The following is a 105,563-nucleotide window of genomic DNA, read 5'->3' on the forward strand; positions in this document are numbered from 1 at the left end:
TTTTTCTTTTTTTTTTTTTTTTTAACATGGTGCTGAGGATCGAACCCAGGGTCTCTCACATGTGAGGTGAGCGCTCCACTGCTGAGCCACAATCCCAGCCCCCAGATTTCTTGTTATAATATATTCCAATTAGGATACTATTATTGTGGTTGTACATGATGTGAAGTTTCACTGGTAATGTATACATATACGAGCATAGGAAAGTTTTGTCAGATTAATTCTACTATCTTTCCTATTCCCCTTCACCCTCCCTTCCCTTCATTCCCCTTTGTCTAAAACAATAGACTTCTATTCTTCCACACCCACCCTCCCTTGTTGTAGGTTAGTATCAACATATCAGAGAAAACATTCTGCCTTTGGTTTTTTGGGACTGGCTTGTTTCACTTAGCATAATATTCTCCAGTTCCATCCATTTACTGGCAAAAGAGATATAATTTCATTTTTGTTTAAGGCTGAGTAATATTCCATTCTGTGTATATACATCACATTTTCTTTATCCATTCATCTATTGAAGGACACCTAGGTTGATTCCATAAACCATTCAATCCAGTTATCCCACTCCTTGGTCTATACCCAAAGGACTAAAAATCAGCATACTACAGTGACTCGGACACATCAGTGTTTATGGCAGCTCAATTCACAATAGTCAAGCTATGGAATGAAAAGTATCTTAATTTATGAACTTCAAAATAAGTTCTTTCTCAGTCAAGCACTGGGACACAAACCTGTAATCCCAGAAACTTGGGGAGGGGGTGCCCAGACAGGAGGATCACAAGTTCAAGGTTAGCCTCAGGAACTTAGGGAGGTCCTGAACAACTTAGCAAGACTATGTCTCAAAATAAAAACTATAAAGGGCTAGGGATATTGTTCCACAGTAAAACATCACTGGGTTCAATCTTCAATACCAGAAATAAATAAACAAATTTTTTCTCAAAAGGAATCTGAAATTCTCATATGTTCCAATCCATTATTGACTGTGCCTGATAATTTCACACATGGAAAAATATCTGAATCTTAAGTAAAGAGATTGTAAGCAGTCAAGCTAAGACCCTTATAAATATCTTAGGCCTATATTCAAAAGAGACCAGATAAAGCAAGAATGAGTTCACTACCTGAAACCCCTTTAAATGCTAAAGGAAAGCATGGCTTCAAAGAAAAGAATCCAAATGTTTTAAGTCAAATAATTTTCCAGGTTAGCTGTTGACAACAAGAATAAAAATAAATGAGGCCAAGCATTCAGAAGACAGAAGGAAATGACTTCTAAAAATAGTGTCATTTGCCTTGAACTTTTAATAACATTAACCAAAACAAATTCTAGAATAAAACCCTCAGAAATCAGAAGTGAATATAAAATTTTCCCAGACATCAACTTAAGGAAGGATTCAAGTAAAATCAGTGGAGTCATATTATTTATGTGGAACTACAAGCATCCTAGTCACTGAACAAATAATTGATGGACCCTGTTAACAAATATTCCATAGTGAAGGTAATTACAAAGAAAAGTCATAAAAGTACTTTGAAACCTTGAGCAAAAGCTATTATGTCCCAAAGAACAAAAAGAAAATTCTGAAGAGTACCTTCAGAAAATCAGAAACAAATTAAAGAAGGTATGTTTTGGCAAAAAAAAATAATATTCTACCTTATCCTGACCCTCTTTCACTTAAGAAGAACCATTGTCTTGAAAAATGATGTTTTCACTTGTTTATACTCGGTGTCTTTTTACCAACTTAAATACCTAACATATTCTGCCTCTCACTAAATGTGTGCTGAATGAATATATAAAATCCATTGTATTCACTTAAAATAACAAATTTATTCTTCCACATTTTGGGACACCAGAAATTCAAAATGAATTCAGCTTGACCCAAATCAAGGTGTCAGCAGGGCCATACCCACTGTGGGAGTTGTAGAGGACATTCTGTTCCTTGCTTCTTCCAGCTGCTGGTGACTGTCAGCACTTCTTGGCTTGTGGTCACATGGCTCCCACCTTTAAGACCTACATCTTCAATTCTCTCTTTCCTCTGTCTTCACACTGCCTCTGTGTTTGCAATCTCTCTCTCTCCTTTCAGAAGGGAGTGTAAAATTGTGTTTAGGATTTGCCCCAATAATCTAGGATAATTCCCATCTCAGGATCCTTAATTAAATTACATCTACAAAGAACCACCCCTTCTCTTCATTGTTTTTTAAACCATATAAGACAACATTCACAAGTGCCTGAGATTAGGACCTTGACCCCTGGGGGGAGTTGGAGGGCATTTTCTGGTTTAAGACAAAAATGTTCTTAAAGAACAATAAAAAAGCAGTTAAAGCCTTTACTTCCAAGGGAAGCAGAAACTGAACACAACTTTATTAGTTAAAATCAGTGTGGAGCTGGATATGGTGGCCCACACCTATAATCCCAGTGACTTGGTAGGCTGAAGAAGGAGGATCATGAGTTCAAGTCCAGCCTCAACAACTTAGTGAGGGCCAAGTAACTTAGGCAAAGTCTTATCTAAAAAATAAAAAGGACTGGGGTGTGGTTCAGTGGTTAAGCACTCCTGGGTTCAATCCCTAATACTAAAAAAAAAAAAAAAAGTTAGTGTGGTAATGAAGAAAATTCAAACTAAACAGCTAGCACTAATAAATAATAATTGGAAAAGTACTGGCCTTTCTTCTGAAAGAAATAATTAATATCACCTAAGGGGAAGAATAGGTCCATTAGAATGTTTATGGAGAACTTGATCCAAAGCCTTCTTTGCTAGTGTAATTCACTTGGACTCTGTATGAAATAAAAGAACATTCAGTGATATAGTTTCCCTACACCAACATTAATTTTGCTGACTTCTGCAGATGCAAGAGAAGAGAGAAAACGTTGCCAAGAATTTGGACACTACAAAGGCTGAAAGGAAATGCTGAGTAAATTAAGCACTTCAGGAAGTTTAAAAGTTCTCTTGAAATATGAAACTATTATTTAGTGCACTGTGAAAAAAATATAAAGATAATTTTGAAATTCCTGGAACAACAGAAATCTAGACTATATTATCACTATTATTTTTCTCCTGCTGTTTCTTTATCTACCTGCTTTCTCCCAATATAATGCACATTAAGGAACTCACTATAAAAGCAGTTCAAAATTATAGGAGTAATAAACTCTTTCCTTTTGTTTTATTTGCTTTTCTGAATATTTTCAAAACATCTACGTGCTGAGAACAAAGCAGAGGTTTACATACATGCCTTTAAGAGTATTTACTAATATTTCTTTTAATGTTCACATTTTAAAATTTGTTCTAAAATTTCTTGCCTAATATATGTTCTTTGAAAAGTGAATATTTATTGAGTCAATAAATATTTGTGGAGTGAACAAATGAATGAATGAATGGTGGCCTAGAGACACTTACCAGGAGAGTGGCAAACTAATTTTCTTCAGAGGAATCCAAATGAGTGACCGGAACAAGATTCACACTTATGAACTGAGAAGCCCTGGCATCCACGGAAGATGGATGTGGGAAAGATTTAGACCATCAGTCTGTAGATCCCAGAAAATCCTGCAGGACAATCAGTCTTGGAAACAAAGAAAAGAGAAAACTTATTGTTTCATTGATTTTTACTTTTTATTGAATAATTTTCCCCTTCATCTTTGAAAATCTTCCTTCTTCCTTTCTCTTGTCTTTATCATCTATCCTTCCTTCACATTCTCCTCCTTTTCATTTTCCCTAGTGTGTATTTGCCCATATTGTGTCAGTCATTGGACCAATTCATCATTTACCAACCCACAAAAAATAAGTTGTAGTATGCCGAGCATTTTCCATCTGAAAACTACCCACAAAAATAAGTTGCAGTGTGCCGAGCATTTTCCATCTGAAAACTACTCCTAACAGCTGCAATCACTTTCAGCTCTTAAAGTTTATTTAGTCCACTTAGTTTAAATGGGAACTGAATCTTTTCAAACAGTTGCTGAATCCTAATAAAAGATGATGAATAAAATACAGGCATTGAAAACATCAAATGATTAGACAGGATCACAAAGAACATCGCCAATATGGATTCAGAATTCATAGTTAGCAGAGTCATAGAAAATGTCTCCCTGCTTCCATTCTAAGCCTTTAAGTTTTAAAATGTCTGGATTAACCAGGGAATTATGTAGGATTTACATGCGTGACAAAAGTGGCCCTATAGCAAGATGGAGAGGAACTGGTTGTTAACTTCCCTAAAAAATACAACTAAATAGTGGCAGATTCTGCTTCTTCCAATGTTGTGAATCCAGCTTGCCACTTTTGTTTGTTGGTTAACCATGGGGTTCACCTCAGATCAACTGAGAGAAATAAAGAACCAGCCAAGTAATCACACTGTAGTGTCAGTTGTTGACAACACTTCTGGAGATGGTTCTGGTGCTCAGGTGAGCCTAAGGCACATCATGTATACAGATGGCCAGGTAGCCTCGGTGCAAATGTGTACTCTCTGGACTTCACAGCTTTAAACTGAAGCTTCAGGTGAAAAAATAAAAAGAGAGAGAAAGAGGCGCACCCTAGGTGTTTCAGTGTTATGGTGATTCCAACATTAGTCTACCTGTTGTGGGAAGGAATTGGTTAAGAAGTACCTCTGCTACTCAATACCCAATATGATCTCCTTGCCTCCAAGGTATGTCTTTCCAGGTGTTGCTGGAATTTTAAGTTATTTTATTTTATTTATTTATTTTTATTTGTTGCAATTGATTCTATTTTAACTCAACATTTCTGGTATACTATGTCCATGAATGCTTTCTATTCTGGATTCTTGGTGTCCTTTCCCCTTCTTTTCCTTTCTTTATTTTTTAATTTTTTTTATGTGGTGTTGAAGATTGAACCCAATGCCTCACATGTGCTAGGTGAGCACTCTGCCACTGAGCTACAACTCCAGCCCTCCTTTCTCCTTCTTGTTCATTTATCCATTCATTTGTTTATTCATAAGCCATCAATAAACATTTATTGCGTCAAATGGAGAACGAATATCGGACTTGTATTTTAAATAGAAGATGATGATGTACATTGTCAAAAGCTTTGAGAGCTGTGATCTAGAATCTGCAGTGAACAGCCATCACTGGCCTGGACCTAATTAGTGAAAACTGATCAGGAGTAGCCTTTCCAAATTACTTTTATCAGGCTAGAGTATGGAACTCTGTCGTAGAACACTTGCCTAATACAGGCAAGGTCCTGGGTTAAATTCCTCCTCAGCACCAAAAAAAAAAAAAAAAAGGAAATATTTCAAATTACTTTTATCTGATATAAATTCATTCAACATAACTTTATCCAACATAAACTATTTCATCTAGAAGGGCTTGTGTGATGGTTCATTGGTCTCCTTGTAGGAATAGCTTCTCTCTCTTTCCTCAGTAGCTGCCTTGATGGTCACTGTGGATTGAACATGGAATGAGGGTTTTCAAGGTCAAGAGGATTGCTGCCACAGACTCTGCCTTCCAGTGTCAGTGACATGAAGGACAGTAGGTACTGCTGCAATGAGAACAAGTATTGAATTATAAAAAAAAGCTAGGTGAGTTTATATTTAGTAGATCCTAACATGTTGACCACAGATAGGTTTAGGATACTCCTGGCTCTGCCACCCTCCTGCCCCACCTATCTGGCTGTGTGTCTTATCTCTATCACATTTAGCAACCTTAGTATGCTGATCCAGTTAGGTTGCGGTGCCCCTCACTGAATGCAGTCAGCTTTCACAGACAGGTACTAAGATATTGTGGCTGGAACTAGGTGTTAGACTCTAAATTTACACACACACACACATTACTTACATGTATTTAATGTATTTTATTTCTTCTAGCAAAAACTGCATTTAAATACTGACTCTTTTATGATGGAATTCCAGGAAGAGTAGGAGGGATGTTTTATAGCAAGTAGCCATTCTCAGTCATCATTAAGTGTATTCTACCCCAAAGGTCTATTTTCTTCTCTGCCCAGTCTATGCATAGTCTCATATTACTGTTTTTCTAGATGAGGTGGAGTTTGTATATGTTTGCTTATCTGATCATTCTAAAAAATGCTTCTAGTTTAATATAACTTTATATGTACCTTCTTCCAAACAGTTTTTCTCTTCATTTTTTCTTACATTATGTTGAGATAAATTTGATTTTGCCTTTTATTTTTGAGACACACATATGATTTCCAGCCGCTTGCCAGGGAGCTGATGGGTCCAAAAATATCTGACCCATCAAACATTTAGTGAAATGTCAATCTTATCAACAAAAAGGGGGTTTGAGCTGTCCCTCTCCTTGGTCTATACCCAAAGGACTTAAAAACAGTACTACAGGACACAGCCACATTAATGTTTATAGCAGCACAATTCACAGTGGCTAAACTGTGGAACCAACCTAGATGCCCTTCAATAAATTAATGGATTAAAAAAAATGTGGCATATATACACAATGAAATATTACTCAGCAATAAGTGAGAATAAAATCATAGCATCTGCAGGTAAATTGATGGAGTTAGAGAAGATAATGCTGAGTAAAGTTAGCCAATTCCAAAAAACCAAATGCTGAATGTGTTCTTTCATATAAGGAGGCTGATTCATAGTGGAATAGGGATTGGGAGCATGGGAGGAATAGACAAACTCTAGGTAGGGCAGAGGGGTTGGAGGGGAAGGGAGGGGGCATGGGGTAATTAATGATGGTGGAATGTGATGAACATTATTATCCAAACTACATGTATGAAGACACGAATTGGTGTGAATATACTATGTATACAACCAGAGAAATGAAAAATTGTGCTCTATATGTGTAATAAGAATTATAATGCATTTTGCTGTCATATATAAATTTTAAAAAGTAAAAAAAGGGGGGGCACTTGAAGGGCTAACATTCATGAAGTTGATTTGCTGAGTTTAAACATACTGTGATCTCAAAAAGTTTAGAATTGCTTCAGAATGTGAAATTGATGAATACAAGATAGATCTATAATTTAGAAAACCATATCTCCTCCTTCTATTAATTCTTTTCCTCTTAGTAGTATTTCATGAGAAAATGCAAATATCAGAATACAGTAGACTATTTTGCCTTAAAGAGGTCCCCCGCACCCCGATTCATTCGTTTGTTTAGTTTGTAACAGAATAGTTTAAAGCAACATTTCTCAGAGTGTATTCCTTGGTGTTCCCTCACCAAAAAACAAAAATACAAACAAACAAAAAAAGCTCTTGTGTTAACTAAATGTGGAAATTACCCTCATAGTGTTTCCTCTCAGAGTCTCACAATGTGTGTCACAATCTGGAGACTCTGAAAGAATGGAGGACAGCAAAGAAGATTTTAACTTACTCTCTTGGTCAGCAATCCCTGTCCTGCCAGCGTATCTATTAATACTCATAGATTGTACTTTGGGAAATAATTGAGTTTCTCCCAGGTACTTAACCTTTGAATATTTCTCCTCTTTACAGAACAGAAGCAGTGTAATGTGGTAATTAAGTGTACAGACTTTAGATACACACCACCTGGGTTCCAACCCCAATTTGCTGTTTACCAATTGTGCTACCTTCAGCAATGACCACCTCTTAAGATGTCAGTTTTACCATCTCTAAAAATGGTCATCCAAATAGCACCAATCTCATAGAGTTATTGGAAAAATTTCAACAACTTCTATAAATTACTTTGCATAGTGCCTGACATATAAAAAGTTGTCAAGATTAGTATTATTATTTTTGTATTGTTACTATTCCAAAGGCCTTGGGTGCCTACATGTACAGCTACCCCTAAATATGGAAGTCATTGTGACTTGCCCGAACCCTCTGTCATCCAGATGCAATAGGTTTGCCTTGCAGCTTGGAGAAGTGGTCCTTGGATTTATGAATTAACTCCAAGCACCCAACTCTAAGGATTGTCCAGAGGGCAGAATTTGAATGTTTATATAATAGGAAGAAAAAGAATGGAAACAGTTTCTTTGGCAAGCAACCTGATAAAATAGTGAAATTCAAGAAGCCCTTCAATTAAGAGAGAGAATGTGAACACAACAGGAAGAAGACCTAGTGGCAAAGGTTGAGTTTTTCTCTCTAAGCACACCTCTTACCCAGAGGCTTTCTCTCTTGAAAGCTGCTGACAGAGCTTTGGGGGAAAAAATATTTCATTCTCCTTTGGCTGATAAGCCAGGTCCTGTTTTATGTTTAACTTGCTCCAGTGTGGGAGGGGTAGGGGTGGGGATGCGGTATTTATAAGGGGAGCTGGGGCCATGTTCGTGTCATTCCCCGTCTGGGATTCAGCTCCTCTTCTCGAGTCCCCATCCCACACCCCTCGTTTCCGCCCTCACCCTTGAGCTGAGCGGCTGGTGGGAACTTGAAGGGAGTGGAAAAGACGCAAGAAAGCAAGAAAGCCGGAGGAAGAGGTGTGGTGAAAGTGAAAACAGGCTGCCAAACCAGGGGACTCTCTCCAATTTAAGAAGGAAGTCAGCTGACGTTAGTTAAATTTAACATCCCTCTTATGTGTAACGTTTGACTTCGGAAACAAAAAAAATGAACTTTGCAGAGGAAGAGGGCTCTAAGAGATACTGCATTCAAACCAAACATGTGGCTATTATCTGTGCGGTGGTGGTGGGTGTGGGGTTAATAGTAGGACTTTCCGTGGGCTTGACCCGATCGTGTGACTCCACCGACGGCACAGCTCCGGCGCCATCCCACCTTCCTCCCGGGACTAGCCCTTCAGCCCTTCCTTCCACGGCCAGACCTTCAGACGTCCCTCCCCAGGACCCCAGCGCCTGTCCTGCCAGTGAAGATGACAGTGGAGATTGGAAACATTTCAGACTGCCGGACACCGTCAACCCCGTACACTATGACCTGGAGGTGAAGCCCATGATGGAGCAGGACACGTACACCGGCAGAGTGACCATCTCCATCAACGTGAGCGCACCCACGCATTACCTGTGGCTGCACCTGCGGGACACCTGGATCACCCGGCTCCCCGAGCTCAAGAAGCCCTCGGGGGAGCAGGTGAAGCTCAGGAGGTGCTTCGAGTATAAAAAGCAAGAGTATGTGGTGGTGGAGGCCGAAGAAGAGCTGGCCCCCGTCGGTGACAAAGGTCCCTACCTCCTGACCATGGAGTTCGCTGGCTGGCTGAACGGCTCCCTGGTGGGGTTTTACAGAACCACCTACGTGGAGAACGGGCAAGTCAAGTAAATATTAAGTTTCGCTTTACTTCCCCTGAGCCCACAGATCTCCTTTCTAGTTCTTCTCTTTTTTCGCATTCTACGTTTTAATTATTTTATTGGTCTGATCTTTATCTGCCGTCGCCGGTTTTAATTTTCCAGTTCTCCCTGTTAACTCTGAGAAGCAAAAATTCTTGGCCTGCCGTATTTTAAAAACCTATCATAAAATTTAATTGTAGTGAATGAAATGCCTGGAGGGGGAGAAAAGCAGTAACAGTGAGTCCTTCATTCAACCAGGAGGAATCATGATATACTGCATCCCATCCTTTATATTTACACAAACTACTTTCAGATTTTAAAGTTTAGGAGTTCAGTGAATTTCACTAGTGATATTCTTGGGCCATTGGGCAGTGATTTTATACTAAGCTTTTAAAGTGATGTTACACTACAACCTGATGCTATTCCCCATCCTTCATGTATCTAAGTGAGCAATCAGTAAATGTCAATGATTATTCTGTCCATTATATCAAAGAGAGACATTGAAAAACTGCATGAGATCCACAGAATTGTTTTTTATATCTTCATCTAGAAAGGAAGGAAAGAAGGATCATGTCTTTCTTGTGTCCTATGGCCAGAATTGTACTTTTATATTTATTTATTTATTTATTTATGGTACCAGGGATTGAACCCAGAGGTACTTAACCACTGAGCCATTTCCCCAGCCCTTTTTATTTATTTATTTATTTTTTATTTTGAGACAAGGTCTTGCTAAGTTGCTGAGGCTGGCTTTGAACTTGAGATCCTCTTGCCTTAGCCTCCCCAGAGGCTGGGATGTACACTACGTCTGTACGTGCACTATCGGCCGGGCTTCTCATTCTTAAATATTTACAGGAATTAGATTTTAAAGATTGTGTAATATCCTGTTGTATGAAGGAACAGAAACTTTCCCCTAATTCCCTGATGTTGGGTATTTGAGTTGCTTCTAGTACTTTATTATTTCAAAAAAGTTAGAAAAGGGCGTAGGTATACATATATTTTTATGTATATATCTGTTTATTTCCTTAGGTTAGGATATTATCCTAAAAATAAAAGTAGTAGTAGGCCAAAGGGTACAAATATGTCAAGAAACTTGTAATACTTAGTTTATTCATTAAATAAATAATACAAATTCATTACAGAGAACTTGTAAAACAGAGAAAATTATAAGAAAAAAATAAACATTCCCCGTAAATCACCCAAGTATACCTAAGTAAATCACCCAAGTATAGCCATTGTTAGCCTTTAGCCAGATACTCTGAGTCTTTTTTCTGCACACAGATAAACATGATGTTATTGTATTGCATGGTGGTATTGTGTAACATGATTTTTCACTATATCATCAATACTTTAATATGTCATTTGTATTCATCCACAAATGGAATATTTGATAGGCCATTGGATAATACTAATGTAATTTTTCAACTTTTCTACTAAATGTGTGTAAGCTGCTCCTATTTAACACAATGAACAGTTAGTAAATTATATATAAACATTTTCTAATATTTCTATTAAAAATTCCTAGGAAATCGACCAAAATTATGTCCCAAATTATATTCTCATCAGTGATATGTGAACAGGTCTTTTTCTATGAACCTCACCAACAATATGATGGTTTTTTAATTGTTTGCCAATTTCATAGAGGAAAAGGCTTAATATTCTGAAGAATATCCACTTTATAGAGATTGTAAAACTTCATTAGTGTAAAGTAAAAAGAAGCCAAAACTTTTAAATCATTATCACTAAACTTTTTAAACTGCTTTTTAGTTTAAAAAGTTGTGAAGATAATAGAAATTTTATCTGAGGGAAACCATCAAAATATTTATAGAATAAATAAGATAGAATTTCATATAAGAAAGGTTCAAAATATGGAACAAGTTTCCATTTAATAAATTTCTGTCACATAATTTATGTTTAAAAAAGCATTTTATACTCAAATGTGATTTTCACTCTGGCTCTTTGTGTTATTTTTCTGTACCAGTTAATTTTACCAAAGTAGATATACTCGAGAGCTGCTCACTCTGAAACTCAGCTGACTTAGTTTTTGGTTGGCAAATCCTAGATGAGGAAGGACAGGGCTTGGCTAGATTCTCGAGGAGGCTTGGTCTCTTGAGTTTGCCTGTTTTCATTAGTAGCAGTTGCAGTTGAAACTCTCACATTACACAGATGCTGCCAGTTCCGTATTGCACACACAGCTCTGCAGGCATTCTGGCATCTACTCAATAATCTCATTTAGGCTAAATGGAATACTTTTTTGTTTTTCTTATGATGAAATATTTCAGGCACTTGAGAAAAGTTCATTTATGTTTTGTTTTGTTTTTTTCAAGCCTGTGAGTAACATCTTGACAATGTAGTTAGTCCCTAGTGGTTCTCATCCCCTGAGTCCATATAAGGGTTGCTAAGGTAAGGTCACAGGGAAGCACCATTCTGTCATACTCTTCAGTGAGCTTTGTCTTATGTGATGTTCATACAATTTTAAATATTACCATACTGTTTCATTTTAAGTATGCAGTCAAAGTATATTTTATTTATTTATTCAATACATAAAAATTGGACATGTTTATGGTGTGTTTTTGATACATATATTCATTGTGTAATGTTCCCATAAGGGTGAGCAATCTGTCTCTTCAACCATTTATCATTTTATAGTGGTGAAAACATTCAAAATCCTTTCATCCAGCTTTTATGAACTGTATTATACATAATCTATAGTTACCATATTGGGCAATAGTGTCCTGGAACGTCTTGCTCCTGTATAACTGTAGCTTAGTACCATGACCAGCTTTTTTGCATCCCAGCTCTCTCAACTACCATCACAGCCTCTGGTAACTACCATTCTACCCTCAACGTCTAGGAGAAGTTTTTTAGATTCCACATATGAGTGAGATCCTCCTGAATTTGACTTTCTGTGCCTGTCACTTCACATAATGTCCTCGGTTTCAATCACGTTGCCGCAAATGACAGGATTTCATCCTTTTGCGGGTGAATAGTATTCTGTTATGTATGTATATCATGTTTTCTTTGACATTCATCAGTTGATGGATACTCAGGTTGATTCCATGTTTTGGCTATTGTGACTAATGCTTCAATTAATGTAGAAGTACAGATATCCCTTTGACATATCAATTTCATTTTCAAATTCTATTTCCTGACCTTTCTACCTTAACATAAAATTTAATTCTGGGGTTGAGTATCAGTTTGGGATATCAATCTGTGACAGTCTCAATGCATTCTAAGCATGATTGCACTCAGTAGTAACCAAAATTACATGATTTCTGCAAACACAACCAGGACCTGAATTTCACAAAGAGGAGATGAGACAACAATCCATGATTCTTTTTCTCAAGATTGAGAGGTGGAAAAAAATAAGTGGAGCCACTGTAGAATTCCTTAGTAATAATAATAATATCCACATTATCTTAATAGTAACAGAGAGGCTGAGAAACGTTGCATCATTTTTCCTTTCTTACCCACCTCTTCCTACTCTCTAGACTGTTACTTAAGAGTCTAAGAAATACCACTTAACTGTAACCTTTGGAATGTTTTCCTCCCTACATTCTTCCCCTCCACTTGTACTCACTGTGTTATATAGGGTTTCCTGTTGTCTTCTTCCCAAAAAGTTTCCCTCTACTTAAATCTCCAAAGTATGTATTTTCTTCCCCCAAACGCTCAGCATTTCCTTCTCAGTATTTGAATTACCCTTGCACAGAATTTCCCAAGGTTTATTCTATAGCATTCTGGTTGTAAGGAATCTTAGTAGATATTGCCAGAAAAGAATCAAGGGAGGGATTCTGTGGCCAAATCAACCAAAGAAATAATATTGCATACATAATTTGGTTTGTTTTTTAATCGTGGGACTTTTTGGAAACTTTTATTTGATAATATCCGTTATGAATCTTTGACAGACTGCCATAGTACACAGTTCCCACACTGTGTGGAATCTCCAGTGGAGTTCCTGAGAAGAGACAGTGGTTCTCCTGTTTCCCACCTAGTACACAGCGAACGCTCAAATGTTATTGAATGACTACATGGGAACGTTTTCATTCAGGTCCCCATGTGACTGGTGTTCCCCTACATATGCCAAGACTTTGAAATTGAAATTGACAAAGCTGCAGCCCATTTCCCATTAATGAGTTCCACTTTCACTGGTGAAATTTTCTCACTTAGGGTGGAAAATTAGCCTTGGCTCCTTTTCTCCCCTGCTATGGAATGGAAGAGCAGTTTGTCAAATCTTTGTTTGACTTTGGAATGCAATCTTTATACTTTTGTGACCGAGAATCATTAGAATTGACAGTAAGTACAAGAAGAATTTAAAAGAGGAGCAGGTCATTTCTAATTTGGGTTTTTCAAGGTGTCCTTCATAACATTGGGAGGATTTCAACTGAGTTTTGATAAATGGGATTTTAATAGGCAGAAGGAGATGAGAAGATAAAAGCAGGTGGATGCCAAGTCAGAAACTCATAACGGTGGTAAGAACATTAGTTTGTGGTCTCTCATTGGAAGAAGCTAGCTAGAGATAACTCTGGGAAACACGCAGGGAAGAAAAAGAAGGCTAGCTATGACAGAAACTGTGAAGGAGGAATTAACTGGTGACTCTTTGGATGTAGATGGAGAAGGAAAGAGATAAATCAACATCTAAGTATTTGGGAAGTACTGAAAAGAGATGAGCATCAATCAGATATTGGTTTTAGGATAGAGAGAAGAGGACACAATGGAGAAAGTAGAGGGAAGGTAGTCAAGATTCCCAGATCAACTGACTGTGGAGAAGGGCTAATGTTATGGCTCTCAGATGCCCGAGGTATGTGATCTGAGTGATGGCTCTTGTCTTTAGTTGATATTGTAAATGGAAGAAAAAAGAACTGGTTTAGGAAGGAAGGCCAACTTCAGTGTTAGGCCTGCTGGAGACCTGTCAGACATCTGAGAAGATACAACTAGTGAGCACTTGAATAAATATATCTGAAGTTTGTAATGAGATTTAGGCTCCGAGTGGAAGCATCAGTGAGATGCTCACAGTCAAGTGTGTGGGGCAGGTGGTATATTCTCATGCACAGAGGTGTATACTCAAGCATGTGTAGTTTCGATCTTAAAATTTTCACTGTACTCAGCTTATTCTTATATTCTTAGACTGATGTCATGCTATCAGTCTGCCCATTATCAGTAAAGAATTAGACTTGGGGAGAGGTTTTGTTTACTTGTTTAAAGAGGTTTCATAATTTCCTTTTGGAAGTGAGGAAATAACAGAAAAAGATTTTTACTTGACCTTGAATATCCAAGGTCAAGCAATAAAAAAAAAAAAGCAATTGGAAATTAAATTATTAACTGGTTTATTCAGATCACCATAAAGCTACACTAAAGTCTGAAATCTATATGAGCCGTCCTGCACTGACTGATGAGGTTTCCTACACAATTCTGGAACCCTTTACTTAGTCTGCATAGACATTTGGCATCAGAAGCCCTTTGCTTAAGGATTTCATCTGGATTTGGTAGTTATTTTGCTGGTTCAAGTTATTAAATTGCTGAACATAGCCTGAGAGTGTTCACTGGAAAAAGTGGGTTTTTTTCCTCATAAAAAGTGATTTATGAGATGATCAGGTAGTTTTTTTGTTTTGTTTTGTTTTTTAAAGTTGATTCAGAGTGAATTAGGCTGTGACTTGGATCTATTCCTCAGCTTTCTCCAGAGTTACCTTGATCTAATGTGCTTTGAAAAGTCAGAAGGATGTTCTTCCTGTGGATGAATTAATAAGTTACAAGGAATTTCTTTTTAACATGCTAGGTCTAGCAATTGACTTAATGTGACACAGAGAGGCCCCTATGGAGAAGGGTTTCACAGCAGCACATTGGACTGGCATGATAGCTATTCAGGACATACCCAAGAGTCACTTCCAAATGTGTTGTGCTATTAGTCAGACTTTTCCATTAATTTGTAAAATAGTTCATTAGATTTTTAAAAGAAGAAATTTGAATCACTGAATCAAACCTCCCCAGAGAAGTTGTGATCTACAGTTGCTTTACATTGCTATCTCATATACCTTGCCTTCAAGTTTGCATAATATTTTTAAAAATTTAGTCATGTTTATTGAATTTGACTATATTAATAGAGGCTTTTAGGTTATTCAGTCATCCATGAGAAAAATAAGTGATTGCCATTTTAAAAAATGGTTTATCACCTATAGTATTTACACATAAAGTTATTTTGTTCTAATATATATTCTAGTCAAATGAATAAATTATAAATACTTTAGATTATGTAAAGTGCTATATCAGAAAGCATAGTTAGCTTTCTAGATTTATAGGAAATACAATGAGGCATGTCCTAAACCTATCATGTAAATTTCAAGGGAGTTTCAAATATATTACTACCTATGATCTTCCCCCTCCTATGTCCCCCTAACCTTGTGAAGAGGCTAGACATGCTCTGGTGACTAGGTTTTACAGTTTGAGGACACTAAGAGTTGGAAGGTTTTGTGACTTGCTTAAGAATCACACTTAAGGGATCAAAGTAAGATTAGAATTTAAGAATTTTTAGTTTTAGAAGAGAGCTTTACCCTAAAATCACATGATCCTGCACTTTAACAAAGAAAAAAAAATACCCATTTTGTGGCCCTGCTGGTTGATGAATGTCACTTTGCCTGCTCTGATGTAAATCCAGGTCACTGTGAAGGAGTTGGACTTGCTGTGATTTGCTGGGAAGACCACCAAGATAAACCAAGCCAGATCTGCCCCAGGTCCATGTGCAAGCTCAGGAGTACTCTGATTTCAGAAGGCAGGTTTTGCCTATTATCAAGCAGAACCTCCTTTAAAGAGAGAACACTAAAGGACTGAGAAGCCTTCTCTCTCTTAGGTCCTTAGGAGTTTATCTAGCATCTACCCAAGGGCAAAATAGAGTATTTGGAAACCTGCACAATGGCTATTATTTGGAAAATGATCCACTCCCTCCTCACTTTCCCTGCCACATGAAGTCCCCCACCCTTTCCCAAATTAGTTAGCTCACTTATTGATTAAGCTGAAGCATTTTTACAGGGAGTGACTTTTCCTTTTCCTCTGCTTCTGGAAAAAAAAAAAATCAGATTCCAGAATTCAGAAGAAAAAAGCAACTGACTTATCATAGGGTTGGAGCTTGGTGGATCACTGTATACAACTTAACACTCTGGGAAAGTGTGCAAGTTTTTATTCTGATGCATTTGCACTCAATATGATCTATAAGATGTTAGGAACTTCAGTTTACCAAACTGTTAACACCACACAACTCATCAATAATTATTCTACTGCAGAATAAATAATTTAACTCAGATTCAGCAATCATTTACATCTTGTCCCTTTTCTTTTCTCTCTCTCTCCTTTCATCTCCCTCTTTTTCCTTCCCCACTTTCCCTCCTCTGTTCCCTCCCTCCCTTTCTCTCTGTCTGTCCACCTGCTTGCCCTTTGGAGAATACAGTGAGAGCTCTCTCCCTTTCTCTTTTAATATCTGTATATTTCTTAAGTACAGTGGCATCCTCTAACATTATCACAGTACAGTTATCAAAATCAGGAAATTTAACATTGATACAATACAATTATCTAATCCATGGTCCATAATCAAATTTCCACCCAGTTATGTTCCAATTGATTTTTTTTTCTGGTCCAGAATGCAGCCTTGACTCATGCATTGCATTTAGCATCATGCCTGTTTGTACTCCTGGAAATCAGGACAGTCCCTTAGTCCTTCTTTATCTTTCTCAGTGTCAATATTTTTGAAGAGCATAGGCGTTGTTTGGAGAATATCACTTAATTTTAGATCGTCTGACTCTTAGGATTTAAAAATTCGAGTTAAACACATCAGGAATATCACTGTATTCTCAGGAAATCGCATCAGGAGACTGTTGATTGTACTATTATTTGTGATGCTACCTTTAATCACTTGCTCAAGATGGAATCCAACAGTGATGACTGCCATTCTGACTGGAGTCTGTTGTAAAGTGACAGTTCCTCCTTGATAAGAATTTTTCTGAAGATTCTTTGAAACTATGCAAATATCCCTCATCAAACTTTTACCCACTTGTTTGAACATCCACTGATGATTTTATTTTCTTCTCTTTCCATGTTTTCTTTTTTTTTTTTTTTTACTGGTGCATTATAGTTGTATATAATGGTGGAATTTGTTGTTACATATATGTACGTGCACACAACATGACAATATAATTTGGCCAATATCATTCCCCAGTATTCCCTGCATCCCCTCCCTCCCTGGGGTCACTTTCCTTTACTGATCTCCCTTTGATTTTCAAAACACCTTCCACAACATCACTTCTTTTTTTCCTTTTTCCTCTCCAGTTTCCACATATAAGAGAAACCATATAATCTTTGACCTTATGAGTTTGGCTTCTTTTACTTAACATAATGGTCTCAAGTTCCATCCATTTTCTTACAAATTACATAATCACATAATTTCATTTTTCTTTATGGCTGAATAAAACTCCATTGTGTACATTTACTTTATTCATTCATCCATTGATGAACACCTAGAATGGTTCTGTAGTTTGGGTCTTATGAATTGTGCTGTTGTAAACATGGACATGCACATGTCACTATAGTATGATGACTTTACTTCTTCAGGGTAAATACCAAGGAATACTATAGCTGTGTCATACCGTGGTTCCATGCCTAGTCTTTTGAAGAACTCCCATGCTGATTTCCATATGGTTGTACTATTTTTATGACCCCAAAATAGTATAAAAGTGTTCCTTTTTCTCTGCCTCCTTACCAGCATTTTATTATTATTTGTATTCTTGATGACTGTCATTCTGACTGGAGTGAGATGAAATTTACCACTGACGATTTTGTAAGACCCTTATTCCTGCTAAAATTATGAGTTTGCAAACTAAGAAAGAGCTTTCCTTCCTCCCTAATTATTTATTTGTTTTGAAAATCAGAATAAGGATTCATGGATTCATGAATTCCCTTATTTATTTTGATGTTCCAATTCTCCCAAGTTTGTCCAGTGGTGCTCACGTCAAGCAGGCTCTTGTGTCCTTTCAACTTGTTCCCATGATTCTTTGAATATTTCCTGGCTTTTTGGCACAGTTAGATATTCCAAGATCATCTTGGAATTTTCCTGACCCAGCACCAGAATAAGCCATTTCTCCAAGGAGCCCTGGTTTCTTTCAGTAGAGAATGATATTTTAAAGTCATCTGGGAACTAATTGTGCTCATTACTTCAAGCCTGTCATTGTTTCCAGTCTTGCTCAGTAGATAAAGCAAGGACATATATGTGTCTGTATTTCTGTATCATCTGCCTTTTTTACTTGTATTTAAAATCATTGAAATCACAATGAAACATGTAATTACAATTCAGCCCCACAGAGTGCAGTTTAGTGTTCCCTTTACAAATATATAACTCCCTTACCCAACAGTGAGGAATCTACTAAGCTAAGGAAGCTAAGGAAGCCCTATCATAAAGATTATCTTAATTTTTTTTTTCATTTGCCATGCTTAGGAAATGGAGAAGGATGTTTTCCAAATTGCTAACACATACCATTGCAAAAATACAAATGTACTTCATCGTGTTCAACATTTATTTACACTTATTTTAGATAAAATACATTGAAATGTACAAATCTAATGATTACGATTCAAGGAACTTTGACAAATATGCCCATCTTTGCTATCTATATCTCTATGATGAAAACAAAGTTGTCCAATCATCTGAAAAAGTCCCTTTTTTCAGTCAACACTCTTCCGAAAGATAGCCAGTCTTCTGGTTTTATTTATTTTTAGTATAGATTAGTTTTCTTGGCCAAGTTTTTAACAAGAAATTTTTTTTAGATCCAGATAGCTTTTGGAAAAAATTCAAAAATATTATAATTTTACCTAGATGGATGTTGACCTATGGCATATTACTTTTTAGGTAAATTAGTGTATATAATAAATCCTTGAACCAAAATAAAAATGCAGAGGGTTCCCATGGCCTGTTCTCCTCATCTGACTGTGCTGAACTCTTCTTTTGCCCCAATTACCTGGTTCACTGGGTTTCAGCTGACCACCTCTCAGTTCCTCAACTGCACCAGGTTCTTTTTTTACTAGAAGGACTTGGCACTCACTGTTCACTGAGCTAGAACACATTTTCCTTATTCTTCACCTATCTGGTTTTTTTGTGATTATCCAGACCTCAGCACATCATCATTCATCCCAAGAGCTCCCCTTTGATTATTCTACCAGAAATTGCTCATCACTTTTCCTGGGTCACTGTCGGCCATCTCCCCTGGTTTATTTCTGTTTAACTCTCATTGCTCTTCTAAATTACTGAGTTGTTTGGGTATCTATCTTTTCATAAGATATCAGGGACCTTATCTATAAAGTCTTTGTTGTTTCCTCAGCACCTAGAATAATGTGTATGTGTATGTGTTTGTGTGTGTGTGTGTGTGTGTGTGTGTGTGTGTAGGGACAACACCTATTTGTGGGACAAATGAATGATTGATAACTTAAATTGGTACTCTTTATGATAGGCCTTCCTTAGCTTCTGAAAATCCTGAAGAACAAAATATTTTCCTTTTACAAATTATTAATGAATATAAATCAACATTGCTTTACTTTTCCTTTCTTTTATACTTTTTACTTTGTTTAGTTTTCCAATGAGCAAATACACAACACTGTTGCCTTATTTTAATATGTTTACAGGTATAAAATGTATATTTAATTGATTTTGAGCAGATTTTTCAGCAAAAAAAATATTTTCATTTTGAAATTCTAGAAATATTAAACATTAACATTTTAGTGAACACAGGCAAATGCCTAGAGTCACAAGAGAATGTTGCTGTATCTTTTCAAAAGTGGGTTTTTAAAAATTAAAAAAAAAAAATTGCTGGGGATTGAACTCATGGCCTTGCTCATGCTAAGCACCTGTCTACCACTGAGCTACATCCCTGGCCCTCATAGGTGGATTTGTTTTAAATCAGGCCAAAGTTTACTTTACCTGGGGAATTGCTCAGCACTGCCTCTGCATGAAAATGAAACTGGATTTCTGTCTGTGGTATAACATAAATAAGACAGAATGTGCCATTCGGATAGGACCTGGAGATGCTGGAAGATACTCCTCTGCTCTGTGACAGAATACAGCTGCTCACTACCTCTAGGACAGTTAGAAACAGGCCTTTGAGTTTAGCTTTGTATTTATCTCTTTGTTGCTCAATGAGTTTGGGATAGAGAGAGTCATGATTCATAATTATATTTTATTTTGGCCCACTGAACAGATTTGTAAAATGTGTAAATATTCAAATAAAATACAGGAAATTGTTTGTCTCTGGATTTTCATGGATTTGCCAATCTAAAAATTCCAGGACAGACTTTGACAGTTATTTGATCATTTTCCTAGATGGAACCTTGTGTTAAGAAATTTAATAGTTATAATCATTTTTTTTGTATAGGAATAAGAACATAGGGTCTGTCAAAAGAGGCAGCATGTATTCTGTCTATGTGTTTATTTCTAAGGAGCATAGCGGCCACTGACCATGAACCAACAGATGCCAGGAAATCCTTCCCATGTTTTGATGAGCCCAACAAAAAGGCGACTTACACCATATCCATCATCCACCCCAAAGACTATCAGGCACTTTCAAATATGCCCATGGAGGTGAGTATTTCTTAATGTTCTGTTTATGCAGATAGTCTGTGTGTATAATATCAGCTAAAATACCTGATTTGCCATGGAAGAGAAACCATTAAATTCTAGAACTAAATGTGCACTCATTGTAGGTTTAGAAGATTCAGAATACATTTTAACACTCGCTTTTGCTTTGAGTTCTAGTAATCACAGTCCAGAAAAGAAGTCACCTCCATGTTTCTGTGCAGGAGAGAAAACAGTAGACATCCATTGGCTGGGACTTTGCTCGACTCACAAAATCCCCTAATAATGATGAATTCATGACAAACTAATGGAATTACAGGCTTAGAAATATTTCTGGGCCTAAAATAAAACTCAGTAGTTTTATTTTCAGCTGAATATAAACCCAGTTTTTAAACACCGAAAAACTACTGTGAAAAATCTTTACTTAAATACTGGGTTGTAGAAGCCATCTCCAGCAAAGACCATGCCTGTAGATTTTTTTTGAGAACAGGAAATGTTTGTCAACTGTTGGATAAATAACAGGCTACACTAATTTCTGCCTGTGTAATCATTAATTAACATAAGACTCTTTCCTCTATAATTGGTAATGTAGTTAACTAGAATATCATTACCTCAAAGTTGAAGTTCAACATACTTTATACCTTTGACATGTCAAAGAGCAGGTCTCATCTTTAGGTATAATTATCATTTATTTAGTACCAGAAGGACACTGAGGCTGAAATTATACCTCTGATCTTTCTGATTCACTGCCTGAAATGTCATCACTGAAATTCTTCTCTTTTGATAATAAAATATCCCTTGAAAAGACAAACACAAAACAAAAACATTAGAGAGTTAAAATGTAAACTGTCGTCAGCCATCCATGCCTCCATGTGAACTAGCTTCTAAACTTGATTTCTTTTGGTATCAGGCACATGAGAAATTAAGTTTTGGTTGGAGAAGAGAGAGGAAAGAATAAAGTTAAAGTGTGACACATTGACCCAGAAGATGGGTTCAGGGTACAGCATCATCAGAATGTCTTGGCATGAATGAGGGAAGAGTATGGGAGGGGGAAAGCAAACTTACCAGTCTCTGCTCACAGTCTCCCCACATTACCTTTCATTTCACAGAGTTATATTTCTTGACCTTCTTCTAGATCCAGACAATAGAGCTGGAAAAGGGAAAATTTTCAGGTCATTAGGAGATCAACACTAATACTATTAGTCTTTCATCGTGGAGTAACTACCTTACTGGAACCCCAGCACTTTTATATAAGCACATACACGTAATGTCAATCATATATCAATTCTAGTTCAGCCTCCCTCATTTAATCTCTTTGTAAAGCTTCCCACTTAGATAGAAGCTATAAGAGGAAGTGGAAGCATTTAAACAATGGTACCAAGAATTGAGAAAGCATTCATTGTTGAAGTATTAGGATTCATGATTGACAGGGAGGACTGCAGAGCTGGTGTGGAAAAAAAAACCCAGACAGAGAAGGAGTATGTCAAGCACTGGAATCCTTCTCTCTGTCCATGGTAACCAAGGCACTGACTTTAGAGGCCATACCTTGGGTCTTCTATGTAGACAACTAGAAGTGGAGAAGAGAAGCCACCATTCATTTATTCTTGATAGAGTGATTCCCCTCCTGCATGTACTCAAGTCAGCAAACATTTACTAAGTTCTTTCTCCCTGACAATATTAAACACTAGCCTATCCTTTATTAACAGATCAAAATACCCCCTAAAATATTATGGTGAGGATTGTTGTTTAGTGTAGAAAGATAAACTCTCATCCAATTGACATCATAGTCCAAATTCTGTTTTTCCTAGAGAAACCCAATATGGCATATAATTCAGTTACTCTTTCACAATACTTAAAATAATGTAAATTTTCCTTTAGTCTTTTCAACATCACCACAAAAATTTTTACTTCTGAGCTTTGGCAAGCTCCTGAGTAGAGAGAAGAGCTGGGGGTGGTCACCATTTGTTTGTCTTGGACATGATTGATCTCTTGATAAATGAAAAATTATCTTTTGTATTCTATAGATAACAGAGTCAGTGGATGACCAATGGATGCGAACAACTTTTCAGAAGTCTGTTCCCATGAGCACTTACCTGGTGTGCTTTGCTGTACATCAATTTGCCTCCATAACAAAAATGTCAGAAAGTGGAAAACCTGTGAGTTCCATTATATTTTAAATATTTACCACCTGTGAATTTGTAGTTAGTTTTCTACATTTTTGAATAGATATTGGTTTGTTTTCTGCATAATAGGCCAGAAAACTCCATCAGACATCAGGGTCTGTGAACTTGAAAATATATCAAGCAATATAGAAAAATATAAGCTGAAAAGCCACAGACAGAAAGTAAACAAATAGGAGAGACACAGATATGTATGGCCTTGAATTATGTTAAGGGGAAAATTCACAATGAATCAAAATCTGGATCCCAAGTACACCAGCATAAATGTATTTAAATATCTGTGCATATTCAATTTAATAAAATGGCTCAGTGCCCCCTGGGTGAGGTCCCAGGAAGAGAGACTCCAGGGAGAGAGGAAGAGAAAAGAGAGAGCCAACTGTCCTTCCAGTAACCAAGCACTGAGAAGCTGGGGCCATTTCTACATGTGTGACTTAAAATAGGACAGCACCAAAGTGTCAAACGTACTTTTTAAAAGTGTGAGAAAACATAAGCAATCTTTTTTTTTTAATGAGGATATCTACTTCAATAATTTCCTTTTGAAAAATCAAATAATTTTACCCATTTTTTTCTCATTTTGGAGGCCCCCATTTGGCTTATGCTCTGAACACTTACTTCCTCTATAAAGCACGTTAACCCAATTTTGTGCCATCGGTTTTATACGTGTGCGTATGAACTTATGAAATATTTGCAGTATTATTTAAAAAGGGAGGACCACCACCCCATTATACGGATGGGAAACTAAAGCTTAATGAGTGCAAGTAATTTGTTCATGATTCAACTGATAAGTGTCAGAGACTCAAATTCCATTTTTTACCCCAAATACTGTATCCTGATGAGCCTTCTGAGATGTAATGTTCTAAAAATATCTTACCTTTTCACCAGTCATTGGAAGGGAAGAGATAGGTCCTTTATTTCCTGTGAAATTAGCTCCTGGGGAAATTTAACTTTATCTTGGTATAGAAGGATGGACATTGACATATGCCAAACCTGGGTTTCCAGATGGCTACCTATACTCTATCCATATTTCAGTGAGTACGGAATGTCCAAAGACCTTTCAGAGGGGCTACACATCATGACTCATTCATCTTTGTGTTTTCCTTGCCATATATGTTGCTTCGATGTGACCTTCAGTCATGGTGAAGGGGACTACCAGTGGCAAACAGATAATATTAGATATGGAAAAAAATGGCATCAGAAAGAGGAAGTTGTTTTTTCTAGGTTGAAATGAGTACAGTCAATGCATTCCTCTTGTTAAAGGCAGAGTTGAGTACATCCATCAAGCTCCGCCCCCCCTTTCAATCTCATAGCAAACATGGAATTTTGTCTGAATGTGCTTTCCTCATACCCCACAATTCAATTGCATCATTGTTTTTTATGCGGTGCAGGTGTTTCTCACACCAATTTTTTTAAAATTACAATTACTTCTAGGCAAGTTTTTCTATTTTGGGTAGAAACACCAAGCCAAAGTAGAAAAGATTCCAGTAGGTTCTACTAATCATATAATTTCATAAATGAGAACAATGTAGCTGGGCACCATGGCACACACCTGTAATCCCAGCGACTCAGGAGGATCACCAGTTCAAAGCTCGCCTGGGTAAGAGCGAGGCACTAAGCAACTCAGTGAGACCCTATCTCTAAATAAACACAAAAAAAGGGCTAGGGAATGGCTCGACGGTGGTTAAGCACCCCTGATTTCAATCTCCAGTACCAAATAATAATAATAATAATAATAATAATAATAATAATAATAATAATGCAACAGCCAATCAGCAGATGATATTATTCTTGAAGTTCCTTTCTTTTCTTTTTTATTTATTTATTTTATTTTTTATTCTTATTTGTTATATATGACAATGGAAAATGTATTACAATTCATATTACATATATAGAGCACAACTTTTCATATCTCTGATTATGTACAAGTATATTCACACCATTTGTGTCTTCATATATGTACTTTGGATAATGATGACCATCACATTCCGCCATCAGTTCTAACCCCCTGCCCCCTCCCTTCCCATGCCACCCTTTTGCCCTATCTAGAGTTTTTCTATTCCTCCCATGCTCTCCCTCTCTACCCCACTATGAAACATCTTGATGCTGGTTGTTTTAATGAATCATAATAACAACCATTATTATCAGGTGGTTAGTATGTGCCCAATACTGTTAAAATACTTCATGAACTAGATTTCTTTTTAAAGTCATGTTTGTTGAGATATAATTTATATATGGTAAATTTATCCTGTTTAGTTTTATAGTTATATGAATTTTGATAACACAAATATAAAAAATGACAACATATATATGGATATATAGTACTACTGTCAAGATACAGAATATGTTAGCTTGCGCTCCTTTATTTCTTTTTTTAAGCAAATAGAGAAATTAATTTTAATACATTTTCATAAGTGAAGTTAGCCAATCCAAAAAAAAAAACAAATGCCGAATATTTTCTCTGATATAAATTTGAATCTTTAGTCCTTCTAGAGTTATTTTAGGTTTTGTTGTGAAAAAAAAAAAAACAACTTATTTTCACTTTCTCAAAATAAATAAATAATATATGTAAAAAAAAAATAAAAAATAAACCAATGGATTACCAACATAATTTGCAAAGAAAATAATTGTTAGTAAGATAAGTAAAGTATTTCATGTTCATTTTCTTTGTTCCAGTAAGTCTTTGGAATCTAATGTGTATTTAACACATAGCACACCTCAATTCAGACTAGACACATTTCAAATCTCAGTAGCCTCATGTAACCAATGACTGCCATATTGGCTCCTTTCTTCATCATTCACCTTTTGGTGAGACATATGCTGTAGGCTGCATGATAAGTCCTCTTGTTATGTGGTTTCTTGTTGAGTTCCATCAGAAAGGGACACCAAAGAGATGTACTTAAAATATACAAGAGTAGAGCAAGGAGTTTTATTCCTCCCTATAAGACTCTATTAGACTGTAAATTGTTTTCTACATGCTTTGGTGGGAATAACTTCAGTTAAGTCACCTTCAAATTTTTCATAATGGCTCTCTCTTATTTCACCTCTCACCTTTCCAATTTTACAAAAGGAAAGGTGCTTCACAAAATTTGTTAGTTTCTCTCAACCTCTCCCTTACCTTTATAAATACCTTATTAAACAATTTTTACTCTGATTAAGCTTTTTCATGCTTGAATCTTGAATAATGATTTTTAATTATAAGAGAGTAAAATATACCTCATCTCATATCACAGGGAATGTATATTCACATACCAAATTAATTATATGTTAAAATATAATGTATAAAATGCTAAAACTTTTAAAGAACATATTTGTGTAACTTTGTGAAGAGAAATGGAAAACAAAATAATATGAAATAAACAAAAGCTTAAAAATTAGATGATATTATAGTTATTAAGAGACATGAATCATATTACAGCTCATTTTTTAAATTTTTTATATTTAGCTTGACTTGGTTTCTCCTTTGGTTGGCTTTTCCCCTTATTGTAGTTCTTCCCTTTGCAGATTTTCATTGTTGTTTTTTATTTCCTCCTCATGGAATATTTTGCCAAGAATGTTCTGTAGTGCAGACTTTCTTGCTGTAAATTCTTTTAGCTTTTGTTTATCATGGAAGATTTTTATTTCATCATTAAATTTGAAGTTTAATTTTGCTGGATATAAGATTGTTGGTTGGCATCCATTTTCTTTCATAGCTTGGTATATGTTGTTCCAGGCTCTCCTGGCTTTGAGAGTCTGGGTTGAAAAATCTGCTGAGATACAAATTGGTCTTCCCTTATAGGTAATCTGATTTTTCTCTCTTGCAGGCTTTAAAATTCTATCCTTATTCTGTAGGCTAGGCATTTTCATTATAATGTGTCTTGCCACAGTCCGGCTGCAGCAAAATAACCGGGGGGTGACGAACAACTTGTGTACATTGATACAGCAGGAGTGGGAGCCGTTTATTGTAGGACAGGAGGGGTATATATACATTCCACACAGCTTATCTTAATTAACAAAACTAGATACAGCAGTCAACCAATAAGGAATCTCCACACTTAATGGCTTGCTGGCGTTATTTCACAAACCACTCCCTCTGGCAAAATGCCAGGCACTATCCTGACTTGTTTACAGACTCTAACAGTGTCTTGGTGTAGAACTGTTGTAATTTTGTACATTTGGTGTCCTGTAGGCCTCTTGTATTTGATTTTCCAGTTCATTCTTCATGCTTGGGAAATTTTCTGCTATTATTTCATTGAAGAGATTGTGCATTCCTTTGGTTTGAATCTTGGAACCTTCCTCTATCCCAATCAATCTTAAATTTGGTCTTTTAATGGTATCTCATAATTCTTGGATATTTTGTTCATGTTTTCTTACTATCTTCACTGTGAGGTCAACTTTATTTTCAAAATTGTATGTTTTGTCTTCATTGTCTAAGTTCCTGACTTCCAAGTGATCTAGTCTGTTGGTGATGCTATAAATTATGGAGTTTTTTAAATTGGCTTATTGTTTCTTTCATTTTGAGGATTTCTGTTTTTTTTTTTTTCAGTATCTCTATCTCTTTCTTTAAGTAATCTCCTGCAACTTGAATTTGTTCTCTTATCTCTTTGTTGGAGTGATCAACTTTTGCCTGCATCTACTCACTTAGGTCGTTCTTCAATTCCCAAATCATTTTAGTTATGTATATTCTGAACTCTTTCTCTGACATTTCACCTACTGTACTATCTATGGATTCTATTGTTGTAGTGTCTTGGTTTGTTTGGGGCACTTTCCTCCCTTGTTTTTTCATGATGTCTATGAGTCTTCCTCACTTGAGTATAGATTTGAGGTATTACAGCTTCTGCCCTATTGTCTTATAGTATGCCTATAGGTTACCAATACCTCACTTTTAAGGGAGAGATCAATATTACAGCACTCAATGTACCCAACGAGCAGCCATATATTGGTTAGCTTCTATTTTTACATTACAGTTTTGTCACTATAATTAGAAATGATGAGTTTGGTTATCTTCTACCTTATAGTCAATAGGTTTGCATAATGGTTTACAGTTTCTAATGATAGAAGGGGGCCTGGGTGGTTGGCTGAGATGTTTATGAGGTAGAATGTTAGAATATGGAGATATTAAATTGTATGACTAGTGAGAGGGTAATCATAAAAAGGTGGCTGTTAGTAGGAGGAACAAGAGAGAGGCAACCCCATGCAAGACTCCCTGTTACCTCAGCAACAGGATAATTATTAGCACCCCTAGTAGAGATACCTTTGGTGCAGCCAGGCCCACAGGGATCTTGGTGATATCTTACCAGGTCCTTATTGTTGTCCCTTGATACAAGCGGTGATGTCCCTCCCAGTGGTGGTGGCAGCCGCAAGCCTATATGTACCCTGATGTTGGGCTGTGGAGCCACGCTTTGCTGAATAATGAACCCCAGTGCAGGGCGGCTCACCACATATCTCTGTGTCTCTGGGTGCGGGACAGGACTTTCCTCCCGATCTCTGGGCCGCGGTGTCTTGAAGTTATTTTCTAATAATGTCGTTGAGCTTGAATTTCCAATATCACTCTGACCAAGGATGTTTCCTTGTAAGGTAGCTCTACTAGTTGAGTGAGTCATTGAACCTGTACCATTCAGCTAGCTGGGTTCTAAGGATGGATTTTACACAAAAGATTTAGAGTGCATAATTGGAAAATAGAATTTGGTGAAAGATCCCCGAAAGTCCTGTAAGTAGTAAATCTTTCTTAAATGGTTCTATGATAAGTGAGAGCATAGCATTCTGTCGTAAATCAGTGAAGCTTTTCATCGTTTGGAAGAGGAACAATGCTAATATTGTCATGATATATTACTTTCTCATCATTAATTTAACAAGAGAGTAATAGAAGCCAAACTTCCTTTTGAAACTTCCCAGATGCTCTGAGTCAGAATTCCAAGAAAATTAAAATGTAAAACTGAAGCCGCTAGGTACCTCTTTCTCTTTCTTCCACCACACCTACCCACCTCTTTTCTCAGGGCTGGGGGTCAAACCCAGGGCCTCATGCACGCTAGGCAGATGCTCTCACTGAAAGCACATTTCCAGCCCTCTACCCCTTCCAATCAAAGACAAGCAACCAGAATGTTCTCTCCTGCAAAAATCTGTGGGACTGTGCCCTTCAACAGTTGAACAAAAGTTCAAGGGAGAACTTTGAAGCCTCCAGTGTGAATGTTAGTGCTTCAGAGTAAATTCCTCTTCCTTGGCATCTGGAGGTTCTCCCCTGGCTCCCTACCCACTCACTCTAAACTAAAATCTAATAGTTGACATCACAGAACAAAATGCTCTCAGTATGATTTCCTACTTCAGAGAGAATTACAGGAAAATCAACCTACTTAAATCTACTGAAATGTAACATCAGAGGAAACCCACACCAGGTGCATGGTCCTACATTTTTAGAGCTGAACAGACAGCCTAAGACACACAGTATATGAAAACAAGCAACAGGAAAGAGAAAGTCTGAGACAAATAGAAACATAGTGGGAGTGAATTGCAATAATTGGAGAAATAAGAGAGAATTTTTTAAAAGCCATAACAATTAAGTATTCATACACCTGTAACCTTTAATTAGTAAGTTCAAAGATTCAAGAAGATGTGCTCATTTTAAAATAAATACAAAAAGTGATGCAGAAACAATCAGAAATAGTAATTAGAGTTTAAAAACATGATTTCCAAAACATGACCTTTGTCCCACCCCCACCCCTACCAGGTGATCAATTCATTCCAACATCAGAGCCTAATAAGCCCATAATTTCATTCTGCCCACTTTTTTGTATTTCTATTGACTCCATACAGGTATTCATATTGTTGCAAGTCCTGATAGGTCTGGTGGGGTTCCGATTTTTATAACTTACCAATCATTTCTGAGTGCTAGGAGCAGAGGGGATCCATCAAAGCATTAATTTTTACTGCATCATCTTGACCTGAGGTCATTACTTTTTCTGTTAAAAAAAATAAGTTTAAAAAGTTAAGTTGTAGCTAGATAGTTGTTGCACACACCATTTTTATTTTATTTGGTACCAGGGATTGAACCCAGGGGTGCTTAACCATTGAGCCACATCCCCACTCTTATCAGAAGATGATCAATAGACAAGAACAATAAAGACAGGGCACAACTGACCTGCAGTGCTCCCAGCTAGAACCCTGCAGGCCTAGCTTCTGTCCCCGGTTATGGCAGCAGTAGAGGCTTGCAAAATGGATTCTTTCATGTGGTCTTTCCAAGTTTAAGGACCTCATCTCAGACCTCAACACAACCTTCCAGAGTCTTGCTCCACCAGCCTTTCTTCCTCTCCCTGACCCAGGTAAATTTCATCTAGTCTTTTAAGACAGTAGAATCTCAATGTCTCTCCATTCTCTCCAATCTATGATTACAGCAAAAACTCTGGTTTATTTTTTTTTCTGGCTTTCAGTTTTTATTGCTAAAAACTTTTCCAAACAAGGTTCTTGCAAATCAAAAGGTTTCGCTTCAAAATTTATAGTGTGAGCACCAAGAACCTACTTTGGATGTCCAAAAAGTAAGTTTTGCCTTTCCGCCCTCCATTCTGTGGCAGTGCCATTGGCAATGTGGGTACCCTGTGAGATCACTCACATATAAGGAAGTGCAGACAAGAAAATCACAAAGGCCAATAATTCAGTGTGTTATCTTTAGTGATATTAACACTGTTTATGGACATATTTTTAGAATCATTATGTGTCAATTGCTGTGTTTGCATTATCTTATTTAATCCTTGCAATATTTCTATGACACTATTATCATTATTATCTCTATTTTGTAGCCAGGAGAGTTAGATTTCAATCTGATGAGTAGTGAGAAAGTATGATGTAGAAAAATGAACCTTGTTCTGAATTCTAATGTCAGTGTGCTTTGGACTTCATTTTCTCCATGCATACAATGAGGAAGTTTACTTTTATTTATTATCTGTTCATTTATTTGGTACCAAGGATTGAACCCAGGGGTGCTTAAACACTGAGCCACATCTCCAGGCCTTTATTTTTTATTTTGAAACAGGATTTCACTAAGTTGCTTAGGACCTTGCTAAGTTGCTGAGGCTAGCTTTAAACTTGCAATCCTCCTGCCTCAGCCTCCCAAGCCAGAGGGATTACAGGCGTGCACCACCAAACCTGTTAGGAAGTGTATTTTTTAAGAGAGGGAAAGAGAGAGAGAGAGAGAGAGAGAGAGAGAGAGAGAGAGAGAGAGAGAGAATTTTTTAATATTCATTTTTCAGTTTTCGGTGGACACAACATCTTTATTTTATGTGGTGCTGAGGATCGAACCCAGCGCCCCGCGCATGCCAGGCGAGCGCATTACCGCTTGGGCCACATCCCCAGCCCAGGAAGTGTATTTTTAAATCTCCTTCAAACCCTGAAAATTTAAATAGAGGCTTACAATCCTTATCTAAACCCTTACAACCAGTTGTGTGTTGGAATTCCTAAGTTTTTGGATTTGTGTAAAATGATATGTTCAAATACTGTCACTGCAGTGGCATCTGGGGTAGCATCTTATAAGCACACAGTGATGTTTCTGCCTGTATTTTAATAGCAGGAAAAAAAATAAAGATCGTTAAAAAAAAAAAAAAAAACTCCTAGGAAAAGACAATAGAATGAATTGGACAACACTTTTCTATGTTCATATATGAATACACACCACGGTACCTCCACATCCTGTTCAGCCATGGAAATGAGAAATTATACTCCATGTATGTATGATGTCAAAATACATTCTATTGTCATGTAGAACTAAAAGGAACAAATAAAATTTTTTTTAAAACTCCATATTAATTTGTTTAAAGACAACAAAAGCTTTTGATTTTCAGAGCTCTGTGTTTTAAGGTCATGGCTAAGGAATTATGAACCTGAGAAAGGACTGAGGGAAGTGAGCATGGATGATATAAAACATTATGTTCCATTATCATTAACAGGACCAGATTCATAGAATTGATGAAAGAAACATTGCATGGGAAATGCTTTTCACAGTACCTAAAACAATTTAGGTGCTAAATAAGACTAGCAAGAAATCATAATAGTTCCATTGTTAAGCTTTGTACTTGATTTTGGTGGCAGAGACATAAATAATCATCACTGACTGTAAAGATGGCACGTGGTCTTATTACATTGTTCTAAGAAAAGTTGACCTCAAGGGACACATAAGGGGAGTGACAATGATCAACCAGGAATCAATCAGGACTCACGTCCCATCTCTGAAACTACTGGTCACATTTGAATGAAACGGATAATATTAAAAACTCTAAAAGCCTACTTTATAATAAGTTCCAATAGGTTAAAGGAAAAGCACAACAATAATTGTAAAGCCAGTGCATGGTGCCTCCCCAAAAAAGAATCAACTGAATCTAGACTTTAGAAAGCCCAGACTTTCACCACTGACATTTGTGCAATGGATTCAGTGTTTTGAGATATGACTAATAGTTTCTGGTGGAGGTATATCCAGGTAGTACAATTTGCTTAGAAAGCTTACTCTTTTTTAAAAATTAAATACGCGCATAAAAGTTAGGTCCTTAAAGCCTTATAAATCTTACATTTATGTATGAAGTTTACAAACCTTATGTTCATATTTATATATAAAGGTTGCAAACTTTATATTTAACCTTTAATAAAGACCTTGAATAATAAAGGCATGGCTAGTCATACACTTTTTTCAAAATATATATATTTTTTAAGTTGTAGATAGATACTCTACCTTTATTTTATTTATTTATATTTTTGTGGTGCTGAGGATGGAGCCCAGGGCCTCACACTTACTAGACAAGCACTCTAACACTGAGCTACAACCCCAGCCCTAGTCATTCACTTTTGAAAATGTCATCTCGGTAAAGCAAATATGTGGATTAGAAAGAGGGAAATTATTATTGAAAAGTGATGACGATTCAGAGGTTATTTACTGCACTTTGTCCTGCACAGAATGCTGAGACTTAGCAGATGATAGAGAGTTAACACCTTTACCAAGGGCCAGAGAAAGGAGAGAGGGATGTGAATGGAGTTTATGTTGAAGACAAGGTCAGAGAGCAGGAAAAGCACACAGAGGGGGAGCAAAGGTGTTGGCAGAGGAGGGTAGATGCTTTCTAACGCCCCAAATCCAGAAATCACAGAGATTCTGCAGTTCAACGCTCCTCCCCCAACACACGCTATTTGGGAGCTTCAAGTGACAATGTTGGCTCATTACAAAATTAATGGGCCATATCTATATAACCTGTGATTGCGCAGTTCAGTTGCTCTAACAGTGGTCATAAAGTATGATCTACAGCCTCGCTTTGAAAGGTCATAGATCACAGATAATCTGCAGACTGGTTTGGCTGCAAAGAGGGAGCATTCTTCTGTGGGGCAGGGTTTCTCAGAAACAGAAGAGAAAGGACCTGCTTTGATTTGGATTGACTCTACATCGATACCAATCTTATCTAAAGAAACCTCATTTCTTCTCCTGTCACCATCAATACTGGAAAAAATATAGAGGAAGAAAAAGTGAATTTTATTGTTTCAGAAGCGTGCTACTTCAAAGGAGCCCATGAACCAGCATGGGAAATGAGAAAACATGACCTCTAAGAACACATGGAGTCTCTCTTCCCGTTGCCTAGGGCAGGAGGCCTCATGGTTGTCCATTCCTCCTCTTTGTCAACCCTCTTTAACTCCCCATCATTGTGCACACCACAGAAGCACATAGTGTGTGTGATGGAGTGAATCAAGAGGACCTGCTACCTTCTTATGTGTTTAATGGTAGAGAATAGACACGGCAGAAAATCTGAGAAAGTTTGATCACACTAGTTGGTTCACAGAGAGAAGACTGTGAGACTCTAGATGGACAACGTGGCAATCCTGTGTGATCCCGCTGGCTTTAGTTTCATATGGTCGGTTGCCCTATTACCTTTGTTTCATTCAGTGATCACCATTGGATCCTCAGTTTCACATAACTGCTTGGAAAATTCATGTCACTATTCACTGAAAGGACAGAAGGGCAGGGAGAAAATGGGTTACTTATCATTTTTGAAAAGTTAAAAAAACATCAAAGAATGTTGAGATGAGTTGTGTTGTTCTTGAGAATATATTTATTTTTCCAAATCAGGCAAGAATGTCACCTGGTGCATATGAGAATCATGAGCCAGTGCTGATGATTTAAGAATTTGTCCTTTATCTCATTGGATCTTTCTACTGTTCTTCACTGCTGAGAAAAGATGATTAAAGATGTGTGCTGTCATGAACATCAAAACCAGCAATTTTCTATAAATAGTAAAAGAAGAGAATAGGCATCTTTTTTTTTTTCTTTTATTCTTTTGTTAAACCTTGAGTCATCTGTTCTGGTTAGGTCAGTGGCCTTGAATTTACTAGGTATATCTTTTGCTTTCCCTGAGGGTTTTTGATCAGGCCTTGGGGTGAGTATGCATATTTCACTTGAACTTCTCACAAACCTTCAGCCGATTCTAGCTGACTTTAGCTAGAGACTTCAGACTCTGTCTGAAGCACCTTTTTCTTTTTTGCATACAGAGAAACTCTGAACACCTGTGATATTCTTGCACATAAACCTGATATCTAGGAACCACATCTACTTGCATAACATTATGATTAAGAAGATTCTTGATTTTTTTAAAAAATCATACAAACTTAGAATTGGGGGAACTTGTGCTTGGTTTGATTGATAAATCTTGTCATAGCGGCAAGAAATAATACCCTAGCAAATTAGAGAGTTGATGTAGCTTTTGAAGATGACTCCCTTTCAGGAAAATTTTGGATCATTATATTTTAGGCTCTGGGAACAGAATAGTTGAAATAAAGAAAAGATGATGTGGAAAAGCTGGATAGAATAGCACAAGGAGAAACATGTGTTTAGGGGCTTTTTAGATGAGAATAAAAATCACAGGAATTCATTTCGTGAAAGACAATCTACACATATGCAGACAAAAGCAGAGACAGAAGACAGATTAGTGGGTGGTTTGAGGTTGAATAGATGCATAGAATTTAAGAAGAAAATATATTTATAGATAGAAAAAGTAATAACATCTTTTAATGTTTTGAACCATTGCATCTTACACTTTTTTGTTTTGAGTACCAGGGATTGAACTTAGGGGCACTTAACCACTGAGCCACATTCCTAGCCCTTTTTTGTATTTTATTTAGAGACAGGGTCTCACTTAGTTGCTTAGGGCCTCCGTAAGTTGCTGAGACCAGCTTTGAACTCTCGATCTTCCTGCCTCAGCCTCCAGAGCCACTGGGATTATAGGCATGTGCCACCATGCATGTGGTGTCTTACACTATTTCCAGTCACTAAAGTTGCTCAATGAGTGATACAATTTATGTGGACCTTTCACACACTGGTGAAGTGATTTGTCCACAATCACACAGCTAGTATGAAACAGAACTGGGATTCAAATTAGATTTATCTGACTCCAAAGCCCCTTTGACTATATTACATACTATAGTTTATTTGTGTTTTATCAAATGTATAATTATCACTGATTTTTTTTTGTATTTTGTTAGCTCACTATTTATGTCCAGCCAGAGCAAAAGCACACAGCTGAGTATGCTGCAAACATAACTAAAATTATATTTGATTATTTTGAAGACTACTTTGCTATCAATTATTCTCTTCCTAAATTAGGTAAGAATTATTTTTTCCTATTTTTAATATTGCCTTTGTTTTTACCTGAGTTGATTCATTGCATCTAATTAACTATCATCCCTAAGTCCTTTTCTTATATGCGTTCTATATGTGTGTGTGAGATTAATTAGATGTTGAGACATCCATTCTGGATTCTTCCAAAAATAATGTGTGTACTCTGTTTGGATCTATGTACAGTGTTTATTTACAAATAAAAATGATCAAAAATAAAAGTATGTGCACTGAACTGCAGAGCTTATTAATGATGGAACAGAAACAGCAAACCAGATTAGCTTAAACAACCAGCATCCATCCCAATAGTGTACATGCCTTCCCAACATCTGTGGGCTGGAAAAGAAAAGGGGTAATTGATGTCGAAAGAGTTCCATGTGCTTCCAATCTTCCCATTGTTGTGCAAGACTAATTCTAGATTCTCCAGCAGTTAAAATGAAATGCTGGTGCTCCTTCCAGAAACATCTTTTTTTTTTTTCCTGATATGGAGGGAGGCATGTTTTCCTTTTAAAACAAAAGTCAGACTGTAAACAGAATAGTGTAGGTATGACATTTCTATAAATAGCAGAAATACCTTATTAATAAACTTGAGTGGTGTTGGCAGAACTTTAAATTTAAGATCCATAGAGTTGCTTGTAGTGATGAAATGAAAGGCGGTAAAAAAAGAAACCAGCCAACAATCGGCTTCCTTGCTCTTCTGTCTGCCCTTCCTTAATAAATTATCAATGCAAAACAACTCGAATGACAAATTTCCTACATGAGAATAGCTATGGCTGGGAGCAAGTTTGTATTTTTTTTTCCAGTGGAAACAGTTCCCATTTTTTTTTTAATTGCTTAACAGTGATTACAGAAGAAGACAAAAAGAGAAGCAAATTTTCATCCAAGTCAGAAGAATAATTAATAAAATATGAAGCACCTGAATTCAAAGGATTCCCCCCCCACACACACACACCCTTTATCTCACTTGTACTGCCCAGATGTAACCTGGGAAGTGGAACTCTGGTGAATTTCTCTGGCTCTTCTCCTTTCTTCCTCCTTCTCTTGTTCCTTCTTTATACTCTTTTATGAACATTTTTAACCCTTTCAGAATTAACAGCATCATAGAAGTAACTTCTACACTCATTACACTCCAAAAGTTAAACATACTTGTGCTATTTAATTATAATTATAGTGTTATTTAATTATAATTCCAATACTCAACCAGACATGATATTACCAAAAAATTTTATTCAGTGATAACATGCAAATTACACTTCACAATATTTTGAAAAATATCAACACTTGGTAGAGATACTGCTCCATCCTTTCAGGGATATTCTTTTTTTTTTTTAATTTTTATTGTTGGTTGTTCAAAACATTACATAGTTCTTGACATATCATACTTCACACTTTGATTCAAGTGGGTTATGAACTCCCATTTTTACCCCGTATACAGATTGCAGAATCACAACGGTTACACATCCACTTTTTTACATATTGCCATACTAGTGTCTGTTGTATTCTGCTGCCTTTCCTATCCTCTACTATCCCCCCTCCCCTCCCATCTTCTCTCTCTACCCCATCTACTGTAATTCATTTCTCCCCCTTGTTTTTTTTTCCCTTTCCCCTCACTTCCTCTTGTATGTAATTTTGTATAACCATGAGGGTCTCCTTCCATTTCCATGCAATTTCCCTTCTCTCTCCCTTTCCCTCCCACCTCTCGTCCCTGTTTAATGTTAATCTTCTTCTCATGCTCTTCCTCCCTCAGGGATAATCTTATGACAAAACAATAAAACCTAAAAAGTAAAGAAAACTATTACTGTATCTTGACCTCCACTTAAGATATATCCCTTTTTGAAAAGCTTTATGCTTCAGAAATCTTTATTTTAACCAGAAATAAAGGGCTTTTCTTTGTCTTGTTTGTTTTTCAGGATCTTTTTATTGGTGCACCATAATCATACATAACAGTGAGATTCGCCATCATATCTGCACCTTTATACAATATAACAAGAAAGGGCTTTTCTTACATATTAGATGAAAACTTCAGTTTATTTCCACTTTTGTCCCTCATTTAAATTCTATGTAATGAAAAAATTACATGCTGATTACGGTTCATTGACCAGGGAATCTGTATTTTCCACTAATCAACTGAGCATTTTCTATTTGGGGATTTAGCTGCTTGAGGCTTCCTCCTTTTTCCAGGTATTAGGTCTATTATCAGCCTCAGCAAACATAAAGAATAGGAACTCCTCACAAAATCCGACACTTTAGACCTGGAAGAGAAGGAAGAGAGAATATAACCAATTCCATGATTCTCCAACTTATTTAATACACCTAAGTAGATAGTAAGCTATTAGATTGATGGAGAATCAGGTGGACCTCAAACTGTATAGAGTTAAAGGGGAAAGGAAGTTTCGTATTCTCTATTATTCTCTATTCTTGGTTAGAGATTTATTTCTGTGCCCTTAGCCACTCTTTATTTCTCAGTCCTGATTTGAAGACTCTCTATTCTCTTTCTCTTCACAGCTTATCCTCAAAACAGATGCTTTTCATAAAATAAGTGAAAATCATGGAGGGGGGAGAAACCTAATATAAAGAAAGTACATATAGAGAGTGACAAAAGACATAAAATTATAAAGCCTTGAAAAAAGAAGTCATGAGTATTCTTATTTTTAGGAAAAAAAAAAAAAAAAAGACACGTTGCTATCTTAGAGCCAAAAGGAAAAACTCCCTGGAAGTTTTAAGACCAAAATGTTTGAATAAACCATTACTGTTTCTCACTCTAAGAAATTATTTTTAGATTTTTACAAAACATTCATCCAAAGAACTGAATTTGGTAAGAAATGCTATGAACAAATGGAAAGAATGCATTTCTCACTGGAGTCTTTTTTTTTCCATAGATAAAATCGCTATTCCAGACTTCGGCACTGGTGCCATGGAGAACTGGGGACTTGTCACTTACAGAGAAACAAACCTGCTTTATGATCCTCAGGAATCAGCCTCATCCAACCAACAGAGGGTGGCCACTGTGATTTCCCACGAACTTGTGCATCAGGTGTGCATGGGATATTGGCATCAAGTCAACTTTCTTTTTTTTTTTTTTTTTTCCGGTTACTAGGGATTGAAGTCAGGGGCACTCAACCACTGAGCCACATTCCCAGCCCAGCCCTGTTTTGTATTTTATTTAGAGACAGGGTCTTACTGAGTTGCTTAGCGCCTCGCCATTGCTGAGGCTTGCTTTGAACCCACAATCCTCCTGTCTCGGCTTCCCAAGCCGCTGGGATTATAGGCATGCGCCACCACATGTGGCTCAACTTGCTTTTGAAACAGACTTAAAACCATAGGACTAATTCAAATTATCTATGACTTAGCAAATAAAAAATAGCTGATTCAGAAAATCCTGCATGAAGACCATTCTTAGTGCTAATATGTATTTAACCATAAAGAAACTTTAAAAAAAATATTTTGCCATTGGTAAATGCACAGGCCTTCCTATAACTTTATAGATTCTCAGTAATATCTAAATAAAGGTAATAAGGCAAGGAGAATTTAATATCATTTAAAGATCCGGATAAGTAAAGCAGGAAATAAATACAGTGCTTGCCACTTCTCTGTCACGGTGTCAAAATTTAGATGGATAACTAACTGTTTTGAATTTTTCTAGTCTCTTCTACCATAAGAAGAATTGAACTCTATTGCTTATCATTTCAGTGGTTTGGAAATATTGTAACCATGGACTGGTGGGAAGACTTGTGGCTGAATGAAGGATTTGCTTCTTTCTTTGAATTCCTGGGAGTAGACCATGCAGAAAAAGAGTGGCAAATGGTGAGCCCAGAGCACATGCATTCCAGATCTCTTCTTCTCATTATGCAAAGCATGATAATGGGCCACTGTTGGGATCCAAGGGTAATGTGCTTGGGAAGTTCATTGTGAGAATAGGGTGGAGCCAGCTGGCTTCCAGAGAACTATGCTTAAAGCCAATGCCTGGTCCCTACAAGGCAACTGACCACCACATCAGATATCCCTGAGAGATATCCTTGAGTATATCTTTGAGAGAATCACTTAAAAATACATGTTGAGGCAGGAAAAAATGAATAAAAAGACAGCCAGCATAGAAAATGGCCACCCTATGTTCAAGAAGTATCTACGTGCTAGCCCTTTGAAAAATGTCTGTCTTATTTTGCAAACTATTTACCTTAGACAGGGTGCTCTAATAGTGTGGTGAAGAGATAAAAGAGTAAACTTAGTAGTTAGATACAAGTTCAAATCTCAGACACATCATTTCTTAGATTCATGACAGAAATGTGACCTTGAGCAAGTTACATAAGCTCTCCTTAGTTCTCTCTTCAGTGTTCAATAAGCACATTGTTTTCTATCTTAGAAGCTTTAAAAGCTTCCAGAATATACATATATTGACTATTAACCTAAAGTGTACCCCTGAGGGACCTGGAAAAAAAATACCCATGTAAACTCTATAGATTTTTTGTTTGTTTGTTTTAGAAAACTTAGCTGTACTTTGTATTTATATTTAGATGGTGTTAGTATTCTTATCTGATTGTACCTATGAATGTGTGTGTCCACAGAGATGTAAATGTGGGAGTAGAATTAGGAGATTGTGTTTGATGTAGAATACTGCCCTCTACTGGGAAGAACTAAAAATATAAATGCCTGAAACCCTTGCCATTTCCCTAATCTGCTTTAAAAAAGTAAAAAATCTAATTGGCAATTATTGCTTTTTAAAAATTTTAATCTATATCATGATTTTTTATCCATGGAACTGTTGACATCAGGGACAAGATAATTCTTGTACCCATCTTGCCCCAGTTGTGACAACCAAAAAATGTCCTCATATACTTCCAAATGGCACCTGAGGACAAAAAATTTCCTGGAGTAGATGAGAACCACTCATCTACACTGAAAATGTATGATTTTATAATTTATTGAAAATAAACTACATAAATAGAAAATCATTTCAGCCTTCTTTCAAAGGAATCCAATGCCCTTCTTATATCAAACTGTTGTAAAAAATTATGTTTGAATAGTGTCTGATATTTTAGTTTCAATAACACTGATAAAATTCCAGAAAGATTTGGTATGCAGATCTTGAAATTTCAAAAAAAATTTAATCATACTGTATAATATATTCACAGTTTATCTGTTCCTTCATCCATTCATTCATTCTTCATTTAGGAAAACTAGAGAGGACCCAAAAATAAACAAAATGTATTCTAAGCCCTTAATGAGTTCCTAATTCAAAGTCTTATTGGTGAAGGGGTCAGATAAAGAGAAATGTTTTGTGAGAGAACTTTATAGTATCACAATAGTGAAGCCTTATTTCTTTGTTTTTTTTTTTTAATCTAAGCTTTCTTTTTCTTTGTTTTCCATATTTTTATTGGTGCATTATAGTTGTACATAATCGTGGGATTCATTGTTATATATTCGTACATGTACACAATGTAACAGTGTAATTTGGCCAATATTGTTCCCCAATATTTCCCCTTTCCCTCCCTCCTTCCTCTACCAATCCCTTTCCTCTACTCTACTGATTTCCCTTCAAATTTCTTGAACCGCAACCCTTCCACATTTCCTTTCCTTTTTCCCCTCTAATTTACACATATGAGAGAAGACATGTGACCCTTGACCTTCTGAATTTGGCTTTTTTCATTTAACACAATGTTCTCAGGTTTCCTTCATATTTGTGTAGATGGCATACTTTCATTCTGTATAGCTGAATAAACTTCCTTGTGTATATATACCACATTTTCTTTAACCAGTCATCTGTTGATGGATACTGAGGCTGATTTCATGATATTTGGCTATTGTAAATTGTGCTGTTGTAAACATGAGTTTGCATGTATCACTATAGTACGATGACTTCAGTTCTTTGGAATGAATACTGTGGAGTGCTGTATCTGGGTCTATGGTGGTTCCATGCCTAGTCTTTTGAGAAACCTCCATACTGATTTCCATAGTGGTTATACTTTTTACAATCCCACCAACAGCATAAAAGTGTTCCGTTTTCTCTGTATCCTCTCCAGAATTTACTGTTGTTCGTATTTTTGTTTTTGTTTGTATTCTTGACTGCCATTCTGACTGGAGTGAGATGAAAGCTCAGTGTAGTCTTGAGTTGCATTGTAGAACCTCCTTTCATCAGTGAAAAAACTCTGAGGGCTAGGAAGTTCACATGAGCTTTCACATAGACAATAGATATTGAAGCTAAGACTGCAGTCCAATTTCCAGATACTGAGAACAGGATTCTTTCTATGCAAACTGCCTATATGTACAAAAATCAAAATCCAAGTCAAAATTAAACTTAACTAGCAGTCATCATTTGACAACAGTACCTTGCCTATTATAAATAGACACCATAAAATTGGAAAATGTCAACAAATATGCCATGCTCCCCTTTGGGAAATATTTTAAATTAAGTAGGCTCAATAAAGTTTCTGATTTTTAAATTACTAATGACTTAACATAGTTAAATTTCAAATTCTTATTCTTTAAGAAATAAAATCATAATAGCAGCTAAGGTGTTAGTTCTCCTTTCATGCCAGGATCTATGTCAAGTGCTTACCATGAATTATATCTTCAATCCTGTGCACAAGTCCACAAAGGAGATGCCATTATTACCCCTGTCTAGTGAGGGAGGGAACTTGCTTAAAGATAGCTTAGAACCAGTGAAGTTGGGCTATACTTTTAGGCCTCTCGACCACTCTGTTTTGCTGAGAAACACAAAATGAGAAGTAATTATAAGAACTGAAGAATAAGCTAGTTCTTTTTTTATTAATTATAAGTTATCCAAATTCCAAGGACAAATTCACAGGAAATAAAAACTGAACCTCAGCTTCAGCAGATTGACATGCTACTTTACTTAATTCTCAGAACAAACTCATGAAATGATGTCACTGCTCCCATTGCACAGATGTGGCTATGGGGCTTAAAAAGTTTGGAATAGTCCAAAAGTCACACAGAAGTGGTAAAACAGAATTCATACCCATTTTTGTCTTTTTGGCCTGTTTATAGGAGAATAAAGTCAAAGCAGTTATAAATAGAAGAAGGAAATTAAATCAGTACAGATCAATCAGTGCAAAATATGACTAATTTGAAGGCCTACTGTTTGTTTCAAATAATTTGAGTAATTTATATTAATTTTCTCTCAACTTTTATTATATATGGTATTACAAAATGTGCACCAGTCTAAAGGAAGTGCTCTATTTCTTTGGCTCGTTCTGTCATTTCAGCGTGACCAGATATTACTTGAAGATGTATTACCTGTACAAGAGGAAGATTCTTTAATGTCTTCACACCCAATAGTCGTCACCGTGACAACCCCTGATGAAATAACATCTGTTTTTGATGGAATATCCTATAGCAAGGTGGGGAACTGTGGCATTGCTTTGAAATCTTCCTGTTTACTGACTTTTCTTTCAAGTAGAGGCTAAAAATGGTAAGAATGGTAGTATACCAAGTGGGCTCTGATTTTTATAATTTGTAGTAATTTAACAGTTACATTTTATAATCTGGTTGCTTAAAGATCAAGATAATGATAACTGGGCATTGCCTCAGGATTTTTGAATTCAGTGTTTGAATTTTTCTCTTTTCATTTGTGCTTGTACCTGCTTCCTGCTTTCATTCTGATAATTGAACATTTAGTCTATTTTTTTTTTTTTTGTATCAGGAATTGAATCTAGGGACACTTAACCACTGAGAGACATCCTCAGCCTTTTTAAAAAAATATATTTATTTTTTAGTAATAGGTGAACACAATGTCTATTTTACCTTATGTGGTGCTGAGGATCAAACCCAGTGCCTCACATATACTAGGCGAGCTCTCTACCTCTGAGCCACAACCCCAGCCCACCTCAGCCCTTTTTTATATTTGATTTTTAGATAGGGTTTTGCTAAGTTGCTGAGGCTGGCTTTGAACTCACGATTCTTCTGCCTCAGCCTCCTGAGCCTCTGGGATTACAGGCATGTGCCACCATGCCCAGCAAACATTTAGTCTTTTTTTTTTAATATTTATTTTTTAGTTTTAGGTGGACACAATATCTCTATTTTACATTTATGTGGTGCTGAGGATCAAACCCAGTGCCCCATGCATCGTAGGCGAGTGCTCTAGCACTGAGCCACAATCCCAGTCCCAAATATTTAGTCTTTAAACATCAAATTTAAAATTGTTTTAAAGACAGTATATCTTACTTTTCTGCTATGTGGTCTGTCAGTGAGGAATCCCATATATGTGGGCACTTTTTCTAGTAGAATCCTTTAATGCTCCCAGTAAAGTTAAATCTAAATCAGTTAGAAGGAAATATTCTTATCCATTTTTAGATAAAATTTAAAGATGACGTGTAGCATTTTATAAATGAGGAATTCTTATCCAATAAAACTTGTATGAAACACTGCTGAAAATCTATAAGCCAAAGTTTTGTGCTACCTGTTCTCTCCCACAACAGCTCCTGCAGTTTCTCCTTCAGACATATCCCATTCCTATATGTCACATCATTTAAAACTTTATTTTTGTAATTTTCCACTCTGGTTTCTATGGTTTACCCACTACATTAAGTTACTCAAAAACTACTGCAAAGTAATACAGTTTGGTTTGGGGTTTTTTTTGGGGGGGGGGCATTGATTTTTTGTACCAAGGACTGAACCCAGGGGTGCTGAACCACTGAGTCACATCCAAGACCTTTAAAAAAATACACACACACACACACACACACACACATATGTATTTTTATGTATTTTTCGTTGTAGTTGGGCACAATAACTTTATTTTATTTATTTTTATGTGGTGCTAAGGATCAAACCTAGCGCTTGCACATGCTAGGAGAGAGCTCTACCACTGAGCCAAAACCCCAGCCCCCCAAGACCTTTTTATGTTTTATTTTGAGATTGGGTCTCACTAAGTTGCGTAGGACCTTGATAAATTGCTGAGTCTGGCTTTGAACTCATGATCCTCCTGCCTCAGCCTCCTGAGCCACTGGGATTGTAAGCATGCATCATCATGACCAGCATTTGTTATTTTAAGTGATGCCTAAAATATAGTTTTATTTATTTATATCATAATTATTGAAATAAATACTTATTAAACTTGACTTAAGTGAAAAAAAACTATGTTTTAGTATTTGAAATTTATAGCATCATATGTTTTGGCTTTCCTTCTCATATTATTCCTATGGTGTCTTTTTTAGTCTTCTTTAATTCTTTTTCCTTCATATTATCAATGATTCTTTTTATCTTTCTGTTAAAATGAAAATTTCTTATTTACTTAACAGTTTATTTCATTAACTCCCATGGGAGACGTTAGAACAAGTTTCAAACACCCAGAGTCATAAGTATACCCAGGACTTAAGATATTAGGGCAAAAATAAATAAATATGTTACTATGACATAATAGCTTTCTCACTATGTCTGAAAACAATTTAAAATGCTTGCTAAAGTATGGCAAAAATTACTAAGTAGGGGAGGCAATGTTTTTCTGGTCAATTACTCAAAAATTTATTTAAAAATCTTATAAATAGTGTATCTTAATATAAATCTTATAACATGTGAAAGGAAAGTAGAAAACAGGTATTCATCAGATTGTTCAGACAAAAGAAAACCACATAGATAAACTACTTTTACAGAGGAAGATTTTTTAAATCTAAATTATATACTATTCATATTAAATTGATCAGATAAATCTTCAACTCTCTATGTCCCTCTGATAAATACAATATATTTTTTCCTGCATGGAGATACATTTTATAATTTGTGAGAATTTTACACTGAACTCTTTCTTCATTCATCAAAGACCCTGATCTTTAGACAGTTTCTTTCATTTACAAAGCTCCATCTGCTGGTTAATTTGGAGAAGTGCAATAATCATTGGAACGGTAAGTCACTGAAGTGAGGGCCATTTTAGCAATTTCTTTACCTTTTGGTTATTTTAGAAACATAGATACTAGGGTGTACAAAATGGAATTTTATCCTAAAATCTATAACCATATAATTTAATAGAATCATCTTCAAGAAATAATCTCACAAATATGATGTTGAAATACCAGCCACAGTAGTGATAACTGATATTTCTCTATATAATCTTTATTAGTTTTATTTGTCACTTCTTTTCCCATCATAGGGAGCTTCTATTCTTAGAATGCTTGAAGACTGGATAACACCAGATAAATTTCAAAGAGGATGTCAGGTATGATTTATTACTTTAAGTGGTATTGAAAGTAAGCTACACTGATCTGTGACTGATGAATGTTAAGAAATGTTGCTCATTAATGATAATTCCTTTTTCATTTTCCTTACTCAGGGATAGACAGTATGGCAAAAGATAAAAGGTTATTTTACATCCAGTTAAATGCCTATATTGTATCTAAATTATCAAGTTCCAGAAGTTTCATGGAGAAGTTTAAACAGCTTAGTTATCTTTGATACACTTTACATTTGCTCTAGCCAGCTCTGGCTTCCGTAGCAAATTAGTCTTGATGGCTCAAACAAAAGAAATTTATTTTCTCTCAGTATTGGAGAATGAAAGTTGATCAAGATGCTGGCCAATTTAACTCTGGTGAGGGTCCTCTTCCTGTCTTGCAGATGGCCACCTTCTTGCAGTGGCCTTACATGACAAAGAAGAAGCACTGTGGTGTCTTTTGTAAGAACAATAATATCATCAATAGGGTCTCACCCTCAGTACCTCATCTAAATAGGAATACCTTACAAAGGCCCTGCTTCTAAATACCATCACATTGAGAACTGGGTTCAGCATACGAATTTCAGGGGAACACAGTCATTCAATAGTAATATGATATGAAAATTTAAATCTATCTGTAAGGGTCTTCCCTTTACAGTGAGTATAAGACTTTTTCCTTATGATTGGATTGGAAAGTAATTAATTAAAATATCTTTTTTTTAAAGAAAGAGAGAGAGAGAATTTTTTAAATATTTATTTATTTTTTAGTTTTCAGTGGACACAACATCTTTATTTTTATGTGGTGCTGAGGATCTAACCCAGCGCCCTGTGCATGCCAGGCAAGCACGTTACTGATTGAGCTACATCCCCAGCCCAAAATATCATTTTTTATGATGGAATCAATAAATAAAGAAGACCAGCTTCCTTTCAGAAAGGGAAATTTTAAAAATCTTTCTAAATTTAAATTTTTCACACATCCCACTTAAGCATATTTTCCAGTGGATGATCTGGTTTCAGTTTTGTTTTTCTTGCAGACCTTTATCCAATTGTCTCAGGGTTGGTGTTTTATAATATGTATTATTAAAGTCATTATAATGTGTCCCCATAATTGCCCTATCTACAGATTGGTCCCCTCCCAGCCTAGAAAAGGAAAACTGTTCCTACCTCTTCCTTCTCCAAACTCCCTACTGTGATAACCCAGGTAGTTACAGGGAACAGTGTGGACATCCAACCCATAAAGCAGAAATAGAAGACAGGTTGGAGCAGAGCCCCCACTAACACTCACATGGAGGACCAGTTCCTTTTGGGGATGTGATTCCCCAGGACAATGCCTCCATTCCTAAAGCTCTCACAATGGCCATCTCTTCTCACATGGAACTTAATCCTATGATACTCAAAAGGAAGCAAGCCCCTCCAGACCAATATTAAGATTCTCAAGTGACTATTAAAGTAACAAATAAGACTAAGATTTAGAAAATATTTAGGGAGTGCACTACTGTATTTTTTTAGTAGTTTTGTTCATTAATAAAATATTCTGTGTGGACGTGAGATGCAAAGGGAGAAGCTGTACGTGTGAGCTTACATGCACATGAGAACATCTTGTAACTTTTCCATCAAACTCAATTTTTTTTTAACCTGGGGGTGGGGGGCTTTTAATCACTGAGCCATATCCCTGGGCCTTTTTATTTTTTAATTATGTGACAGGGTCTTGCTAAGTTTTTTAGGGCCTCACTAAATTGCTGAGGCTGGCTTTGAACTTGCGATTCTCCTGCCTCAGCCTCCTGAACTGCTGGGATTACAGGTGTGCACCACCACACCTGGCTCAGACTCAAATTTCATCTCATCTTCCCTCACTGTGAGCACCCTATAGAGGAACTCTCTCTTCAACATCTTTGCATATTCTCCAATGCCTAGTAGAAAATGTTACACATACTAGGTGATCCAGAAGATGTTTGTTGAATGAATGAGTGAATAGTCTATAATAAATAACATTGTAGAGCACAGAAATAAAAAAGAAATTTCATTTTCAAAAATGGTGTTAAAATTCCATTTGCAGAGCTTTCATTCTAAATCATTTTCATTTAAAATTTAAAATTTCATTCTAAATTTTCACTAATAAACCACACATTTTTTCACTAATAAATCACTAATAAATCACACATTCACACATCTTCAGATCTGACTTCAAAGACTGACTTTAGAGCTGATCTTTCTTATTCACTTATTTAGAGAAGGGCCAAAAAAAAGTCCTTAAAAACAAATAGCTAAACTAATAATTCAATAATACACATTTCCTTTAACCTAATATCTATTATCATTAATTTAAAAAGTTGTCCCAAACTAACATTTCTCAAGTTAAAATCTTCCTTTAACTTAACTCTGATCACATGTAGTGCTAAAACCTAACTGGCATGAATAGATATTAATTTTTCATACCATTATAGTGCTATGAAATGAATTTATAAAAAGAACCACTAAAATATTTATCTTTTTCTCTCAAATACTAGCTAATATCTAAAAATAGCATATGATCAATATATTCTACATTCAGTAAGCTCTCAGACCAGCTGGGACATTCTTTCACATAGTTCAGGCACCTGAAAAATAGACTCCTTGAATTGCAATCACCACACTATGATTGTTGCCCGGAAGTCCCACAGTCTGTCAGACTGGAGTTACTGCTCTTTTCCTTACAGATACTGATTCTCTGTCAGAAGTGGCTGCATTAGTTAACCTGGTGGTGATGAATCTGGGAATGGCAGATATCTGTTCTCTTTCAAGCTTATCATGCCCCCCCAAATCCAACCTCAGGAAACAAAATATTTAGATGGTGTGGGGAATAAAAGCAAAGTCATTCATTATTTTTGATAGATAAATCATTAAAATTTGTCTATTAAAAATAATAGATCATGGGTCATTAGTAACAATATGTGGTTATGGAAAAAAAATGAAAGATACTATGTCCTTTATTTTTCTTGTAGTATTAATAGTATCCCTGGTAAGACAGGAATGCTGAGCTGGAAAATGTGCTCATGTGCTTTTCCTTCTGGGAATACTAGCAATAGAAACACTGTTCCTTTCCTTCTGTGCTCACGAATGTCATCTTATGAGGGACTGTGACCTAGGTTGTTGCATAACTTTAGCTATAATGACTACATTGTGAATATTTGTGGTGAAAAAGGAAAGTTCTTCAACCAGAATATTCAAAAGTAGTCATCTAAACAAAATAAAAATTAATACCTTTTCATATAGTGTTATATAAATTTCCATTCAGCCTCTAGTTCCAGAGAAGCAATAAATTGCAATTAAAAAAATAACAACCACCATGATGAAATCCACACATGCTGATCCATGATTCAGAATTCTCTTCATGGTAATCTTAGGCAAATCTCTTCACCTTTTTAGGCACTCAGGTAGTTAAACAGAGTGGTTTTCTTCATCTAAAAAATGTGGGCAATGTACTAAGTAATATTTAAAGTCCCTTCTAGATCCAAGATTTCCTGTTTCTAAGCTCAAGACCTTGTGAGTATACAAATAAAACCTAAATTAATTTTAAAAAGATACTCGTCAATATAAATTGTCATTAACACATAGACATACCAAATAGTATTATACCAAATATTCAATTTTTTTTTAAGATATAATGAATGACTAGTGCAATACTCTGGAATCAATACCTAAAAATGATAGTTTCTTCTCTCTTCCTTTGCCTGCCCTCTGGTGGTAGTGCTGAGAAGTGAATTAATCAAAAGAATTTAAATGGAGTCAATGTTCCAAATGGGCCTTAGTGCTCCCCCAGGCTTCCTGGGGTCCTACTAATCTTGTTTAATTTCTCTGTCCTTGGATTGAAGAGGAGTTTAGAAGATAATGTGACTTAGGTACAGCACCTACTGAAAATTTACAGCAACTTAAGAGGGAAAATGATATGCACCAAGTTAACCATGAAGAACATCTAAGGAGCCAGAGATTCTGTGGCACCCACCTGTAATCCCAGAGACTCAGGAAGCCGAGGCAAGAGGATCCTGAATTTGAGGCCATTCTAGGCAACTTAGAGAGACCCTGTTTCAAAATAAAACATAAAAAGGGCTGTGAATGTGGTTCAGTGATAGAGCACCCTGGGTTCAATCCCAGCTTTGGAAAAAAAATTTTTTTTAAAGAAGTTTCTATTTATATCTAAGATTTCTTCATTTTACGGTTTTTTTGGGGGGCGAGGGAGTGGTATTGGGGATTAAACCCAGTGTGCTTAACCACTGAGTCATATTCCCAACCCTTCCTTTCTTCCATTCTTTCTTTTTCTTTATTTGAAACAGGGTCTCACTAAGTTGCTCAGGATTTTAGTAAATTATAAGGCTGTTCTCAAACTTGCGATCCTCCTGCCTTGGCCTTCCAAGTCTCTGGGAGTAAAAGCATGCAACTACCATGTCAGGCTTAGACATCTGCATTTTAAATGGGAAATAATTCAAGAAAGTAAAGGAGTGATGCAGCAGGACAGAAGAAACTTCAGAAAGTTTCCTGCAGAACCTCAAGCAGTGTCCAGATATGGGATGAGAAGACTGGGAATTTTCTTTGGGGCTCTATCACATTAGATCTGAAAATTCATATACAGAAAAGGTTTTGTGAACAGAACAGCCCAAAGAGGGAACATTCTATTTAAAGATTCATATTTTGTTAATATTTGAAGAATAAAGATTTATTCTTTAAATTTAATAATTTCCTCACTCCATCCATCATCATTATTATTGTTATTGTTAAAAAGACTATACATTTATTTCCTTAGAGCAGAGGTCAGCAAACTACTGTTCAAATCCAGCCTACCACCCAACTCTGTAAGTTTTGTGAAGTAAAAAGGCTTTCTACATTTGAGAATGGTTAAAAAAATCAAAATAGAATATTTCATAACATGAAAATTACATAGAATTCAAATATAAGTGTGCATATATGTGTTTTTTGGAGAACAGCTATACTCATTCATTTATACATGGCCTGTGGTTGCTTTTGTTATAGAGGCAGAATTGAGCAGTTGTGAGGAGGGCTTCAAATCATGTTATATAATCTCGAAAAGGCAGCACTGACTTCCAAAGTACTTGTTATCTTTTACATACAGATTTACTTGGAAAGATTCCAATTCAGGAATGCAAAGACTTCAGATTTTTGGGAAGCACTGGAAGAGGTAAGGAGGAGTACACCCCTAAGTATTTCTTGTTCTGACTTACAGAAGATTTACTAATCATTTCTTTACCTGACTGTTCTATTTTTTATCTTCCCTTGTTTGTAAATTAATTAATCTCTCTCTATTTTTTTTTTTTTATCTTAGGCAAGTGAGAAGCCGGTGAGAGAAGTAATGGACACCTGGACTAGACAGATGGGTTATCCTGTGCTAAATGTGAATAAAACAAGCGTCACACAGAAGCGTTTTCTGTTGGACTCAAGAGCTGATCCTTCCCAGCCACCTTCAGATTTTGGGTAATTCATTTCAGAAAAAAAGTAGAAATTTGGCAGAAATACTAGTCATTTACTTAGATACTGCTCTCCAGTACATGTTCAATGTGTTAAAATAGCCAGGTGGTCTCCAGGTTCAAAATGGTGGACTGAGCACATGTTGCTCTTCCCAAGGTATGAGTGAATGGAGGAATGAATATACTTAAAATCAATAAACCCTTAAGAGTAAGGAAAATAAATGGGTGGGACTACATTCATCATAGAATTTTGTGAAATAAAAGCAGGAGAAATACTGACAGAAAACCAACTAAGGAAAATGCAGCTAGATGATAGTAAAGGGACCTCCCTGTCCCTAGTCAGGGTCTGGGCTCAGTGTCAGCATGAAGAATGCACAGCAGGAGTGAGAAGCCAAGCTGAAAGTAGGACAATTTTTATGACGTCTAGAAGTAGGACTTGTGCCGCTCCACTTTCTCCATCCACTACTAGTCTTTTCTCTATAAGGAACTCTAAGAAATCTGGTTGTGACCCCAGGGCAAGAATGCAGAGGGCTGTTTACTAAAGAAGTAAACCAAAACAGTGGAGGAGAGCTAAGCATTTCCATTTCATTAGGACTCCCAGACTATAGCATTGATTCATAAGTGTAATTTATTGGCTTTCAACTTTTATAATCAACCAATGGATAACATGTAACGGTGTTGTTATGGTGGCAGAATACATTGGAAATATAACCTATCTTATCATTATAATCAGAAAAAATACCTGACAGAAGAGAGGAGGTGGAAAAGGGAGAAAAAGTGAAAGAGAGTGTGGGGTACTTACTCAGTAGTGACAGGTCTCTTCCCAGATTGGTTACGTCATGTTGTCCATGATGCTGTTCTGGTAGCTCAACCCTGGAAACAGTGGGAGCATCATGTGAAAAAGGGCAAATACTCTTTTGTCCTCTGAGAGCTGATTGTTAAGCAAGAGCACTCCAGGGGCTGTCCTCGCTTAACAGTTAGGAAAGTGGTAAAAACAAAAACTTCACGAAGCAAGAGTGGTGGAGTGAGTATATTAATTAGCGGTACATTGTAACCTATAGAAAACTAAAAACCATTTTATTTTATTTTACTTTTTTTGTTAAGTTTTAAAAAGAGAATGGAAAAGAAAATAATATAAGTGCACCAAGTCACCCTCCAGTGGATGAGTTAATACATATTGTTTAAACAAAAATAAATAAATAAAGTTAGGATGCAGAACTAAAACCAGAAGCACTTAAAAGGAGAGATGCTAGGGGCTGGTGTGGTGGCTCAGAGGAAAAGCACTCGCCTAGCATGCGTGGGGCACTGAGTTTGATCCTCGCACCACATAAAAATTAAATAAAGATATTGTGTCCACCTACAACTAAAGAATAAATATTTAAAAAATAAAAATAAAAAAGGAGACCCTGAGTAAGGTGCAGGCCTGGGTGGGGAGGATGGAAAGCAAACTGTGGTTATTCAACAGTTTCCTAGTTTGTGATTAATAATGAGTTTATGTACAAATTTCACAAATCAAATTCTCTGAGCATTTAAGCAGCATTTAGAAACTTAATCAAATTCTCTTGCGTATAGCATGTGTAAAAACTTAGAATCAAATTCTTCTAAACACTACCAGTTACAGTTTCATTAAATTATTTTCTAATTTCCAAATACAAACACCTAAAGGTTTATAAATCTTTTTTGAAATTATTTGATATATTTTTAGAAATTAACAATTTAAAATACAAATACAGTTTATCAAATTAGAGTGACATTTCTTCATCATGTTAAAAATCAAACCCTCAACTTTACCAAGCAAGATTTTTCTAGACAATTGAAACATGGATACTGAGTTCAGGATTTCTAAGTATTTTAATTAATATTACAAATCCAATGTGTTGTTTTCTCTGATGTGCTAGGTTTTTAAAAATGTTCCAAAGAGTGTAAAAGTTGATAGAGCATGTACCTCACAGCCAGTGATCTCAAAACTCATTCCATTTGCACAAGTTCAACTTGTAAAGTCTTGATGATATGAGCATTTCTGCATAACTTATTTTGTATACATTTCTGGGGTGCCAAGCACCCCTCCAAATGAAAGGTAAAAATCAGACTCTCAGGACACCCAAACTGTATACAATATTTTGGGGATATCGTCCTGGCCAGCTCAACATGCTGAGTCCCTCCTAGGTAGGTTACTAGGTGAACAGGAGCTGCATAGCCTATCACTGGTCCCTGGACATTGTTCCGGTTTCATCTAGTTCCAATTTTTATTGTCCCTTCTTGCAATATTTTGAAATATTTGCTTGGGGTAAAGAGGATTTGAATTCATGCTCACCCAGGTGGCCTGCAATCTCCATTGCCTGATTCTCACTGAAGAGAATCGTCCTCCTGCTCTCTTTCTTAATGATTTCATTGGCATTATTTTATAATTCCTGTATAAATCATTTGGTGAGCTCAATTAGTTAGTAGCAATTAGAATAACGTGAAGAATGAGAATCTTAAGCTATGAAGAAAGTATTTTGGAAAGTGTTTAATAACTATGAACCAGTTCCTTCATAGTTACTATTTTATGTTCTAGCAAATTACATTCACTAAATTTATAATAGTGTTGGAGCTGTTTGATATTAAAATTTAAAAATATTTCTCTCTTGTGAAACAAGATTTCTTTGGGAAAGTTTCTTGGTAATTATTCTCTCTTGTCGTACATGCCCACTGATTGGCTGAGCCTGAATTAATTGGGAGAGAGGGATGGAGATGGCCAGGGTGGGGTCACAGAAAACATCTTTTTACCAGGATGAAATATTGAAGGTGAGCAAATTGGTGCAAAGGGAGTAAAATAAACTATAATATGGAGGAAGTCCTCAAAGGTTTTAAAAGGAGCTTTGTGAATATAATGTGTAACATTTACTAAGCCTTGACTAAGTAGCCAGCACTATTTTAAGCACTTTAGATGTGTTTGATGAGAACAGTTGAGGACAATGAAGCAGAGAGAGAGACTAACTTATTCAAGGTTATACACACGCACAGTAAATGATAGCGCCTTGATCGGAACAGAAGGCAGTCTGGCTCCAAGAGACTGGAAGCACAGCAACTGGAAAAGTGGTGGGAGACAGAAGGTGGGGAGAAAGGCAGGGACAGGTATGCAGGCCACATGAAAGATTTTGGACAACAGTGTGAAGATTCAAGGATTTTAAGGAGACAATTGGCAAGATTTGCATTTTTCCAAGTTCCTCTCTCGCTACATTATGGGGACATGAGTGGAATCAGGGAGACCAAATAAAATGACATTGCAGTGAATGACTCATGTGACAACTGGGATTGATGAGCCCAGACCCTATAGGAGGGTGGCTGTGGCTGAAAGTTGTAGCAGATATTCCAAAGATTTCAGTTCAACATTTTCAATTAAAAAATAAACAACAGCCGGATACAGTGGTGCACACCTATAATTTCCAACTGAGGCAGGAGGATCACAAGTGTGCAAGAGAGACCCCGTCCCAAAATTAAAAAAAAAAATTAAAAGGACTGAGGGTGTCCTTCAGTGGTGAGCGCTCCTGAGTTCAATCCCTAGTACTACAGTAAATAAACAAATAATATGCAAGTGACTTAATCAGATGAATTTGCAGAGAACAACTTCTTTTTAGACTATTGTGCTCATCCTGTAGGACAATGGTCATAGCCACATTTCTACAGAACTGAATGAATGATCTTTATAGACACATTTTACGATCCATATACCACAACCTGTTTTCTGTTTTTAATTCCGGACTTTGAGAATTGTCACACTAACAGCACACTCGGGTATTTAAAAAAATTAAAATTGCCAAAAATTATCCAAGGTATGAGAGAATGGAGAGCACTCAGAATTATGAAATTAACTATTTCTAAGGTGCTGGCTGGAAAAGCCTGAGGCACTCACCTGGTAGGCCATTATCAGTCTGTGCGGGAACCTCAGGAGCTCAGCTCTGTCACAGACAACGTGGTTCCAAGAAGCTGGGTGTCTTACTGTAACACAAATTCTGAAAATCAATAGTTCACACCAGTACAAGGAAAATACCAGACCCTACACCAATATGAAGACGCTGAGGGAGTGTATGTGTACACTTCTTTACTTTTTATTTCAAAAGGGAAAGATTAAAATTGAGAAAACCTCTTTATTTTTCACTCTTTCCTCTTCATGATACATGATTGAAATGTAGATTTGACTTAGTTTCAGGTGATAATTCAATGACAAAAGTCAACAAAACAGTTTCTGTGATGGTTCTGTAAACTATGAACTATTTCTTTTGTAGTTACTGTTTTATATTCTAGTAAATTAGATTAGTCATATTAAATACTTCTACAGTCTTTGGATATTTGGAAAAAAAGAAAGAAAGAAAGAAAAACTTGTTGGGCTGGAGATGAAACTCAGTGGTAGAGCATTTGCCTAACATGGGTGAGGCCCTGGGTTCGATCCCTTGCACTGGAAAAAAACCAAAAAACAAAACATTCTCTCTTGCAAAATAAGTTCCATTGTGAAAGTTCCTCAATAATTGTTTCCTCCTGTCACGTGTCCACTGACTTGTTAAACTAAAGACAGTCAACCAGTGTTGATTGGATTTTAACTACTCTTTGGCTATAAATTCCTCTTCACAAAAACAAAACAAAACAAAAAAATTATTACCAAGTGAGCTAAATATATCAGGAATAAAATCACTTTTTACAATAAATTACAATATATCCTTGAATTTTATTCATGAAACTTAAGAGTATGAAACTATCTTAACCCATTTTTCTCTAATATTTGTCTTGAATTCCTACTCTCAGATACTATTTTTATTTCATTTGGATTCATAGAAGCATGATTTTTGGTGACTATTTATCAAAAATCAACATACTTGTCCCAGTTTTGTAAAACAAAAGCAAGGGGATGTTATACATGAATAGGAAAAGAAACTTAGAAAATAGGTTTTTCCCTGTTGAGAATATTTGTTAAAAATCATCAGTAGCTCCTGAGAAATAAGAAAGAATACTGTTTTTTCACTTTATTTATTTATTTTTTTAAATCAAATCATGTACCCAGAAAGAAATGGTACCTTTCTCCAACCCCAAGGTTCATCTTCTCTCTGGTCAGATGTGTTCCTGTTGGGTGATCTGTGAGATGAATGGCCTCTTCTAAGTATGCTTCTCACTATTTAAGTAATCCAGAATGAGGAAAGTTTTTACTGAACAGAACCTTTTATAATTCAAAGGGTCCACCCATGTGTAGGCTTTTGCTTTAACATTATGGCGGCAACCTTCTCTTACAAATGGGCCACTTACCACGTCTCCAGCAGGCAAGTTTTCTTTCTTTCTTTTTTTTTTTTATATACCTTTATTTTGTTTATTTAGTTTTATACGGTGCTAGGGATGGAACCCAGGGCCTCACACATGCCAGGCAAGCGCTCTATCCCTGAGCTACAACCCCAGCCCTGACAAGTTTTCTTGCCTTGAAAGTCCATCCATTGTAAACAGGCAGAAGAAGGGTGTGTCTTTCAGGGGGCAATTAAAGTCAGTTTCCTTGGAGAAAACTAGATTGGCCACTTTTAGTATTGATGGAGCCCATTTCATGGTACCTTAATCACACACTTAAAAAACAAATCTTGATACTCATAAATTTTAGATGATATAATTTTCATTTCTTGACATTTTGTATTCCCAAATCTCTTATTTTATTCAGTTTAGATTAGGTTAGATTGTGTGATACTAAAAATTACCAAATTGTATTCATTTTTGTCTTAGGATAATCTTAAAATCCTCAGGGCAATATTTTTTTTTTTATTTTTTAGTTGTAGTTGGACACAATACCTTTATTTTATTTGTTTATTTGTATGTGGTGCTGAAGATCAAGCCCAGCGCCTCGCATGTACTAGGCGAGTGCATTACACTGAGCCACAATCCCAGCCCAGGGAAATATTTTCATACGTGACCTTGGTAGTATAGCTTCTGTCCAGTTTTAGGCATGGTGTAGTCCTACTGACCATGTTTTAGGGTGATAGCCAAGATGTGAAGTCACATTGTGCACATCCCAACACAGCATCCTCTGTTACTTCCGTTACGTTTGGCACTGGAGAAAGATGAAGAAATATTTGTTTGCGTGGCAGCATCAAATTAACAGAGCAGCGACAGAGCAAAATACGTAGGATGTGGTTATTTAACAATGCCTGTCTTCTGAGAGGCTGCAAGGGCTCTTAGGATGGCTTCCATAAAAGCAAACCCTGAGATGATCATGTGAGTGAAAGTGACTCCTTAGGAAGTGTCTCTAGGAAGGATGGTCACAGTGGGCATGGGACAGGGAAGGGAGAGGAAGGGAAGGCAGTCCAGCAGAGGTGCTGTATGAAGTAGTCCAGTGGAGAGTAACTGGCTCAGTCCTGCAGAGAATTTCTGGAACCTGTGCAGAACACTTCAGAGTGTTCCAGCGTGTTCCTGATGGATGGGGTAAGAAAGGTTCTCAACTTTCAACCCATACCAATCAGTCATTGTTAACTAAGGGTGGCTCCAGAAGAATGCAAATTCCCAGGAATTTCTGTTTTTCCTGCTGAGGCAGTTTGAGGACAGTCCTCTAACAGAGAGACATAGGTTTTGGTTGCTTCCAGAGAAAGCACATTGGAATCTGGGTTTCTAGGGGATAAGCATCAAGCTGTGTCCACAATAGGACCCCAGAAATAATTTATGTACTGGTTTTATGAAACTTATAGCCAAAAATTCCACTGCAATAAAATACTCCAAAGGACCCAGTAAAAAGTCCTTTAAAACACTTCAATAACATAAAGCAGAGGATTACTTTTTTCACATAGATAGCAAAAATCTATTCTTGAATGACAAATTTTATTATATCCTAAATGGGAGAAATGTAAATCCTAATTCTCTGTTAAGGAACTGAATGTTGACAGAGAAACCAACTTTGAGTAGCAATTCAAACCAGCTATTGGTACCTAGATTCATATTCTCTCTAGATACATGAGATGATGCATTTGTGATTGAGAGGAGAACAATCAAATGGCATTGATGATCTGTTTTTTGATATTTCAAGACTAAAATATTGGGAATATATTATATCCAAATACAAGCTACCTCTGCATACCAAGTAGCTAAGGAAAACAATTGGAAACCCCTGAAACATCTGATAATTTTTCCCTTTAGAGCACATGTATTCTCATGATTCTAGCTAAGAGATACTTAGAAAAGAGCATGAAACTTTGAAGGGGTGGGGGGCGGGTTATGGTGGTGGTACAATTTCAATCTAACTTCTAAAATGTATTTCTTTAACAGAATTTTACAGACTGCCTTTTGAATTTTAACAATGTTTTGTGCTCCTTAACAGAAGCCATCAAATATAAAGTGTACATAATCATGTATTCAGATGCTCAATATTATATGTTATATTTCTACAATTTCTTTATTTCAAAGCCTCAAAGCACTTCATTGAATAATAATCTTCATTCTTGGATAATTTTTTGATGCAAATTTCCACAGTTCATAAATTTATAGAAATTGAAAGCAGTTACCTGACCTATTTTTATTACTAAAGTATGATTTATTAACTGTATTGGTTGCATACTATACATTGGATGATCATATAAGGAAAACATGTTTGTCTTGATTTTTATTTTTGATTTTTTATCGTTTAGTAATAAAGTTAAATTTTTCTCTTTTAAAAATTTTAGTTACACATGGAATATTCCAATTAAATTGACTGAAAATGATGTACCACTCAGTGCCTTCTACAATAGGTCAGAAAAAGAAGGTAAATATTATCAATTGATTGATTTATTCTTTGAATTGGTGTTCTACATTAAATTAAGTGTGAAGAGTTACCCATAAGCTGAAAATCAAATAAATTTTAGCTTAAAGAAACCTCTTAAATAATTTATTGATGATTATAAATCTTTATCTGCAATAATGACTTTTCTACTTTGAGATTTTTTTTTAATCATTTACCAAGATTGACATACCCAGCCTTGGGAGATCAAAGTATAAGTTTGCTTCCTTCCCTTCATCTTTCCCTCTCTCTCTCTCTTCCTTTCTTCCATTTTTATCTTTTTATCAAACAAGTAAGTCATTGAATTTATTAAAATGTTATGTGGCAGGCTTGGTTTTTTTTTTTTTTTTAATGTTCTCATTAAATTAGACCAATCATTTTCTGAAAATTTATCTCTTGTTCTCTTCATTGATTTGTCTTTTTCTTACTTGAAAAATTCTAAAGTTATATAGAAACAAGGAGACATTATCATAGACCTCCACGTCACCAAAAAATAAATAAATAAATAAGACAGGTTTTAGCACTAATCCCAGAAGAATCTTGCTTTTAATACTTTTACCGATGTACTTGTTTTATGTCTAAAAACTTGTCTTTTATTTTTATTTTGCAGTCCTGGGGTTTGAACTCTGGGCCTCTTGCATGCTAGGCAAGTGCCCTTCACTAAACTATATCCCCAGCCCTTTTTATTTATTATTTTGAGACAGGGCTGTCACTAAATTCCTGAGGCTGGCCTTGAACGTCTGATTCTCCTGTCTTAGCCTCCAGAGTCTCTGGATTTACAGGCATGTGTCACTGCACTCAACTCAAAACAATTCTTATGTAAGACAAACTAGACTGTGTTCTTTGCTCCATTCCATCAGGACTTGGTCTCAGGAGAGCACTGGGCATACACTTTCACCCGTGGCTTCTTAAGGCCAAGCAGATCATTTGTCTGTGGTTATGGTTTGGATATAAGTTGTTCCCCAAATGCTCATGTGTGAAACAACGCAGGAAGGTTCAGAGGAGAAATGATTGAGTTGAAGTCTCAACCCAATCAGTGACTTAATCCCCCTGAGTGGGATTAACTGAGTGGTAACTGAAGTGGTAGGGTGCGGCTGGAGGAGGTGGGAATTAGGGCGTGGCTTTGGGGTATATATTTGTATCTGGAGAGTGGAAGTCTCTCCATTTTCTGTTTGTCATGTTAGCTGCTTCCCTCTACTATATTCTTCCGCCATGATGTTGGGCCTCATTTAGAGCCCCCAGGAATAGAATTGGCCTTCTGTGGACTAAGACCTCTGAAACCATGAGCCCTCAAATAAACTTTTCCTCCTTTAAAATTGCTCTGGTCAGATCCTTTAGTCACAGCAGTGAAAAAGCTGCATATGCCTATAACATCCCAAAATGTTAATGATGTCTGAGTTCATCTGGCAAGTAAATTTTATTCTTTATTCCAGTTGATTTTTTTAAAATCAGCTTTATTGAGATATAAGTTGCATACCTTTAAATTTACCCATTATTTTCTTATTTTACAGTGCTGGAGATTGAACTCATGACCTTACACATGCACAGCACACACTCTATCACTAAGCTCCATCCCACTCCACAGTTCATCCATTTAAAGAGTAAAATCCAATTTTTTTTTTGTTGTATATTCACAGTCATATCAGCACAGGCAATTTAGAGCATTTTTATTACCTCAGAAAGAAACCCTACCTTTATCTATCATCTCTCCATCCTCCCATGCCTCAGCCCAAATTGAACACTAATCAACTTTCTACATCTATAGGTTTACCTCTTCTGTACATTTAATGTAAATGAAATTACATATATATAATTATATATAATTTATATATAAATAGCATTTTTAATATTTTTTCATTTAGCTTAATGTTTCCATGGTTCTTCCTAGTTGTAGCATGTATCAGCATTTCATTCATTTTTATTGCCAAATTATATTCCATTATATGGATATGTGACCTTTCTTTATACATTTATCAACTGACAGATATTTGAATCATTTGTACCTTCATCTCTTGTCAGTAGTGCTGCTATAATCATTTATGTATAAGTTTCTCTGTAACTTCCCTAGGTTTTTTCCCACTTTTTAAAAAAAAAAAAAAAAACTTGTATTATAAAATCTTTTGTGATTTTTAGATTTACTATAAACTCTACCAGCTTTGCTATTATGGAAGTAAGACTCTTCTTTAGGCTCTTCTTGACAGGAATTGCTATCACAATGAAACTTTCCCTTTATCATTTATGGTAACAATTATTATAGCATTGTGGTCAACATTCTGAATTTCCAAATCAATACCATTCTGTCTCAGTATTTGTATTCATTTAGGTTGTGATTGAATACTAAGCTGTATCTCTTGTGGTCTGTCTTCCGACCATTTTCAGATTCCTAAGCACATTTACCAAAGGAAAATGGAAAAGACAGAAAGAACACACTAAAGAATATGTAACAGCCCTGGTAAAAGACATAAGAGAAGGTTAGGATTTCATTGAGAGGTTTAACTTTTTACCACATTTCCCCCCGCAGTGGTCACTATGTTTAATGAAGGTTGCAAGAATGTCTTGGAAGCAGCTTCATTTGCTGTTTACAAATTTAAAAGCATGAATAATTCATCTATCCTTACAGTTTACCCAGCATTTTCATGGACTTAGGATCCTATAGCAGTGAATTTTCAAGATAACTAAAGCTCACTCTAATACTTCATAAGTAAATTTTAAGAGTTCAGAATAAACAACCTTCTAATATTTATTGTGTACTCATTAGATAGATTTGGAATGTTGAATTTGATCCCTTAATTAATCAGTTATTTCTTTCAAGCCAGTATTTATTAAAGCTAACTTACATGCCAGATACAGGGGTAGGCCTGGAGATAATGTGAGAGTAGGGGAGAAGCATGACCCCTTACCCTTGTGTGGACAGTTGTCCAGGGCTAGGTCAGCAGGTAGATACAATACTGTCCTAAGTGGCTGGTGTGGTAACTGAAAATAGTGAAGGGAACACACAGGACAAGCACCAGCCCAGATGTGGGGGATCAGGGAAGATTACTAAAGAAAAGGATTTCTAGGCCAAGAGTTCAGGGGCTACTGATAGAGTATAAATGGATGACAGGATTGATGGAGTCTTTGGGGTCCCTGTACTCTGAACAGGGAGTGTTAGCATAGAAAAGAGAGAGGGAGCTCTCAAACCCCTTTCTATCCTTGAAGTATTATGTTTAACACATTTTTTTTTTCTGTAACTATTGACTTATCTTTGTCTCTCCTCCCACGGAGTATTCCTTGAGGAAAAGAAACTTATCCCTTATCCGTTGCTGTTGTTGCTGTTCCTGGCCACTTAGCCAGAAACAAACTAGACATCTCTTCCTACTTCAAAGTGCCTGCTCCATTTTTAGGCTATGCAATAAGTTCCTGTTTCCTGTTTGAGAACATCTTCAGCTCTCGGCTCAGAGCACAGATGACGAACATGTCCTGAGTGTACTGAATGGGTAACCAGCTCATGTTACCAATCCTGCTGCCCTCCTCTTGGTTTCTTTGATGATTCATCAGTTAGAAACTCCCCAGGCAATAGTGGCACATCCCCCCTTCCCACCCCAGATCTTTTTTATTTACATTCATATTTTAAGCATTAGAAAAAAATTAAACATGTACTCTCTAACCAAAGACGAATGAACGAGGACCTCTATCACAAACCTGTTCAGGCTATTCCAAGGTGCCCTAAAAACCTTTCCTTTTAAACTATAGTTACTAACTAGATCCTCTTTTAAATGAATTTATCTCTGTTAAAATGAATTTATTCTTACCAAAATATAATATGTTTCTTTATCCTCAATGCTGTTGTTTCCTCGTTGGGATTTTATTATAAACATAGTCCTTCTCAGGACTTTCTCTGTAGTATATTTTATGCTGCCGTTTCATTTGTCATTGTTCCTTTATGTTTCCAACAAAATCATTGTCATTTAAGCTTCCTATGCTCTCTTTTTTCTTTTTCAATTAACCTTTAAGCTTTCCGAAGACACAAACTGCACCTCATGTTTTTTGTCCCCTGTCCACTCTTATTACTAGTGCTAGGCACATCCTGAGAGTTTGGTGAGTCCTCGCTTAATGGACTGTCGCCAGTGTATGTTTTTGTAACCTATCTTTCTTTAGTATCAGATACTATTTTCGCTATTGTCAATGCTTCTACCTTTAGTGTTACATGGACCTTTTTACTTCTAATTTGCCTCTTTCTAATATTTAGTGTGATCTTGGGTAATCACCTTGCTAAAACATAATATTTTTAAATAGGCATCCATAAATATATAGGATCTGAGGCCTAGGAGAGATATAGACAGGTTTTATAGCTCTAACTTTCAGATTCAACTATCACTGGATACTTTAATAACCATTCTGATTATCATAAAAACAGGGTTTACTAAAAATTAATAATGGCTATATTTAAATATTTATTACCAAAATAATGGTGAGCATGTAATTTTATATACAATGACAAAAAGCAAAGGTCTTCATTTTTTCAGCCTGAGCCTCATGGAATGTGCAAACTTTGGATGATTATGGACACCATTTTGGTGGTTTGGAAACTCAAGTTTGTTTTTTCATCCCTGGTCAACCAAGTCTTGGAAGATTTATTCACCCAAACCAAACATACAAGAGATTAACCAAGAATGCTAATTTGTTAATTTACCCACAGATAAAATATCCTGGCCTAGTAAACCAGCATACTCATGTCAGCTAATTGGTGTCTCTTCCCAGGGGAAAAGTTTACTTAGTAAGGATTAGGGCAGAGTTAAGGTAAATCAGTTATTTTAAGATGTCATCAAACTGTGATAGCCTGATATATTGCATCCTCTAGGTGACCGTAATTATTTTACTTAGAAACTATCAATAGTAGCCTGATGCAATAAAGTTTCTTGTTTGTGCAAGAGTCCAAAGAAGGTATTTCTGACTTGCCATCTCTCTTGGGTGGCTCTCCATCAAATAACAATCCTGTTTCTTCCTTCTTCTGATCCATCCCCTCTTGGATGTTAGAATTCCTTGCTAGATCTTTTGTATCTGGGCAGAAACAGAGGAAGTTAATTTAGAGACTAGGCCTAGAAGTGCATCTATTGCTTCTGCCCACATATTATGACCAGTTCTCAATGTGTGCTTCTACCTAATTGCAAGGAGGCTAAGACGTACAATTTAGCTCTGTACCCAGGAGGAAAAGGGAACAGTGTGGTGAGCCACTAACAAGTCCCTGCCATATACACTGTTCTCTATAGGACCAGAACTGTCAACAAGCCTGGAACACCTGTGCCATCTCAGTTGGGCCCCTTCCCTGGGCAGACACTGGCAGATCTTCACTAAGACTCTTTTGCAATTTTTCTTCCCAGTTGCCAGAATCATCACCACTGACAATCCTTCCCCATGACAGGAAGATTGGCATTTTCTCAGACTCCTGCTTGTTTCATATTAAAACTACACCTTTCTTTCTAGGAAGATTGTAATAAACTATTTGTGAGATTTGGGAGCGACCCTATAATTATTGCTGATATAATCATTAATACTTTCTTGATTGGGCATTTTGTTGTAAACATTATCCAATTTGACAATGGACCATGTTACCTTTAGTTTCAGAGATTGAAATGTTCTTCCTTGACCCCACAAACGGACAATGCATTCCTGTTGGAAATTTTTAGCTCTTTAAGTTTATTTTGTGTATCATGAGTCAAAAAGTACTGCTCTTGAGTCTTTCGTTTTACTAGTAAGTGATGCACAAAATTTAAAAAGATGTAAATTCTGTCATTACATGCTAAAATTTAATCTGCTCAAAGAAATAGTGCAATACAGCCTTTATAAAGAAAAACATTTCATTCTTTAGGAATCTCAGGTTATTGCAAGCTGTCTTCTTGTCTAAAATTTGTTATAATTATTTATAAAAAATAGTAACATTAAAGAATGATTGTATATGCTCTTTTGGAAAAGGTAATTATCAGTCTCCATAAAAAACAACAACACTGCTCTTAATAGTCAGAAAAAAAAAACTAATAAAAAGTAAATGGAGAAACAAAAAAAGAAACACACCCGTACTTCTCTGTGTCACCAGGAATAGGCTCAATATTTTAGTCCTACTTACTTCATTATGTAACTAAACCGCCAGACAGTATTTTGCTGCTGACAACTGTTCTGAAAGTAGCATGAACTTGGAAAGTCCTTAACTACTAACTTCCTGGATCTCAGCTTCCTCATCTATAAAGTGAGAAAAATCACAGTGACTCTAGACAGGCTTAACTGGAGACATATAAAGCACACTAAAATACTGCAGTATTTAGATGGATTGCCAGGAACTTCTCAATGTTATTTATATTTGCTTTGCTATTTATAGAACTGGCAGCCTATCCCCTTTCATAATAATGGAGATAGCTACCATCTGTTGGACACATAACTATGTGTCCAACGCTTTACCTATGTTATCTTATTTAATCTTTGCAACAGGCCTGGGGGATTTTTATCCCTGTTTTACTCCTATTGAATGGGGACACAGGAGTCAAGTGATCTGGCCAAAGTGACAGGGCTACTAAGCCCCAGAGAAAAGACTTCATCCTAAGTCTTTCGGACTCCAAAGTTCATATTCTTTCTTCTGTAACATATGGCTTTCTGCTTAGCAAGAGACTCTCCTCCTGATACAAACATTCAGAGTATAAGGTTGCCAAAAGATTAGCTTCCTTTCAACAACTTGTCCATGGGAGAATGACAAAGAAAGATTAATACTACATGAGTGAGGTAAGGGTTTATAATTTGTCAAGTACCTACTCTGAAAGTTCCTAAAGAAACGTATTGTCTTGTTGAAGAGCTTGCTCATATATTATGAAAAACTACTGTGTCCTGGATACATTCCAGACCTTGCAAACACTTCCAAAAGTTCAATCATCTTTCCTCCCAAACTGACTTACCTTCCTCTGTTCTCTAATGGCAACATCATTATTCATCCAATCATGCAAGCCCTTTTCCCTTCCTCCAACTGTCCACATCAGGTCAGAAGAAGGATTGTGTTGGTCTTACCTGTAATCACCTCCTGTTTTCATCGTCTCTGCCTCATCCTTTCTTGCCCTTCATTATAACAATGGATTCTAAATGAGTCTTCTTTTCTCTAGAAGGTCCTCCAAAATATCTCCCATAAAATGACCTTTCTAGAAAACAGACTTGAGCATGTTATTTTCCTGCTTAAAAACCTTCCTTATCTTTCCACCTCTCAGAAGGTGAATTCTCCATGCATGATCTTCATTGCCAGCTTCATCTTCTGTTTTCCAGTATTTTCTCCATTGTCATTACACTCAACTAGTTGAAATTCCTCAAATATACTAAGCATCCTCACGTCATTATTTAAATTGGATATTGTCCATGCAAACAAAAAGCATAGGAATTGGAAAGTTATGCTAACAAATATTGGTCATGTCAGAACATAGCTATGATTTTAAGTGTATATGCTTAATTTAAAACATAAGTCTCTATTCCTTTAGTATTGGGCTTCACAGCCCATTTTATTTCTCTAACTTTGTAGTGACTTCACTCTAAATATGGGGAAGATATTGAGAATGAGATGTGACTTCCTTTACCCTCTGTAAATATTGGATGTAACTTTAGAAAGTTAATTTGATGAATCCAATGATGAAAAAAATGTTGTTATAATCAAAATAAGGAGGTAAAAGATCTTACCAAGATAAACAAAATTAAAAGAAAAATTATGACAAGTATTAAAAAATCAAGAATGTTCCATTTGGATTCTAATTCATTTGCAGGTCTTCTTGACACTTTAAAAGCTTTACCAAGGCTAGGGATGTAGTTCACTGGTAGAGCACTTGCCCAGAGAACATAGGCCTTGGTTTCAATGCCCAGCACTGCAAAGAAAGGAGAAAAAAATAAAAAGGAGGACTACTGATTCTCAAATCATTTTTCTTAGCAATAGCCATTTTCATCAGTTTCAATGGTTGGTTTCAAATGTTTACATTTTTATCCTCTCCCCAGGCAGCCACAATAAACACTTTTCATGTAATGAATCCATTGTGACTTGGAATATATTGACTATCCCAGAAGGCATAGGCTTCTCTGTCTTTAGGCGTTGTTTTATTTTATTAAAGGATTGGCCAGCATAGAATTATTTCATTCATTTGGCAAGCTTCTGCCAGTAAGAAATGTAAGTCACAAACAACAGGACACTTATTGACATTACTTATTTCTTTTTCAGCTTATTCACCCCAGTGACATTCTAAAGTTAGGCAACTAAATAAGAATTAGGCTTTGGGGCTTTGGATCCAAATCAAAACTTGACTCCTTGAGCTAATATTTCTTTTCTTTTCTTTTCTTTCTGCCCTCTGGGTCTAATTTCTCTGGGTTTACAGTATATGCAAACATGTTTCTCATTAGTGTTTATTTACTACCATAGGAATCACTTTGAACCCTTATGATCCTAGTGGAAATACTTTTCTCAAAATAAATCCAGATCATATTGGGTTTTATCGTGTAAATTATGAAAAACTAACTTGGGACCGGATCGCTGAGGATCTTCTCTTAAACCACTCGGTAAGAGACAGCAATGGTTATGAATTGTTTTATTTTTATTCTAAGAATAGCATTTTAATGAATGATATTAATTTTTCTCAACACATTTTCATTTAACTATGTTTCGTTTTTTTACTTCTTTTTTTTTTCCTCATTTTTCCCAGCAATTTTCTTCGGCTGACCGTGCAAGTTTTATTGATGATGCTTTTGCCTTGGCAAGGTAGGTTTTATAATGAGATCGGATCATTTAAGATATTGTGGGTTTTCCCATAAATATTTGCTTAAATGAATTACAACATTTAAGTATTAATCAATTTTAGTTTAAAATAGTCAAGCCAACATTTTAAACATCATTGTTTTTATTGGCCCTCTTTTTTAAAAAGTTTATGTGTTCCTCATAACCAAACTGCTGATATTAGCCTGTCACTTATACACAAAAACCCACACACCCTATTGACTTTGAGTATGGGTTGTTCTGGATCTGAGGCCTTGGGCTAATTAGGAGTGATATTTGCAAAGGCTCAAAAGTGTACCTTCACAATTTGATTTAATAAAAAGGTAACCAATGTGTTTTATTAATTTGGTTTCATGACCCCAAGCTCATTGTAAAACTTGCCTAGAATTGTCAAATCTTGTTCAGGTCATTGAGCCACGGTGTGCCACGATTTATCAGAATTAAGATTCCATTTAAGAAATTTGTCTCTATTTTTTATTTCTCATGATCTGAAGGTAATCTGCATGTAGAAAAATACAATCAACACAAATTAAGGGAAGAGAGGATTCTTAACCATGGTAACTCTAAATTTTTTTCAGATAGTTGAACACTAGTTGGTTGTTCAACAAGTATTTATTAAGTTCCCAATACTTTGCAGAAGTTGGAGACACAGCCCATTTTATTTCTCTAACTTTGCAGTGACTTCACTCTAAATATGGGGAAGATATTGAGAATGAGATGTGACTTCCTTATGTAGCCTCCCATGGCTCCTTTGTCTGGGTTGGGTGTTCCTCTTTTGGGTCCCTTCTTCTCGCACAGTATTAAATCAACATTATTTATTAGTTGTCCATTTCACCCATGAAATAAAAGTTTCATGAGGGTAGGCACCCAAACCCAGCTCATGGCTGCATGTGGCTGTTAAAGTTGATGCTCAATAAATATTGCCTACAGGGATGGCTGGTATAGATGGCTGGCAGGATCTATAACAGCAGCAAAAGGCAGAGGAGAAGTATTTTTTACATGGACTTCCTGAACAGCATATTAGAAGTCAGAAAACCTTGGCATTTTTCAAGGAAGAAATAATAGGTTAAAAAGCAGGCTTTTGAACTTGATTAAAATCCTGATTTCATGTAAACTTAAGTCTTCTAACCTCTCTCTGGTTCAATTTCCTTATTAGTAAAATGGAGATGAACTTATAAGGCTATTGTGAGGAATAAATGAGATAGACATAAATCACCCATCATATGACTTTTCTGGCAGAAAGTGCTCAGTAAATTGTATTACTTGACCAAAATGCATAAACTATTGATTATTAGCAGCAAAGATAAGATACATTTAGAAAAGTGATTCTGAATTTGTAGTCTTTATAGGTGGTGTAGAATATGATGCTCTTTAGTGAATTCTCAAGTTTAATCTGCCAGATATGTAACAGATTAATTTTTTCATTTCATTACAATATGCGATTTGCTCATTTAATGAATATGCATTGAGTACCTACTAGGTATAAAGCACTGTGTACACCCTGGGAGACTAAGTAGTAAAAGAAGATGACTGATAAGGATTTTTAAACATAACAGAATTATTTAGAATTTTTTTTTTCTGGAAAACTCTCCAGATGCACTGTGTACCATGACCTTTTCCCAAACTTAGCCTCTGTTAGAATTACAATGAATTGCAGTATCTTTATCATTTAATTCCCATCACAACACAATGCAGATTGCTCTTTTTGTTCTGAGATGAAGGGAACAGCTCTTGAATACTTCTCTCAGGAACTGGATATAAAGCAAATAGCTCAAACTATAGAAAAGACCTTTTTTGCATTTCTCAGCTCCTTAGCCATGACCTCATAAAATTTTTAAGAAATATGGGAAGGAAGAAAGTGAAACTAATTTAAAAAGCAAACCATATGTAGAATCACACCACCGCAGAGCTGGAAATACCTGAGTTAACACCTGGCCCAGTTTCCTTCTACAACATATGAAGAGAACTGGATTAAGAGAGGAGCAGACTCCACCAAGGCTGGTGACAGCTGTGTCCTTTCCACTCGGAAACTTTAGGAGGGAAGAAATGTGCAATTAAGCAGATAAGTACCTGTGGAAGGATTAGAGTTTACACAGGTCTATTGAGGTGTTAAAAAAATTAACTTTATGTTTAATAATCGGGCTGGGCACAGTGGGGTACCCACCTGTAATCCCAGCAATTTTGGAAGCTAATGTAGGAGGATCAAAAATTCCAGGCTAGCCTCAGCAAATTAGTGAGATCCTATTTCAAAATAAAAAACCAAAAGGGCTGGGGATGTAGCTCAGTGGTAGAATGCCCCTAAATTCAATCCTGAAAGAAAGGAAGGAGAAAGGAGGGGAGGAGGGAAGGAAAGAATATAGGAGGGAAGGAAGTAAGGGGGAAGGGGGAAAAGAAAGAAAATTCTCAACCAAGTCTGACCTTCAAATCTAGTTTTTTTTTATTGACTTAACAAATGTGGTTTGAAACCCAACATTGAGTAAGACTGTTTTCTGGTGTTGAGTTCCATAGAAGGAGAGACTGAAGTGGAGGTTCTTATACAAATCATGAGATTTGGGGTAGGAGGGCAGGAAAAGGGTAGGAGGAAAATGGGGCCCAAGATGTCCTCTCATCTGAAGTCTGGCTTTGCCAGATTCTAGCAGGAAGCTATGAATTGTAGGGGAGCAAGTTCAACTTGAGGGAAGCTGTTTGGCCTTTTGTATTTCTGAATTGACAACCCTTGGAAACGGGTGGCTGTTGCACAATTTCTTTGGCAAGATGGATGTGTTTGGCCAAGGGCTATTTTCTGGAGAAGGCAGAGCCAGGAACCCACAGATCACCATGAAGGAATCTGGCGCAGGCCCTCCGAATGTGTTTGTCTTTCTTTCTTTCTTTTTTGGTATCAGGGATCGAACCCAGGAGTGCTTAACCACTGAGCCCATCTCCAGCCCTTTTTATTTTTTATTTTGGGACGGGGTCTTGCTAAGTTGCTTAGGACCTCCCTAAATTGCTCAGACTGGCTTTGAACTTGAGATCCTCCTGCCTCAGCCTCCCGGGCAGCTGGGATTACAGGCATGCTCCACCATGCCTGTCTTTGTCTTAAAAACCATTTTTAGAGTAGAGCAAGCAGATTGGGGGAGGGAGGAGAGGAGGGAAAGGGAAAGCACTGTGGAATGAGATTGATCAAATTATGTATATGTACAAATATGGCATAATGAATCCCACAATTATGTATAATTATAATGCACCAATTAAAATTTAAAAAAAAAAACTTCTTAACACTTGTTCCCAATAAGCCATATCAGCATTGTCTGGGAACTTAGGAGAAATGCAAATTCTTGGGCCCTACCCAAAAACTACTGAATCAGAAACTCTGGGAGTGGGGCCAAACAGTTATGTATTTAATAAGCCTTCCAGGTGTTGCTAGTGTGTGCTTAAATTTGAGAATTCTGGCTCTAAATGATACTGCTCTTCTGATTCAGTAAATGGAAACTTCAAAGTAAGGTGCTTTGAGGAAAATGAAAAGTTGGTTGTCAATTCAGAAATACAAAAGACCAACCAGCTGGACTTCCCTTAAGCTGGACTCACTCCCCTACAATTCAATGTTTCCTAGTGGAATCTGACAAAGCTTAACTTCAATTAATACTTTTAAATATATATACATACATACATATATATGTATGTATGTATATATATTTAGTTGCAGATGAACACAATACCTTTATTTTATTTATTTATTTTATGTGGTGCTGAGGATCAAACCCAGTACCTTACATGTGCTAGGCAAGCGCTGTACCACTGAGCCACAATCATAGCATTCCATGAATACTTTAATTCTTTAAGTATTATCCATGTAATTATTATCAACCAGCAACAATTCACTCCCTGTCCAGTGTTCTAGTTCTGTGACTCAGACATCAAGAAAATCAGCAATACCAGAGTAGAACCACTGCATATCAAGTGTACTGGGAAAAAAATAATAGACTAGGATATTAATTTTTCAAAGAACGTGAATATATCGTATTTAGATCCTTGGTTTTCCTCCTTCTTCCCAGTTAGACAATTCTCTTGGCTTTTGTAACCAAGGCCCATTCCTCTGAATCTTTTCACTTTCTAGAAATGTGTGGCCCACTTGGTTTCTGACCAGAGTCTATTATTCTTCCTAATTTTTTCTTAACCACTTCACTAATTTGATCCTCAGAGTGACAATGATTCTTTAGAAGTTTCCCAAGAAAATATTGATTAGGCCTAGATGTTGCTCTATCCAGTTGAGAAAGTATAGAATCACTAACATTAGAAAACTCTCAAGTCATAAATGTCAACACAAAATTCTATAATTTTTTAGTTAATAAACATTCTTTATAATAAGCTACTCCATTTCTCAAAATTCTTTATGCTTTTGTTAAGGGAGGCTGAATGCTCTTGAATAGAAATCCTTCTAGATCAGAGCAGGAACTGAGAACATATGAAGAAGAATTGGATCTTTGAACTGAAAACAAACTATACTCCTATCTTTCCAATACTCATACATTCTCTAAGCAAACTCTTAAGGGAGGAATCAATACATAATTACACTATTGTTTATTTTTAAAATGATCTCAAACATAATAGCACTCAATGCATCAATATTCCTAAATTCAATAATTTTGAAAAATCAACCTTTAGTTTAAACTTTCAAAATGTGATTTGGAAAGACAGAATTTCCATCTAACGTTCTTTTGGAAATCTAGGCTAAGATTAAAAGGTGTAACAAGTCCTGAGAATGTTGATTTCAAAAGGTTCTAAGATGTCTTAGAGGAGAGGAGAAGTTAGATTCTTTAAACTTTGAAATGTCAATAGTACCTTCAAATTTTTTGGAAGAGAAAAGTCCATTTTTATTTATGAAGATTACTGGGAAATGTATAAGAAAAGAGATGTTACAACTGGAAATATAAGCTCAGTTTTAATGCTTTGTTTAAAGCATCCATGATTCGTACTACCCTTCATGTTTCTTCTTCATATTAAATGTAAATAATTTCAATAAAATACACTTATAATGAAGTCTTTATGTATTCTAATCAGTTTGTGAACTTAAAATTTAAAAGCTTTTATTCATCATTATTAACCACATATCAAAATGGCTTTGGTTTCATCTGAATTTTTGCCATAGTAACTTTTTTAAAATGTACATCTTAATGTTATGTTTTCTGCATTCTATTATCGCACTCATATATCATTTTGAACAAAAACCTTTGGATTGGTCCTCAATAGTAAGTGCAATTTCTTAATTGATTAATAAAAGAATTCTCATTAATATGGAGTACTGGGGATCCCCCATATGTTGGTACTTTTAGCCAAATGTAAACTAAAATCTGTTTTCTAATTAGTTATGTATGTGTGCATGTTTTGTTTTGTTTTGTTTTTTTAAGAGCTCAACTGCTGGGTTATGATGTGGCTCTGAACTTGACCCGGTATCTCAAAATGGAAGAGAACTTTTTACCATGGCAGAGAGCCATTTCAGCTGTAACTTACATCATTAGCATGTTTGAAGATGATAAAGAGCTATACCCCATGATTGAGGTGATGTTGCTGCTATAATAAAAATATAAACATTTAGTCATTAGTAAAATAGGATGGTTTCTGAGGAAAGAAGCCCCTAGGGGACATATCATCGCTACCTCACAAGTGAAAACACAGCAAAGTGCAATCTTGACTAATCAACTTAAGGAGATGCTATCTATTCTTTTTCAATTTGAAGCATATCAGTATGTGTAGTTTTGTATATTGCATAAGGTATAAATCTGAGTATTAGAATAAATACAATAATAAATATTTTATTTAAAATTTATAATATTTTAAACTGTAAATACTAACTGGATCTTACCTTAAATGGATTTATCTCTGTTAAAATGAATATTCTTCCCCAAATATAATATTTCCTTATTCTTGAGGCTGTTATTTCCACATCAGGATTTGTTGTAAAATAGTCATTCCAAATTGCTTTGTTATGTCTATGGCACTTTGGTAGTTAACTTGTAATTTTAAACCAAATCTGGATTTGAATTTATAGCTCTTTCACTTACTAAATGAAAGACGTTGGGCAATTAATTTAATATTTGTAAATCTTAGCTTCCTTTTGAACAATAGGAACATCAACACTCATCTGCCTTTGTGAGGATCAAATTATATGAAAGTTCTCTGTAAATCCTAAATATCAGTTATTTTTATTATTTCATCAATACTTGAACAAATTTCTTAATGCTAGAACTATGTCAGGTGTTTTCTACTTGTTTCATATAATAACTAAGAAATGGAGGTTAAAAAGGGATTATTCAGCCAGGTGTAATAGTGCATACCTGTAATACCAGCAACTTGGGAGTCTGAGGCAAGAGGATCACAAGTTTGAGGTCATCTGGGCACTTAGCAAGACTCTGTCTCAAAATAAAAAAAAAAATAAAAAAGAGCTGGAGAAGTAGCTCAATTGTAAATGACCTCTGGGTTAAATTTCCAGTACCAAACAAAAGAAAACACCTGGGCATGGTGGCACACACCTGTAATCATAGTAACTTGGGAGTCTAAGGCAAAAGGGTCACAAGTTCAAGGCTGACCTAAGCAATTTAGTGAGGCCTTAAGCAACTTAGCAAGAACCTGTCTTAAAACAAAAAATAAAAAGCACTGGAGATGTTGCTCAGTGGTTAAGCACCTCTGGGTTCAATTCCTCGTCCAAAAAAAAAAAAAAGGCTTACCCAAAGTTTTGTAAAACATTAGAGAAAGATATCCAAGGTGGTTTATGTCCCCATGATTGAAGCAAAATTGTAATGTGATAAAAAAAAAAAAAAAACTGAACACATTCCTTTCCTAAAGTCAGGCCCAGAGTTTTCAAAACTAATAGGAAAATTCTTACAACAAGGGACTGCAGATTACAATAAATGGGAGACTGTTGATAGGTAGCAAATTATTACTCATGGTAATAACCTGATGTTTTTTATTTCAGAAATACTTCCAAGATCAAGTGAAGCCCATTGCAGATTCTCTGGGATGGGATGATACTGGCGACCACCTCACAAAGTAATTTTTCACCTTTTAAAAATTAATCTTCATTTAGTATTTATTTGTGTGTTTTAAGACATGTTGAGAAGTGCTTAAACCCTGGCTTTGTGTTTGCCTGTGTTCTAAGGTTACTCCGTGCCTCTGTGTTAGGGTTTGCCTGCAAGATGGGAGAACCAGAAGCCTTGAAGAATGCTTCCCAGTTATTTGAGGACTGGATAAGGACAGGCAAGAGGTGACTATTCACCTTGTTTTTATTTCTAGAAGACTTTAAACTGAGAAATGAGCCACTGACATCTCTGAAACTTTGCTTCCTTGTCTAGCATTCCTGTAAATCTCCGGCTTTTGGGTTATCGGTATGGAATGCAGAACTCTGGAAATGAAGCTTCATGGAACTATACTCTAGAGCAATACCAGAAAACTTCATTAGCTCAAGAAAAAGAAAAACTGCTCTATGGATTAGCATCAGTGAAAAATGTTACTCTTTTGGCAAGGTAAGTGTCTTTTTTTTTTTTTTTTTAAGGGTTTGGTGTTTGTGGCACTAAGGATCAAACCCAGGACCTTACATATTCCGGGAAAGTGCTCAACCACTGAGGAAAAACCCCTAGTCCAAGTTGGGATTTCATTTCATTTATATATATTTATATATGGTATTTAATAGTTTATATGTCACAGTCTTTTAAGACTGATTAAGAAAGCATTATGTCTTTTTCCCAAAAAAATCCATTAAAAATATTTTTCATGTAAGAAACAAAATATCCATCTTGTGATTGAGCAAAAGAATAAAGAAATGTAGTCCCATATGAAAATGTTCTGGAGGTAGGTTTCCTGTGGGGTGCAGTGATATTTTTATCCAGAACCCAGGCTCCTGTTCTGCCATGCTCAAGGTGTGGGATGTCTTGTGACTTCCAAAGCTCCAAACATGTTGTCATAACCAAAGATGTCCAGTAGAGGAAGAAAGGAGTGAAAGAACTTATCTTCACAAGGTTCTGTCTTTATAATTAGAGAACAGTTGTGTTCACCTCCCCTTATAATCCAGAACAGACTGAGATGCAATCAATGTGGGTCACACTCCCTATCATTTGATCATTTGCTGAATAGGATGGACTTGAATTGATTTGGGCCAATCATAAATCTTTGGGGTTATGGTAACGATCTGCCTTCCCTAGGAAGCAAAGATATCTAAAGATTCCCAAACTAGGCTCTATCATCAGAGAAAGAGGAGTTCTGCCACAGTGTGTACCCACATGTGTATATACACATGCATGAACACACATATACACACACACACACACACACATTTACATTGTACCCAGAAGGTACAAAGACTGCTTGAAGCCCATCTATGAATCTTTTCTCACTCTTTACCTGTGCCCCAAATTGACTGGCTTGTGCCTTAATTCATTTTTTTTTCTCATTTGTGGTATGAGTTACTTATCATTCATTTTACCACCATTTGTAGTGCCCCTTCTATGTAGGTCTAGACATGTAGATTATGGAAATAAAAGTAAATAAAACATAATGTCTATCCTTCAGCAACTCACAGCTTCTTGGGATAGGCAGAATGTAAACAGTAAACTACAGAACAATACAGTTTGAAAAGACTACAAGAGAGGTTTGCTTTTGCCTAGCAGGGTCAGCAATATGCCTCCATTACCTTAAATATAACTCTCTGCTATAAGGTAGCCCATTAGGAACCTGGTCATTTTAACATCACAGGTACCCCAATAATATGTACAATTTTGTGTTTTTAATGTATCAGTTAAAATTTAATTTAGATTTAAAAAGAAATTGATCATCCTAACATCCCTCAAAACATTATACTTGTCATGACTTTCATAGCATTGTGCTGATTATATCTACTAAGGATATATTAGAAAGTACTTTAGATGCTGTAGTAAGACTCTTGTGGGCCAAGTGGTAGAGGATAAATTGTGCAAAACTTTAAGAGCCCAGCACTTCAGTGCAGTTCCAGGAAGTTCAATGGTTCCGTGCATGTTGAGATATTCCTTTTAAGGTAAAAGACAAGTTGCCACACCTTGTACTACCTTAAAAAAAAAAGAGAGATCATTTTAGTGGACTTAGTAAGCCGCTTTTATTTTATTTTTTTAAGTGGTGCTGGGGATCAAATCCTGGTCCTTGTGCATGCTGGACAAGTTCTCTATATCACTGAGCTACAATGCTAGCCCAGTAAACTTTTTTTTTTTTAATTGAGACAATGGGAGGGGGAGGGGGGAGGCTGGGGTTGTGACTCAGTGGTAGAGCACTGCCCAGCATGCATGAGGCACTGGTATCAATCCTCAGCACCACATAAAAATGAAATAAAGATATTGTGTGTCCACCTACAACTAAAAACTAAATATAAAAAAAAAATCAAGGCATTTGTCCTACATTTGAGTGTGTCACTTCAACCACCTACAAAGTCTTTCAGTTTTTAACGATGACAGAAAAAAAGAAGGCTCTCTGAAAAATCCAGGCTATAGTAAAAGCTTTCCTAGAATTCCTTTCTTATCTGACACATATGATAAATATGCTGTATTTCATGAGTACAGGTTTACCTCCTGCAAGTACAAAAAAGGGTAGTATCTTTATTTGCTCTCTGATTATTTCCAAAAGTTTGTACGATGTTGAGTGATGAGCCAGTAAGATGGGGAACAGCTGATACTAATTTTGTCTGCCAGTCTAGTTTTTAAATCATTTGTTAAGCTACAATTCTAATTTAAATGGTCTCTTGGAACAAATGTCCAGTCTTCTCAAGTTCCTTTTCTTCCACATGTTCCTCCTATACAGGGAGGCATAAGTCATCTTGTTGTGATGGAGAAAGAGAATTCTGGTTCTTCCTGGGTTTGCCCTAAGGTGTTGACCTATTTTGGTCATGGACCAGAGTCCGCTGGGTTTTTATAGATCATGTTTTACCTGCTTGGAACACTGTACATTTTCCAGACATTAAAGCTGTGTTCCTGGTCATTTTCTTCTGTTCATAAAGTACCTGTGCTGTGTGGCCTTTTTGTTTTCCCAGCAGCCCTTTGGGCAATCCTATATCTTATTATTAGACTGAAGAATCTCCTAAGTTCCCCTATACAGTTCACAAGTTAAGGGAACCAGGAGCATCACCTTACACCCATTAACATGTTCACCTCACTCTGCCTACATTCACTGACAGTCACCTATACCATAATGGACTTAGCACAAAGGTAGGTACTCAACTGCAGGCCCACCCTCAGAGGACTGGAGAGAGTGATGTTGTTCAGTTTCCCATGTGACTTGGACTTCCTTTAAAGGTTGAGTTTTCTCCAGTCTCAATTAGGGTACACATCTATGGTCAAGTATGTTGTTTCTTGACATGCTAATAAAAATGAAAGAAATGTAGAATTATCTTTTTTCTTTGACATATGCTGATTACTGAAACTTTCTCACAACTCAAATTGAACACTCAGCCCTTGGTTTAGCTATTATCTTTTATCTCCCTAAAGATGTGAATGAATCATGCCAATTGGTAAGAGGCTATGGAAACTCAACACTAGAAGAATATGAAAATTTTATCAGCAATAGATATCTATTTTTCAGATGTCATCATAGTGAATAAAATATGTGCTGATCTTCTTTGGAAACACTCTTCTAATACCAATATGCCCTTATGTAGAGCCTCAGGGAGAAATACAACTCTAGGTACAACCACTGCATAAATTTAATAAAAGTATCCATTTGGTCATTTATGTTCATGTATTTGCATCATGTTATAACTAGAGCCAAATAATCTAATCATATAGATTACATTTGGAGATTTTTTCTTATAATCTAGGGAAAAGTAAACAAGTTTTGTGTTTTCCTACAGTGAATAAGAGCATAAACTATTAACCATTTTTTAAAAAGAGCATAAATATTTTATCTTCATTTACTAACTTCTTTTTTAAATTTAGTGGGATAACACATAAGTGAGTTAAGTGTTTATGTTCAACTCCATACATTTATTTTTTAAGGTTGATCATTAAAATACTATGTTTTTTTCTATTTTTAGTATTTATAAAACCATTTAAATTTTTGTGGGGGGAGGCACTAGGAATTGAACCTGGGGTGCTTTACCACTAAGCCATATCCTCAGTTCTTTCTCCCCCCCTCCTCCTCTCACTCAGTTGTCTCAGTTGTTGAAGCTGGCCTTGAACTTACAATCCTCCTCTCTCAACCTCCCTAATTGCTAGAATTACAGGTGTGCACCACTACACCTGGCAATAATTTAATTTTTTAATGTTCCTATAGTTCATATTTCTCAAATTCTCAAAATCATGGGCTAATCTTTAAAAACAGTTAAAAATATTGAACCTTTTTAAATTGTGTTTCATCATTTATCATATTTAACTCACTACTGAATTGCAGGAACAAAAGTTATACTGTATTGGCATTTAGCTAACAGTGAACATTTTGAATTGTTTTTGTTTGACTTCTCTTAGGTATTTGGATTTGCTCAAGGACCCAAACCTTATTAAAACTCAGGATGTGTTTACAGTCATTCAATATATCTCCTATAATAGCTATGGGAAGAGCATGGCATGGAATTGGATACAGCTCAACTGGGAGTACCTAGTCAACAGGTATGATGGTCTAGGTTGTCTTTGTTTGATATTATTTACAAGTTCCTTCCTTTTTCTCTTTGGTGTACTTCTACTGACATCTATACAATATCTGAAATAACACATCCTCAGAGGTAAAGGAAAATGGTATTTACCTTCCAAGTAAGCAACATACTAATGAATTTTAACCACGATTTTTTTTCCTGGAAATTATTGTTTCCAAACGATCTATACGATTCTGAGATCTGGAGAGATGGCTAAATTGCATTATTTTTAGTTTGGGTAATATAATTCTTCTCATTGTGCTAGTTGCTAGGATAATGCCAGGCACATATTTAGGTCTCAATATTTGAAACTTAAACGAGAATTCCTGAACCTGGGCTCAATTTAGAACCCTGTATCTTATTGAGGTTATGTGGGTGATAATGTATATCTCCTCTGACCAGATAATTACACTTGTATTCTATATAGTTCCTGAAAGAGTTCTTCACATTTATTAGCAGGGTTTTGGGGAGGTGGTGGGAGTGGTGAAGGAAAGTTTGAGGATTTTTTGTTGTGGGAATTGAATCCAGGGCCTCAGGCTTGGAAAGCACGCATTCTATCACTAAACTACACCCCTAGCCTGACAACAGCAGTTCTAAAATGGGACAAGAGAAGAGCAAAATCAGTGAAAGAGACGCTTTTCCAAACTTCTTAAGAATTTCTTAAGCCCCATGCAGAAGAAATATTGCTATTCTTGGTTCTGATCCTCTAAATGCAATTTTCATGAAAAAAAAGCATTTTTTAAAAATGTAAAATAAATACATGCCTCAAATAAATGTGTAGCTGGGTGCAGTGGTGCCTACCTATAATCCTAACAGCTTGGGAGGCTGAGGCAGGAGGATCACGAATTCAAAGCCAGCCTCAGCAAAAGCAAAGCACTAAGCAACTCAGTAAGACCCCGTCTCTAAATAAAATACGAAATAGGGCTGGGGATGTAGCTCAGTGGTTGAGTACCCCTGAGTTCAATCCCCAATACTAACAAAACAAAACAAAACAAATAAATGTGTAAAGATTGGTGCACATTTACCACCTGTAGTCCTCACCTTAGGAAACAGCTTCTGTTTTCCGTTTCCATTCTCTCAAGTCATCCAGAGGCACCACCTACTTGGTAATGACTGCCATGTGAGAAATACCAACTACAACAATCCTGCTGTTTCTTTTCTCTTTTCTGTTCTACTTACTAGTGGCATTGTGGATATTTTATTTCTTTTCCTTCTGAGATCCACATTATATCTCCAGCTCTCAACTAAGGTGTTTCACATTGCTTTTGCCTATTCATGATAAGATTTTTACCTTTTCTATTCTTGTGAGTAATGAGTGTAATTGTTCATCTGTCTCTAAAGATTGGCTGGTGAATGTATGTGCATGTACATGTGTGTGTTTGTGTTGCTCATGTGCATTGTTCATTTGTTTATAATTTTTTCAATGAAATATTTGGTTTAGAATGAATAAATCTACCTGTTAAGAACATGCTGTTGCCGGGCATGGTTGTGCAGGCCTGTAATCCTAACAGCTGGGGAGGTTTAGGCAGGAGGATCACATGTTCAAAATCAGCTTCAGCAACTTAGTTAGACCTTGTCCCAAAATAAAAAGGGTTGGAGATGTGACTCAGTGGTTAAGCAACCCTGGGTTCGATCCCTGGTACCAAAAAACAAAATAAACAAACAAACAAAAAACCATGTATGTTATAACATATGTTCATATCATGCAAGGTAACCTGTTCATTTTTTCTTTCAAAAATGAAATACCTAATGACACACACTGTGTATTTTGTTTTAGTTGAAATACTATGAAACTATTTTTATTTTTTCTTTGGTGTATGGTATAAGGAACCTATGTAAATAAAACACAGTATTTACTTTTGAATTATTGCGAAAAGACAAGTAAAGAATGTTTTATTTCACAAAATAAAATGGTCATTCCCTTACTATTTATTAAACATAGTATTTTTCACGGCTTATTTTAATAATTCTAGTTTAACTTATTTCAAATATTGCATTTTGCATTTTAAAAAATTACTTAATTATTTCTTTTTTTAATATTTATTACTTAGTTATAGGTGGACACAATATCTTTATTTTATTTTTATGTGGTGCTGAGGATCAAACCCAGTACCTCAAGCGTGCTACGCGAGGACACTACCTGCAAGCCACAACCCCAGCCCAGTTCATTATTTCTTAATTAAAAAATTAAGAAATAGAAAAAATAGGTTTTACCTGCCATAAAGGTCATAAACATCTAGCCTAGAATAAATGTATTAGACCTAATAAACTGAATTTTTTCCTAGGGAAAATAAATTGATAAACCATTTCCAGAACCGTTCTAAAACCCTTGCCCAAGGCTTTTAGTATTTCTTCACAATCTAATGATCTTTCATGAGGCATTATTTTAAATGGCCCCAAACATAAAATTGTATAATAACCACATGTCTGACAGTTACACAAAAAAGCAATATTAATTATGTTTGGTTTGAATAATAGAATTTCCCCATGCAAAATTATATGACAAATTAAGCAGAAATGAGCCAAATTTTTTTCCAAATGTGTTTTCAGAATTTTAAGATAAGTAGTTTTACTGCTTCTATTTCTGAACTACTTAGTGTCATTCTAAAATAATCTACATTTTAAAATACAGCTTTTGTCGTGTGATTTCTATGACAACTAATCACCAGACCACTAATGTCCTTGCCAGTTGAGCCTTGACCACAAAGTCCCAAAGATACTTGGAAATTATTCTTTGTTTCTTCTACTAAACTCTTAGGTGAAACTGTGAAGTTGAAAGAACCCACTAAGTCAGTAGTATGGTATAATAAAGTCTGTTTTCAGTCTGTGGCAACAGATGAAAAATCAAGTCAATAATTTTGGCTTAAAGAACATAATCAAATATGACCGAAACTAAACACTATCTCATAGACAACATAATTTAATAAGAACTTAATTAAAAGTTCTGTGTGCATCAAAATAATTTCTTAGGGGTAACACAGTAATACTTACATAAATATTAAGCCCAAGAAGATAATTTTTATATAATTTTCTAATTATTTACAATATTATTAAATCCTTATTTTAGTTTAAAAAATAACCAATATGATAAATACCCAGCATATTTCCCCTGACTTTCTATTCTTGATATGATATTCGTTTCTTGGGATAAACATATTTGATTCTCTCATTTCTAGATTTACACAGGTATTTGTAATTTTTATTAATCTATTTATTGCTAGCTCTCAAATATTTTCTTTGATTGTTTAGTCACTAAGAACAAAACAGAAAGGTACTATGGAAATTGTAGGTCATCGACAAATTCTTATTACCTGCATTGTAGCAGACTTTGAATCTCATTTCAGGAACTCAGTTATGTCTTTCTTCTTAAAATCCCCTCTTATTAGAGAACTGATTTTTTTTCTTTTTTTACAAAAGGTAGATAAGCATTCTTATCTTGTTCATAATGCCTTTTATGGTGCAATATAACCTAGAAATAATTTTGTTGTCATATTACCATTTTTCCTCTAGTCATTTTCTATGGTTATTTATTTATTTTATAGAAATGGAATTATACATGTGACTTTATAATTTGATTTTTTATACATATCACTCTATCTTGTAGATGTCTCTTCATGTCTTTAGGTTGGTTTTTGAATGTTGTTTTTAAGGACCCAATAGTATTTTAATATATTTTAGTTTACTTAGCCATCTTTTAGACAATGTCATTGTTCCCTGACTACTATAAATAATGTATTGTGAACAATACCTTTGAAACTGAGTTTAATTGTTCTTTTCAAATGTCCCTGACAATAACTTTGGGATACAGTTAATGCTAGAAGTATTACTACTGGGTTAAAGCATGTGTCCATTTCTAGAGTTTTTGATAAATATTGTAGAATCATGATACAGAAAAATTTCACTAACAATTGCCCATTTTTCCAACCCTTCCAATATTCAAGATTGATATTTTTAAGTATTCTTGGTAACTGAATAAATAAGAACTAATATCTCATTTTAAACTATAAATCTTCCATCCAATAAGTCACGTGGAGCACCTTCCATGTGCTAAGCATTACGATTGGCATTGGGGATGGAACATTTAGGAGAAGCAAACCTCGTTCTCTGTCCTCATAGAGCTTAGAGTTTAGTAACAGACACCAATAATATGTGAAGAATCATACAAATGCATGTGTACTTAAAATTGTAACAACTACCAATAGAAGTAGTTCAGGGTGTGCCAATATAAAGGGGAAAATAGAATATCATCTCTACAATTCTGTTTTGGTACTTAGTTAACCAGCTTGTTATAGATCATGTAGATCTATACTACACTACTAAGAATTTCTCCTGAATAGAATTACTTTCAGTTTAATTTGTTTTTTTTTTTTACTGTGTTTAATTTACTTTGAAAATTACTTTGAAAACATACAGATCATAACTTGCAAAATGCAAATAGCTATAGACCAAATAGACCAAGTGGAAAGAAGTTGGAAGAAAGGGCTTCCCTAAGGACATGATGGTTGAGCCGGAGGAAGTGCAGGAGTGAATTAGGCAGATGGGAAGTGAAGCATTTCTGGATGAAGACCTATCAGTAGAGAGAAGAGTAAAGACCAAGACTTGCAGAGTCATGTAAAAAGTTGGACTTGTGTTCTAAGCAAGGATGAGTCACTGAAGGTTTTTAAGTAAGAAAGTGAAATGATGAATTTTACTTTGAAAAGAAGCTCTGGTGGTAAGATGAAGGGTAGACCTAGATGGGGGCCAGAGTGGGATTTGGGAAAAGCCGTTAGCTGCTGTGATAGTCCCAGCAAAAGCCAGTGACAGATTGGACTATGGATGTAATGGTAACGATGAAGAGACAACAATAACATTTAGAACCTGGTGGTAGATTGGAAACGGAAGATGAAAGTGAGGGGACAAGGGTAATGCCTAGATATGAAAAGAAAAGTGTGTTTGTATGTTTCTCTGTGAAGCAGAGGCAAGGATATCTTTAGGAGGGAAGAAGCAGAGTTTAGAGGTTGGGAGAGTGAAAAATCTTTGAAAAAGGTAATGCAGAGAGAAAGTGAATGAGTTGGCTAGGGTAATGTAGAAGCATCATCAGTGTGAGAGTCCATTTAAGTTAAGTTTGAGGGCTGGGGATGTGGCTCAAGCAGTAGCGCACTCGCCCGGCATGCGTGCGGCCGGGGTTTGATCCTCAGCACCACATACAAACAAAGATGTTGTGTCTGCCGAAATCTAAAGAATAAATGTTAAAAAAAATTCTCTCTCTCTCTCCCTCTCCCTTTCCCTCTCTCTTTCACTCTCTCTTAAAAAAAAAAAAAAGTTAAGTTTGAATTCATGAATTTATAATGAAACAATATAGGGAAAGTTCAGTGACTTTCCTTGACAGAACTTGACCACCTGATGGAAGCTCAGAGAAAATGGGTAGTTGATTTCACCTGAAGTTAGAGTTTTTCCAGACATGTTATTCAAATTCAAGGGAGTTGGGGGCATACAGCAAAAATGTTATTGAAAATGGTAGCTCATGGTATCTGAACTACCTAAAGAAATAAGTTGAAAATAAAGAAGATCTAATGGTCCAGGAGAAAGTAGGGGTGCAGATAGCCAAGGGGGCAGAAATCCAAGAATGGTCATAGTAGAAACTGAAAGGTAGATTATGTCATAGAAGGTGCATAAATTAATAACTTCAGGTGCAAATTACTTATGGATGATCATAAGGTATCATGGGAATTTGTTGATTGAAATAGAGTGGAGAATATATCATTGGAAATAAGGTCAGGAAACTAAGGAGCTAACATGGTAAAACCACCTCGATGATGGGATAGCCTGGAGCAGACTAGGAGCCAAGTGCCAAAGTGTATTGTATTTGAGAGGAAGTAACCAGAGGGAAGTCTTTAAAGGGAGTGAAGGAATAATGGTCTGGGAGCAGCTATGGGGAGCATGAGCACTCCATTCTCAAAACTGCTGCAACAAAGGATGGGGGAAAATAAGCAGGATCTCACTGACAAATAGTGTTTCCAGCCAAGGGACAGTTCCACATGGTTCCAGATGCTAGGCAGAAGGTTCAAGAGACACAGGCACATTTTGGATCATGACTGATGATGATATTAGGAATGAAATGTGTGATGGAATTAAATTCAGTGGTGTCTATGGTAAATAAGAGTGCACATTGGCCCTAACGTACAAAAGATCATGATTGAATACTAGACTATTTCAACTTTTTCCCAGGGGCAACTTTTCATTCCTTTGCGAATGTCACATTACCATATTTCACCATCTTACACTTTCTAAGTTTCTTTATATGATTAAAATATTTGTTCTATATCGTATCTGTTACATGATTTTTCCCTAGTTCATTTTTTACTTTTAAATTTGTTCATGGCAGATTCTTTTTTAAATTTGTGTAAAACAAACTTTACCAGTTTTTGTCTTCATAGATTTTGCTTTTGCTAGGTGATAATTTTTAAAGATTAAAATTTCTCCTACTATTTTGTATGTTGATAAATTTTCCTGTATCCTTCCCAACATTCCAGTGCTCCAGCTTTATACAGAATTTTGTGGTTGTTTTCCTTGCACTGTAACTAATGGTGATATCTGTACCTGTGTCATACCTATTTATATGATGATCTGTAAGAAAATTTCTGCATCTTGCTCTTAACCAGAGACTATGCAAAAATGACAGGAATAGAATATCATCTCTATAATTCTGTTTTGGTACTTAGCTTAACCAGCTTGTTATAAATCATGTAGATTTATAATACATTACTAAGAATTTCTTTTGAATAGAATTATTTTTACTTTAATTTGTTTTCTTACTGTTTAACTTACTTTGAAACTTACTTTGAAAACATACAGATCATAACCCCCAAAATGCAGATAGCTACTAAAGCTTCTGCTTTCCAGAAGCAGAGTTAATGGCCTATGTTCAAAGTTCTGCTCCCGCAAGAAGATGCATGGAGTAGCTGAGTTTCTGCTCTATTGATAAGAACTGGGCCCAGTGTCTACACCTAGCTGCAAGGAAGACTGAGAAATGTGGTCATTAGCTGAGTGCTTCTGTGTGCAGGAAAAAAAGTGCCTAATTGGAGAATAGAGCAAATAGTCCACCATATCTAAGGAAGTGGTGTGAATCTGTCTACAAAGAAACAAAACAAAACAATAACAACAAAAGCCCACAAAAGTTACTAAGCATTTCTCCTGAATAGAACTATTTTCAGTTAAATGTGTTTTCTTACTGTGTTTAACTTACTTTGAAAATTACTTTAAAAAAACACAAAAAATAAAAAGGAGATCTTTATTTCTAGAAAAAGATTGAAAGCTCAGGCATTATACTCCCTACTCCCTTTTATTCCTCTACTTTTCTCTTCAGATTTACACTCAATAACAGAAACCTTGGCCGGATTGTCACTATAGCAGAGCCATTCAACACTGAAGTACAACTCTGGCAGGTATGAAGATAAATTCCTCTCTACTTGTCTAGAAAGGAATATAATTATACCTTTTTTCTCAAATAGAAGTGGTATTATCTCCATTCAAATAAAACAAGAAAGAGAATTCTTGTATATAATAAAATGTACACCTATTTTTTTTTATAAACTGAAAAAACAAACTTTAAAAGTTGAGAAATATGAAGCCTTAGGTTCACCAAAGCCTGAACAGTGTGCTTCCCCTTTCCTGGTAATTATAACTCTGATCAAGATTTGATTCAATTCAGAATTCATTGTTTTGGAATTTCAAAACTAATCCCCAATTTCTGAATTTCCAGGGAGGAAAAGTGTCCATTAATATTGGACAAAGAAAGATCGTTTGATGTTATTTAGATTTGAAGATTCTTGCTTATGTTAAGAAACAAAATTATTTTTTTTTAACGGAAAATACTACTATGACTGAGTTTTGGGGAGAGTTTGGAGGATAGAATGGAGAATAGAACCAAGCTGAACAGAGATCTTTTTTTATGATTGAGCTGAAATAAATAAACTGAAAGAACATTAAAAAAACTCCAAACTCTCCAAGTGAGAAACTAGATAAAACCGCCATTCCACTGGCCAGTTTTTCCAGGTAACTCCTGAAGAATGCACAGAAAATAGAAAAGTGAGCATGAGCAGAAATGGGCATGCCAACCACTGGCATGCTGCCCTCCTTCCCCACCCTGTCAGAGCCTCTTGGCTTGGCAAGCTGGCAGGGGTCCAAAAGCCGCAGGTCATGCTTCCTAATGGAGAGGCGGATCTCAGTGCCTTGCAATGATACTGAGTAGCCAGGTAGGAAGGAAGCACACCCAGTTTGTGAATGAAATTCTTGAAGAATAATTGGGATTAAAATGACATTCCTAATTATTTCTCTGTCTTTTCTAGATGCAGAGCTTTTTTGAAAAATATCCAGAAGCTGGAGCAGGAGAAAAACCTAGGGAACAAGTGGTGGAAACAGTGAAAAACAATATTGAGTGGCTAAAACAGAATAGAGAGACCATAAAAGAATGGTTTTTTAACTTATCAAATAACAGTTAATATGTTCAAATGTCATATTTTTTTAATTTGTGAAGTTGTTGTTTTTTCTATTAAGCATTTGATGGTCTAAATTTAGAAGCACTAAGGAGAGAGCCTTATGAATGGATACTGCTTTTGCTAAGTACTGTGTTGATGTCTTGCAAAGCTTTTAAATTGTTCCTCTTTGTTTATGAAGGAAGATACTAATAGAGTATTTAATATACTCAGGGATTTCTTCTAAGTGTACTTCATAAGAGATTCTTTACAAACTGAAGAGAATTTAATAGTCATTTTAATGTCTTTAAATATCATTCTTTGTATCTTAAATCTGTGAAAATAGAACAATTTGGTCTTAGCTTTACATTTTTAGTACCAAAGAAACACCACTTAATCTTCTCTCTTGATTGATTTTTAAAGTTTAAATACCAGTACTTGAGGGACATATTACCATCTTAATCTTTATTTTATTATTCAGAGTTACACAGACCTAATATCATTTTATTCACATATGTCTTACTACTTTAAATCCTACCAAAGTAACCTGGGCTTAAGTTTTGCTCGAGGATTGCATGAATTAGCCAAAGAAATGGCTGAATGTTGCCATTGCTCTTATAAAATCAACAAGAGAACTCTTCTTTCTTTTTTAGAAATAAATCTAAATTATTACCTTGAAGAGAATATTGTTTTTTGATGTCATTTTACTCTTGAGTAAACATGTCAGCATCATTACCCAAATAATTTTTCAAGTTGCAAATATGATTCAGGAACCTGCCTTTTTTCATGCTTGGTACTCTCTCTTCTTTCTCCATTCTTTACAAAGCTCCTTCAAATATGCTATGAAATTAGAGGGAACATAGTGCTTAACTGTGCTCCATGGATTTTAGAGGAAAAAAGCTAAATAATTGGAAACTGTTCAGGAAAGAGAAAAGGTGGATTATTCCATAAAACTAAATGGAATTAGAATTTAGCTTTGACCTCACCTAGCAATCTAAGTGTGAAAATGGGGAAACTCATGGACATCTCCAACATGACTCTGCATATCTGAGGATATATCTTCTTATAGTTAAGTTTTATATATAAATCCTTAGATCGTAATCCATACAGAATAGCACTGATCAAATTTATATGCATGACTTGATTAAAGACATCAATTTCATAGAAGCTGGTGGCCAGAATATGTTTAATGTGGCACTCGATGCCTAGTAGATCCACAATGTAAGTCCAACAGGCATTTATCTTTTGATAAATGTCTGTGTCCCAAAGTGCTATATCTAGCAAATCTAAATTTATTTGTAACCTTTGGAAGTATAGGGCAATTCAGGAATGGCTTGATAAAAATTGAAGCACAGGGATACAGTCAAAATCTTAGTAATTACTTTATTTACACAACAATATGCACTAATCATGTACTCCAAACTGTGAATTTTGCTACCACTGTTTCTTATCACTTCTCAATTCACACAGCTCAACTAGCAAATTCAAATGCAGACTGAAGACAAAAATGATACAAAATAAAACACTTCCAGACAAATTTTTTATAAATATTATTGTAAATTAGTTCAGAATGAAAAACACATTAACCTTATAAATCATCAAGAAAACCCCAATAAACTCATGGGGATTAACATCCTAACTTCAAATTCTGGCACCAATCAGAACCAGCCCTTAAAGTCCATGTATTGTTTTAAGGGACAAATAAAGAAGTAAGATGGTTTATCCTTCTGCTTTGTGAAATAAATAAAAATTTTAAATGAAAATATAAGTTTGAAGAAGATGGTAAATAAAACAGATTCCAACTTATCAAATAAATACATATACATATGTAAATGGAAATTCATTTAGTATACACACACACACACACACACACACACAGGATATTTATTGTGAGGAATTGGCTCATGTGATCATGGAGACAGACCAGTTACCATCAGCCATCTGCAAGGACATCTGGGAAAGTCAGTGGTATAATTCAGCTTGACTTTGAAGGTCTGAGAACCAGAAGAGCTAATCCAAGTTCAAAGACAGGAAATGATGAGATGAGATGTCTCAGGTCAAGCAGTCAGGTAGAAAAGGGGAAGTAGAATATTTCTTTTCTTCCATCTTTTGTTCTATTCAGGATCCCAAGGCATTAGATAGAGCCACCACTTTGGAGAGGGCAATCTACTCTACCAAGGAAGTGATTCAAAGGCCAACTTCTTCTAAAAACTCCCTCACAGACAAACCAGAAATGATACTTAATCTGAACACCCTGAAGTCCAGTCAAATTGTCACATAAAATTAACAATCACAGTTGACCTTATGGTCTTCATTCATTCATTCATTCATTTAATCATTCATTCACATAACTAATATTTATAAAGTTTCAGTCATATAAGAAATCCCATTTTATGTTCTGGTCATCTTAAATTAGAAATGGATTTAAAAGACAAGTGGGAAGAAAATGAGTTGAGAGGATAATGGAGGAGGATGGGAGAAATAGGGCAGAGAATGTCAACTAACCAGCAATTTGTGTTTTGTCCTGATATTCCTCCTGGAGAACCTTTAAACGTTAACATGGCTACATATATAGGCCAAATGTTGTGAACTAACAGCAATTTAGATTATGTGATTTAAAGGTGTGCTAGATATTGCCCGCTGGCAGGGGACAACATTTCTACATTCTTTATGTCCCATCCTTCTGTATTGCACGGCTGAAATGCCAAACACAGCACTCCCCACACTTCACATGTTTGAGGTCCCACCAATGATGTGAACTTTCATGAGATTTGGAAGGAAATGAGAGAAGAGGCAGAACCCACCTTCTTTCCATGACAGTGCAGGGAAAGACAGTTATGTGGGAAGGCATGAGTTGGCAGCCTTTGCACTCCATGTCCCTATGTACCATCTCTGTGTAGCACAGAAGTTCTGATATGACTCTCATAGCTTTCTCATTTCTGGGTGACATTAGTAAGTTTTCAGTTTCTGGATCAGAAAGACAAGGATATGTCACCTTGGAACCAGCAGCTTGGCACTGACTCATTTCTATTTCTCTAGTCCTTTTGTAAAAAATATATATTTATTTTTTTAGTTATAAGTGTACACAATACTTTCATTTTATTTTTATGTGGTGCTGAGGGTCTAACCTAGTGCCCCATGCATGCTTGGCAAGCGCTCTACCTTTGAGCCACAGCCCCAGACCCCCTTAAGCCCTTTTAATAGCATATAAGTTTCTCTCTCAAGAAAATCCTTCTATATTTGGAGAATATACTTAGAATATTTCTTGAACTGACCTCTGAATGATATAGAATGAAAATGCAGATTTTATTTTTTTTATATTTTATTTATTTATTTATTTTAGTTGTTGATTGACCTTTATTTATTACTTATATGTGGTGCTGGGAATCGAACCCAGTGCCTCACACATGCTAAGCAAGCACTCTACCAACTGAGCCACACCCCCAGCCCAGTTTGTTTTGTATTTTCATTTAACTCAATGCTCAATGATCCTTTCCTGCCTATTGTCCCTTGTATATGTGTGTGTGTGTGTGTGTGTGTGTGTGTATATATATATTTTTTTTTTTTTTTAAAAGCTGGCCATGGGGCTGGGGATGTGGCTCAAGCACTAGCGTGCTCGCCTGGCATGCGTTCGGCCTGGGTTCGATCCTTAGCACCACATACAAACAAAGCTGTTGTGTCTGCCGAAAACCAAAAAAAAATAAATATTAAAAAATTCAAGAAAAATAAAAAATGAAAGCTGGCCAGGCATGGTGGTGCATTCCTGTAATCCCAGCAGCTCAAGAAACTGATGCAGTAGGATCATGAGTTCAAAGGCAGACTCAGCAATTCAGTGAGGCCCTAAGCAACTTAGTGAGACCCTGTCTCCAAATAAAATCTAGAAAAGGGCTGGTAAAGTGGCTTAGTGGTTAAGCTCCCCTGGCTTCAATCCCCAGTACCTCCCCCCCCCAAAAAAAGCTTCAATCTGGGTCCTTTGGTTGGTGTGAATTAATGAAATGGACTGACTCAGAAAGTCCACTCTGGCTCTACTAATTGCCAGAATATAGGAAAAATTGTGATGGCCAGCACTTCAAATACGGGTTCCTCCCCATGGTAAAGGAAGGTGTTTCACTTTTGTATTATGATACATACGCATATTAGAAGGCACGATTGCAACTCCACTCCTAAGACTATACCCAAGGGAAGTGAAAAACGATGACCACACAAGAACTTATACCTGAGTGTTCATAGAGACATTACTCATAAGAGTCAAAAAGTAGAAATAGCCCAAATGTCCATCAACTATTAAACTTGAAAATAAGCCATAAAGCACAATATTATTTGGCCCTAAAAAGGAATGATACAATGACACATGTTAATATGGATGAGCCTTGACAGCATTATACTAAGTGAAAGAAACTAATTACAATGGGCCACATTTCATATGATTCTGTTTCTGTGAAACGTCCTGACTAGGCACATCCACAGAGACAGAAAAGAGATAGGCGTTTGAAGGTCTGGGAAGGGAATATGGTGAGTGACTGCTGAAGCTTTTTTTGTGAGGTGATAAAAATGTTCTAAAATCAGACAATGGTAATGAACGTACAACTCTGAATGTACCAAAAACACTTAATTATACACTTTAAAAGGGTGAATTTTATGGTATAAGAATTCTCTCTCAATAAAGCTATTATTTTAAAAGTTGCCTTTCTTCTCTTGGAGCTTCACTAAACTAAATTACAGAGGAGCAGTGGCTCCTGAGGAAGCCCTATCTTCCCTGCAATGGACAGTGACAATTTTCCTTTTGCCAAGGTGTTTACAAAGTGTGTCTCTTTTTAAGACTGTTTTTACCTCCAGATTTGAGACTTTGCAAAAAGATTCTTATATTCTGATTCAAAGGTGAAACTAGTTCTTACATTGCATTCTCCATTATCAGGATTTGAGTTGTTGTTGGCTTTCTTACTACCACGGGGAGAGAGGCTAAGTGGAAAGAAGCAAGCGAAGAAGGGAAGGAGAGTCCTGGCCACATTTTTTGAGCACCTAGATCTAACTGCTTCCATACTGCATAGACATCACCTTGTTCTTGGAATCTAATGAGCCTATAAATCTCTACCTTTAAGGTATTTTAAATTGGGTTTCTCTTATTTTCAGTGAAAAGAGTCCCCCAGTGCAAGGTCCCATTATATTCTCTCAAGAAAATTTTATATTGCTTGGGGGAGTATGTTATGAAAAAGAAATTGTTAAGGCTAATAGGGTTATTGGCAAGAAGGAAAAATGGAGGGAAGGAAAGAGGGAATAGAAAAGAAAAATGAGAGAGAAGAAGAGAATAAGGGAGTATTTTTATTGAAAATGAAAGGAAGATAATAAATCACAATTTTCACCACATATCAGCACGTGAATAGGGAGGAATCTTTACATTTGTCTTGCAATAATTCATTTTCTAAAGGGAAAACCACAGGCAGATTTTTTTTTCTCCATTGAAAACAGAAAAGTAATAGCCCCAGCAAGTGAGACCAAGGTTATATTCATTATCATTAAAACAAAGGCAATCAGTCCTTCAAATTCCAAACATTTACATTGTTACATGTAAAACAAATAAAATAACTTCCCTCCCCCTCCCCCAATAAACAGAACAGTACTGGGGAGAGAAGATGTAAATACAGGAAGGAAAAAAATAAAAACAAAGGAAGCAAGATAAAGCATATGGCCTAAAGGATACTGGATAGTTAATTTAGTCATGTCTCATATTAAATTATGCGTTTTAAAATGCCTAGAGAGCATTTTAATTATGACAGTTACCAATAAAAAATTGTTTTATAATATGTTGCTTTTCCATGAGAAGGAAAAAGGTTGTCAACTGCAAAGCCTTCTTGCCTATCCTTGAATCCTCACCCTTTTCTGGAATGTACAGACTCATCCAATTAGAACAGGACCTTACAATATTCTCGTAAGATTGGATAAGGTTTAGAGGTGAGGATGAGGGCAGCATAGCTTTTAAGGAACACTGACAACTTTTGTTTTCTATACATTTAACATATCTAATCAGTATTCCTCTCAACCAGAGTTGCTCTCTTTGTTTTTCTTAGTCTAGTACTTCTTTTCTTATATCAAAAAGGATAATTATTAAAAGAAAACGCCATTAACAGGCAAGTACAGAGCCCTGCACCCAGCCACAGTTCAGTACATGTTCTCTTTAGTGCCCAGGCCATGTTTTCTTATGTGCTAGGCGCCATCTTTACTCCACTTCACAGAGCATTGCGTTTGTAAATCTACCTTCTTCCTATTATATCAGCAACCTTTCCTTCTCTCTTTCTCTTTGCATCAATACAGAATAAATGATATTATTTCCCCAAAAGGCAAAAAAGCAGAACTCTCTAGGTCCCCTTTTCTGGTCTCTCCTCATCTTTACTGTAAAGTCTCTCTGAAGAGTTATTATACTTATCTAAAATTTCATTCTTGAGCTCATTCTAATAAGGCTTTCACCCCTACTATTTCACTAAAACTTCCCTTGCTGTAGTCAGCTTTCTAAATCCACTAGTCAATTCTCAAAGCAAACACACAGAAAATAAATAATAATAATAAATAGGTACAGACCTTACTGATATTGGTTTAATGTAATGTTAAATTTTAGAATAACTAGACAAATGAATTACATCCTTCAGAAAGTCTATTTTCAATGGAGTTTTGATAATTTTTATTAAAACAGAAGTAAGGATTTTTGAATATAGATGTTCTCTCTTGTTACTTTAATAATCAGATGAACTGAGGGAATCGTTGGTGAATTCTCATGGAAGTTGAGACAGCTGTGTCAATAGAATCCACTCCAAAAGTTGTGCAAGGGTAAGATTTTCCCACATCCATCTGTTCTAACACATACACCATTTTTTAAAATTCCCAGAATTATAGGACATAGAAGGTGACTCCATTTTTTTTTCAATCTGTAAAAAGTTTTAATAAAATACTGTTGAACCATTTCCCCTTGGAGGAAAATAAATAAATAAAACAACTCTGATTAAATAGTATAAAATCTATATGTTTAATCAATGTATCTTTGCAATTAACACTTCAGGATAAATTGAACATGTAATCTAATTGGAAGGATCTATTTCAAAATTATAACAATGCCTGAGTGGTATAACTGATTCTGATCCAAGGAGTTAAAGGTCTAGATTTAGGGATCAATGAAAGCTCAAATAAATGTATACACTTTGTAAAAGATTTATCTGTGACATAAGAAGAAGAATCTATGTTCCAAGTTTTCAGAAAAGTCAAAACTTCAAGTTTATCAAGAAGAAAGCCATAAAAATGTAGATTAAATGTCTGGTAAGTTAACAGATCTATAATTGGGGGATAAAAGGGTACGCTTTTTAAATTTTCTTTTTCTCTTTTAAATAGAAAGTGATAGTCTATACTCTGAGTCCACAGGAAACTTCTCTGATGTTAGGGGTGAACTTACTGCCAACTCCGAATGTGCCCTTTAAAGTGGAGGCATCTTTCAACTGGGCAAATGTTCTGTCTCTTGTCTCCTGCTCACTCACTTCTCTTCTCCTCCTCAGGAGAAGGAACCAGGCACACATAACTCAACCTTTCCCTTCCTTCTCCTTCTAGGGACTCACCTGTCTAGATAGTATGTGTCCTGATATGCTTTTAACAAGGAAGCTTGCTTAGCAACAAAGGCTCCCCCTGTGGTAGGAGAAGTGGGAATGAATGGGCTGAGGAGGCTGTGCAGGATGATAAATCCACCCAACTCTTGTGTTCATCATCATTGCCACACACCTGGACTATGTCTTCCAACCTGTTTTTTTATCTGTAATAACTCTTTATTTAACTCTCCATTGGCTAGAAATTCATTTGGGGACAGGGGTAGAAAAGGATGCATATAAACTATTGATGCACTGAAAACCACACCAATATGGAGGTCCATGTAAGACTGCAAAGAGCCATATTTGCTTATCCCCTTTTGCTAACTAATGTACTACGTGGGATTTTTGGATAAAGGTAGGATTGTTTTGAGTGGGTAGCTTGACGTGAACAAGGGAGATGGAGAAGGGAAATTCAGACTCTGCCCTAGGGCTGCAGCTATTACAATGCCCAGGGACTGCCCTCTTGCAGTCAGACAACTCCCTGTCAATCTGGAGAAAATGGATACCGGCTATGCTGGAAATTTCCAATTTGGCGAGATGTGCACAGGCGCACTAAGCCATGATGGGAAGCCAGACTAACCGGCCCCAAGTACAGAATATGCCAGGAGGGAGGTTCCCAGGCCAAATATAAAAACTCGCCACGTGGGAAATCCCATGATGTTTCCCGTGTTGGAGGTGGCCAATTCTTGCACCTCAGGGCCTACTTCCATTTCACTAAATAAACACTCCATGCTTTTTCTATCTTTCCGCTTAAATCTTTGTTTCAGGAAGAGAAAAAAAGAAGGAAACCAGCTCAGTAACAGTTTGACAAACATTAGTCAGTCCCAATTTTCCACGATTTGCCCCTGTAGATATCTGTCAGTGCATATTTGTAAATAAAACTAAATAGTGAGCTTTAAGCTCACATATTAATAACAGAAGTTGGCCTTAATCAGTAATTAGAAGAGTTGGCAAGGTCCTAATGTACATAAGGCTTAAGCTTTAACGTGAAGGATAGTAGTACATAGTTAGAGAGAAACTCCAAAGGGGTAAAAAGGCTGTAGTTTTACATAAATTTGACACCAATATAGAGAGTGACAGTTAAGGAGCACAGTGCATAATGGTACATCTGAATTGGTATGGTGATATCCAGAATAAGTGTTGAGAACTAAACTGAGGCCTCTATCTTGTAGCAATTAAGGAACCCACTAAAGTTTTTGAAACAGAGAAATAATGTAGAAAATACAGAATTAGATGGACTAATTTGATTTTTTTAAAATGCAGGCTGCATCGAAGAGGTAAGAGAATCAAATAAATACTAGTAAGCAGAAAGTCAAAGGAGGAAACAAATTGCCTTCCTTTCTATGCCTCGCCACACCTAGGTACAGCAAAACCTGAATCTCCTATTGTTCACTCCTCAATCACCACAGCATGATTTCTGCATCTTAAATGATTCTTACAAATGTACTACTGACCTATTAATCACTAACCCAATGACCATTTTATTCATTTGTTATCTAACCTTGACAATCATTAACAACCAGGATGACTGACCACTCTCTCCCATTAGTTATCTAGGGCTGCTGTAACAGAGTATCACAAACTCAGTGGCTTAAACAAGAGAAATTTATTGCCCTACAGTTCTGCAGGCTAGAGAGTTGGAAGTGTTGGCAGGGGTGGTTCCTTTTGAGGGCTGTGTGGGAAGGATTTATTCCAGGTCTCTCTCCTTGGCTTGTAGGTGGCTGGCTTCATGTCCACATGGAATTCTCTCTGCATGTATAGCTGTGTCCAGAGTCCCCCTTTTATAAGGATATCACTCACTGAACTGGATCCCACCCTAATGAACTCATTTTGACTTGATTACATCTATATAAAGACCCCCATCTCCAAAATTATCACATTCTGAGGTACTGAGAGTTACAGCTACAATATATGAATTTTAGGGGACACAATTCAGCCCTTAGCATCCTCCTTCCTGAAATTTTCCATTCCTTACAGTTCCTTGGGGCTTCCTTGTGGCTTTTTCTCATATATATATCTGACCATGTCTCATTCTCTTTTTCTGCATTATCTTCCTCCACCTACTCCTTAAATGTTGATATTTCATCATATTCCATGTTCCTTCTTACTCTTCCATTTTTATTCCACATGCTATCTCTTGCGCTCCATGTCTTCATGGTGCTAACTCTTGTCTGTGTAGGTAAACCTCCAAAATATGTATTTGAGGCCTCATGTTTAGCCTATGCCCTATATAGACTAGACTTATATATCTGTTTATTCATTCTTTTATTCAGTGCATACTTATTGAGTGTTTATGTGAGTTATAAATTATTCTACACAGTGGGAAACATACACAGTATCCCTGCTCATGTTGGCTAGCCTTCCCATGGAGGAGAGGCAACATCTAATAAATATATAAAGTCAGAGAATGATGAACTATAATAAACAATAACAATGGCAAACAATGTAGCAAAATAAAGGGGACAGAGTAAATAAATGCTATTTTAGACATGGTGGTCAGGAAAGGCTTTTTGTGTGTGTGTGTGTGTGTGCCAGGGTTTAATTCCAGGAAATCAAACCACATCCCCAGCTTTTTTTATATTTTATTTTGAGACAGCATCTCCCTAAATTGCTTAGGGTCTCAAGAAGTTGCTGAGGCTGACTTTGAACTTTTTCAGCCTTCTGAGTCGCTGGGATTACAGGTGTGCACCACCACACCCTGCCAGGGAAGTCCTCTTTGAAAAGAGACAATAAAGAGATCTGGATCTCCAAAAGCCAAATGAATATCTCCATACAACCCACAAGCATCCCAAACTTTTTCAGATTTCAGCCTAAAATGAAACTTATTGTCCACCCCCACCCACACACACAAATCTGCTCTTACAGTATTTCGGATCTTGACAATGATATAAGCACTCTTCTAGGAACTTCTGAACTTCACTTATCCCATATCTAATTAATTAGTCACTACACCTATCACAATGGCCTCTTTCCACCCAGCTACGCTATTAGCAGATGAGGTTTTCTTGATGAAAATCTGAGCATGCTGCTCTTTGGTTCTAATAGTCCCTCTCCTTCACATCAATATAATTCAAAGCACTGAGCCTATCACTCAAAACCTTCCAGAATCTGCATCGCTCCAAATTTATCCTCTCACAACCAAGCCATTGTATTCTAGCTTCAACTTTTTCATAATGGTCATAGATATAAAATTTTCATTTTTATACTTGCATATTCTAAATAAAACTGATACTCTAGAAAAAATAAAAAAGTGAGCTGACTTTTACTGCCCAGAATGCCTTCTCCAAATTTAATCACTTGGCAAATACTTGTATCATTTCTGTGATGATGTTTGCTCTCTGTCCCTACGGAACTCCATACTTTTGTTCTCACAAGACTAACATCATTCATCATAGCCATTACCACTACTTGCTCCAATGTGTTAAACTGCCAGCTTCTTAAGGTCAGAGCCTTTGTCAGCTGCATCTTTGTATCACTTTATTTACACAGTTCCTAGAACACAATAAAAATTCAATAACTGAAACCACAAAACTCTGGTGAAATTAGAAAAATAATGGAAAGCAATTCCATGTTCATAGATTAGAAGACTCGATATTGCTAATATGTCAATTCTTTCCAACACTTGATCTATTGATTTAATGTAATCCCAATTAAATCCCAGCAAGCTTTTGTAAGTACCAATAAACTGATTCTAAAGATTATACAAAAAGCAAAATGCCTAGAAAATAACCAACACAATAGTGAAGTAGAATAAGAAAGTTGGAGGATTCAATATTACCTGATTTCAAAACTTAAAATAAAGACATATTCAAGAGACCATGCTGTTTGTGAAATAATAGATACCTAGGTCAAAAGAACAACTAGTCCAGAAATAAACTGCACAAATATAATCAACCAATATTTGACAAAAGAGCAAAGGTGATTCAGTGGAGAGAGTATAGTCCCTTTGTAGGAAATGGTGCTGGAAAAATTGGACTTCCAAATGTACAGGGGAAAAAAATGAACCACACTTTAATCTTTCACAAAAGTTAATTCAAAATAGAATATAGGCCAAAATGAAAAAGACAAAGCTATAAAATTTCTAGAAGAAGATAAAGAAGACTGAATTTGATGATGAGTCTTTATGTACAACACCAAAGCAAAATGCATGAAAAAAAATTTGTTGTACTTAACTGAAAATTAAAACTTCTGCTCTTTAGATATGAAAAGATACTGTTAAAGCAATAAAAATACAAGCCACAGATTGAGAAAAAAACTTACAAAATACATATCTGATGAAAGTCTAGAATTCAAAATATACAAAGAGGGTTAATGACATGGTATAGTACTTTGCCTAGCATGAGTAAGGTTTCCAGCAACAAATGGAGGAAAAACACAAATTCTTAAGATTATATAAAGAGAACAATAACAACCCCCAACTAGCCTATATTAAAAATGGCAAAAGATGTTTGTGACATCTACAAGTATGTATGTATAAGTTCACACACATGTATTACCACAATGAAAAAATAAGAATATTTATATATACCCTTATATCTATGACCATATTCTATGTCAAGTATTTACTAGGATTGTTCACAAGTTTTTGGTTCCTTCTCTTCTTCTGGACCCATGGTAAAACTGTATCACTCCATGTCAATGAACAAGACATTACTGTTAGACTTTGTTTCATCATGGAACTGTATCATATGCCATTCTTAAACAAAAGCTTGAAGAGTCAGTAGAACTTCAACATGCTCTCTTTTTATTCTGGGATAGCCACTTCCAAAGTTATAGATAGTGACTGCTTCATCTACCAGTTTGAGAAGTAAGAACAATGATGATGTGAAATAAAGCTTTCAGCCATACCTCAATGTATGTTTAACATGAATACAAAATAAAACTTGATGTACTAAAGTTAAAAAATTTAAAAAAAAACCAGTTCACCAAAGGAGATCTGAAAGATAGTCTACCTATGAAGATAGATGACATATGAAAAGATATTCAACTTCATTAGTCATTAGGAATTGAAAATTAAAATGAGATACCAGTACAAATCCATTAAAATGTTTGGAACTCAGAAAGTGGCACTATCAATTGCTGGTGAGGATGTAGAAAACAGAAACTCTTCATTTCATTGTTGTTAGGAATACCAATGGTATAGCCACTCTGAAATCAATTTGGCATTTTCTAACAAAGCTAAACACAATCTTACCATATGATCCAGCAATAGTACTTTTAGGCATTTACCCAGATGATTTAAAATGTTATGTCCATACATACCTGCACATGCATATCTATAGCATATTTGTGTTTAATGGACAAAAAATTGAAAGCAACCAAATGTCCTTCAATAGGTGAGTGGAATAACAAACTATGATACTCCACACAATGGAATATTATTCAGTAATAAATAGAATTTAGCTATCAATTATTAATATACATTCAAAATTTATTAGCTATCACTTATTAATATACATTCAAGGTTCATTCATGTCACAAGACGGCATGAATTAATCTTGAATGTATATTAATAAATGAAAGAAGTCAGTTTGAAAGGCTACATGGTGCATTATTCTAATCATACAACATTTTGGAAAGCAATTGTAGACAGAAACAGTAAAAATATCAGTGACTGCCAAGGGCTCAAGACTGGGAGAGGGGTAAAAAGGTGAAGAACACAGAACTTTTTAGAGCATTCAAACTCCACTGAATGACATTGTTAATGATAAGTATATGACATTGTGTTTTCCAAAAAGTATAGAATTTTATACCACAGAGAATAACCTTAAGAAGCATAAAGTAGAAAATAATATCCAGTTAAGAGGTCAGGGGAACTTAAACCAATTAGAAAAAATGACCAGAATTCTAACTATATTTACAGGTATATTTACAACCTTACTAAATGGGGCCGGGGGAAGGTGCTATCCTCTGCATCTGTGAAAATAAGTACACTCTATAAGATTAAGGACACAAGGGCTGGGGCTGGGGCTCAGCGGCAGAACGCTCACCTAGCACGTGCGAGACCCTGGGTTTGATCCTCAACATCACATAAAAATAAATAAAATGAAGGCATTATGTCTAACTACAACTAAAAAAAAAAAGATTAAGCACAAAAAGAAACTATACACAAGCTCTGTACTTTTGTTGACACAATTATTCCTTAGAGAAATACTGACTAAGAATTTTGATACTGCTATGCACATATGGTGGAATTGAACAATTAAGCAAATAGAAGGTAGATGGCTGGGAGCCAGGTTTTGCACTATTGGAGTCGAAGGTTACAGATAAGCAGGGAAGGAGGCTAGAATGATCTACATTGTAATGGATTAGAGTTTGAGGCATCAGCATGCAGTCATGTTTAACTTAATATAGATTCTGATTGTGACAAAGAGTTATTTACAGAAATGTGTATATGTAGGGGGTCAGTACACACTCATGTATGTCCCTGGTCTGTCATTTGATAAAGACTAGAAGCAATAATACTGTAGTAGTACTGAGTACATGTAGCACCCATATCTCAGTTTCTAATATCATTCTCCAATAAAAGTAACTATGACCCCTTGGGAAAATGACTAATTCTAGAACTGGGGCAAGAAATATACAAGATGAACCTGTAGCATCAGAGAATGCCAGAAAGTAAGGAAATGCTCAAAAACAAAACAAACCACCTCACAATCATAGGGATAAGTTAGAGGGACAGAGGAGCCCATTGAAAGAGCTCCAAGTTGCCAAAACCAGACCACATTGAGCAAGAAAATAAATTGGTATTGAGTTATAACCCAAAGTACAAAATAATTACTTAAGATCCCACACTTGGTTTTGTCTGTGTTCTGTTGCCATAACTGAATACTATTGGCTGATGAATTTATAAGGAAGAACCATTTATTTAGCTCATGGTCCAGAGGCTGGGAAATCAGACAGCATGGTGCTGGCATCTGGAGACAGCCCTCCTGCTGTGTCATGACATGGCGGAGGGCATCACATGGCAAGACAGAGCAAGCATGCCAGCCAGAGCTCACTTTTAGAACAAAGTCACTCCCTCAATAATTTATTAGTCCATTACTCCTTGAGTGGATTCATCCATTAATAAGGGCAAAGCCTTCATGACTCATTTCCCAAACATCCCACCTCTAAAAACATTAATATTGGCATTTAGGGATTAAGTTTCCAACACATGAAATTAGGGAGACATATTTAAATATCAACCACACTGATATAAATAAATGATTAAGTAAATTAACAAATGGAGGACACAAATCTCTTGTTGAGAAGGCCATAGAATTAATGTAGATACTCCTTTTTTCAAGGAGGTAGAACACAGATTCCCCATCTATAAGTGTAGACTATGCATAGTGATTTCCTTGCAAAGAATACAGTATTGAAAAGGAAAAAAGGGACAACTGTAATGTGGCCAACCTGACCAACACTACCTCAGCCAGGTGTTCCCAGTCAACATCAACAGTGATAAATCATATCAATAATGTATGCTCTTGATATGGCATGTGAGGATGGCACTTTAATTCTGTGGCCACCTAGCCCCCCAAAACCTTAAACCCCAAACCAATCATGAGAAAAACATCAAATAAATCACAATTAAGAGACACTCTACAAAATATCTGTCCAAAATACTTGGGATGATATTGGCCAAATTAGATTGTTATGTGTATGTACAAATATGTAACAACAAATCCCACCATTATGATGCACCAATAAAAAATATTTTTAAAAAAGCAACCTGAAAAATAAATAAATAAAATGCCTGACCATTCTTCAAAATTGTCAAGATCATCTCAAAACAAAGAGATGATCTCTTTCCAACAAAGAGACTAAGGACACATAATGATTAAGCATAATGTGATAGTCTGGTTGAGATCCTAGAACATAAAAAGGACATTAAATATAAACAAAGAAAATTTGTTTAACTCCCAGTACTGCAAAAACAAAAACCAAGGAATTTTGAATAAAGTATTAACCTAAGCCAATAAAAATAAAATTCAATAACAACTTACCAAATGTAGTATTGATTCCTTAACAGTACCCCCTTTCCTAAATTTCATCTAATAGGATGCTTTAGAAATGGGTTGGACTTTGGTATTAAGATCTGATCCAGATCTGATCTCAGTTTCACCTGGATCTTGAGCAAGTTACTTTTAACTTCAGTAAGACCATTTCCTCATTTTAAAAAGTTGACAATATTTGCTTCGTAAGACTTGTAAAATCTTTATTGAATACATAAAACACCTATCACAGTAATAGGCTCATAGCAGGAGATTGGTAAATGTTAGAATCCATCCCATTTGCAAGTTACAATGAGATATGGAAGTCAAAAAAGGCAGGTCTTCTATATCATGTAAAAACACTGAATGTTTATTTTAAGTCTCATGTTGTAGATTAATACTTTGCCATCTGACACTTGAGGGGTGGGTATTGCTTGTCAGAAATTAAAATATTTTTAATGCAATATGCCTTGATAGGAGATAAAGCCTCCATCAGCTATTAGAACTTTTCATAAATCTTCACCTTGTACTCATCCTGTATTTGCTTATTTGAGATCTAATTATGTCTTGCCTATTTGAAAAATCCTTTCTGAATATCCCTTATTTTATTAAAAAGGGAATGGGGAAAAGTGAACAACCATTTAATTCACTATAATGGTTAATAAGAAAAGTGATAGACTCAATGCATTTGGTCATGACTTGTCCCTTAATAAAAAGTGGGTTTTCTTTCTAGCAGCAAAAAGGAAATTTAGTTATATACACCCCAGGTGTATATACTGTCTTAATTTTGAAATACAAAAATATAAGCTAAAAGTAAGAGTGTTTTTATTTTCTATTTGGATCCCAACAAAAATCAAACACAACTAGTAAGAGCCAAAAAAGAAAGGGAGAAAGGAAGGAAGGAGAAAAAAGAAGAGAAACAAATGAAAAGAAAGACAAAGAAGAAAACAGGCTATTTGTGAGGAAAAAATATGGAAATGTGAATAACAAAGTAATGCAGCTTCCAAAATAATTTCCAGTTCCTTCCTGGCTGTGGGATAAAAGCTCTTTTTTCACTAGATTAGTCCTCACGTTAAGAAGAGCAGCCTCTGGTGGCAGATTAAGGATTTTATAAGTGGCCCTGCAGAAACCCAAATCCCTTCCTTTTCTTTCTTTTACTACTTGCTCTGAGCAAGCTCAGAGCCAGAACAGCTAATCAACTTTAGCGATTATGTATAATTTCACCTGAATGTCTTTAATACATATATTTTATTTGTACTCTTTTTTTATATGTGTTGTAAAAGCTACTCTGAATATCTCGCTTACAAAGATGGGCTATTAGCCAAATGGGCTAGGATCTGAATCATGATAGGGTAGGGTGAGGAAATATTTTAAGGAACAAGCGATTGACTGAAACTTTCATAAAGACAGGTTTGATGAACTTAAGTCCGGCTCTCGCTAAGCCTTCTCTGTCTCCTTATTTAAGGAGTAATCAAATAACTCTGAGGAAAATAGAAATTTCTGAGAAGCAACCTTCTTTGAATTTCACCATTTTTTCAAAGGGATCGCCTTTGGAAGACAGGGATGGGTAGTAGCGCTTCACCACTTGCCTCCCAGGCAGGCAGAGGCCCCGGGTCCATATCCTCCAAAGCAGTGCCTTTCTCCAACTGTGTGAACTCATCAAATAATGAATGATCCGCGCCCCCATAGCTGCATTTCTCCTTCCTCTAAACTCTATCATCCAAACCCTTGGATTCTTGCCAATTGCGATATTAAAAATGAATAATAAATAAAATGTTCCTCATCACTTATTGCTATAGAAACTGTTGTTACCTTGGATGAACGCAACAAGGGGGGCTAGATGTGAGAACCGATCTTAATGGCAGCTGTACTGTGTTGCAAACTCCCTACCCCCGCACACTCACAAAACCACCGTGAAGCCTCATGAACATCCAGGGCCAACGCTGTTTGTTTCTACAAAGGACAGGAGCGGGGAGGTGGCGGGAAATCGTTGAGAGCTGGAATGCCAACTGGGGATTCAGAGTGAAAACACAAGCCTTCCAGAGAGACACCGGGGAGCTTCACCTACTATCTCCTCTCTGAATCAGGTTCCACCGTCTGGGAAGGAGTAGAAATGGGGAAGGCTGCAGACCTGGCGCACCCCTCATGGTTCTCGGGAGCCTCGGGGATCGCCCTCTCCGAGCCTTGCTCGGGTGGCCCGCTGGGGTCGCGACGCGCCACCAGAGCAGCGCAGCGCAGCGCAGCGCAGCGCAGGCGAGGCC

General features: G+C 36.1%; 1 protein-coding gene and 2 long non-coding RNA genes across 4 annotated transcripts; 1 reads left to right on the forward strand and 2 right to left on the reverse strand.

Moving 5' to 3' along the window:
• Nucleotides 1-8,176: 8,176 nt before the first annotated feature.
• Nucleotides 8,177-88,385, forward strand: LOC107141392 (glutamyl aminopeptidase). The gene is made up of 20 exons (XM_015484646.2): nt 8,177-9,116; nt 20,589-20,730; nt 22,749-22,880; nt 35,373-35,493; nt 38,385-38,539; nt 39,196-39,309; nt 42,726-42,860; nt 45,605-45,670; nt 50,766-50,831; nt 50,976-51,124; nt 58,779-58,858; nt 67,284-67,420; nt 67,564-67,619; nt 73,019-73,169; nt 74,584-74,657; nt 74,767-74,871; nt 74,960-75,130; nt 79,085-79,225; nt 86,594-86,672; nt 87,576-88,385. The coding sequence occupies exons 1-20, from the start codon at nt 8,461-8,463 to the stop codon at nt 87,726-87,728; spliced, it is 2,883 nt and encodes a 960-aa protein (XP_015340132.1). The 5' UTR covers nt 8,177-8,460; the 3' UTR covers nt 87,729-88,385.
• Nucleotides 37,210-58,829, reverse strand: LOC107141393. Of its 2 annotated transcripts, XR_001503433.2 has the most exons (7): nt 57,042-58,829; nt 56,169-56,263; nt 55,013-55,098; nt 51,920-51,990; nt 49,644-49,720; nt 42,059-42,206; nt 37,210-37,757 (listed from the first exon to the last, which is right to left on the reverse strand). It is a non-coding gene; the product is annotated as an uncharacterized LOC107141393 (long non-coding RNA). The 2 variants fall into 2 exon arrangements; XR_007351409.1 differs by having other exon boundaries at nt 56,169-58,829.
• Nucleotides 75,125-81,070, reverse strand: LOC125619809. Its single transcript, XR_007351410.1, has 3 exons — nt 80,705-81,070; nt 77,844-77,982; nt 75,125-76,684 (listed from the first exon to the last, which is right to left on the reverse strand). It is a non-coding gene; the product is annotated as an uncharacterized LOC125619809 (long non-coding RNA).
• Nucleotides 88,386-105,563: the final 17,178 nt, after the last annotated feature.

This window comes from Marmota marmota, unplaced genomic scaffold (genome assembly GCF_001458135.2).
Source record: "Marmota marmota marmota unplaced genomic scaffold, marMar, whole genome shotgun sequence".
NCBI classification, from domain to species: domain Eukaryota; kingdom Metazoa; phylum Chordata; class Mammalia; order Rodentia; family Sciuridae; genus Marmota; species Marmota marmota.

Excerpts from the sequence above, each read along its gene's own strand:
- LOC107141392 (XM_015484646.2), top strand. The coding sequence starts at position 8,461 with ATGAACTTTGCAGAGGAAGAGGGCTCTAAGAGATACTGCATTCAAACC. Across the intron at positions 9,117-20,588 it reads GTGGAGAACGGGCAAGTCAA|GAGCATAGCGGCCACTGACC; the intron begins GTAAATATTAAG and ends TTTATTTCTAAG. Across the intron at positions 79,226-86,593 it reads TGGGAGTACCTAGTCAACAG|ATTTACACTCAATAACAGAA; the intron begins GTATGATGGTCT and ends TTTTCTCTTCAG.